Below are 144,179 nucleotides of genomic sequence, written 5' to 3' on the forward strand. Positions count from 1 at the left end.
AATTTCTTCAAAACTTATGTATTTACCAAAAATGCAGTCATGCCTAAAAACTATTTTGCAACTTGCACTTTTTCCTAAAATAGGTCCCGAACATCTTTTTATGTCCATATGTGTAGATGAATCAAACTTTGTTGGGCCTTTATTTCAGTGTATGTGTATATATATATATATATATATATATATATATATATATATATATATATATATATATACACACACACATATATATACAATATAGGATATAAAATATTCTACTGCATGATTATTCAATTTTCTCTTTGCTGATTATTTGCCAATTTTCCAACAGTACTTCTACAACTATTCTACATGTACATATGTGTGCAATTCTAAGAGTGCTTTAGGAGCATGAATTTTTGAAATGCAAATACTGCCTGAAAAAGCATGAGTCCTTTATATTTCAGTGAATATTGCTAAATAGTCTAAAACATTGTGGTTTTGGGTAGTCCCCCCAACATTGGATATGAGTGCCTAATATACTTTATGCCACTAGCTGTTATCCAGACATTAGTAGAAAATTAGGTATTTACAAAGAATTTTCATACTGTGTTGTGACCCAGTTTTGTCTCCCCCAAATTCATATGCTGAAGCCCAAGCCCAAGCCCAATGCATCTGTACTGGGAGACAAGACCTGCGAGGAGGTTTCAAAGGTTAAATGAGGTTATGAAACTGGGGTCTTAATCCCATAGGGCAGGTAGAATTCTTGTGAAAGTAAGCACTGAAAAATAAAACAAAGAACCACAGTATATCATATTCTTAACTTTTTATAACCATATGTTATGGATAACTTTTCAGTTTTCCTAAATAGTTGTTACATTTGATATTTTGAATACATAGGGTTAATTTTGAGTTGGTCAAGATAACCTAACCAACTACCATTATGTTTGGTACTAAGGGATTCAACTTTTAGTAAGTTATTAAAATGCAAAAGAATAAAGGAAAAGGAGAAGGATAAGAGAAGAGAGGAGCAGAAAGAGAAAGGAGTTCTCCGTTTTCCCCTTATGTGAGAACACAGAGAAAGGAGGGCTATTTCCAAGCCAAGAAAAGACCCCTAACCAGAAAAACCAACAGAACTTGATTTGGACCACCTAATTTTCAGAATTATAAGAAGAAACTTTCATTTAATCTATACAGTCTATAGTAGTTTGTTATAGCACTCCAAGTAAACTAATACACATTCTACATCACTGCAGGGAGGTACCACTATTTCCAATCTACAGACAAGGAAATAAAAGCACTAAGAACTTATTCAGATGACATGGATTTTTTAATCTTTTTTTAAAAATTCTAATTTGTTACTATATGACAGAATGCATTACAATTCATATTATATAGAGAGACAGCATAATATTTCATATCTCTGGTTGTACACAAAGTAGAATCACACCATTGGTGTCTTCATATAGGTACTTAGGGTAATGATGTTCATCTCATTCCATTGTCTTTCTTACCCCCATGCCCTCTCCCTTCCTCTCCCTCCCCTTTGCTCTATCTAGAGTTTCTCTAATCCTCCCATGTCCCCCTCCCAACTCCATTATGAATCAGCATCCTTATATTAGAGAAAACATTTGGCATTTGTTTTGGGGTGGAGGGGTTGGCAAACTTCACTTAGCATTATCTTCTCTGGCTCCATCCATTTACCTGCAGATGCCATGATTTTATTCTCTTTTAATGATGAATAATATTCCATTGTGTATATAGACTACATTTTTTTAATCCATTCATCAACTGATGGGCATCTAGGTTGATTCCAACATGGATTTTAGGTGGTGAGGCAGGAGTGGAATGCAATTGTTGATTCCCAATGAGGTTCTTTCACTCAAATAGAAGAGACTATTTTTTACAATTCCAACTTACTTATTCCTTTGACTGTGGAAAACCTAATGAAATCATAAAATGATTTACTTGGAAAAGTCTTTGGGGATTATCTAGTCTAGCAAAAAAGCAAAGCCCTGAAAGATCAAGTAATTGGTCCAAGTTCACACAGTTAGTTAATGGGAAAACTGGGATTGAAATTCAATTTGATTTGAGCCCTGTGCTCTTTAATTTTGAAAGACTCATATTTCAGAGTTATATTTTTTAAAGTATGGATTATTTCTTCCTAAGGCTAAATCTATAACTATGTTTATTTCTCAGGTCACAAACTTTATCTTACAAAATGAAGTTGCCCTTTAAAATCCCAATCAGATTTATTTTCCAATGCCCTTTGATAAAGTGATGTTGCACATAAATGACCAATGTTTGTTTCAATCTTTTTTTAAAGCATGATCAAGCCTAATTCTTTAATATATGATTCTATTACAGGACTTAGTTCATTCAGGGACTGAAGGCTTCCACATCTCTCATTTCTATGCTAATTAAGATGTTGGTTTCTTCAGGTTTTAGGTTTATGCAACAGGAGATTGGAGTTGTGCCTGCTTCCTGTATATCAGCAAAATGGATCACACGGCTGCCAGGGACTCCCATTACTGTCATAAATCTTAGAAACACTACATTTTTTCTGAGGATGAAACCTGATATTCAGAAAGCAGTAGAGTAATTTTTACTGATAGTTAACCCCACCAGGGGAGGGGAAAAAAGTAAAGGTCTTCAGGAATGAACCACAGATTGTCTATTACTCTTAACATTAGCAAATCGAGAGATACTTTTAGAAGAATTTATATATCCCCAAAATTAGTTTGGGCATTTAGTTTCTCAGCATATATTAATTAAATTGAAAATGAGAGAGAAACCATTCAAAATCCTTTTCTACCTTTTTGCAAAATAGCACTTTCAGGAACTTGGGTGATTTCAAACACACTTTATAGATAAAAAAGGAAATTGAAGTCAATAAACAATGTGTTAAAGACACCAAGTAAATTCATAATTCTTCTGTTAAACTGCCTATTTTGCAGAATACACAACAAAAAACTATGGTTATTAGTAGAGAAACTAAGAGGTTCTAACAATGGTTCACTGCATGCTTCCAAGACTCAGGTGAACATTTGACTAGAACATTTTGAAGACATTTAATTCATGTTTTTTTTTTCTAGTGTTCACAGGAATAAGGTGCCCTTAAAAATCGTCTCAAAATTCCCTAAGTATTTATTCAATCAAGTATGAGCTGTACCTACCTTTCAATAAAAAAATTAAATACAATTTTAAGAATTTTTCTCAGTAACACTATCCATAAGAAACTATCAACTATTTATTTCATTAATTCAAAATGAAATAATGCTTTTCAGAAGAAAAGCAGTAGGATGTTAGAGGGAAGAGAGAAATGGTACATCAGAATCACTCAGGGAGATTAAAAATGCAGGTGCCCATAGTCCAACCCTGAGATTGTGATCCAGATGGTCAGGATGGGGACCAGGCATGATTTCAATCAGCCTAGATTGAAAACCACTATGATAAGAGAATGAACAGAACCACATGAGAGCAGATGAATTATCTCATTGGCCTCAGGAGCCTGCAGAGAATGGACACCCCTGTAAGCTGAAGGCTGGAATCCTAGGTATGAACTCTGCTGCCCCCAAAGACAGATGCTATTGGAGTCTTGACAAAGTAGTAATAGGCAATACCTCCTGTTTGTTGTGTAGCTTGAGCCAGTTCCTCAACAGCAAGTTATCTGTTGAATGGGGATGTACAGTTAAGATCTCAGTACATGTTATCGGATCACTTCTTTGGGAAAAAGTCATATGAGCATTTCTTTGCCTTTTAGGCACTTACAGAGGTGTTTACCAGAAGAAAGAGAAAAGAGAAAGGAAAGGAAAAAACTCAAAAGACCCATGTTAAACATTTTACTAGATGGAGAATGAGTGCAAAGTAAGAAGAAGAGGTCCCCGGAAAATGGAGGCCCTATCCCTGTTGCACTGGGGTTGCAGCAAGACATCTCACTTAGATGGGTACCATGTGTGAGAGAGCTTTGCAGTAAGTGGCATTTGAATTATAAGAAAAAGAGAGAGAGAAGCTGGAGTAAGTGTCTCTGGTGTTGCTATTGCTATAGTATAGACTGAAGAAACTTGATTAGATCTAAAGACTGAAAGGAAGGAGTCAATGAAGGAGGAGTCCCTCTGCAGGGGAAGGAAAAGTGCCTGAAGGAGAACCTTGCAGACCAGTCTGGGATGGAGCAGAGCAAGATCCTCCATTGAGGTGGAAGGAAAGGGCATTGGTAAGCTGTGAAAGCAGTTCAAGGTATGGGCAAGGCAAGAAAGGTCCCAGTTCTCCCTCCATGGTTATTATTATTATTATTATTATTATTATTATTATTATTATTATGTGAAATATGAACTCTGGTCAGAGATTGAAGGGGAGGAGGGGAGGAAGGGAGCTAGCATTAAGTGACTATGGTTTTAAATAACTGTTGGGGGAAGTCTCAAGAGCTCCAAAGTGTTCCTTATGGCAATAAGTCATTTAGATGGTATTCCTGATTTATCTTCTTGACAGATTCTTGAAAATTTGCAGCCATTTGGAGATAATTAGTTTTACAAATAGATCCTACTCTGAAAGAAACAATATTGCATTCTTTTAATGCAGGCTTTTATAAATACCAATAAAACATTCTGCCATGTAATCATAAGAATCCATGTAAAGTCCTCCCTACATTGAAAATGGAGATATTATCTGCTAAAACTGTGCTACAAATATAGTTCTGTCCTGTACATTGCAAATTCCTACTAAATAACTATCTTTTGGTGGGTAAAGTAGAGGTTAAAAGCTGATATTTTTACAGAGAAAAGATTTTTATTTCTATTTTAAGCAATTAACTTTGGGCATTTTGGGGGGGGAGTGAGTTTATTTTTAAAGGAGGGGGAGCTATGCAAGAAATACAAAAATAGAAACGTCAATATGTAAGTATACATGCAAAGACGCCAACCACCTTTCCCATTTTTCTGATTTAACCTTTAGCCCCAAAATGTATGCCATGAAGTTTGAGCTAATGAATAAAAAGGTCAAAGAACTGAGGAAAGATAATAAAAAAGAAGCATAAAAACAATTGAGAGAGATGGGGAAAGCAATGAAGCAAACCACTTTGCAGATGGAATTTATGCCAAGGGCCATAAGCAGGCCAGAACTTGAAATACAGTTGAAAGCTTAAAAGGTACAGTGATAAGAAAACATAGCAAAGGCCATGAAACAGCTCTTCAGGGGTCTAATCACAAGTGCCTGAGAGGATTAGAGCTTTAACAAATACAGCACTGCTTTAGAGAAAGTCTAAAGCAGAATGAAATCTATTGCCTCCAAAAAGGAGTTAGAGACCCACTTGATGTGCAAAAAGTAATTATAATGTAAAAAAAATGATCATTACTTTTTTATTAATCCATACTCAATGTCTGTCTAGTGCTTGGGGCTGTATTTCATGTCAATATGTCATTCAGTTCATTTTGATAAAACAATTTAAATGTAGAAGAGAGACATATACACTTGTATAGAAGGTATTGATTCCTTCTTTCTCCCTTTCCTTTGACTTTTTTTTCATGCAGAGGATCTATAAGTACTAATCTGTAGTAGATTTTATTATAAGTTCAAAACTATGGGCTGCCACTCCCTGCAGCGGGATTATATTCTCTCAGGGCTTTGATGTCAGCTTTGGCCATGCAGCCTGCTCTCCTCTATGAGGCATGAGCAAAAGTGCTCTGTGTCTGTGCAGAAAGGAGTTGGCACAGCAGGCTTGAGGCTTCCAGCCTTCCAAAGGCCTTTGTGCAAGGCTGGCCCTCAGCTGGCATTAGTGAGCTTAGAGTTATAGAAGAAAGGTTCACAGTACCTAAACTGTGCAAACAATGTGACTTCTACTGAGCTGAGCACACACTTCCTTTCTGGGAGTCCAGAATTTTGGTACACACTAGACAGAAAGGCCTATGTGACCAATTAAAAACCCTGGGCACTGATTGTCTTATGAGTTTTCCTGGTAACACTTCACACATGTTGTCACAATTTGATATTAAAGGAATCAAGCACATCCTGTGTAACTCTGCTTGAAGAGGACTCTTGGAAACCTGCACCTGGTTTCCTCCAGACCTTGCCTTTTCCTTTCAGTGATTTTGCTTTGTATCCTTTTGTTATAATGAATCATCAGGGTGTGACTCTATGCTGTTAATTTCTGTGAGCCCATCTTGCCAATCACTAACACCAGGGGTGATGTTGAGGATCCTTGACACATTAGTACTTCATTTCCAGAAGTACTCCATGACTCTCCTCTATAACCACAAGTGTCACTGCTCCAGCTACAGGTTACCCTGCCTTGTGGTTCTCAGTGAGAAGATGACACAACAGAGCCACAGCCAACCCATATCCAACTAACATAAGCAAAATACAAAATTTTGAGATTGTGAGCCCTTAAGATTTTGGAGTTTCCATTACCATAGCAAAAACTTCAGTGACTGATACATAATCCCACTGATATATTTACAGAGGTCTTTTGTGCTCCTAAAATCTTTTCTCAAATTATTTACTCTGACTTTTCCAAAATTATGAAATATGGAGGCTAATGATATTTCTATGCTAAATTCTACCTGGAGCCTTGTCTTGTTCCTCAATATTATATGACATTAAATAAATAAGTAAATCTCTGCTGAATCAGAAGCATGACCCATGAAAGAATCAGATGAACAGCAATAAGCCACTTTAATTTGGAGTACTCACAGTTAAAACTTTCTATTTGAGATTCTTATCAGTGATCACTTTTTTGTTCTATTTTCCTATAGGGGGCATTTTAAGAGGCATAGATGTCTTTCTGGGCTTCCATTTGTCCATCAGTGAATCTGTTTTGGGAGATAACAGTTTCTTTGAGGCGATCTCATGGGACCATCAAATTAGATACAGTTTATGCCATGTAGGTTATATTTTATACCATACTGAATCAAACATAACCTTCACATTTGATGAAACAATTTATTAATTCTCTACTGTTTTTAACAAATTACTCCAAAACATATTAGTTTGGAATAAAAATGAACATTTATTATCTTGTGATTTTAGTGGATCAGGAATCCACAAACATCTTCGCTGAGCGGTTCTGGCTCAGGACTTCTTATCAGTTTGCAGTCAGGATCCCAGTGGCCAAGGCTACATCTTATTCAGGCTCCACCACAGCTTTCAGGTGGCTCATTTGCATAATCAGCAAGTTAATGTAGTCTCTTGAAGAAAAACCTCAGTTCCTTACCACATGTTTTGCCACAGGGCTGCCTGAGTGTCCTCATAACCTGACAACTGGCTTCCCCCAGAGAGCTGGACCCAAAAGGAAAGCAAGGAGAAAGCCATGGTGCCTTTTACGATGTCTTCCTGGGAGTCACACACTAGCACTTTTGCTCTTAGAAATTAATCACCAAGTCCACCTGACACTTTAGAAGAGACAGGAGACTATCTTTTGAAAAGAGGAGAATCAAAGAATCTATAAACATATTTTAAAACTGCACACCCATTATAATTGTAATTATTATAGTCATTATGATTGCTGTTCATCAATATGCTCAGCTTTAGATACTTCCTGACCCTTTCCTATTCAGATGGAACCACGTGACTACGTTTGGCCAAGAGTTGTAGGTAAACTACTTAATATATTTCTGGAAAATTGACTATTTGCCATTTACAAAAATACTATACAAATGAATTAAAGAAGTAAAGAAGAAAAAATAGCAATGAAAATTTTCCAGGAGAATATGTATTTCATGAACCTGATGAAGGTGAGAATTTCCTAAAAAGACACAAAAATATAAAATGAAATGAGATACAATATCCCACTCATCAAATTAGCAATAATAATAATAATAATAATAATAATAATAACCATAATAAAGTCTGAGAGGAGCACAAACTCTTAATCAGGTAGCAGTTACTGGTGTGTAAATTTATACATGAGAGTAAAACAAGCCAATAAAACAAAGACGTAAATAGTGTATGATCCAGTAATTCCACTTCAAGGAGAATCACAGGGATAGGTACATAAGGAGACATGAAGAAGAATGCTCACAACAGTACTATTTAAAATAATGAGAACATGGAAGCTACCATCTCTCAAAATGTAGTTAATTCATACAATGGGAAAACATATAACAGTTAAAATAAAAGAACTAGGGCTGGGGATGTGGCTCAAGCGGTAGCGGGCTCACCTGGCATGCGTGCAGCCCGGGTTCAATCCTCAGCACCACATACAAACAAAGATGTTGTGTCTGCCGAAAACTAAAAAATAAATATTAAAAAATTCTCTCTCTCTCTCTCTCTCTTTCTCTCTCTCAAAATAAAAAAAAATAAAAATAAAAGAGCTAGGTCTACATTTACTAATAGGTAATCAATAATGAGTAGAAGGAGGGTCATGAACTGAAATCGATTTCTATGCATGTATGAGTTGGGAAGAACCCAACTATTATATGTAATCATAAATCCCTACTAACAAAGAAAAATAATAATAATGAATAAGAAAGTAATTTGAAAATTGATATTTATGATTTCATTTATGTAAATCTTAAAACAAAATCATTTAGTATTATCAAATAAATATATTTGTGGAAAAGAAAAAAAAACCTGCATGCATTTCACAGTCAAGATTACTTCTGAGGAAAAAAAGTAAGCATAAAGATTAGGATATGGAATAAGGGTATGAGGAACTGAATTTTTGATTTTTAAAAAAGAAAAATCTGAAGCAGAAGTAGCATAAAGTTACGATGTGCTTAATTTTGCTAGTGATTATATGTTATTGTTATTTTCCATTCTCTTTAATGTGTTGGAGAATTTCAAAGTTGAACACTAAAACTTTAAGAAAATCACCATAATTGATTATCTCGAGTTTTTATTATACTAAAATATATGATCTTCATGAAGAGAGGGATAATCCCTAAATAATAGTGACTGATTCACAGGTGATTGAGCTTTTATAATGAACCTACATTAACATCTCCTCCTTGATGAATTTTGTATATGAATTATCAAAACTATATTACTTGGATTAGGACCAGCTGATACACATGGCTGTGGGAGATGTCAAGCCACCCTATGTTCATCTTTCTGTTTATCAAAATAAGTATATCTCCATTCTGGAAAATACTACTCAAACCATTTATATATCTCTCCTTGAAAGAACCAAAATGATTCTAATCTAAGCAATATACTGAGAGTTTCTATGATGTCAAACAAATTGATAGAATAAAAAGTCCGTTTCAAAAGAGGTAAGTTCAAGATATTCAATTCCCTCTCTCCCAAAAAACCAATTCAATCACATTTAAATTTATTTTGAATGAAAAATTACTCAAAAATCTCCATCATTCCTGATTTCCAAAAGAGAGCTTTGGAGAATAAAACTCCATATAAGCTGCACTTGATTATAACTGTCACTTTCTGGACATGGCTGGATTACCAGAAGCCGTAAAATTGCTGTAATTTTTTTTTAAAATCCAATAATTCTCATTTTGCTGACAAGAGATAGGTCCAACTTGCTCTCATGGGGAAGTTCTAATCTTGTTATATTTCTAACCACATTTTGGGTTGGATGGAACTGAATAGTACAGATAAGCATCCAATCTTCCAGATGCTTATCCTGAATAAATCCTGAATAACTCTCCACACTTTGAAGAGACTGCCTGAGAGCTCATCTTTCCAGTTTTCAGCTGGGGTCAGCCAACAACAAACAATGCAATGGAAAGCTGATCCATTTCTCAATTATTAACTCTGAAAACTGTTATCGTATCAAGAGCAACACTTATTTAAGCTGCACGACTTTGCACTGGGTGTGAATGAGTACGTGCAAATGACTGTGTTTGTGGTGTGTGAGTGTGTGTTCCTTTGTCCAAAATCGATTTCTCCTTTGGACTCAGAATTGCTCATTCAGTAGCAGAGGTTTATCAGGGAAGAAATTATAAAATCATTTTAGTCATAAATTGTCCATTTTAATGAGCCCAAACCCTTATGATTATTCTATAAATCACTTTCTTCTGCTTATCCATCATTTATTCATTCAATAACAAATCGGTAATTACTGAGCCCCTGCCCTGAGCCGATTCTATACGAGGCATTTTATTATAGTCAAGCCTATGGTATTATACAGCAGCACATCATTTCCTGTTTTTCTTATCAATTAAGCAGCAGGAAAATTAAGTCATAGAATTCTTAGTGAAAGGTGTGATTTAAAGTCATAAAATCAGAAAATCTGATCCCTGGTAATACTGGTGGTGATAACTCTCCATCACTGTATGCAGTGTGCTGCCAGTAACTCAGCAAAATTAGACAGAGTGTGACAGCAAGAGGAAATCAAAATGATTTATACAGCAAGAATTCATCACATTTTCAGGGAAAACCACACAGTACCCTGAAATGAAAGCCATTAGGGGAAAAATGCATTTCATTAGCCTGGTTTTCTAAGGACAGTTAGGTTATAAAACCAGTTTTGCTTGCTTTAATCCATTTCCTCCACCCTCTGTCATATATCCATCCTCATGTTGTCACAAGCATTCCATGATTGTCTTGAAATCTTATGAGAAAAGGGAAGAAGAAAAACCTAAAACTGTTTTTGGAATATTGTTACACATGATGGATTATATTTGACCCTTCACTTTATTCTCCTGGGAAATTCCAACAGAAACCCAAACCCCCATTTAACTCACAAACACCTTTTTGTTACATTTTGTTAAAAATTACATGAAAGTGTATTTTTCAAGTCAGAGAAAATACCACTAAGTCTAGAAAGCTCAGTTTTCAAGAGGAAAAATTAGCTTTAGATCAATTTTGGCTGCAGTAACTTATACAATGGTATTTAGTCTCAAAATAGCTCATCACTCATGACATAAATAATGGAAAGTTGAAAGTTTATGTGTGTGTACATGCATACATGTGTATGAATGTCTATGTGCATGTCCATGTTTTTGTGTATGCATGCATGAAGAGAGAGAAAGAAAAGGAAGAAAGAGTGAGAAACAAAGATCAATATGAAAAGACAAGAGGGGAAACAATTTGAACTAAAACAACAACAAAAATCTATCACAAATTAGTATGTAGCAATTAAAGTTTATGGTAGAATTTGTGAGGTGAAAAGGGAATTTCAGAACTGGAAATGACTCTTAAAATAAATGAACAGAACTGAATAAGAATTGATAGTTCTTCTCAACCATGAAAATAGTTGTAACACTACCAATAAAGGAAATTCCATGGATTCTATGAATGCAGAGACGGAGCTAGCCTGTGCATATGTTCTGAAATGGCACTATAGAGGTTCTCAGTATGTCCTCCTCCTATGATCCGAGACAGTTTAAGGATATATTTGAAGCCTAGAAACTGCTGAATTTTTAACTGAATATCAGAACACTGATATTCAACATACTGCAAAGTAGAAGAGCACACATGTCCTGGTGGAAAATCCATATAGAATGACTAAAGATATAACACAATTTGGTAAAATCATAGCCTTCAAGTTGGAGAATGTACTCCCACCCAGGTCAAAAAGAGAGCTGCCTAACAAAGAATATAAATAGCTGGTCTGGGGTTATTAATAGAGGCCTTCATATTTTAGATGAAAATATAATGTATGTGCATGTGTATTTATAATACACAGGAAATATCTAAGGTATATGTACTGCAGCCTTTTAGTAGTATTGTACTTGTGATCTTTTGGGGTAAGATTTTGATCTTTTGATTTTGTTTTTTGCCTCTTTATTTTTTAATTTTCTGTAACATATGAATTGTTTCGTTGTGATAAAATGTTATTAAAAATAAAACATCAAAAGCATAAAAAATAAATAAGAGGAAGACAGTAGAGTACACTCTAAAGGAAAGAAAGCTTTAGATAAGTGAAAATGTTATGAATAAAATAGTTTGATTTAAATGCAATAGACATTTTTTAAAGTAGAATTTTAAAATTCGACAATGTAAGAAGAAATTGGAGAAGCCATTTAAAAATAAGTGATAGAAGACATTGAATTCCTTTGAAAAACAGATATATTGTTAAATAAATTACAGATAACATCAGTGTCATGCAAAAAAAATTTTAAATATACTTTAATAGAATTTAGGAAGTGATCTGGAAGACAGAAAAAAGTGAAATTTCCTCATCTTTCATGGGGAAGTTCAATAGCTTCTAAGCATGAGAAATAAAGTGATAGGAACTTAGGGATATTTGAAGTATGAATATATCCCAGAAAAAGTAAAACCATAAAAATATGGAGGATCAGGGAAGAGTTAATATCCTCAAATTATGTAGAAAGCTAATGCAATTATTAATCAGTATAAATCATATTTTTTGAATATAGTATAGCTAAAACAAGTCTTAGCATAAGTTTATTGCCTGTTATTCAACAATAAACACTTAAAATAAATGAATAAAGTGGGGAAAGGTGAATGCAAAGCAAGAATCATATGAAAAGAAAAGAAGAAACTATTTTATTTATAAAATAAAGGATTTTTCATAAAGTAGAATGAATGAACAAAGACAGGAAGGGTTCTTTGAGCCAATGGAGAAGCACACACAAAAATAAATTGTCAAAAATTGGAAACACTAGAAATAATTAATTTCTAATTAGAAATAATAAGTGGAAGAATAATAATAAATTAATAATAATCAAAAATTAATAAAGCTTTTCATATAAGTCTGAAATATATGGATGAAGTACATGATATTTTGAGAAAAGATACTACTAAAGTTGCTCCCAGAAATCTAAAATCATCAAGTTATACTTAAGAATCTGGTCAAATTTGATAAGAATTTGATAAGGACTTGCCTTTTAATGAAGAAATCCCAGAATATCCTTAAAATTAAAAAGTTGAATATATCTGCAGATGGAATGATCATCTCAGTGATAGCTGACATTGTTCTAGAACATTCACAGGAAGAGAGAGCCTCTGACTTCTTAGAGCAGCGTGATATTTACAGTCAACAAAGAGCCCATAAAAAAGACTACAGACCAATGTCATTTATAATGAAGAACAACAAAAATTTCTAAGAAAAGCTTATAAATACATTTCAGTAGCACACTTAAACATACAAGAGTCAAGTTCATTTATAAATAGAAGCATGTTCTATAGAAACCAATAATAGGAAATCAATTAGCATAACTCACAATAATAATGGGGAGAGAACACAAAAAGTTATCACTTCTGCAGATAAGAATGTCATCTAGAATGGATAAAGAAATTATGGTATATATATTACTCAGCCTTAAAAAAAGAATAAAATTATGTCATTTGCTGTTCAATGGATGGAGCTGGAGAATATCATACTAAGTGAAGTAAACCAATCCCAAAATACCAAAGGCTGAATGTTTTCTCTGATTTGCAGATGCTAAGGCACAATAAGGAAGGAATAGGGTAGGGGTGGGGAGAGAGGCTAGGGAAGGAAAGAGTTACTTTAAATTAGGTAGAGAGGAGTAAAGGGTTGGGAGTGATTATGGGGGTAGGAAGGGTAGTAGAATGAATCAGATATTATTAGCCTATGTACATATACAACTACATGACCAGTGGGATTCTACATCATGTTCAACCAGAAAAATGAGAAATTACACTGCATTTATGTATATTGTATCATAGTACATTTTCCTATAACTAATTAAAACATTTTTTTTAAAAGAAGAAGGTGATAAAATGTCATCTAGTAAAATTTAAAAGTTCTTGACTGTGGAAGATATCCTCTATTGGTATATGTTTGATAAAGGATGTTTAATAAAAGTCTACCACAAACATTCTTTTTTGGGTGAGGTACCTGGGATTGAACTCAGGAGCACTTGAACACTGAGCCACATCCCCAGTCCTATTTTATATTTCATTTAGAGACAGGGTCTCATTAAGTTGCTTAGTGCATGGCCATTGCTGAGGCTGGCTTTGAACTCGAGCCTCAGTCTCCCAAGCCGCTGGGATTACAGGTGTGTGCCACTGCACCCAGCCAAACATTCTTAATGATTAAACTTTAACAGCTTACCCATTAAAGTCAAGAACGAGAAAAAGATTTTTTTTTTTTAAAAAAAGTTTTTATCAATATTGTTCTGGAAGTGCCAATCAATTCATTTATCTAAGAGAAAAAAATAAAGAGTTTTAGAGGAAAAAAGTTGGCCAATTTGTCTATAGATGATATGATTGTGCAATGGAAAAACCCTGGGAAATCAGCCAAAGAAGAAACCATAAAATAATTTAACCATCCAGCTGTTATAAAATTGGTACCCTAAAATCTAGTAGCTTTTCTATACAAAGACCATAACCAATTCAAAATAACATAAGAAAAAGTCCTATTTACTAATATCAACACAGAAATACACACACAAACACATGATAAATGAGAAATCGTAGGAAGAACAAGCTCATACTTCTTAGCATGTGAAAAATATAAATTCATAGAAATGCATGGCTTTTTCTTGCTTAAGAATATTCATAATAATATTTCAGTTTCCCATATACTAACCCAAATACTTAGTGAGATATTTTATGAATCACAAACTTTTAGGAGACAAACTAATTTTTTAAATGTTCTTAGAAAAACAAATACATGAGAATATACTTTTCAGAAAATTCTGAAGCAGAATAGAAATGGAAGAGGAGGAGCAGAGAGAGGCCTTGATGTCCAGGATATGGGATAACTACAGTCTAGAAATATTTACAAGTAGATACAAGAACTTCACATATGAAAAAGGGAGGGGGTAGGAGAAATTATTCAATAAACTTTGATGATACAATCAGTTATCCATCTAAACTAAAACTGAAGCTGAATTCTTAGACCCTTCCTCTTTACACCCAAATAAATTCTAATGAATTAAACTCTAAAGAAGTAATAATGAAACTATAAACGTAATAAAGATTATGTATCAATATTTGAAATCCTGAAATGGAACAGCTTTTTAAACGAAAACCAGAAGTTCCAGAAGCAATGAAAATGACGATAATTCTCCATTAACATTTAAAACTTGTGTTTTTAAAACCAAATAGTAAAGTAAAAACAATGCTAAAATTTTATAAGAGGAGAATATTTGCAACACAGACTGCAGTAAAAGGCAATTTTCTTTAAAATATAAAACTCTTCCTAAAATCAATAAGAAAAATATTCAAACCTTTTAGAAAAAAATATTATAGGCATTTCACAGGAAAATATAAGCACATATGGCTTACGTGGAAGAATGCCCAATCCTTCTCATAAATAAACAAAAATTAAAGGAAAATAAAGATAGCATTTTTTAGTTGTCAAATTTGATAGTCTGATAATATACAGTCTTGACAAGGTTGTGAGGAAAACGAAACTATCACATATTGGCATTGACTCTACACATTGTGACAACTTCTTTGAAAGGCAATTTGACAGTATCTATGAAAACTAAAAATGTTCATATCCTCCAACTCAGAATTTAATCTTGAGAAATATATCCTACAGATAGAATCACATGTGCAACTGTGAATGTACAAAAAAAAATGTTTTAAAGCATAGTTTGCACATACATGCATACCCACTGGGAGCAACCCAAGTATCAATATAGAGGGTTAAGAGGAGCCCTGTACTAGGTTATTCCAGCACTTACTAGCTCTGCAACCCTGAACAAGCCCCTCTAACTCTCTGAACTTCATCATCTGCATCTGGAAAGCAGGTCTAAAGAAGTATCTATCCACAAGTTTATTAAGAAATGAGGCAACACAATGTACATCATATATACTTAATATGCATCTACATATATGGATATATACCCTTCTGTAATATTTGAAATTATTTTAAAGGAGTAAAAGTCTATTGTTAACATGGAAATATCTCTAGAATATATTATTACATTTAAAAAGTAAGATAAGGAATAAAAGGCAAGATAAAGAACTGAGTGTCCAAAAAGGTTTGTGTTCACATAAAGATTTAAGATGATATCAGAGGATCTAAATGCTCAACTTTCCTATAGAATTCAAAGAAACCATCGATAGTGGTTGTCCATGGGAAAAGGGTCCAAGACCAGAAGTCAGAGGAAAATCGTTTATTCTATATTTTTGTATGGCTTGACATGATTACCTTGGGAATATATTAATTTTTAATTATAAAACAAAGTAGTTATTTTAAGAAACTGCAGCAAGCAGAAAATCAAAGAGGTCTTCACATTAAACTGTGGTTCTCAATTTTATCCAGGAATAGTCATAACCCACAACTCCCTCTTACATCTCTGCTGTAGACCTAGAGGATGCTCAGGTTCTTGCCACATGACCCCCTCCATTCCACCATATTCTACTTCTTCCAGGTCACCTGGACACTAACTCACTCTTCCTGCTTAGGAGGAGCCGTAGAGGACATCACAATACCATAGGAGGGCAATCCCATCACTTCTGTCATATTTTGCATGAAACCTAATCAAAGGAATGACATCTCATTTCTTGCCTTATTCTATTACCTGAAAGCAACTACAGGTCTGTCCCACAGGGGAGGGAAAGAAGTATCCAGGGCATGACTCACTGGGGTCACATAGGGTTTATCTGCCACAGTATCCATCTGTTTTAATCATCTTTTTTGCTGCTGTCACTAAAGGATCTAACCAGAACAACTATAGAGGAGGAAAAGTTTATTTGAGGGTGCATGGTTTCAGAGGTCTTAGTCCATAGAAGGCCAACTCCATTTCTCAGGGTTTAAAATGAGGCTGAACATCATGGTGGAGTGTGTGGCAGAGGGAAGCAGCTTACATGGTGATCAAGAAGCAGAGAGAGAAACTCAACTTATTAAATATAAATATTTACCTAAGGCCACATCATAATTCCCACCTCCTCCAACCATACCCTACCCATTCAGTTACCACTCAGTTAATCCCTATCAGGGTATTAATTCACTGATTGGGTAAAGACTCTTACAACCCAATCATTTCCCTTCTGAACCTTCTTGCATAGTCTCACATGTGAGCTTTTGGAGTACACCTCACATCCAAACCATAACACCATCAAAGCGATCTGGCAGGAAAGTGAGAATTATTGCCCACTGGAGAAGCTCTAAAGGTTAAAATTAAATAATTAACATGAAGTGCTTCCAGATATGGGCAACATCAATGTCTGGCCAAGGTTACAGGGGGTGGTATTGGTTGAGATGCTACTTGGTGGTTAGGGATAAATAAGTAAAATGCTTTTATAAATGAGAAATACTTAGATGACCACCTAATAAGTTCCATCACCTGATTTGATTTTTGCATTCTAACCTAAATTACCAGGAACATTTTTCAAACATACACACACACACACACACACACACACACACAGGCCATACTTCCAGAAACTATCTATTTTCTATCAAAATTCAAATCTGACATTTGGATATAAACCTCAGAGAAATTCTTGTTGTTGTTGTTTTGTTTTAAATATTACTTCTTCAGATCCTGACATTCAAGAAGATGGTAGCTACCTGTTTAGAAGCAGGTCAGAGAGATAAGATCCAGGGGCACAGGTGCTTACAGGAGGCTGAATCTCCTTATCTCTTCCTCATTTCCTCTGCAGTCACCCCAGAGATATCCTTTCTGCAGTCACTGAATTTATTTGGGAGAGATTAGAATTATCAAATTCAACTGAACCTTGAAGTACCTCATTAGTCACCTTCCCAGAATAAGTATCAGATTTTGCTTTTAAATTGCTTTAAAAAATAATGATTAATTTCACCATTTTTAAAAGTCACACTTTCTATGGGAAATTATTATGGATTGGCTAATAATTTGTATATATTTATAAGCATAATTTAAATACTACAATACTACATAGGTTCCCTTGAGAACTACAGAGATAAGAAAATACACATAGATTTCAACAAATGAGACCATTTCCATAGGTGGGTTTGTTTGTTTTCCTTTTTTTTTGGGGGGGGGGGGGAGGGCCAGTGCTGGGAATTGAACCCAGGGCCTCATGCTGCTAGGCAAGTGCTCTACCACTGAATCACATTCCCAGCAGAAAGAAATATTTAAAGACCCTACATCTGCAATCTGAAGACTCTTTATGAATGCAGATTACAATTCAGTTATTCAGATCCATCCCTTTCACAAAACAATGAATGCACTACTTAGAAGTTGACATTTGAGTGAAACTCCAAGACACAGCTAACACATCAGCTGCAGGGTTATTTTAAAATAAAATAATCCTTAAAGCCAGACATGGTGGTACATGTCTGTAATCCCAGCAGCTCATGAGGCTGAGACAGAAGTCACACAATTTCAAAGACAGCTTCAGCAAAAGCAAGGTGCTAAGCAACTCAGTGAGACCCTGTCTCTAAATAAAATAGAAAATAGGGCTGTGGCTGTGGCTCAGTGGTCGAATGCCTCTGAGTTTAACCCCTGGTACCTAAATAAATAAATAAATAAATAAAAATAATCCTTAAGTAGAATTTAAGTAATAAGATTGCTTATTCCTGGACCTTGAACAAATGGAAGCATGCTTCCTGAAAATGTCATTTAATGTGTCTTTACTCCATAGATTCCTCTTCACACCACCTGAGATAAAATTTCCACTGGTCTCCAATAGTCTTTTGACTTTGAGTAAGTTACTTAATTTTTTGGACTCTCAATTTACACATCTGTAAAATAGGGGTAATTCCACAACCTATAAAGTTGTTCAAAGTTAAAGAGAGAATGCAGGCAACCGTTTTTAACTCTGTGCCTTGTTCCTACCAAGTGTTCGTTAAATCAGATCGTTAATAACAATCTATTGAAAAAAGTAATTCAGTCTGAATCCTGTACAGACAAGTCTCTGTGCTTCTTATTAGTGATATATATCATCTTTTGTGGGTTTTGGTGGTGGGCATTTTGAGTCTTGAAACACAAAATAATAGAACGCTGATAAGTGTGAACAGTTCTCTACATGTTAAAATTACACTGCTCTTCTCTAAAGGCTACCTGTATTTTATGTAATTGGAAAAATAAAGTGATTTTTCTAAAATTCCTCTCATCATGACTGAGAGAAGGGCCAAAGAGGAACATGTATCTAAATCACAAAGAAAACTGCCTGACAGCCACATCTTACTCCTGGGGAGAAAACTACTAGCACATCATTACCTGTTATTGTTGACTTGTTGGCTTCTTAATCCCGTTTTGCATACTTCGAATTCCTCTAAAGTGCTGCATATCCCCAAGTCTTGCTTCCCTCTATTCATATTCATTTTCTCTCTCCTTCTCTCTCCCCCTTTCTCTCTCCCTCTCTCCCTCTCTCTTTTTCCCCCCTGCTCCTTCTCTCACTCAGTGGCAGCAGCTCCACACAGTTCTGCTCAGCCTCTGTGGATTTGATCATCTCATTGACAGTCAGTGTCCTCTGTTCACATCTAAGGGAAATATTAACATTTTTATTGAAAACCGAAGTAATTCACTTACTCTGTGAATTTTCCACCTCTGTAAGTGACAGAAGAGACCCTCTCACCAAGTGGAGTCATTTCGAAGGTTTTATTACATTCAAGAAGAACAGGGTCCAGGTTAAAATGAAGTTAACAGATTTGCTGAAGGGCATGTTTCTACACACCAGAAAGTGTTTCCTTTTCTAACATATTCCACCCTTGAACTCTGTGATCTCACACCACAGAACGACCATAATAAGGGACTCAACATGCTCTCTGCTCAAAACTCCAGATCTGAAATCTTGGCACCTTGGAGTTACAGTTCTTGAGGACCAGACCACTTAATATATAATGCACAGGGTTAATGTGTAATACTGTTCTTCTTTCAGCTGGATATTTTTCTGAACCTAGGAAAGAATGGGCAAACCACGTGCTAGGCTGGAAACCAAAGGGACAAACCACAAGGTAAATTTGCTAGCTTCTGGGAACGAATTAATCTCTGTGCATGGTTTCTCACCTTCCAAGAACCTCCACAGACTTCTCCTGAAGACCTTCCTGCTCTATTGGACTGAGTTAAATAGTGGCTAAAGCTAGTGCCCTCAGTATTATCACTAATTTAAGGTGTGTTGGGGCTTGTAAAAATAGTCATGGGCTTCTGGGATACCCCTAGATTTTACGCCAATCTCAGAAATTCCATTCCACATCAGCTAAGATATCTTAGAACACCTTAAGAAATCTTTCCCATCTCAAAGGGAAGGTACAAGGGAAGATGCATGTATAAATATGCCTTAATAAATCCCACTGTTATGTATAATTATAATGCATCATTAATTAAAAAAAAAAACAGAATGTATTAGCATTAAGAAAGAAAGAAAAAAAAACCTTTCCCATTTCAGTAGCCTCTCTGGTTTAGTGAAAAGAAGATTTAGCAAATCAAGTTCTAATATTGTTGGATCCATGTCTGTCTTTGAACTCGCCCTCTTCTGAAACTCAAGGTCCTTGGTGAGAAATAATGGCATAATAATACCCAACCTATTGAATAGTACTTATGAAAAACAAATAAGACAATGTATGAGAAAACTTCTGATGAAACAAATGCCAAATGAGTATAAATAAAATAGTAACACTTTATTATTGCCGCAGTCTGGCTGGGCACAAAATCACGAGCCACTCAAGCAGGAACAAACTTTATTTCCAAAACTCCCACGAATGCCACACACGTAGCCTTCTCCTGGGACATACTACAGGAAATCCCTCCTCCGGAAATCCCTCCTACTGCACTTCCCCAACCAATGGGAACTCTCCGGGAGTCGCTAGAGCTTCAAAGTAGCAGGCCTAGGGGGAGAGCAGGGGTCTAATATCCAATTGAATGCAGATCTTAACATAATCATTATCTTTCACAGTTTGATTCAAGTGGGTTATGAACTCCCAACTTTACCCCGTATACAGATTGAAGTTGGGAGTTCATAACCCACTTGAATCAAACTGTGAAAGATGATGTATTAAGAACTGTGTAATGTTTTGAACGACCAACAATAAAAAAAAAAATAATAAAAAAAAAAAAATAAAAAAAAAAAAAAAAAAAAAACATAATCATTATCATGTCAATGGCTTGTTGGCATCACCTTTCAACCAAAAATGCCATGCGTCATTCCTACTTGGCTATGGCTCTCAGCAATTATTATAGCTGTGTGTTATGGTTTAGATGTGATGTCCCCTAAAGCTCACCTGTGAGAGTATGCAAGAAGGTTTGGAGGAGAAATTATTGGGTTATAGCCTTAGCCTAACCAGCAAGTTAATCCCTGGTGGGATTAACTGAAACGGTAGGGTGTGGCTGGAAGAGTTTCTCTCTCTGCTTCTTGATCACCATGATGTAAGCTATTTCCCTCTGCCACATACTCCACTATGATGTTCTCCCTCACCCAAAGCCCAGAGGAATGGAGCCTACCTTCTATGGACTAAGACCTCAGAAACTGTGAACCCTCAAATAAACTCTTCTTCCTGTATAATTGTGCTGAACAGGTCATTTAGTCACAGCAGTGAAAAGTTGACTTAAACTGCTGCAGTCTGGCTGGGCAAAAATCACGGGCCACTGAAGCAGGAATAAACTTTATTTCTGAACTCCACCAGCACACTCCACACACGCTCTCTGGAAACCCTCCAGAACGCCACGCGGCTCCTCCAGCAACCACCAACTGGAAATCCCTCCTCCAGCACTTCCCCAACCAATGGGAACTCTCCGGGAATCCCCAAGAGAACGCCAAAGTAGCAGACCAAGGTGGACAGTAAATGTCTAATGTACAACCGAATCAATCCAGCATCATCTCAATGGCTTGCCTCTCCACCAATACTATTGGCAAAATGCCAGGGGCCATTTCGACTCGGCTGTGGCTCTCAGCATTAAATACCATGTCATATTTTCCAATCTTCACTGCAAAGTCATTAAGCCCTCAAAACCTAGGACACCAGCTCAGAGCCTCCTTGGCATCACTCCACTGAGCATGTGTATGCATCCCTACAACACCTTCAGAAGATCTGAGACCCAGTACATGGAAATGAGGGCCAGCCATGCCTGATCAGCAGGTGTCTAATGCTGTTGCCGCAGGAGAATTTTATGGAGAGAGTTGACAGGATGTTGATGAGAATGTTTTACTCTTGGTCTTATCTTTCCACTATTCCTGCAGGCAATCATATAACTCCATCCTCATCTTTGAAGTTTTTAAGGTAAGGCTTTGCAGCTGATTTCTCTTAAATCTGGATTCTGGAACCCAAATAGGATGAGTATATCTCACAATATGGTGAGATTACTCTTCAAATAAACACAATCTAGAATACATATGGGATCCAGAAAAGAGAAGATTATTCTTTTCTTAAGGGAAATCTACCAGGCCTGAAGGGGATGAAAGGTTCAATATTAGAGTTCTAATATGACAGAAATGAGTCCTAAAAATAGAGTATCCTTTGAATGAAAATTTCTCCCTGGCAGCCCAAGCCAAGTACTTTATGGGCTTGGTCAAGAAATATCTGTGAAGAGCCTGCATCTCTCCTTAAATTTCTTTCATAAAGAGAGGTGTTGAAATAATTATTGTTACAGAGTTCTACACTGAATGGTTCCCCAAGCCATGTAGAACTGCACTCTTTATCTTCCCTACCACCCCATACCTTCCCCTCCTCGCCTCTACAGAACCTCTATTCTATATATAATAATATATATATATATCCTCTATAGAGTTGTTATATCAGTGAATGGAACCACCACACTGCCAGCTGTCAAAATGAAAAAAAAAACCATAAAGAAAAACAGGGATCATCATTTTCCTCAAACTCATATTCCAAATTCTATGTCATCAGATTCTGATGACTACCTCCAGAGTACATTTTGACTTCACATCTACTTCTCAACACTTCTCTTCAGCTACTATTGTAATTAAGGATATAATCATTCCTGACTTTGTGGACTAGAATCTAAGTTTCCATTCTTTGTAAACTGCACTATTAGGTTTTGAATCACTGGAAAGAAAAAAAAAATGCTATCAGTTAACCTGTGTTATATGATACTCTTTGTATGAATCTAGACTTCCCAAATAATAAAATGTATGTGTGTGTTGAGGGGAGGTAAACTTAATGCAGTGTAGTAACTTTCACCCTCCTATTTTTCCTGCACCTATTCCTGTCCATTTCCAGTCCATCCACATTGCATTTAGAATATTCTTTCTATAATAGGATCATATTACAATTTTTCTTGTTTGAGGTTTTTCAAATTATTCTTCATATGTTCAGGATAAAATCCAACATAATGTGCACAACATACACAGCCCTTCTAGTTTCCCCAGTTCTTGACTTTTTTTTCTCTTACTCTAAGTTCCCACCATGGAAAAGTCACCTCCAAGTGGAAGAAGAAAGAAAGCAGTTCTGTTCAAACCTGGGAGTTTTGCACATACTCTTTCCTCTTCAACTCTGTTCCTTCTAAACTCCTACTCGATCTTCAGGTCTCAGCCAGCTCAAATTGTCATATCCTCCAGAGGTTTTTCTTGAGTTCCAGACCAGGTCTATATCTCTTCTGGGTTCCCAGAACATCCTATGCTTTAACACACATCACACTCTAAATTCCTTCTTCATCTGCTGATCTCTCCCTCCAGGCCAGAGCGTCCTTGAGGTTAGGATTATGTATCATAAACCATCATATACAAGTGCCTCATATAGAACCTGACAACTAAAGATCTGTTTAAAATTGACAACAAAAGGGAGAGAGAAGGGAAATTGCATGGAAATGGAACAAGACCCTCAGGGTTATACAAAATTACATACAAGAGGAAGTGAGGGGAAAGGGAAAAATAATACAAGGGGGAGGAATGAATTATAGTAGTGGGGGTAGAGAGAGAAGAGGGGAGGGGAGGGGAGGGGAGGGGGGATAGTAGAGGATAGGAAAGGCAGCAGAATACAACAGACACTAGGATGGCAATATGTAAATCAATGGAAATGTAACTGATGTGATTCTGCAAGCTGTATATGGGGTAAAATGGGAGTTCATAACCCACTTGAATCAAAATGTGAAATATGATATATCAAGAACTATGTAATGGAGGGGTAAGACAAGATAATACAAATGGAAGAAATGATTTACAGTAGAAGGGGTAGAGAGAGAAAAGGGGAGGGGAGGGGAGGGGAGGGGGGATAGTAGAGAATAGGACTGACAGCAGAATACATCAGACACTAGAAAGGCAATATGTCAATCAATGGAAGGGTAACTGATGTGATACAGCAATCTGTATACGGGGTAAAGTTGGGAGTTCATAACCCGCTTGAATCAAACTGTGAAATATGATGTATTAAGAACTGTGTAAGGTTTTGAACGACCAACAATAAAAAAAAATTTAAAAAAAAGAAAAAAAAAAGAAAAAATAAAATTGACAACACACGAGGAACAATGACAGCTTACCAGTCAATAATTATGTAAGTCATAGCATTTTTTCCTAAAAGAATTCACGATTGTTAACTATTACTTAGATCAAATGCCAAATTTCTGTCATATATTTCTTTTTTTCACTCAGTAAGCATAAAGAATTATTTATGCAGCATTTTAGATGCGTACATGTAGGGATGAATAAAACAGATAAACACTTTGCCTTCATGTAGTTACAGGATGGGGGAATGATATCTTAAAAATTACTTCATGATATAAAGTCAAGTGGTGAATATATGTGGCTGGAAGAAAAAAAGGATATATTTTTAAAAATTTGTTTTTAACTGAACATAAAATGTAAAATTTTCCACATTAACAGGATAACATGAAATGTTTTGATACGTGTATACACTGCATAATGTTTAAATCATGTTAAGCGTCTGTTTCAAACTCATAATTTCTTTGTGGTAAAAATCTTCCAAAATTCTTTCTTCTGGCTTTTTGAAATATGCAATACAATATTGTTATCTATAATCACCCTACAGTGAATATCACACCAGACCTTCTTGTTTCTAGCTGTAATTTAGTACATACTGATCAGCCTCTCTCTCCATCTCTCCCTAACCTCCTACTCTCCTCCGCTGCTGGTAACTACTATTCTATTCTCAACTTCTATGAGATAACTTTTTTAAAAAACATTTTTACTTGTTCTAAATGATTATACATGACAGGTAATGCATTTTGACACATCATACATAAATGGAGTATAACTTCTCATTCTTCTGATTGTACATGATGTAGAATTCAGTCTTAGATTTCTAATCAGTGAATTAAATACATTTTGAATTGCAATCTTGTGTCCAGCTCAAATTAGAACCTGCTGTGACTTTAGGGAGACCAGCTTCAAGTTAGAGATATAAAACTAAAACAACTAGAGTGCAAGTTTAAAAACTAGACAGATAAAAAGCAATGTAGAATGAAACTCAAAATAACTGTGTGACAGCATTATTGATGCTCAGATGAGAGAACACTGAAAACTGGAATAGGCACAGAAGGATTCACTGAGAACATTAAATTTAAGCAATTTCATAAGGGAATTAGGCTTTATATGGTTCACATTTGAAGAAACTACCCATAGGCTACTAAAAAGAGGCCCATCTGTCACTTTATTCAGCTTACACTATGTTGGTGGATTACCAAAAAGAAAAAAGAAAAATTTTTTAGAGGCAATAAAATCATAATCTTTAGGACATGGATTACCTCAATTAATTTGAAATCCATTCTTTGTTAAATTCTCAAGTAAATTAATTCTGCTCTCTTCTCATCCTGTCATAGGATTCCATCATATTATGTTGTCATTTCACTTAGCATACACACACATACACACACACACACACACACACACACACACACACACATTCTGAGGAAATCTAAGGATAAAAATTCCGAAAGTGGAGAATGTCAGCAACGCTTGACAAAGGTGTACGTGACACCAGCGTTTGCCCGTTTCAGCTGATGTTAGCAATCCATCAATTTCTCAGACAAAAAGTCACAGTGACCTGCAGTTGGAGAGGAATCACTCTGTGCCACTTAGCCAAAATGATGTGCATGTCCTTGGTGAAACAGTGTTTGAATGGTTGGCTACATGTTTGTTGGGGTGAGAGCCTGTGGATCTAATTGGAGCTGATTGCCCCCAAAGAGCTTTCAAAAGCTGCCTCCATTTCTGTCTTTTCTCTTTCTGAAAATAATGTTATTTTACCAATACCTCAGTTAAAATTTTTGTTGGTAGAATTCTGTTCTTACATTTCTTTCTCAAGATCATCACTCATGAGAAAATCATTACAAGGAAGTCAAAACTGGAAGATGGCCCACCGCTGACCTGGAGGCTAAGACAGAAAGTAGAAGTCAAATTGGAATCACTGTCAGAAAGAAGCACCTGTAAGATCATCAGCAGTCATGTAGGTGAAAAGGGGTATTTGGTACCTCTTCTCTGATGATAGTCAAAATTTCATGTTTGTGGATATATGGCTCTCAGTTATGTATCATTTCTGTAATTACCCATTTATAATGGAAATTTTGCTCCTGTGGTCCTTACGATGGACATCATCATTACTAATAACTACTAATCCTTCAATAGTCTTAGTTTCATGCATCGTTTTCTGACAACCCTATTTTTCCACCTTATTCCCTCTTAAAGCCTCAATTTCAACATTCCCATAATACCATCTAGACAATCTATTGATCCTTCCACTTTTATTCTGGTCCTTTGATATCTTCTTTCTCCCCTTACTCAATTTATATTCCATAACCAATCATTATAATCACTTCTTTACATGCACTGCCTGAGAATTTTTTCTACCATTCTGTGTTAATTGGGTATTTATTGTTGTGACCAAAATACCAGAACAACTTAAAGGAGGAGAAGTTTATTTTGAGTTCACATTTCCAGAGGTTCAGTTCATAGTTTGGCCAATTCTATGGCTCTATCCTGAGATGAAGTGGAGCATCAGGGCACATGTGGATAAGGGAAGCTCCTCTGTGATGGCAGCAGAAAGAGAGATAAAATATAAACTCCAAAGGCATACCCCCCAGTGACCTACTTCCTCCAGCCACACTCCACCTACCAACAGTTACCACCCAGTAGTCCAGTCCATTCAAATTTTTGACCCACCCACTAATTAGGTCATAGCTCTCATAATCCAATCATTCCACTTCTGCATTAACACAAGAGCTTTGGGAGGATACTTCATATTCAAACCCACAACATTGTGTTTTCAAACAGATCTGTTGGGGACCAACTTATTTCAACTTTCATCTGAATACAATATTACCTAAAGATCTCTTCTGTGTGTAGAGTTCTAGATTGAGCAAATTTTACTGTTAAATTTTAAAGAAGTCATACTAGTTTCCTGTGGTGTACATTATTTCTGGTGAAAAGTTGACAGAAATTCATTGTTTTCTGAACTTAATGTGTGTTTTTGTTTTTGTTTCCTTATCTTCCATCCTGATTTTCAACCATCTGATTTCCACATGCCTTAGTGTGAGTCTCTTTGTGATCATCCTCTTTGTAGTTCATTGGGTTTACTGGCTCTTTTTATAATTTGCATCCAACTTAGAAAATTTTAAGTTTTTGCTTATTCAGAGGTTTTAATTTTTCCTCTCTCTCCTTTCCTTCTGTGACTCTACTGACATATTTTAGGGGTTTTATTTATTTTTTTTAAAGAGAGAGAGAGAATTTTTTAATATTTACTTTTCAGTTTTTGGTGGACCAACATCTTCATTTTATTTTATGGTGATCGAACCCAGCACCCTGCGCATGCCAGGCGAGCACATTACTGCTTGAGTGTTGAGAGCCACAGCCAAAGGGGCCCCAGCAAACTTCCAGCTGCCAGCAAACTTCCAGCTGCCGGCTGATGATTGGCTCACAGCGGCCCCAGCAACATCTAGCTGATTAGCTCCTCTGCAGTGATGCTCTTTGGGCTGTTTCCCTGCCCTTTCAGACCACGGAGTTGCTCATTGGGGGACTTCTTTGGCTCTGCCCACGCGACCCAGCCGATCCGCCTCAAGAGCAGGAGGATATTGGGAGGTGGTGAGGTTTATGTTGGGGTGAGAGGCTTGTGGGAAGCCGGTGGTGGCGGTTGGGCTCTGAGGGTTTTTTCCTGAGGAGCTGTTTTGTTTGGCGTGTGTGGTTCTAAAAATAAAGTTAGTTTCTTTTGACAAGTGGCTCCTGAATTGTGCCCAGCCAGACTGCCACATCCCCAGCCCTATTTTAGGGTTTTTAAAATAAATATTGTTCCATAGGTCACTGAGATTCTGCTATTGTTTTTAAGTTGGTTTTGGCCTCTGTGCTTCATTTTGGATAATATATATCGCTAAATCATCAAGTTCACTGGTCTTATTTTCCTGCCAGACTCTCTTACATTAATTCCATCCAGTGATATTTTTTTTTTTATTTCTGACACTGTACTTTTTAGCTCTATATCTTCCATTTGGGTCTTTTTACCATTTTCCCATCATTATTTCACATTTTCCTTCAAAGCCTTGAGTCCATCTACCTACAAAGTCTTAGTCTTTTAATTTTCCATCTCTGTTATTTATGTGACTATTTGTAGTAGCTTACTTTTTTCTCCTGGTAGTGGGTCACATTTTCTTGCTTCCTTGTATTTATGGGTTTTTATAAATCATATTCTACATATTTTGAATTTTTTGTAGTTGAGTTCCAGGTTTTATTTTGTTCCCTAAAAAGTGCTGAACATTTTTCTGTCTGGTAGTTAAATGACTTTCAAATCACCTTGATCATTTTGAAGTTTGTTTTTAAGTTCTGCTAGGGTGGTTCTTGTTGAGACCTATGACTATGACATGACCCTTACTGAGTCTCTTTTGAATGCCCTGAATATTTAGTGAGGACAGGCCTCTTCACTCTGGTTGGTTGAAATCTGAATGTCTCTCAAGCTGGCTGGCATGAGCTATGAGAATTCTTCCACATTTTTGTTTTTCCTTTTCAGCCTCATTTGTGGCTTAATAGAACAGAAATAAAATCACTGAACAAATTTCTAGAGTTATTTTTCTGCTATGTATCCTGCCAAATCTAGCCACCTCATCCTCCTTCTACTCTAATCTTTTCTCAACAAACTGAGACCACTGTATTCTCACTGGGTCCCTTATCTGTACTGTGATCCAGAAATGCCTCCGGGTAGAAAGCTAATAGCTCACTTCATCTGTCTCCCTTCTCTTAGGGATCAAGGGACTACACTGCCTGATGGCAGATGTTTAAAAACAGTTGTTGCATGTATTTGTTCTGGTTTCCTAGTTGTTTAGAAAAGAGGTGGTCAGTAGTCTGCAGATTGTCTTCCTTACCTGATAGTGATCTTGTTCTATTGTTTAAAGTAAGATTCCATGTCCAGATTACAAAAGTTCTACTTTACAGAAGGGTCAGTTTTATCTTTTGGAAGACAATTAATGCATTGGTCACTTATTAAAACAAATATTGTCCTGTTCTGGAGTATGAAAAAAAATGAATATATTTTATATTGTTCTGTTTTAGGGATGTGGCTGTATTTTAAAACACTTTCCCTTCTCTGCTTCCTGTCATTCACTCACCTCTACCTTTGAGGAACATAGTTTTAAAACACAACCTCAAGGGATGCTTAGCTTTCTAATAGGTGGAATTTTCTAAGAGTATAGTCCCCAGAGGTTTTCTTCCACTAGATTCTGGTGCGTGTCATTCCTACCCAACATTATTCAGGGAAAGAAGGAACTGAACTGGCTTAGAGATCAATGCCATGACTCAGTAGTGACATTCAGTTGAATTATTAAGTCCTGAATACAAAAACAAAAGATACTGCATGCAACATTGAGGATGTCAACCCCATCTACATTTCAGTTGGTATTGATTTGGATCTAAATTATCCCCCAAAAGTTCATGTGCCAAAGGCTTGGCCCACCAAGGCAGCAACACTCAAAGGAAGGCCTTTCAAAGGTGAATGGATCATGAGGGCTCTAACCTCATCAATGGGTTAATCCACTGATGGAGTCATAATTTGATGGACTATTGGGAGGTGATGGAAACTCAGGAAGAGGGGCCTATTTGAAAAGACTGGTTCCTTGGAAGTGTACCTCTGGTCCCCAGTCCTTCCTTCCACATTCCCTCCCTCTTTTCCCTTGCTCCCTTATACCAGATCTAGCCACCTCTCCTCCCTCCACTCTAATATTTCTCTATACAGCACAGTCAACAGAGAAATCCTCTTAAGTGTCAATCAAATCATGTAACACCTCTGCTCAAATCCCTCTAGTGATTCATCATTTCACTTATAATAAAAGCCAAAATCCTACCTAAATACTAAAAGATGCCATTCAACTTGAACTTACCTCTAACCACACTACCTCTCATGCCTACATTTCAGTCAATATGTCATTTTTATGCTTTTTAAAGAACTTTTTGTGTCTTCCTGGAATGCTCTTTCTCTGTATAGTAACTCCTTCACTTTTTTTAAATTCTGTGCTCAAATCTCATTTTCTCAAGAGGCCTATTTTGAACCCTTTTAAAAACTCTCTACTCCCTCCTTACTATGTCACATTTTTTTTCTTTTCTAGTTCTTACATTCCTCCAATTTTTATAGTATTTACATGTTCACCATAGTTTTGTTGTCTCCTGTATTATCAATAGATGAAAAAAAGTATTAGACAAATTTAACATCCTATTATGATAAAAAAATGCCTCTCAGCAAATCAGATATGGAAGGAATGTAACTCAACAAGATAAGCACCATGTAGGACAAGCCCTCTGCTAGCATCATGCTTAGTGGTGAAAAGTTGAATGTTTTTCCTCCAAGACCAGAAACAAGACAAAGATGCACACCTATACCACTTCTATTCAACACAGTACTGGACGTCCTAGCTATGGTAACTATACAAGATAAAGAAAAAGCATCCAAACAGGAAAATATGAAGTAAAATTGTCTCTGTTTTCAGATGATATAATCTTATATATAGAAAACCCTAAATATTCTACCAAAAAAAAACCCTATTAGAATTGATAATGAATTCTGTAAATTTGCAGGATACAAGCCATCATTTAAAAAAAATCAATGGCATTTCTATACACTAAAAATAAATTGTATGAAAAAAGAAATTAAGAAGACAGTCTATTTAATATAGCAATAAAATAAAATAAAATAAAATAAAATCTGTAGGGGTAAATTTAGTCAAGAGAGTGATAGATTTATATAATAAACACAAAACATTGCTGAAAAAAATTGCAGATGACACAAATTAATGGAAAGATACCTGTTGTGTTAGCTTTCTCTTACTATGATCAAAATACCTGACGAGAACAACTTACAGGAGAAAAAGTTTGTGTTGAGCTAATAATGGTTTCAGAGATCTCAGTCCATGGTCGGGCAACATCATTACTCTGGGTCCAAGTGGGGCAGAATATTGTAGTAGTAGGATGTGGTGAAGGAAAGATATGCCGCTTCTGGCAGCCAAATAACACAAGTATCCAGGGATAAGATATATAATCCCCAAGGCATGCCCTCAGCAACTCATTTCCTCTAGTCATGTTGTTCCACCTCCCTACAATTATTACCTAGTAATCCATTAAAATTATTAATCCATCATATGAATTAATCCACTGATTAGGTTATAGCTCTCATAATCAAATCATTTTTCCTCCTACATTAATACACAAGCTTTTGATGGGAGAATACCTCATATCCAAATCATAAAACCTATGCTGTGGACTGGGAGAATTAATATTGTTGAAATATCCACACTACCCAAAACAATTTACAGATTTAATGTAACTCCTATGTAAATTTCAGTTGCATTTTTCACAAAATTAGAAAAAGTAATTATAAAATTTGTAGGGAACCACAAAAAGATCCCAAATAGCAAAGTAATCTTAAACAGAACAAAGCTGTAGGTATAATACTAGATTTCAAAATGTATTACAAAGATATGGTAATCTAAATAGGCTGGCTCTGGCATAAAAACAGACACATCTATCAGTAGAATAAGATAGAGTCCCCAGAAATAAGGCCATACATCTATAGTTGGTTGATTGTTTTTCTTATCGATATGCCAAGAACACACAATGGAGAAAGGATAGTCTCTTCAGTAAACGGTATTGAGAAAACTAGATATCCACATACAGAAGGATGACAATGGATCATTATGTCAGTCCTTATACAAGAATCAACCCAAAATGAGCTAAAAATTTTAACATAAAACCTGAAAATATAAATGATTAAACGAAAACAGAGAAAACTCCATAACTTTGATTTGGGCAAAGATTTCCTGGATACAACCTCTAAAGTGTAGACAACCAAAGCAAAGATACATAATGGAATTTCATCAAGTTAAAAAGCTTTTGCACAGGAAAGTAAACAACAGAGTGAGGCGATAACCCATGAAGTAGGAGAAAATGCTTGCAAATTATATATGTCAGATAAGGGACTAATATCCAAAATATGCAAGAAACTCATACTACTCAATAACAAGAAATCCAATAATTATATAAAAATGGACAGAGAACTTGAATAAATATTTCTCAAAAGAAGACATACAAATAACCAACAGGGATATGAAAAAAGTGTTCAACATTATTAATCATCAGAAAAGCGCAAATTACAACTATATTGAGATATCCCCTCACACCTGTTAGAATGGCCATTAAGGAAACTATGAAAGATAAGTGTTAGGGGTATGTAGAGAAAAGAGAACACATACATACTGTTGGTGGCATTATGTACTAGTACAGCCATTTTGAAAAACAGTATGGAGGTGCTTCAAAAAACTAAAAATAGAATTAACACAATGTAGCAATCACACTACTGGATACATACCCAAAGGAGTTGAAATCAGTATATACTAAAGAGATATCTGCAATATCATGCTGTTGCAGCATTAGTCATGATAATCAAGACCTGTAAACAACCTGTCTCCATCAACAGATAAGTGGATTTTTTAAAATGTAGTGTATACACCTAGTGTATAACCTAGAGGATGTTACGTTAAGTGAAATAATCCAGAAATGGAGAGACAAATATCATTCGGTCTCAATGATTTGTGGAAATAAAAAAGTTAAATTAAAAATAGAGAGTAGAATGGTGGTTACCAGAGACTGAGTTGAGGTAATGGATGGGGAAAAGGGAAATGCTGGTCAATGGGTAAAAAGTTATAGTTAGATAGAAGGTATAAAGTCCAGTATTCTATCATACAGCAAGGTTATTATAGTTAATAATAATGTATTGCATATTTCAAAACAGCCAAAGAAGAGGTTTTCAGATGTTCCTGCCATAACATTGTATACAAATAGATACATATAATTATTATTTGTTAATTAAAATGAAATAAAACTAAGGAAATCATAGGTAGCAAGTGAGGCAAATACTGAGATGATATTTAGCCATAATCTAAGAAGTGTTATTGTGATTTTGTTTGCAATTTTTTTAAAACAAAGGGTTTTTTGTTGTTGTTAATCCTACATCTTTCCCTTTCTCAGTTATGAAATCTTTGGACTGGAAAGAACTTTTAACTAGGATTCAGAAGTCTTGAATTTTAAGCCCAATTCTCGCTTTAAACAGCTATGTGACTTAAAGTCTCTTGTTTATACTTTTCGTGCCTTAGATATAAAATGAGAGTATGATCTCACATAATTACTGAATTCCCTTCAGGGACTATATTCAATAACAATCATTTTATAGGCTCATAATATATTTGTAAAGAAAATTACAAATAAAGTCTTTTATTTGACAAGGTCAAAATTACTTCAATTCATTCATCTCTAGGAATTCTGTTCTTTCTCCATGTAATCAAAATTGAAAGCAGCCTGAAGGACATAAAAAGGACAATGCATCATCATTATCATGATTAAATAGAGAAAAGCCCAGAGCTGACTTTGCTGCTGTGGAAATCACAAATTAAAACTTTGTTGTGGACATTCATATTCCATAGCCATTTCTCATAGGATGGTCCTAGTGATTATTGATCATCTTATGTAGAAAAAAAAGACATGCCTATTTTAGTTAATATTAGTTGTATCAGTCAGTCCCTGACAGTAAGCAGTCAGCTATGAAAAGCAAAAAAGGGAATAATTTGGAAGTATATTCAGGGGTTTCATAGGATCAAGCTTGAAGAGCAGGTAAAAACACAAAGAAGTCTTGGGTCTGCACAACACAAGCAGAATCCATATCCTGTCACAGGAAAAATCTGGTCCTTGAGACCTGCTCTGTAACCAATCTGACCCCAGAACACTCTTTTCCACACAATCAATCACATAAGAGTCCCAGAACCTCTCACTCCTGGCTGAGCCAGGAATCCAGACCCTCAGATTAGAGACCAGATGTGGGAGTGGAAGTCAGGGAACACACATCATTCCTAGATTCTACACACCAGCAAAGTTTCACAGGAGGGAGAGGTACAGGGTTGTGGTGCATGCTCAGCAGCAAAAAAGGAAAACCAGGAGCAGCAGATTATATATTGTTCAAAATATTAATATAAGAAAGCAAATTATGTATTAATATGTTTGTTTAATGCATTAGGTGGGAAGTGATCATCACAAGGTTCAAAGCAATTATAAATATTTTAACACGACCTTGAATTTTGTTTTCATTATATAGGTAACCAGCTGAATAAATTCTTTAAGTAAAAAGTCGAATTTTATTTAAGTACATAGAATAAAAATTAAAAATGCCCCTTTACATTCCCAATCTTGATCTCTTTCCCAAAGGTGACCACCACCATATATTTGTTGAATTTCTCTATCTATTAAAAAATCTAGGTAATTAAAAATATCATATATATTAATCAATTTATAAAAGAAAATGCTATTTATATACATCTATACAGGTAATTAAAAATATCATATATATTAATCAATTTATAAAAGAAAATGCTATTTATATACATCTATACACTTATATGTATGCACAATGTGAAATAACATATTGTATATGTAGGTAGACTCTTTGGTTTGTTTGCTTTTTCACAAAAAAAAATATATTGAAGATTTCCCCATTTAAATCCATATAAATGCACCACCTTTTAACCATTATCTAGCATTCTATTATCTATTACATACCATATTCAACTATTCCTATATTTGTAGATATTTAAATTGATTCCACAGTCTTAATTCAAATCTGAGCAAAGAACTATACTATTTTAAAGTATTTGGCAGTGTCTTTGTTTATCCCCTCCCTGAAAATGAAACATTATATGGGGTGGGTAGTACCCAAATTATATTTTTCTCTGTAGCATAGTCATTACTTTTCTGAGTTATTTATTTCCTACAAAGGAGGGGGGAAAATCCCTCATTCTGAAATCTGATTATAGGTTGAACACGTTTGGGTGATTTTTGCTATAAAAAAATCCAACAACAACAGCAAAGCACACAAAACATTTAGGGAATTCATTGCCTGACAACAAGAAAATCAAGAGGTAGCTACGCATGGTAATCCCAGTGGCTCAGGAGGCAGGAGGAACACAAGTTCAAAGCCACCCTCAGCAACTTGGCGAGGCCCTAAGGAACTCAGCAAGATCCTGTCTCTAAATGTAAAAATTGAAAAGGGCTGGGGATGTAGCTCAGTGTTTAAGTGCCCCTGGGTTCAATTCCTAGTACCCCCCCCCAAAAAAAAGAAGAAAAGAAAGAAAGAAATTCAGAGGTAGAAGGTTTCAGAAGCAGGGCCATATCAAAACCCAGGGGTTTCTCAACTCACATGCCCTGCTCGGCAGTCCACTTGGCCCTTTGTTCTGCCCTGGTAACAAGATGCCTGCAGCAGTTCCATTGTTCTCTTCCTCACACAACAATTGAATCAAGAAGAAAAACACAAGTCACTGTTTTACCTATCCCTCTTTTTACGATTAAGAAAAATTTTCCAAAGAGTCCCCTCATGACCTCTCACTTCTACTTAATTGGCCATCCTAGTGTCACATATTCGCCTCACACCAATCAATGGTAAGAGGACAGGCTAGCCACAACTGTCTTGGACTAGAAAACCTGCACGATCCCCACCTCTCACAGTCAGAGAAGAACCTGTAAAACATAAGGCCACCCAATACTCGATCAAACACTAGGTTTCACAGCAAGAAAGCAGGTGAAATACAGGAACTGAACAAAGGACAATGCCACAACACCCAGAAAATTCCTGGTATTCTCTATTGGAAGTCTCTTACAGAAGTCTCCAGCCATGGAGCACATGGCTCCAGAAAGTCACTAGAATCGCAAGTAATTAATTTCTCCTGTTCTCAGTTTCATGGTTGCAAATCTATGTGAAAGTGATGTTTCTAGAATCAAGCCACATGTGACCTAGAAGGAAAATGGGAAGATAAAAACCCACCTCCAGACAGCAGCTCCAGACAAGAGATGAAGTTTCTCCCTTTTCTCTATCCCACTCCTTCTCATCTTCCTTTTTATTTCTCCTACCTCATGTGCACTTACTTCTGAAAAAAATCTTGAAGAATGAAAATATCATGCCTCTTTGAAATAACAGCCCTGCCTAATGATGTATCTACTCAAAGGCAAACATATGTATATATTCATACATGCACACAGATGTGTATCTGCATGTATGTTTGCAACTTTTATATTACAAAGCACTTGGAAAATATAGACAGACAAAAGGATTTTTAAATCACCCCAAATTCTTCAGCCAGAAATAACCACTGTTGACAAAGGATTCTATCATTTTCTAGTTAAAAACTCCTTTTCACATCAATGCTTATTTATTCCTCTAAGCAAAATCATAACACAGGTTTTACATTGCCTCAGTGACTCAGTTTTCAATATCAGTCTTAAGGTTCACTATTAAAAATGTTAAAGTATCTTCTTTATCAAAACTTCTGCACAAGTTTCATCACAACGCAATGGAAAAATCAAACTAACTCAAATGGAACACAAATGTTCCCCACTGTAAACAGCAATCCTGGCACCCCTTCCTCGAACACTGAGCTAGAAAGTTATTATGAAATACACCACAATATAAGTTCTGACTCACAAATTTTATCACCCAATCTACAAAGATAACAGCCTTCCCCAGAGCAGCTGTATCTTTAACCCAGATGTTCTACTGGCATTTGTTCTTCCTGGGCCACTCTGGAATTGACTGGCACTTTTTCTCCAAACCATTTTAGTGCCAATCCACTCTCAATCCAGCAGTGCTGTGGCATTAAACAGGAATGATACCCAACAGCGCTCTGAAAATGGAAATGAGAGTCTTCATTAATTTAGAAAATCCAGGACTACATATTAACATTTTCTGCAATAATTTCACTCCCTGATTAAGTAAATGGCTAAACAAGTGCTCATCACCATATTATTCGGGCCATTTGCTATCATCATTTCCTCTGGTTAATAGTGATCATTTATTCTTTCACTCTCAGGCTCTAAAAGTTAAAGAGAAACTTAGATCAAGACAAGTAATGCTCAGTCCACACTGAAATCTAGGAAAAGACAATTCCCCGTGGTCAATTGTGTAGCCCTAAGTAACACAGTGTGATAAGGGGATTGTGGAGAGACAGTTGATAATGCTGCTGAAAAAGGCCTTGGCCCAGTTACAACATGAGAAGTGGTGCCATTGAATATGTCCTGCCAACTGCTGACATGTGTTCACAGACCATGTCCTTGTCAGAGCTATACTGTGAGGACATTTAAAATAAAGATATGCAAACACTGCACCCTGGAGTCAATACATCCTATCTTCACTCAAACACAACCTGGATCATTTTGAAAATTCTAAAAGAGAGTGATAAAGGGAAAAAGAGAGAGAGAAAAAAAAAAGAGAGAGGAGTGGGGTGAGGGTGAGGGGAACAGGCAAAGTTAGAAGAACTTTACTGAAGTGGCAAAAATATAAGTACTTTTAAAAATTCTTTTTGTGATAATCTATTGTCATGTTATTAAAACCAATAAATGGTGAAAAGTCTAGTTTTATGAGCCATTCAATAAACTTTATAAATAAGAGTTAAATAATTACACACATATGTTAATCTATATGGGGACTCCTCAAGTTTGGTATGTGATATCATAAGGTTTTCTGTAAGTCATGCCTCACAGCAAGACAGGTCTTTTAATGTCAGAAGCCAAATGTGAGATTGCCAATTCTTAAACATAAATGTACCACTTGGCACCTGAATTTAAATTGTATATTATTCTTCTTGGTTCAACAACCTGATTATTTTTAGATATGAATTTAAAGTAAAAATGCACCTGGGTATATTTAGAGTGGCTTACAGCTGGAGTCCAACTATCACAGACAGCGTTATGGCATTTGATTGGGTAAGATAGAGCTTTCAAAGGACAGGAGGTCAGCAATAACATGTCCCTAAGCACTGCTGCAGGAAACCTATGAGTCCTGGAACCAATGGTTGGTGTCTTGACACCCTGGAAGTTTTCCCAGACTACTCAGCTGGCACAGTTTATGTCCTTGCTCATATGTATCTCCTTGCTATCATGGAAGATGGGAGCAAGGGAGGACAATATGTTTGATTTGATTTTCAGGCAACAGAATAATATTTTATTCATTCAGCCAGGCATCCAACAAATATCCATTGAGCATTTACAATGTACCCAGCATTGTATTAGATGCTAGAGATACAATGGCAAAGGAAAACAAATAATCCCATGTCTTCAGGATGTTTAAGGCTTAATGAGTAAGAATGACATTAATCAGATAATCACATGAATAAATGTAATATTGTCACCATGATAAATGCTGCCAATGAAAATCTATTGTGCTATCAGGGTACACACACACACACACACACACAAAAAAAAAAAATTCAGCAGCGTCCAGGAAATAAGTCAGGGCTTCTCTGGAGCAGAGACAATTGAAATCAAATCTGAGAAATGAGTAAAAATTTTCAAGTAAAGGGAAAAAGGATATCAATCTACATACTCAGAATAATGTATGCAAAGGACTCTCTAGAGGCTGGAGGTCAGTGTGGCTGAAGCAGACAGAGTAAGGACAGGTTATTACAGAATGAATCTGAATTAGGAAAAGGCTCACAACACAGGGCTCATAACACCATCTAAGGGGTTTATATTTTGGCCATGAAGAGAAAATTGAGCCAAACATACTTTTAAAGGAGGTAATAGGGATGCTTATAAAAGAAACAAAAGTCAATAATATATTTTGATTTGCTAATATCATGTGCAAGGACCCATGCTATGTTCTGAAGATGCCAAAGGACTATCACATCTATGTCCAAGATACATAAGCAGTCCAACTAATGGACAGTGAAATATATTTCAGGTTGAGAAAGGAAATCTCTAAATAACAGAGATTTACTAGAGAATGATATGTAAGATGACAAGAAGGAATGAAATCTAGGAAAAAAATTAATAGAAAAAGGCAAATGTATGGTCAAAATAGAATTTTTACCAATAGCAATAGATGGCATGGAGTTGGTACTATTGACAGAGTTATCAATGAAAGCAAAAATTAAGCACCAAAAGTGTATTCTGACCATCATTTTGGGGGAGACAGCAGAAACTCAAGTTAGGCTGTGATACAGGTAATGCACAAAGACAGCGCAACACAGCAGCATCATACTTTTATCTGCACGCTCACTACCAGTTAATTTATGATCTTTAAAATCATACCATGAGAAAAGTAAGAAAGTCTTAGCAATCCTGACCTACAGAGGATAAATAATTTGGTCAAGAACATAGAACTGGGATTAAAACAGATTACAAGTTCCTACTATCTTGCTGATTCACAAATTTCAGTCATTTGGAACCCAGGTCTATGAACTTGCCATGTATATATATCACTTCACCCTCACATACTTAAAGTTTTCCTTTTAATCAACTTATTTCTTTTCCTCAAAAATCTTGAAAGGAAATTTTATATCAGTCTTATAAATGAAGAAACAACATTGTCTGTCACCTAACTATGCAAATCAACATTCCTGAAACAAAAATTTTCTGAATAAAGCCTAACATTTCTTTGGCCTGTATTGAAAATGTGTTAAAATATATACTGCTGAGAATATAGAAAAATATAAACATTCATAGGTATGCTTGATAGGTGGGACTATAAGTTGAAATGAGTATTTTGGAGAGTGATTTGATAATGTTTACTATATATGTATGTAAGTACATAATACACATATTATAGTACTAATTAATGTAATATAAATAGACATAATTGTTTACAGATTATATATTTAATTTTTAAATGTTTATTTATTTATAAACATCTTAAGCATAGAAATTCTTCTTATAAGTATATACCCTAGAGCAGGATACATGTGGTGTGGCAGTGCAAAAATGAACATAGACAATAAGTAAGCAAATGACCATGTCTGTATTCCAACAAAACTTTATTTATGGACAGTAAAATTTGAATTTCATGCAATTTTATGTTTCATGAAATACTAGTCTTGATTTGTTTTTCAATTTTTTAAAATTCATTCTCAGTTCAATGGCTATATAAAACAAATGGAAGATGGGGTCTGGACCCCTGGGCTCCAAAGTTTGTTGACTCTGCCCCAGAAAAATTCAGTTTAATGTGAATAAGAAGAAAGTTGCACCTGCAATATGGTCATTGAGGCATCTTTTTCACAGCAGCATCAGTTGGATTCCCAAGAATGAATTCTGAAACAAAGATCTGAATGCATGTAGTTCATCTCAATGAGAGGAGTGGAAAAATGAAGAAGTTAGACAGGGAAAGGCAGGAAGCCCCAGGGGCATGATCAACAAATTACCACCATGGAATCAGAGGCAACCACTGGTGGCAAACAGAACTTAGCGTTCTCTTACAAGAGATGTAACTGGGGCACTTACCCACCAACCCCAAATGAAGATGTTTCAGGCTCACCAGCATTTTGATTTGCACTATATATGGACCCAGAGAATCCCAGAACAAAAACCCTCCAGTACAGAGTCACATGTTGTCCACAGAAAGCCTCCTCAAGCTTAGAGAAGTGAGTTTTTAGGGTGTAAGAGCAAAAATGATAGCATCAGCTAAATAGCAAACAGTTAAGTTATAAATGTGAACCTGAAAACGGATATGTTGTATGTGCCCATGGAAATATTATACAACAGTTCAAATGACTGCTGTAGATCTATGGATGTATTTCAGTGTATTAGAAAATATAGTGAGAAAAAGTAAAAATTGTACCATCATTATTGCAATATGCAACATTTTCATACAATTTAAAAGATGCAAAAGTACTAGCATATTCAGGAATAGTAGGCATATTTGGAGAATGGGGAGGGGAAAAAAGGAAAATTCTACACAGAACTTCAGCTTTATCACTATCTGTAATGTTTTATTTTAAAAGAATGAAAAGTTTGGGTGTAAATTCTTGAATATTCATTTTAATATTTTATATTTACCTTTCTGTGTTTGAAAATTCATTTCAAAAGGCTTTAAAGAAATGACTCAGTCTATAAACCTGGGTTGGTATTGTGAAAGGACTTAACTTCTAGAAAGAAGTGAAGTAGCTATACAGAAAAAAAAATAATGCCTTGAGAATATTTGACATAGAAATTTTCACTATTCAGTATGTAAAGAAATGTCATAGACTTTGGTAGAAAAGAATTGTATGAATCTGAAATACAAAAAATAACTATGATAATATAGCTGTAAGGATTAAAGAAAACAGCTGGCAAAGTACCTTGAAAAGAATATGCATTATACAATACAAACAGTATAATTACATACAGTATAATTATTACAAAAGTGCAGTGACATTTTGAAATGTTCAAATATTTGATGTTAGTTATTGAATATATATGGAAATTATTGCTTTTCTTTTTGTCTAAACAAAACAGAAGTTCTTTTTTCTTCTTTTTCCTGCTCTGTCATGATAAGTAGGATTCTGGTTGTTGATGAAATTTAATGCACATTTTAATCATGTGCAAGTAGCTAAAGCTGACACTTTTAAAAATAGCAAATAGTGCTTGTACTTTACACATAGTTGTTTATGCCAAGACTGACAGTAAAAATATGTCCAAAAAAAAAAATTCAAGTGCTTACAGCATTACAGCATTGGGCTAAGTGCTTAAAATAAAAAAAAAAAATCATTGAATTCTTATTGCAACCCTGATATGAAGGGTGGAAGTGGCTTACTCAAGAATATAAAGGTAGGACATGAAGAGCATTGTGGTGTAGCTCACTGATAGAGCACTTACCCAATGTGTTAGTAGATTTTGGTTGCTGTAACCAGAATAGCTGACAAGAAAAATTTAGAGGAGGGAAAGTTATTTGGGCTCTTGGTTTCAGAGATTTAGTCTATGGTAGGCTGACTCCGTGCTCTGGTGCCAAGCTAAAGCAGCACATCATGGATGAAGGGTGTGGAAGAGAAGTACTGCTCACCTCATTGTGGCTAGGAAGCAGGGGAGGGGGAGGGGGGGAATACACACCCTTCCAGAGCACACCTCCAATGACCCACCTCTTCTAGCTACACCCCACTTACCTACAGTTACCACCCAGTGCAATCAATGCAGGATGGACTGATTAGGTCACAGCTCTTACAATCCAATCATTTCATTTCTGAATACCTCTGCATTAACCCAGGAGCTTTGGGGGTGTCTCATATCCAAACCATAACACCCAGCACATGGGCCCTAAGTTTCATCATCAGTACTACAAAGAGAGAGTGAGAGAGAGAGAGAGAGAGAGAGAGAGAGAGAGAGAGAGAGAGAGAGAGAGAGAGAAAGAAAAAAGAAAGGTAAGACATGAGTAGCTTTGAAATGAGTCTTATTAGGTCATTAAAAGCCTTTGCCTTTAGTCAACTCTGCAGTACAATGTCCCGAAAAGAAAAAAAAATTCTAAGTTAAATTCCATATACAAAGCAAAGCATCACAATTTATTTTACTATTTATCAAAATAAATTGCCATTCATATATTTTGGAAATCTTTTCAGTCATAAACACTCCATTTTAAAACACTTTATTTTAACAAGATTTGATCTATTTGCCATAATCCACTTTCAGTTTCCCTTGCACATTGAGAATGTCCACACGTTATACTATGCAAAGAGTCCTAAGGCAATTTAATACAGTCTGGCCCAGCATTCATTTAATAGGTCATAAAGCAAAATTTGCTCTAAGAAAACAATCATTCTGAGACCTGAGGATGCGGCTCAGTGGTTGAATGCCCACCTAACATGTGTGAAGCCTTGTGTTTGATTCCCAGCACAGGAAAACACACACACACACACACACACACACACACACACACACACCCACACCCACACCCCACACAGGAAGACTCCTGAATGCACAGGACCTATAGATAGGGAGATCTAGGGTCTTCCCATGTGGATGATTCTGACTCTGGCAGTACATGTTAACACTTAGGCACCTGGCCAGTGGCAGACCTTACCCTGTTGTACTAAGTTTCAGTGAGAAACCTTTATGTTAGTACCAGGTAAACAGGTTTCAGGCTAACCCAGCACAATTCCACAGCTTTTGTTCATCCTGAGCTTTCACTGCTGTCTTTTCCTCTCATCTAAGATAATACCCCTACAAGATGACTGGTCAAGACTCTTGTAAGGACAATTAGTAACTGGGTATAGTGGTACACACCTATAATCTCAGTGGCTTGGGAGGTTGAGGAAGGAAGATCACAAGTTCAAGGCAAGCCCTGGCAATTTAGCAAGACCCTGTCTCAAAATACAAAATAAATAAAAAAGAGTGGATATATTTCAGTGGTGGAGCACCCCTGGGTTCAGTTCCCAGCACTGTAAACAAGCAGCAGCAACGGCAGCAGCAACATACTGTGTAGTCAACTGTGTTGTGGAACTAACAACTCTAAAACTGCCTCAGGTCAGCTGAGGGTATTTTGCTTACACAGGTGGCCAGGTTATGTGTTTCTATAGCCTGTACTAGGCCCTTGCGGGGAATTCCATGTAGCCTGTGCATGTTGTTCCATGGTGGATGGTAATCTTCAAGAACAGGCAGAAACCAATCACGCAAGCTCACTGAAAGCTTCTGCTGAGTTGCAGCTCACCTCCCATGCACAGCCATTGACCAAAGCATGTCCCACACCATGACCAAAGTCAGTGGGACAGAGAAGCACACTCCATTAATAGGCAAGGTGCTGCAAAATCCGTAGCAAAGGAAAAATATGTAAGATTCTTTAGTGAGAAGAAGACATTAAGTAGGAGCAAAATAGTTCAATTTACCATAGTAGAAACAAAAATATGAAAGGAAAAGGAATGGGGAAAAAAAACAAGTGTGTGTGCATGTTTGTGCATGTGTGGGTGCATATAAATTTAAAAGTATTGAAGTAGTAAATTTTTAAACTGAAAAACATCAAATTTCTAAAATTATAGGCATCAAGAGTGTAATAATATGTAGGAGAAAGTCCATTGTTATTGTTTGCACTTGGAGGAAGTTCAGCTTCTCTGGGCCCCTTGTCCACTCCTCTCAGGAGAGGAGAGATAATAAATGAGTTTAGGAGTATTCTCAGTCCTTTGGTCTCTTTCTTTGGAAGCAGCCTTGCCTAGTACAATATTATGTTCTAGTCTAGCTGGTTCAGTGGCTGGGTGGGTAAACTGCATTTAGAGGTGAAGAAGTACAGATATAGAAGTCTATTTCTCAGATGGTTCCACTCTCAAGTAGGGAAGAGGAGTGTTTCCACTGGTTCCTCTCAAAACTCTAGTAATAGTAATAATAATGGCAGCTAATATTTATTAAATAGCTGGCTGCTTAAATATAAGATCTTAATGATCACAATAAACCTGAAAGTTAAGTCCTTTTTATTTTTGAAGAAACTGAGCCCAAGAAGAGCTGTGATTCCCCTGAGTATCACACAGCTAATCAATTGGTGGATCTGAGTTTAAGTGCTAGGTTTATTGGAAGCCAAAATGTACAAGCTCTGTCCTGGCCCACAACAACTGTGTGTGCAATAAGGGTACTGAGGTTAGGGAGGGTGCAGAGAAGAAAAGACAAGGCAGAGTGCCCCAGATAGTAGATATTTTTATTGTCTTGGTTACTTTCTCTCTCAGCAAATTGTATTATTAATAATTTATCTTTTTTCTAAGCCATAGAACTTTTGCATCTTTATGTGAATGTCAATAATTAGGGTAACTCTGATTAGTATACCTCTGAATTAGTATACCTCTGAATAGTAAAATGTACTAATTTACTGGTATATCTATAATTTTGTTAGGAGATAGTGGTAAGATAGGGTTTAATTCAAAGAAATGTTTATTAGTGTAAACTTTACAAATATAGCTCTATTTTGATATTACTACAAGTTTATGTGTGTGTATATATATGTGTATGTATATATAATATATATACAATATATATTATATTTAATATTATATATATACATATATATATAAATTTTAAAAGATTGAAATAAAAATGTTTTAAGCTGGAAAACCACATTTTTCTAACTCACAGGCATCCACTTGATAATGACAAGGAGGATTCTTCCAGTGTTTCTTTCAGTGTTTCCGCTTGGAGGGATTTCAGCTCCTCTCAATCCTCGGCTCACTCCTCCCTGGAGTGATGATTTACTAATACAGAGAGGAAAAATGACCTCTCTGTGGACATTTGTTCAAGGAGAGCTACCTAGATCTAAAGTTTTCTTCAATGCTTAAGCCCTTCTGCTATTGTTTTCAGGCTAATTAGAAGTGTGACTTTTATCTATTTGCTTATAGGGATCTTAGATGTAGCCAGAGATAAGATTAAAAAGTTTTTCATCAGGGGCAGATGATGGGATTTTTGTTCTTTACCTGATATTTATGTATCTTTTTAGTCTTCCTGATTTTAATTTTGATGATAATATGATAGCATGTCTTATTTTTTTTGAACTATGAGATTAATAGAACATATTTCTGGAGAGTTCCCAATCACATCAATCCTATTATCTCAAAATCTTGATATAAGGAAACACCACAAACCTCAGTTCCTTCCTGCCCTTTTCTCTGTGTCACTTGTCAAACCGTTATTGGAAATGAGCCTCTGACCTTTTTTTTCTCCCACACAATTTCTAATAAAGATGCTGCCACACGGCTGTATCCTAGTAACTAGGTTTTACACCAAGAAGCACGATTAAGAAAGAGGCCAAAATAGGGCTGGCTTTGACCATCCGCAAAAATAATTTGCTAGTCTTGCTCTCTTCCTCGATTTCCTTAATTTAGATGAATAACTGATCTAAGCTTAATGTTCTTTCTGATAAAAATACTGTCCTATAGGTCCAAATTAGCATATTTGCTTTTGATTACCTTGCAGAACTCTGTTTGCTCTCTTTTCTTAAAAGCTTAATAATTCATATAAGGCTCCAGAGGAATAAAATCACTATGTGTGGCTGAAAAATCCCAACCTTCACACTAAGGTTAAACGGCAGGCTTCAAAGAATTGTTTAAATAAATAATCGAGAGAGATGCTTCATTTTGCTTCTGAACTGCTGCATAAGCAGTTCCTTAGCCATCTGAATCTGCAGAGGTGTAAAAAAAAACTGGTAGTCCTACAGGCAAGTACTATAGACTAAGAAGCTCTTGTATCCTAGAAGTGCAGAGATTGGAACTGCTCTGCAGCTGGGCTTTGCAAAGATTGAACATTGAACTCCTCAATGTTCAATGCGGTATCTGGCTTTTGCACTCATAAATTGATGGCATGAAATCAGATGAGGGAACAAAATATGTTCTCAGGTTGAACCCATTTAAGAAGAAGAGGGAAAAATATGAGAGCCCCTGGAGAAGGACTCTCTGTCCCTGAAATAGTCTATGGAACAAGATAGGAAAGTCCTGGAGAACAGACATAGGTGAGCATGCTGCTGTTAAAATACTGTCCTATAGGCCCAAATTAGCATATTTGCTTTTGATTACCTTGCAGAACTCTGTTTGCTCTCTTTTAGCATATAATAAAAATACTGTCCTATAGGCCCAAATTAGCACATTTTATTGTGATGTGACATTTTTGCTTTCCAGGTCACTAAGGAAGATGGGCACCACTGGCCCTACTCTTATTTCCTCCCTGCTTATTTATGGTACACCTGTCATCTGAAGTCATGAAAGCATATACAGGAAGAATTCTGGTAGTGTCAGGTGATGAACACAGGGGTAGGTTTCCTAGGAACACTTCTTTCTCCTAGTTATTGCCCTTAAATTTGAGAAGCTTTAATGAGGGCTAGGTTAGCCACCCTGTGGGAGTAAATCAGACATAAAGTTGGATTCTCTGGTAGGAACCACACTTCTCCAGAACATTCTTTACTGTAATATGCCTACAGTTAATGTCACAGATATGTCTCAAGTCCTTTTTAGTAGTGTAGAGTTGGCCACCATATCCACAGTTTCTGCATCCATGGATTCAACCAAGTGCAGATTAAAAATATATTTTTAATTGCATCTAGACTGAACATGTACAGACTTTTTTCTTATCATTATTCCATTACAATGCACTATAACAACTGTTCACATAGCATTTACATTGTACCAGTTATTACAAGTAATCTATAGATGATTTAACATATCCATAGGGATGCACATTGACTGTATTGCAAATACTACATAATTTTATATAAGAGATTTAAGCATTCACCAGTTTGAGTATTTAGGGCAAGGAGTTCCTGGAACCAAATGAGGAACAACTGTACTTTAAAATCCTCTGCCTATTGCTTTTCTTCTTTCAATGCAATCAGCAAAGCCTACACCAGCCTAGAACTATGGACAACTACCCTTGGCAATAGTTCAGCCACAGTGGGGTTCCTTTCCCCAAATCCTCAGATATCTGCACCTTCTTTTCTTTCCTCCTTTGCTGCAAAAAGGTCCTATATATCTTATTTTATCCCAGTAGGTTTGTAGGCACAGCAGTTTAAACAATGTCAATTGAGAATCCTATCATATGAAAATCCAAGTCAAATTCATATCTCCATAATGCAGCGATTCTTGAAGTTGTCATTCATGTATCATTACATTTTTTGTCTTATCTGCATTCCATCATAGTATTAGTTATTTAATAGCTTTCTTTAGGTTGACTCAGTTTTACTATTATAAATTTATTTCAAAGGAATCTCCTATAAATATAGTGTATCACTCACCATAAAAAAAGTAAACACAAAATAAACAATCATAAAAACACAAAAATTTTCACCACTCCTGAAAAATCATCTTGCAAACCAACAGTAGCACAGACCACATTTTGAAAAATTCCTGTATAGAGGCTTGTAATTTATACTTCTCTAATATGCATTAATTCACTTAATTTTCACAAAAATTCTATGAAATTGGAAAAGCAGATCCAACCATTTCCATTTTAGAGGTAAGGAAACAGTCATTGGCTCAAAAAAAAGGGGGGGGTCTTTGTGCTGAAAGAGACTTTGCTGTTGTTTGCCCTTGAGGCCCATATTTTTTAAATAATTTTATAGTTTATATATGATTTTCCCAAAATCATTAGTGGTCTAAGAGTCCAGACTTCAGATCTTCCAGCACTTTGCCTCTTTCAGTTGACTCCATGCTCAGCATTGAGGATCCTCCTTGTGACTGTCCACATTTTCATGGCACTCAAACTGACCCAAATTAATATAGTTGAAGTAAGTGATAATTTATTGAACCCTAAAAAACTCTTCACAACACAGAAAAATTTATTTAGTAAGGCAGGTAGTAATTTTCTTCCTATTTTGCAGATTTTTAAAAATTAGGAACTATTTAAATAATTTGTCACATAGAGAACATTTTTCTGTCAAATTAGAAACACCAAGTTAATTATTTTTCAAAAAATTAAGAGGAGTTTAAAATAGTGCTTTATAAATCACAGTGGAAAACAGTATTACATAAAATTTGCCAAAGTAAAAATATGTTTAAAAATATATAATTTTAATTAGGATAAAATGCTTTACGATTTTTAACTAAATTAACAGAGGTAAATCGTAATCATCTAAAGCAAACACTAAAAATAGATTAAAGATAGATATTTAAACATGAGACAACATTCATTTGATTTTCTAGTCAAAGAATTAGGAGACATTATCTGAACATTCAACAAAAATATCAATAAGAAAATTGAAATTATCATTTATTATTATACCATTGTACATTAACCTAATTCATGTTATAAATAAAAATGCTTTCAATGCCCATTGCATCTATAAATCTAATTTATTTTTAATGATAAATTTACCATATAAACATTTTTCTACTTGAAATAATGTAGAAGGAATAGATATTTCTCCGTCTTTCCCTTCATCCTCCCTCTCCTCATTCTCGCCTCCTAATTTCACTCACCACAAAATATAACTGCTAAAATATTCATGTATATATACTCTTTCAGAAGAGTTTGATGTATATGTATGTCTTTCATCTTTAGGCAAATATAATACCAAGACACATATTCCCACTATTTTGAGTCATTTTTTTTCTTGATATCAGATCTCTCCATGTCATCATATACCCATCTCTGCATTCTTTTAATAGTAGAAGAATGTTCCATGAATGTAGGTGCAACCATTTATGTCGGGTTGGTCATTTTTTCTGTGAAGGGTCATATGGCAAATGTAGGCTTTGTAAATTATGTGGTCTCTGTCACAGTCACTCTGCCATAGACAATACATAACTGCTAGGTACGGCTATACTGCAATAAAACATGACAGAAACAAGCCTCAGGCTGGATTTCACCCCCCATCATCACTTATTGACCCCTGATGCATGTAATCAGTCACTGACTGGAAACTTGGGTTATTTCCTGTCTATTGCTACTAAAAAAAAAAAAACAGTGCTACTATGAAACTTTATAATTATGGATACTTGCTACATCAAGATAGAATGAATTCACTACAGAGTATTTGAAATGTTGGTTTAAGAGTGAGAAAACAATCTTATGTGTTCTGGCTTCTTCCCATGAAGTCTTTATGTTCTCTTCGTGGACTCATGAGTATGTTCTGTCTGAGCTCTTTTACTGTTTTTATCTAGCCCTTTTCCTACCCTAATACTGGCTAAGTGAAAAATTCAGTAACTCAAGTCTATTATTATATCAATTTCCTAGCTCCCCAGACTTGTGTTATCTAAGGGTCAGTGACAAGAAAGTTTCATCCTATGGGAGAGGAACCATCTAACTCAAAGGAGACACCTTGATACAAGCTGAATCAAATTAAATGAAATGCCCTTTTCCTTTTCCTTTTTTAAAAAATCTGCTTTTCTTTTAATTTTTTTTTTTACTTTTTTTTTCTCTGACACTTTTTGTGGCAAGTTTACCTTGTAATCAGAATAGTACCAGACAATAGGAAGTTTCTAGGGTCTGCTTTTAGCATTCAGGCAAAGACATGGCTATCAGCCACTTCCAAGGAGAGCAGAGGCAACACTCTCAACTACAGTGTATTTTAGAAAATATAAGGTCATCAGATCAATGGTGTGTTATCACATAGGCTCATGGCACAACTTCCTCTTCCCCGTCAAGTTAATCGCATGTACAATGTCTGGCCAGACACTGACAGGTAAAGCTAAGCAGGATTCTCTGTTCTAGCTCCTCTACAAATGGTCTCAAGATCAGCCCCTGTGGATGTATGAATTTTAACGCATTTTTTCTTCCTTTATAGCTAAAGTGCTCATTGGGGATGTCATTAGTACCTAGGGGACCTTCATTGTTTTTTTTTTTTTAAACAAGTGCTTATAAAAATAAAGTTCTGTGTTTTTGATTCACCATCATCCCAGAAGACTTTTAGGCTGAGGTTTTTAACAAATACCTTTCTGGTTGAAATTTATTGATTTTATGATTGAATGTCTTGCCTTCCGAGGGGAACACTCATCACCTGGATGAGAGTCCCAAACTAACAAAAGAGCTATAAACCTACGAAGAATTACTGATATAGAAGTTAATATTAATCTGGATCTGAAATTTAGCTTGACTGAAATCTAATCAGGCTCACTGGATTCTGTCTGTTAAGGTATGTGTGGTTGTAGCTTTTTCATGAGTTAGCTTATCCTAACCAACATGACAGACATCTCTCATCTCATCAAATAGGGTAATATTCTCTTTAACACTCAAATGAACCCGCTTTGAGGACCTCCTATATATCTGGAAAATGTCTTTCTTTCCTGTGTCTCACTCTCTTTTCATAAGTGTCTGAAGACCAGGGATGTTTATTCAACAATCCCCTGAAATGCATCATGGTTAATCTTATTTGCTGTGGTTGCTGCCAAAATCAGAGTCTGGCAATACTATAGTGACCTGTGCCTGGGCTACCACCCAAACCTGGTAGTTTCTCAGGAAGGAGCAAAAAAGGCAAAGTTTCTCTCCTTGCTCTCATAACCACCTTTGGTCTCCCTGAGGAGACTGGAGGAATGTTTCCCTGGAGAATGAACCCTTTAGGTTACAGCCTTGCAATGGTTGCCCAAGAGAAATCAAGACTTTAGGGGGAAACTGAAGTATGTCTATTAAATTAATATGACCAAAAAGAGTGCAGCCAGTTTGTGGAGGCTGAAATTGGTCCCCGCTCTGCACATTCTTCTGGGGTCTCAGCTCATGGTGTCTTCAGGTGAAAACATACATGCATTTGTTGAGAAACTAAAAATGCACTGCGTGATTAGGCCCCATGTTGACTCAAGGAGTCAGTTTTGGATACAGACCAAAACATTTATTTTGACAAAGAACTACACACACACACACACACACACACACACACACACACACACACACACACACACAAAGGGAGAAACTCCCGTCTATATTATGTATTACTGCTGCACCCACACTGACATGAAGCGTCTGACCCTGATAGCAACTGAAACAGGTTGCAGAAAATGAAACCACCCTGTCTAGCAGTTGTCTACAAAGCCTTCCCATTACTAGAGAGAAGCCTGTAATGAAGTGTGGACAACAGCATATCACCCTAGGACTGTGGGGTTCAAGTGCATTCCCAGGGCCTGAAGGAAGACAAACGTGTAACTAAGTTAGCCCAAGGTAAAAGAATTTTATTTTGCCTGCTCTCCTTTCCCCCAATATACACCAGACCCCCAAGAAGGACTTCCCCAGCACATCTGACCAAATTCAATAGCTTTCAAGCTTAAAGGCGAATTATCAAGGGCTACAGCACAAGCCCCACCCGCTAAATCTAATTTACTCTAGCAGCTCAATATCAAGGTCACTATCAAACTCCTTGGCAAAGTCGTCCATCCCTTCCCCAGCGACTTTTTAAATGGGGGACAGGAACTAAAGGTCTAGAACAGTCATGGATGGCATTCTAATGTCGAATTGCCAAAAGGAGTTCCTCAAGTGGACTTCAAAAACAAAAAGGTTTCTGTGGAGTGTCCTGAGCCACTGAACCCTAGGAACTTTTATGACAGCATCTCTCACTAAATACACACATATATTTTTAAAGTTCTGCTTTCCCAGGCATTCCCATTACACAATGTGGCTGTGTATATGTAGCTTCATATTGAGCACATATTTTCCAATAAATGAGTGAAAGCAGTGGAGCAGAAATTAGCATCTTTCTAAGAATTGATTTCTCATTCACATTGATTCAACAGTACGTCTAACAAAGCTGGTATTTTGTTTGGGAAATCTCAAGAAAGTAAATATGAGTTTCCTGTTTTCAAAAAAAAAAGCTGAACCACTGGATTTCTAAATTTTAGTAATCTCAGAGGTTACCTCATCTATAACCCTCTCTGTCTCATCCTCACCAAGACCTTGAGGGTCCTCCCCAGTGTCTCTGACAAGGGACCTTCCAGTGAGAGCTTGGACCATTTTATTCAAAAGCTTTCCTTATTTTCTTTGCCTCTTTGTGACATCTACATTTGTCCTTGTAAATGAACTTTGGGATCAAAGCCATTTGAGTATTAGTACACAGATTTCCAAGTTCTTTTCAAAGCTTTCATTCTCCAGGTTGAATATCTAAGTGTTTCAACTAATCGCCTTATGGTTCAGTTTTTAGTAACTCCACATCCTTTTTGCTCTTTCCCAGATACACTGCAGGAGAACCCAAACATCCTGAGTTGCAAGGGTCATGCTCCCAGGATGTTCCTTACAGATGATTATCATAAAAATGTCGATAACAACAATAAGCTAGTACTTAAAGCCTACTAACTATATGAAATGACTGCTCCGAGTAATTGACATATCCTTACTAGTAATACCTACAATAATCTTGATACAGGTTGAATTCTTAAGGAGCAGATGCTCAAATGGAGTTTGGGTCTTGGAGGATGATTGAGATATTTATTAGGAATCAAATTATGTAAAAGGAAGGGATCTCTAAAAAGAAACACAATTACATGTAGAGGTCAATCAAATTGCAATGCAGGCTTAACAAAACCTCAGCTAAACTAGCAGTAAGCTCAATAACAAGTATCATCCAACAAAGTTGTCTGTTTGGGGGCCCAAATGGCTAGTTCTTTATGCAACCCACACAAACACACTGCGCAGTCACTGGATGCAGACTTCCCAGAAAAGCGTGGAGTCGTTGGTGATGTGTCTCTACGGCTGAGCCTGACCTTAAAGGCAGACTTCTGGAGGCTGTCAGTTAGCTGCTGACTGCTGTGAGCAACTAGTCTTTCTTACAAGAGGGGTATGATCCGTGTTTCTCTATTTCTACCATAAGCCTATAAGGCATATATTTTATTCTTTCAATTGAACACACAAGGAAACTGAGATTTAAACAGATTAAGACATTTAAACCATATTTTTGTCTAGTAACTGAGAAAATTTGATGAAAATATTCATTCTGTAACTAAAATAAAATTGCAATTAAAACCAGAAATCTAGGTACTTCCCCTACATCATTCTAGGCAACATACTATGTACTGTCAAGAGCCATGAGGATCTGAGATTTTGTTCTATTTGAAAACTAAAAGTTATCCTGCCCCATTTCATGGACATTGGCAGAAGACATGAGATCCTGGGATCAGAAGAAAGGCCTTGGTTGTTCCCTTCACAACAGGCAGCTTGAGCTTTGTGTTTACACCAATCTTCTATGTCTACCATTTTCCTTCCAGGGTGACAGTGGATTTGTGTCACAGAAGAGGAATCTGGAGCTTAGGGGAGGTTATCTTTAAAAGGGTTTATTAGAAAACCTCAACCTTTGCTCCAAAGGAGATGGTTTTATTATCAGAGGGAAAAAAGGCCTACATTCTTTGTTATATAGTTAGATAACACATCTTCCAAGGTTGTTTGATAACATCCTTGAAAGATAGTCCATACAGAATTGATACAGAAAAGAAATGACAGAAAAGTATCTCCCAAAAGAAACAAAGAAAATAACATGATTTCTATTCTTCATCAATCTAGAGAGAGACAGAAAACCAAAAATATAATTATAAAACACTATGTGATTTTGTGTAAGATGGATAAGACCAAGAAGCTATGAGAACCAATTGAGGAAGAAATCAATAACTGGTTAAGGCTGGGGGAACCTTCATATACTAGATATTGTTTAAATTGGTGGTTGTTAACTGATCCACAAGTTCACTAAGGATATTGATCACACTATCTCATGACTGATGTGTGGTATTTAATAAATAAATTCTAGACCATAAAATTTACCAGCATGTGAAGAATATAAACTATTTTTATAGTAAAACTTTGAATCCTAAGAATTTTAAACTTTGTTGGAATGATGGTGATAGAAACACATATAAAACAACCTTGGTAAGTCTAATGACCTTTTTTCCCCTCATTTCTTTTATACAAAATGACAGAAAGCAATAACTGGAACATCTGCATATCATACTTGATATTCAAATTAATATGTCTGAAAGGTTATTGCATTTCAGAATAATTTTAGGTGAATAATTACAAATATACAGGATGAACCATGCATTTTACCCAATCTTCTGCTTTATCTAGCAGGTCATTAAAGACCATTGGCAACTCTTGAACTGAATGTCATCCATTTGCTTCTCTCAATCATGCTTCACAAGCTTCAAGTTAAACCTGTGCTTTATCTCAGTTTCTTTTCCAGTCTTCAAAACAAAAATGCCACTTAAAGTAATTCCTCTAGCTCATTAAGTTTCAGTTTTAGCCAGTTCTGAAAACTTCGGGTAAAGGTGATACTGTTAGATTAGAGAAGAACTGTATGCATTGATTATATATTGTAAGATATAGAAAATAAAGAAAAAGTAGAGAAGAAAATCATAGTTGAAGTCCAAAATCTTCTCTTCAAACTTTTTGAACCCCAACAGACCTCTAAGGGTCTGTCTATAACTGAATCCAAAGATGTCAAGTACAAAGGATACAGAAACTAAAGCAGCCTGTTTGCTAGCTCAGTAGATACTCTAAATTTTAAATACTGAAAAAGAATCCATCGTCTCTCAATATTGTACATATTTTACAAAGTGCATAAAAAAGAAGCATCTTTGTGCATGCCAATGGCATCTGTTCTATGCACCACAAAGCTAGTCCATAGCTTTACTCTTTCTTCTTTTGCTTACTTTAGATTCTTCTTAATTCCTTCAATGACCCAACCTGAACTTCATGGAGAAAGCAGAGGCCACTGGACATGAGCTCAGTCAACTGAACAAATGTTTACTTCCTGTCTACTGCATGAGATCTTTGAATACTAGCAATCCAAAGATAGGACAGTCTCTGCTCTCCAGAAGTTTGGTTTTTACCGCTGTTCTTCCATTACCTACATATTTACCCCACCCATGCCTTTCTTTTTTCTTTCTTTCAGTCATAGTTTGCATGAGACTAATATTTTCAAACAGAGTTCTTAATGATATCCTTCCCTCACTCATGTGCCTTGCTTTTGTTGCTCCATCAGATTTCACCTCTATTATTAACTTATTAACTCTGCCCTCTTACTGTAGGAATCATGCTAAAAATTTCGCCCCAGATTTTAAAAATTGTAAGCACTCATCTTCTCTCCCTCATTTTAACTAAGCTTCTAAAATCATCTTTGTTCATTGTCTATTCTCCATCTCTACTCATGCCACAAACCAAAAACTCTATGGGTTCCATATTCACGATTGCACTGAAAATCACTATTAACACACGGTGCCATATCCTCCTAAAGTCCTTTAGTTCACATGGAAGACAATTACCTCCCACTTTCTCATCTAGTCAGTAGTGAGGAAGTGGGAATTTGAGCCCAGGAAGGCAGCTTCAGAGTTCATCTTAATCACCGCATTATACTATAGTTCCAATGGGAGATGCCATCTTGGGTATCTCCACATACCACTTATCCAGACAATGAGAGGAGACTTCCCGAGATTTTGTTTTTACCAGGGATGAGAGAAAGAGTGTGGGAAAGAGTTTGATTAGTCTATAATGAAAACAGTAAGATTTTAGGCCAAGAAATGTTTACGGTATTATCCCTTCTGTTATCTGAATGACAACGGAAGAATATGACGCCTACATAAGAAACAAAGAGTTCAGGAGGCTTCCCATCTCTGGTAAAAATTTTCCAAAGACCAACCTTTATCCTTGCTTTTGGTGGACTACATGACTAATTTTTCCTCTTATTCCAAAGCCGGTGTCAGTTGGATTTGTCACTTGCAACAAAAACAATCGTGTTTAATACTGACCTTGTTTTAGTCAGCTTTTTTATCACTGTGACCTAAAGACCCAAAGTTTATTTTGGCTCACAATTTTAGAAGTTCAGTCCATGGTCAGCTGACCCCATAGCTCTGGGCTCAATCAAGGTGAAGAAGAATATCATGGAGAAGGGCATGGCAGAGGGAAACAGCTCCTTCCTTTTCTCCTCCATTGACCCCATAAATGAAAGTAACTCCAAGTACTCCTCTCTATTCCTTTACTTTCTTATTGCTATGTCTGATCCCTGTTTAATGTTAAGTCAACAACTGCTTGTGTAATTAGGTGCTAATCATCCCTGAGTTTATGTTTATGATCCTAATTGTACTGTCCTTGATTCCCTCATACACCTCAACCTCATTGTCCAGATGTACCTCAAAAAGCCTACTTTGATCCCTACCTCACACTGTTCAATAATTAAGCAATTTATGTTATATCCATCTATAAATACCACAATGAATCCCACTTTAATATAGAATTATAATTCACAAAAAAACATAAAAATAATTGAGGATGGAATTAGATCTAAATATAAAACCACAAGTATAAGATAAAACATTGGAGAATATCCTCAGGATCTTGAAAGATGATATTTTTTGACAGAACATAGAAATCAATAATAATTTAGAAAACTAAAAAATTAGACTTCATCAAGAGTATACTTCTACTTATACAAAGACAGAATTAAGGAAATGAATGGAAAAATGAATTGAAATCTCTCCTATACGCTAGAAGAAAATAAATCATGAAACAAAGACTTACAAAAACAATATAGAAAGAATCTATATAATTCAGTTAAAGAGAGACAGAAAATAGTTGAGCCAGACTTAAACAGGAACTTCAAAAAAGAAGATACACAAATAACCATTAAGCACATGAAGAAATGTTCAACATCATTAGCCATCTAGAGGCAAAATCAAAATTCATGAGATGGTACTGAATACCCACTTAACTGATTAAAAGAAAAGACTACAACATCAAAGTAAGCTAAAATGCAGAGAACCCAGAACTCACATACATTGCACATAAAAGTATAAAATGGTACAATCAATTCGTAAAATTATTTGAAAGCATCTTTAAGAGTTAAAGGCATCTCTGCCCTTTGACCTAGTAGTTCATGACTTCATATCTACTAAGAAAAATAAAAACATATATCCCATACAAAGACTTACATACAAATGTGCACTGCAAGGATTGGGGTTGTGGCTAAGTGGTAAAGCGCTCACCTAGCACGTGCAAGGCCCTGGGTTTGATCCTCAGCACACATAAAAATAAATGAACAAAATAAAGGTATTGTGTACAACTAAAAAATAAATATTAAAAAAATGTTCACTGCAGCTTTATTCATAATAGCCCTAAAATTAGAAACCCAACTGTCCATCAACAGGAAAATAGTTGATCAAATTGTGGTATATCCTTGTGATAGAATACTACTCAGCAATAGAAAGGAATGAACTATTGTTGTAACAAAAGAGTTAATATCACAGACAGTATGTTTGCCAAGGACACTGGACACACAAGAACACATACTGAACAATTTCACTTCTAGGAAGTTTTAGAACATGCAAAACTATTCTCAGTTAAGAAATATCAGAAGGTGTTGCCAGGTACATCATTCAGAAAGAAATGGTACTCTTTGATGTGAATTAATTTTATCCTTCCCATGTGGCTTTTAGTTGGGAAATATACCATTTGCTTACAGCACTCCTCCATCCTCCCTAGTCCTTCTCATTATTTTACCCACCTCCCTGCTTCTACTTACAGGCAGTCATCTGGTGTCCCATTACTGCTCTTAGAAGGCTGATGATCAAACTCCTGAGAGGAATAGGCATGACTCAAAACTCCACAGCCCAGATGTGTGCATTTCAATATATATAAATTATATCTTTAAAAGAAACATTCAAAATGATAACTGAGGTAGGTTAGTAGTGATAAGTTGGTAGAGGTACAGAGAATGATGAATGCCAGTAGCAGCTGGGTGATCTACTCATGGTCAATGTAATCAGCTCAGGAGCTGGATGATGTGCTCATGGAGGTCATTTATACTGTTTGATTATTTGGAATATCCTTAAAAGTTTCCCATCTAAAAAATTTCACAAAACAGATACACAACTAGAGAACTGTTTGTATACTACAGATTACCTTCCTCTTTCACTGACTGGCCATATAGAAAGTCAATAAATACGACTTTTTTTCACACCTCCACTGCCATTTATTGTGACCGATGCTAATTCTAGGTATAGGAGAAAATCCTCCAGGAAACAGAGTGGATAAATACTTATCTAATTATAATTCACACTTGTTTAAAATTCCTTGGTGGCTTTAAGGAAATAGATCAAACTTTTAAAAATAGGCTTCAGTACTTCTCATAACTTCCTCCCTTATCTCACTCATTTCCAGCTTTACCTCACTCAATATGTGCTCATGTCATCCAAGATGGGCATTTTGAGCTACTTGTATCTCAAATAAGTTACCGTGAACCTTTGCACCTTCCTGACCTTAATGATAACCAATCTCCTCTTCCTAGAAAGACATCCCTACCCCCAGATCTTCTGGTTAGTTCTTGTTCATTTTATTACTGTACAAAAATACAGCAGAATGTGGACTATCTGGCCGGCCCCCTCACTGTGCTGCACTTTTCTGTTACTCATTTGCCTCCTCTGCTAGACTGTGAGCAGCTTGAAAGCTGGGACTGTGCCTTGTTTATCTTTCTAGTCTCAACACCAGTCCAAGAACTGCAACTTAGTAGATTTAAAAATTGTTATTGAGTCAATCAATGAAAAAAATATAAACAAAATGGTAAAGGCACATCATATCCAATAAGATAAAAAAAAACATCAGGAAAACCCCTCCAAATGACCTCCTTGATTGAAGAAAAAAATTATGGAGCCTGATAAGACACTTCTTTAGGGGATACAGTGGTGACTGAAATAATCAATGCTTCTACAATCCTACTCTTAACATCCTATTTCGTGTAGACAGATAACAAACATGGTATTTGTAGTGTTGAGTAGTGATAAGTATTATGAAAAATTAAGGCCAGATCAGATTTGTTGGGGATGATAGACTACACAAGAGGTAAGTGGAAACTTCTCTGGGGAGATGGCATTTGAGCAGACACTTGAGCAAAGAGTGGAAACTAAACTAGTGGACAATCAAGAGGAAGAACAATGGGAGCAGAAGAAATCAAAAGTGAGAAGGCCCAGAATCTGAAATTGGGGATGCTAGGAATTTCTGTGCCAACACCTAAAAATATACCTCCAGAAAAAAATGTATTCTTGGAATCCCAGGGCTTTGCTTCTTTCACCATTTTTCTATTAAAAGTCAAACACTGTTAGAAGCAGTGACATTTCAAATAAGGATTAATAACAACCTGCAGAGAATGAAATAAGAGTAGGTGGGTGAAGAGAATTGCAGAGAAAGTCCCCAAAAGGGAAGACCAGAAGGCACTAAGCCATTAGTGCTATAGCTACCCATGTTCTGGATGGAGGCTATTGAGAGCAGGGTATCGAGGTAGCCCAGGTAAAGGCAAGATGGGTACGAAGGCAGTATTACTGCCTCCTCTTTCCCCAATTATACACATACACTCTCCTTATTATGGTTTGAGTATGAGTTCATGAGGCAGTTCAAGAATATTCAGAGGTGAAATGGTTATATTATGAGAACTTTCTGCCTCAACAGTCTGTCTCAACTCTGACCCAGAGCAATGAAATTGGGCCCAGACCATGGACTGACCCTCTGAAATAATGATCCCCAAATAAACTTTTCCTCCTCTAACTTATTCTTGTCAGCTTTTTGGTTACAGAGAAGAAAAGATAACTAGCACACTACTCTACCCACTTCATCCAATTAGAAAGCATATCTAAGTAGCAACAGGGACAATGAAAACCAGGATCATTAAACTCCGAGGTGCTATATCAGTAACTGGAAAGAAAATAAAAGAATCAATTCTGTTTGATTTTGAGCAAATGACCCTGCTATGACAAGATAAAGAAAATGTGGTCCTTGAGAGTTCAAGTGGCTGTTGGGTTCATTGCAGTGACTTTGCCACTGATAAGGCTTCGCAGTGGCAGTAACTAACAGATAGGTCAATATTATAGACTCAGGAGGCCAAGATCACTGATCCTGTGAGAAGAAGAAAATGTGCTGTTCCTTTAGACACTTGGAAAAATTAACAGAGAAGCAAGAGTCAGATAAAGAAGATGACAGCTCTTCCCAACAACAGCAGTGTAGGGACATAAAGGAAATCACATTGCAGAAGGAAGGTGGCTTACTGTGCACACAGGTTCAATGGCTGATTCAGCTTCCTACCTGATGTGTTAATAGAAAATGAGCCTCAACAGCTGGAGCCCTGTCACAAAAGAAGTATCCAATAATGCCCACAGTGTTTCCTAACTGATGTCACTTCATCCTTACAAGGACATGGTCAGGTTATCTCCCAAATTTTGTAGAGAAGAAATCTGAGACCAAAAGTCATATTAACTACAAAGAAGCAAAGAGTCCCAGGTTCTGTGACTTCAAGTGTCAGAGGGCCTACACCTGGGGTGTGATTCAACAGGCTGGTGACCTCTCCATTTTTCTTCTCAGTTTTCCTCTCTTCTTACCAGCTAGCTCATCCTCAGCCTTGTGGTTTTATTCCCCGCTGTTTTATAACCACCCTATGAGAGGAATTTAGAAGTGTGGGCAGTAGAATCAGACTGCCTGGGTTTAAATCCTAGCTCTACAAATTGCTAACTGTGACATTAGGCAAATTATTTAACCTTACGGGGCTTCTTTATACTCCCTTCCCTGGAGAATGAGAATAAAAATAGTAAATCATAGCACCTGCCCTGCAGTAATATCTCAGTCAAGTTTGCTCTTATAATCATATTTCTTTCTCTATCACACTTCACAGCCCCTATTGACTAGCTCAGCCCTCCTTTTCTTACTTCTTCTGCCTCAACTACTTCTCCCCAAATCTCCCCACCCACGTTTCCCCCACCAGCACCCTACTGTCTTCTTTCTCACTCCATTCCTTCTGTGCTGTCTGCCAATGGTAGATGCTTCCACCATCTCTGCTATTAGTGTCCAGGACAAGCCCAGCATCCTGCCCTGCTCCTGAGGAGGCAGAGCAGACTGGTCAAGGCCTTGACACTTTTGGGGGATAGATAGTTCAGAATCACATTCTATGAAACTGTTTCACAGTAGAGAGCAGGAGGGCTTTGCTAAGAGATTACAGAAGTCAGAGAACACAAAGATTTATAGCAGATGCCGCCTCCTTAGAGACTGAGGACCCTGCGATGTCTCAGGAATAATAACCAGCTTTCTCCTAAGCTCCCATTCTTACATGATTGCTTGGATGCGGATGAAATCTATGCCAGCTAGTGTTTCAGGCTAATTAAAAACATGTTCACCCACCTTATCCATATTCACTTGGCCTCTCTTGCTCACCCAGGCCAAAAAATAAAGTTTTCCTTTGAGTCAGATCCCAGTTTCTCTGAATAGATCATCCTACACACACACACACACACACACACACACACACACACACTCACACAGTCACACCTGATTGTCCCTAGGCCCCCAGGCATTCTCTCTAAAGGAACCCCATCTTTGATGACCCAGATTGTAGAAAGAGTCAGCCATGCCTCAAGTGAGTTTGAAAAAAATGTCTTTATTCAAATAACTCTTTAAGGAATTAACCCAGTTCTTATTTAAAACATAAAACATCTGGAAAGTAAAACAACCCTGAATATCTCACTCTCTATATGTAGAATCAGAGACTTTGAAAATACATTATGCTTGAAATTCACTCAGCACGTCTGCATCTCATTTTTGCATAAATTATTGCAAAAATCGAGATGCAGACAAAATGGTAAATCTGAGAAGAAAAGGAGAGGCCAGAGAGGGCACCATTGCCACCATAGCAGTGTGGAGCTCTGCGCATTGGCCAGTAATGTTACTTTCCCGTGTTCTTTGATGGTATGCACAGTAAATACCATACTTCTAAAACTCTGAAAATATTTCTGCCTGTGATGGCAGCAGAAATAAATCTTGAGAGCTGAACTATTTGTCATTAGACTTGAGGCCCTACAGAACCCAGCACATTCACTTTCAAGTCCTATGAACATTCAATAAAATACTGGCTAAGGGTGGTGGCTTCTAGTTATATCCTTGATGACAATAAGGCACAGGGTGTCAAACTCAAATGTTACAAGATGCAGGAAATAATAAACATAAGGGAAAGGACCTTGTTGAGATGAAGCGCTTAGATCCCTTCCAAGGGCATGGTTGAAATTCTGGTCAGGCTCATGCTGGCTATGAGGAAATGCAAGACTAAAGCCCCGACTGATCTGGTTTTTCTGTTCAAAAGAAGTGGGGGAACAGCCATACTTGTTAAAAACTAACTTGACTTTCTAAAAATCTCCAGGGAGTTTAAGTAAAACATATCTGCGGGTCCCCAACTTGCAACCTCCTACCACACAAGGTCCCTGTGCTTGGTTCAATGTAGGAGGAAGTTACTTATCATGTTTATTTTTCTAACCATGAAATGGGGGATAACTACAATACTTTCTTCTAGTATTGTTTGGAAAAGTAAAAATATTACTACATAATAAGAATGTGAATTATTTGTCACATAGTAAGTACTACTATTATTATTCACGGTCCAGTTTTTACACTTTTGCCTGGATCCGTCTAACTGCAACATGACCATAATGAATGTTACTTGTAAGCCATAATTTCCATGTTTGATTGTATAATCTCAATGAAGAACCTCACCAATTGTTCAAATCACGTTGGAAAAGCACCATCCTCTCACATTGACAATTTATGACTGTAGAAACTGAAGGTGAAATGAGTCAATTTGCTGTTTAGGTTTACAAAATATCTTTGGCAGACACCAGAAGTGTCTCCTTCTCTCAGCCCTGGGTAGCCCGTTAATTGGAATGGCCTCTGCAATTACCTTCTGTGGTCATTGTTTTGCTCATGTTTCTACATGCTTTAACTGTGTCAAAGAAGCAAGGTTTATCAAGGCAGTGAGCCACTTCAGCCTTAGGAAGACTTTACTTCTGAGTAGACTATCCATTTGTATTCAGTTTGTTATCTTTCGAATGAATACACAAGCTCTACTAGGCATCCTACTCAGCATCACTTAAGGACATATTTTCAAATTGGATCTGGCAAAAGTAAACTTCCTTAAAAAACAGAAATACACAACCCAGATTCTTTTCTCAAGTCAGTATTCAAATATGACAGTCCCTTGTTTTCAGAGTGTGGTCCTGAGCTGGTAGCCTCAGCATTACTGTGGAGCTTGTTAGAACTGCAGAACCTTGGGCCTCACTGCAGACTTCCTGAAGTGGAATATTCACCACCAGGTACCATGTCTGCTTTACAGTTTGAGAAACTATTAGCCAACATATCCCTACAATTTCCTGGATTTTATGTCTGATCAGGGAAAGGGCTGGGAAAAAGTTGCTTTAGATAATATAGGAAAGGCTTTACTATGTAATAACCCCCTTGAGAAATAAAAATTTTCAGGAAAAAAAAAATATTTTTCAGAATATCCAGTCCTTGACTTTATGTTTCCAAAGAAACATAAAATTGTTCATGGACTCAGGACCAGTTTGCTGAGAGCTGCTTTAAGCTGAGACTGGCCAGAGGGTTGGTGTCCGGCAGCCTGGCTGCTGGGACCTACTGCTCTCCCTTCAAAAAGAACCAGTGAAGACATTGCCTTGTTGGTGGGGTGAAAAAAATCAAAGCAAGTTGCTAAGGCCAATTGGCTGTCTCATCATTGACAGCCTCTCCTATTCCAAGTGATGGGAGAAGTAGATAGGTAAGCCTTAGTTTTGTAGAACTGAGGAGAGGAATGAATAGAGAAAAAATGAGAAAGAGGGAAGGAGAAGGGTAGGAGTAAGAAAATAAAAACCCTTGTCAGGGTTTGTATCTCCATTGCTATCCTTCCCTTTTTCAAGCTATGGAAAAGCCAACACATTTTTAGACTACCCTGGGCTGATCAATAGCAGGAGAGAGGTAGCCAATCAGTGAACCTCTTAAGAGATAGGTGAGGAGGAAGCTCAGGCTTTATGATCTGTGGGAAAATCTTGCAAGACTCATTCCTCTACCTTGTTTAGACACCCAGACGGTTAAGCTCTATGAATTTACTAAGACTGTTCACTTCCTTCCTTGGTTTTAAAGCAAGAGAAGGATGGGTGTAGATCTACTGTATGGTTTCTACTCCCTGACCCATCTTGCACTGTCCTGTCAGCAAGGCTGAATGTCAGTGGACACTCCCATTAGACAGGACACCAGGTGATCATCCATTAGCATAACCCAGTGACAGTCACTCTAAGGAAAATGCTGAAATCCTTCTAGAAGAAAATAGTTTATAAAATCAGCTCTTCTATTTTTTTTTTAAGTCTTAAACTGTGCTCTAAATTTTCTGCTTTTTCAAGTGATACAGATATTTCTGAAAAACAGCATGTGAATGCACACATGCTTGTTTGAAGAAATCTCTTAGAGAATTTGTAAAAATGTACCTTACTAGGGGTTCATCCAGCCGTGCTGTGTCTGGGCTACAGCACTTTGGTTTTATTGTTCAAGGTCCTCAGGCATCATAGCAAACAACAACAACAAAAAATATTTTTAAATATTTTCTCTGCATCCAGCACCACACTAGTTGACCTAAACCAACTTGCCCATAACCCTAGGAAAAAAGAATTAATTAACCATGTTAATTCTGTTTTTATATGATCCTTACAAGAGTTATCTATGTAATACTGGTTTAATACAAAACACAAACAATATTAAAAACTAAAAACACAACATGTTATAGCTGAAAGTAATTTTTCTTTTAATAATTGAACCTTCAGGAACAGTTCCACACAAGGCATTAACTCTGTACCATAACTCATTTAAATTGAAGAAAAGCTTTCTGTCAGCTCAACAAGGCCTCAGAATACATTGCTCCCTCATAGGAAAACCAGCGCTCTGCCTGGGAGATAGAAAAGAATGTCAAGGTCCCTGGAGAACCTCCCTGTGCATGATCCATTGTTTCATTCATCATTTTTTAAAGCATGTCTTTTATAGGATTTCCTATCTGAAGATGAGGAGGTGGCCTCATTCACAGACTCCTGACGGGGAATCACCAGCAACAATGACCCTCAATTCTCCCCTGCCCAGGATTCCATTCTCAGTCCCTTTAATTTCTCCTCACCACAAATCAGAATCAAAAACTATTTTATTTATGTGTACTTTACTCACTAGTGATAGTTGCCTTCCCCTCCTCCTCACTCCACAGGAAAAGCTCCAAGAAGTCAGAAATCATGCCTTTTTCTCCCTGTTTCATCTTCAATACCTAGAACATGGCCAAGCCTATAATAGGAGCTCAATAAATAGCTCTGATTTTTTAAAAAGTGGATGTTCTGCCAAAGCAAACCAGATCTGAGGAGAAGGGTAGGTTGTACCCAGCTACACTCAAGTCTTTTACTTATTCCTTCTGCTGTCCAGACCCCCCAGCTAAGTGTCAGTGGTCTCTGATGAATGAGGCAGATACCATCCCCACCCTCTAGCCAAACACAAGCTTGTTTTTGTTGTTGTTGCTATATTGTTGCTGTTTTGGGTACTGGGAATTGAATTCAGGGACACTCAACCACTAAGCCACATCCCCAGCCCTATTTTGTATTTTATTTAGAGACAGATTCTCACTGAATTGCTTAGTGCCTCACTTTTGCTAAAGTTGGCTTTGAACTCACAATCTACTTGCCTCAGCTTCCCAAGCCACTGGGATTACAGATGTGTGCCACCATGCCCAGCAAACACTAGCTTGTTATTCAGTTAATATCACTACTGTTATAGCTGAGAGAGAGAAAAAAAAAATCTAGACAGGGACAACTTCCCAACAGCATAGCATTTTAAAAACATGTCTAGAGAGACGTACACCTTTATAGTTTGGAAAAAGCCTGAAAAAATAAAAATATAAAAGGTCTTGAGCTATATGACTATTCTAAATGTCATAGCCTTCATTTTTTAATTTAATTTGTTCTTTTCAGATATACATGACAGTAGAGTATACTTTGACATACTACACATGCATGGAGTATAAATTATTCTAATTAGAATTCATTCTTCCAGTTGTACATAATGAGGAGTTTCACTGGTCATGTATTCATATATGCACATAGGAAAATTCTGTCCATTTCATTCTACTGTCTTTCCAGTTCCTATCCCCTTACCCTTCCCTTCCTTCTCCTTTGTCTACTCCAATGAACTTGTGTTTTTACACACACACACACACACACACACACACACACATCCTTATTGTTTGTCAGCATCCATATATCAGAGAACATTCGGCCTTTGGTTTTGGAGGATTGGCTTATTTCACTTAGCATGATATTCTCCAGTTCCATCCATTTACTGGCAAATGCCATAATTTTATTCTTCTTTATAGATGAGTAATATTCCATTGTGTATATATACCACATTTTCTTAATCCATTCATATGTTGAAGGGCATCTAGATTGGTTCCATAGCTTAGCTGCTATAAACATTAATGTGGCTGCATCACTGTAGTATGCTGGTTTTAAGTCCTTTGGGTAAACTGAGGAGTGGTATTACTGGGTCAAATGATGGAATTGTGATTCAAGTTTCCTGAGAAATCTCCATATTGCTTTTCATAGTGGTTGCACCAATTTGCTTTCCCACCAATAATGTATGAGTGAACCTTTTCCCCCCACATCCTCGCTGACATTTATTTTACTTGTATTCTTGATAATTGCCATTCTGATTGGAGTGAGATGGAACCTCAATGTGGTCTTAATTTAAATTTCTCTAATTGCTAGAGAAAGTAAAAATTTTTTTTATGAATTTGTTGGTTATTTGTATTTCTTCTGTGAAGTCCCTGTTCAGTTCTTTTTGCCTACTTATTAATTGGGTTGTTTTTTGGTGTTTTTGTTTTTGAGTTCTTTGTATATCCTAGAGATAAATGCTCTATCTGAGATACTGGTGGTAAAGATTTTCTCCCATTCTGTAGGCTCCCTTTTCATGCTGTTGATTGTTTCCTTTGCTGTGAAGAAGCTTTTTAGTTTGATACCATCCCATTTATTAATTCTTGATTTTATTTACTTAGGAGTGCTTTAGGAGTCTTGTTGAAGAATTTAGTTTCTAAGCTGACATGATAGAAAGTTGGGCCTACATTTTCTTCTAGTAGGTGCAGAGTCTCTGATCTAATGCCTAGGTTTATGGCCTTCCTTTTTAAGTGGATCCATGCCATCCACCCTGAAAACAATAGGAACATCTTACCTAGATTAAAATGGCAATACTTGTTTTAGGAATGTAACCTCTTTAATATTCTTCCCTGACTCTTTAGGCTCTGGGCCTGTCTGGACCAGTGTACTCCCTCAGATTTCCAAGTTAAACCCTTGTATTAGTGAGGGTTCTCTACAGAAACTGAATCAATAGGAAATATGATTATAAAAAGGGGATTTATTAGATTGGCTTATACAATTAGAAGCTGGATAGTTCACAACAGCTGTCTGCAGGCTAGAGAGCTGGAAGAACCAGTAGCTGTGCAGTCCAAGAGGATAAAGTCTCAGAACAAGAGGGATCAATGATGCTACACCAGTCCAAGACCAAAGGCTTCTGGAAACTCCCTGGATAATCTCTGTCAGAGTCTGCTTTGGAAGAGTAACGGAGCAAGAGTCTAATATACTAAGGCAATCTCAGCAGCAATCAAGAATCCTGTCAAGTAGATTGGAGCTTGCATCTGCTGCTGTTTCTTTGTTTTTTCAACTTTTATTCCATCCAAGTCACCATCCTATTAAGACAGTGCTGCCCATTCATAAAGAGGGTCTCCAATTCAATTGGCTGTCCCACATGCCAATCATTCCTAGACCCACCATCAGCAACACACCCAGAAGCCTCTTAATCTTTGGCATCTCTTAATCCAATCAAGTTGACAATTCAAATTAACCTTTACATTCCTAAATGCTGCCCTGGAAATGAGAAGCTCTGAGTCTTGTTCCTCAGCAGTACTGGCACCCAGCTCAGTGCATGGCACTGAAATGGAGCGGTAACCAGCAGAACCTCACTAGAATAATCAACCCATTGTAGAGTTTTTTCCCATCTCTCTGTGACTTAGAAGGTACATAAGTGTCATGATAGGAAATCATTCAAGGCCACATCCTCCAATACATGAGTCTGTGCCAGTGTATCTGTCTGAAGCTCAGCCAGCCAGTCTTGATTTCCTATAAATCAATTAACATTTTAACTAAAGTCTCTGTTTTAGTTTCTTTAGCCACAAATAGGCATAGTGATAATAACTACCTTGTAGAGCTATTGCAAAAAAAAAAGCAAATATAAACCTTTTAGAAGAGTGTATGGAATGTAGTAAGTTTGACATGGGTTTGATTTTATGGAAATGGTAACAATGATGATGATTCCCTTTCCTCACAGAAAATCACTTTTCTGACAACCGTCAGTGATAGAGATAAGACATTACTTACTACTATTTGGCCATTATGTAAGTTGTGTTATTGGCCCCATTCTCTACTTCCTCTCTGTATCTGTGTCTGGCTTGTTTCAGCTAATGAATGGGTGTTGGAGTGATATGGTGCCAGCTCCATATCCAGGCCTTAAGAAGCCTTGCCTGTTTTGTTTGCCCTCTGGTTCCTCTAATACTGCCATGACAAGAACATGCATCAGGGAGTCTACTGCCCAAGGAGAGGAAGACACATGAAGCAGGCCAGACCACCTGGAGCATATGCAGGTACTCATTGTTATATGTCACTGAGATTCTCTAATTGTCTGTACAGGGATAGCTAACTCAGTATTATTCCATATCACCATGAAAATAATAGAAGTAAGCAATGAACAAAATGTAGAAAAAAGCCATACCTATAAATGCAAGATTGTATTTAGCTTCAATTGTATGTATACATGTACATGGCCAAAACTTATAAAATTGCTAAAATAGTATAAAAAATGACCAAATACAGCAGTTCCACTGGGGATATAGCTCAGCTGGTAGAGTGCTTGCCTCATAAGCACAAGGCCCTGGGTTCAATCCCCAGTACCACACACACACACACACACACACACACACACACATGCATTGTGACCACTATTCAAAATATATTCACTTATAATCTGTTAAAAGATCTCCCTAAAAGGAAATAGGAAGGGATTTTCAAATTACCTGGCCCATAGTTGGTAGTTGATAAATATCTGCTGAAAAGTTATGAAGTAAAGACAAAAAAAAAAATAAAGCATTGCATGCTACTTACATCTTATTGAAAGGAATTATTTGAGTGCTACATGAATTATTTTATTTATTCACACTTCAGTCACAGTCAATATTATATATGATTTTCAACCATTCTGATTTTATAAGAAAAGTGATGTGTTTGAAGAAAAATGGGCAGATAGGTTATGAATTTTTGAGCAAGATATGGTCAATAGCAGATAAGCTTCCAAAACCCAGGTCTTCTGTTTCTGATGACTTCTAGAAACATCGCTCTAGTTATATCAAACTCAAGTATGATGTGGTGAATATTTACTCCTCTTCTGAGGTAGGACAAATGTACAAATCAACCATCCCTATTGCCAAAATGTGGAATGAATTTAAACATCAATCTGTTTTCATAAAATGTTTTTGTGCCTTGTGGACATCTCCAAAACCAAAATTTTGTAGCCAGGGTGAATATCAACTCAGTTAATAAAACTTCAGATTTCTGTTACTATCTTTACAATACTGGAATTAGTGCTATTGCCCCATTACTTAAATCCAATTTGGACCTAGTAAAGGCACTAACAAAAAGTGGGTCATCTATTTCTCAGACCACCCGTACCACGACACGATTTCATCAGATTGTGTCCTCATTCAAGCTCGTGTTCCCCAGATCTCAACATCTCTCTTGTCATTTAATTTAAATGGTTAGTCTGAGGCTGAAATTTGTTGCTTACAAACATGGGCTGACTCTCCCATTTTTAGCTGCCATGAAGAGGTTTGCTATTGTGAAAAGAGCAACTGTTGTCATAATGCTCTCTTGATGACTATAAAGTGCATCCATTTCCGTAACCATGGTTATTTCTGAAATTGTATCAATTTGGATTAGATGCCATCTCTCTTTTGTTAAGGAAAAGGAACTGAAGAGCATTCCCCCCTCCTGAGCACGTATTTCATTTTTTAACCCAACAATGTCCATTCTCAAATAGGCACTTATATACTTTTTAACTTCACAATATGTCACTTGCTTTACTCTTCTGAAGCCTAAAAACCAAAACACTTTAAAACTCTTGTGTCTTAGGAATGATTAACAATTTGGGGACACACTTACACACACACACACACACAGCCAGTCATACCAGGCATGATGATAGACAATAAAACTGGCTGGCTTCCTCCTGGCTCTGGGATATCTGAATAAATCTTTGCCCTTCAGGGACATTAAGTCTAGCAGATCAGAACACAGTGGTGAGCTAAATTAGGGGTTTCCCTCCCAGATGGTGACAATAAACTGCTGTCCGACTTTGCATTCTGTTCCTCACCACAAAAGTTCAGGGACTTTTGCTGAACTGGCTACAATATAACAATGGCTGCATCTACTATATAATACATGGTTGTGAAGCCAATATAGAAATTATGTCAGCCCTTGCTGCAACCACAAAGAAGAAAAGTTATGGGAGTTCATACTTGCATTCCAAGGAAGCAAAACATAACAGATAAGCAAAGATTTAGAACAGCTATATTTTGATTCCAACTTAGCAACTAAGGGACATCTGTTCATTTCTGGCTATACCAATTTCTAAATCTAAACACTAAAGCTATTGTCTACCTGATTCACGTGGCCCACTGCTTATTGGGATTTAAGTGCAATGCCCTAAATAGTTATAAATCTCTACTAATTTTAAATTCTTTTACAAACTTGGTCCTATTTGACCCTGCAACAACCTCAGTGGAATTTTATGTGGATGGTTGGCTCACTTTATCAAATAAAGAAGCTGAGAGGCCAATATCGAATATTTTCTAAGATTGACTTCCTAATTCTCAAAGCAACTTTTTTTCTGTTCTACCAGCATTGATCTTCTCTGAAAAAAAGTGTTGCTATGATCTGAATGTTGGTGTTCTCTGAAATTAGCATGTTGTAACCTGATACTCAAAGTGACAGTATTAAAAGGTGAGTCCTTTGGGGAAGTAATTAAATCTTAAGGTCTCCACCCTCATAAATGGGATGAAGCTACCAGGTGAATAGGCAGCAGGAAAATGCCATCCTAAAAGCAGACAGTAGCCCCCACACACAACTCATTTGCTGGTGCATTGAGTTTGGACTTTCTAGGCTCCTAAACTGTGAGCAATAAGCTTCTATTGCTGTAAATTACCTTGTCTAACATATTTTGTTATGGGAGCCTCAGCAGACACAGACTGGTGAAATACACTATGAGTCACAGTCTGAAGAGTTAGGAAGTCCTAAAATGAAGAAAACTCTATAAATTGTTGAACTCAAAAGTTCTCCAACAAGATAAGCCACAGACGGGGAGAACATCTTTTCAAAAGACTCTTGTGAAAAGGGACTATTGTCCAAAATATACAAAGAACTCTTATGACTCAACAATAATAGAAACAATCTGATTTAAAATGGAAAGTCAAAACTATGAAAACAGTAAAAATATCAAACTTGACAAATGTCTCACCAAAGATAAACAGATAGCAAATAAACACATGAAAAGATGCTCCACATGCTACATGTCATCATGGAAATGAAAATTAAAACAGTAAGATAGCCCTGCATACCTATTAGAAGGGCCAAAATACAGAACCCAGGAAACAACACAAGCCAGCAAGTCTGAAGAGCAACAGGATTTTCATTGGTTGTCGGTGGGAATGCAAACTGACACAGATGCTTTGGAAGACAGTTTGGTGGTTTCTCACAAACCAAAACATATGCTTATTAAAAGACCCAGTAATCCAGCTCCTTGATATTTACCCAAAGAACTTTTTTTTTTTTTTGGTGGTGGTGGTTCTGGGTATTGAACCCAGGGCCTTGTGCATGCAAGGCAAGCACTCTACCAACTGACATACAACTTCAACCCCTTTCCCAAAGAATTAAGTCCTATGTTCACACAAAAATCTACACATGGGTATTTATGGCAGCTTTATTTATAATTGCCAAAACTTAGACACAGCCAAGATGTTCTTCAGTAGATAAATAGATAAGCAAACTAGGGTGTACCCAGTCAATGGAATATTATTCACCACTAAAAAGAAATGAGGTATCAGGCCATGAAAAAAACAAAGCAGAGAAAACTTAAATGTATATTATGAAGTGAATGAAGTCAGAGAAAGCTGCATACTGTAGATCCCAACCATACTATATTCTGGAAAGTCAAAACTATGAAAACAGTAAAAATATCAAAGGTCTCCTGGGGTTAGGAGAGAGGTAAGGATGAACAGTTGGTGCCCAGAAAAAAAGCTAGTCCAAAACATAAATAGCCTGTCTTAGCTAAGTGCACAGTAAAGAGTCCCATATGGTCCATTCCCACCAGGTGACACTGCATGTCATACCAGGATTCAGAGCACGATTTTTATGTAACATAAAAATCTTTTCTTGACTCCCACCTGCCAGAAAACCATGAGATCTTGACACATGGAAGCAATGGATTTGAAGTCAGGGAACCACGTCTGAGTTACTGTTTTGCTTCCTGTAGAATTCTGGATACATTAATCTATGCACTTGAGTCTTAATTTTCTAATTTGCAGAATAATACCTATCCAATAAGATTATTATAAAGAGTAAATGGAAATAAAAAAAAACAATTAGGATTTATTTATTTATTCTAATTTTTTTGCTGATTTTATACAGATTCTAGACTTTTCTCATAAATTTGTAGGGATTTTGGTTTTGCATTCTGAGTTTGTTGTTTTAATATATCTTAATATATCTATTCAGAGGTTCTGGGCTTGAAATCATATTTGGTATCAAGGCAGGAAGTTGCTATTCTTTACATCCAGTGAAATGTATACTAAAATACCAACATTCCTCTTTCCACAACACCACACATAACCCTTTTCCCTTGTGGATGACTCATGGTGGAGATGACAGAAGGTTGGGGTGGTCTGAGCAATAAAGTATTCGCATGCACATATGTGTAGCTAATACCATCTGCTTTTCTCAACTGCTGCTGATCCCAAAGATAATGTGCATTGGCCACTCCGCCTCTCCCACCAACCTCTCAAGACACTCCCCATTTGGTGGCTCCTCACAATAACAGCAGATCCCTATGAAGCTCCTAGAGGTGTTCCCACCAGTGTCTGTTGGTCCTGGTAATTGCTATCTTGGTGATGACAACTCCTTTACATGGCACTTACTGCAACCTCTTCTAAACTTGACCATTTGTAAATTTAATCATCTTACTTTTATTGAGTTGTAAGAGTTTTTTATTTAGTCTATTTACAAGCCCTTTATCTGAAATATAATTGGCAAATATTTTTCCCAGGGTATGACTTATCTTTTCAATTTCTTAGTGGGAGTTTTTGAAGCCTAGGAGGTTCTATTTTAATGTAATCCAGTTGAACGATTTCTTCCTTTTAATAGATCTTGCCTTTTTTTTGTTGTTCTTCTATGTAAGAATTCTTTTTGCCTAACCCAAGATCACAAAGATTTTTCTTCTATGTTTTCTTCTAGAAAATTTTTGTTCTAACTTTTATATTTAGCTCAATGATATATTTTGAGTTAATTTTTGTCTACGCTGTGAAGCACAGATCTAAGAGTTTTTTGTTTTGGTTCGGTATTATATTGTTCTCATTTGCATATGGATATCCATGTGTTCCAAGATCACTCACTGAAAAGACTTGTTTCTCCATGAATAGCTCAGTACCTTTTTCAAAAATCAACAGATTATACTTGTGAGAGTTTATTTCTGAACTTTGTTTCATTGATCCATATGTCTATATATATATATATTTTTTTTAAGAGAGAGAAATTTTTTTAATATTTACTTTTAGTTTTTGGTGGACACAATATTTTTATTTTATTTTTATTTGGTGCTCAGGATCGAACCCAGCGCGCCCCACGCAGGCCAGGCAAGTGCGCTACTGCTTGAGCCACATCCCCAGCCCCATATGTCTATATTTATGATAATACCAAATTGTCCTGATGGACATAACTTTACAGTAAGTTTTAAAATTGTTAAATTATTTGTATTAAATAAATAGGTGTTGTTAAAATCCAACACCTTTTTTTTCTTCTTTTACAAAGGTGTTTTTCATTACAAAGGTACTTCGCATTTTCAAATAAATTTTTAATTTATTTGAACAAAACTGTTGGGATTTTGATAAGGATTGCTTTCAATATTTAGATTAATTTAGGAAGTATTTCCATCTTAACAATTAGGATTCTTCTAATACAGGAACATGAAGTATCTCTCTATTTGTTTAGATCTTAAATTCCCATCAGCAACAATAATACTTTACAGTACATAAAACTTACACTGTAATTTGCTTCTCATTATTTTATTCTTTTTGATGTTACTATGAATTAAATTTTCTAATTTTATTTTCAGAAATTTTTGTTGCTAAAGTGCAGAAATATAATTGATTTTGTGTATTAATCTTGTTTATTAGTTCTAGACTTTTTATTGGACTTTTTACACTTATTTCTTAGTTCTGGCAGCTTTCTTTCAGCTTCATTAGGATTTGTACATATAAGACCACACCTTAGAGAAGTAGCTCAATATCTTGTAATAAAGACTATTTTACCTTCTCCTTATCAATCTGTGTGTCTAAGTTCTTCACTATAAAAAGTGATGGTAGTTGTAGGTTTTTGATAAATTCCTTTTATCAAGTGTTAAAAGATTCTGTGTATTCTAGCTTATTATGAGTTTTTGTTATGAATGCTGTTGGGTTTTATCAAATGCATTTTCTATGTTTGTTGAGAACATTATGTCTTTTTTAAATTTATTTTTTGTCCTTTAGTCCTCTAAAATAGTGTATAAAATTAAGTGATTTTTTAGATGGTAAACTAATCCTGAATTCCTAGAATAAATCCACTTGGCCATGATGGATTAGCCTTTTATATATTGCTAAATTCAGTTTCCTAATTATTTATTCACAATATTTGTGCCTGTGTTCATATTGCTATGTGGTTTCATTTCTCATGGCTTCTTGGTCTGGCTTCTCAGATTATAGTTACACAAAGGCTCCTTAACTTACAATAGGATTATGATATGATAAACTCAATGAAAGGAAAATATCATAAGTAGAAAATGCATTTGATACTTTAGGCTAACCCACCTGCTGTGTCTCTCTGCAGAGTTGGCTGCTTATTCCAGGGACTAGATGGCTCACTGGGAGCTACAGCTCACTGCTGCTGCCCAGCATTGATAGAGTATTGATCACCTGGAAACATATCACACAAAACAAAACAAACAAAAACATCTAGGTTTCTTTAGCTCTGGATTTTATAGCTCTCCAAAATCTTGGATAAATATGAACCTCATCTGGCTGAGAAAATAATCCCAAGTCCCTTCTAGAAGGTAAAATTCTAAATTCTTGGAATGGTAAAATTTTTTACCCTGAATAAGTGCTTTTAATATTGGGAAAATTTAGAATTAAGACCAGAGGTGTTAAAGTTAGATATTGTTATGATATCTTCAGTGAGAATAATCTGTGTATAGTGTGTATATATATATATATGAATATTGCATTTAGATTATTAGTCTCCATCTTGTGGATTATAATTTTAAAAAAAATACTTGATTTACTTAAATATTCTAATTTTTAAAATATACAATTAATTGATCTGTCTAATATTTAGTAGAAATATGTAAAAAATGTAACTTTATGAATACTACTGCTGTATGGAAAGAACTTAAAATTTGTTACATTTATGTTTTATTTAATTAGGCTTTGAGAGTTATTTAAGGACTAGGGTTTTGTCAAAATTCTTAAAAAGGAGTTTATTAATAATGTTTTTAAGTGCTTAGGGTAATTTAACATAAAGGAAGTTGTAACCTCCTTTAGAAGTAATTATTGAAATTTCTTTGATTTATATGTAGGAGTATAATACTTTAAATTTTATGAAAACATTTAAGGAAAAACTATACTACTGATAGTTATTACTTTACTAGATCAAAGATTAATTTTAAAATCCAGTGTAACTCATCCTCAAGGACACCAAAAGAATCTGGTTGGTTGTATTATCATTTTCCATGATTCTGCCTTAACCATGGATTCTGATATTAACCTACCAATTACCAATACTGATTCTAGTATGCAGGTTTCACGTACAATCTAGTTATATGAGCCACTGAGTCACTAACACTGCCAGAGTAGGGAGTTGCTTGATCTCTATGGGTGCAGGAAGATGGGACATACAGAAATTCTAAGGGACCCTATCAGATGGCCTGGGTTTGAAACCTGCTCTATCAATATGCCATAAGTGACATTTCTAGTTAATTACTTGACCTCTCTGTTTTTAGTTTTGTCACCTATAAAACCTGTCCCTACCTCACGAGGTAGTTGTGGGGCTTATATAATACAACAGATTTAAATTACTTAGCATAGCACCTGACACAAAATTAAGTGTTTAGTAAATGTTGGCCGTTGCTATTACTGTTACTATCACTTAGTAAAAACAGTTTATGAATGTCATTTTACTCAGATGTTCTCAAGGGAGTTGAAGTAATCATTTATCAAAATTTATTATATTCTTCTATTTGAGAAACTCTTAAATATACTTTTCTATATTGTAATTGCTTTCTAACAGCTCCAAGGCTGATGATTTAGCTTCAGGGAAAATACCTAGATTTAAAAAAAAAAAAAAAAGCATTTGGCATTAATCTCTCTCTTTAGGTTTAAACCCTAAGGTTGTACAAATTCTCTTATTTCAACTACTTGAGAGATTAGCAGTTAACAGACAAATCTTAGTGGGTTTTGATATTTCTTTCAAGAGCAGCAAAAACAAGTTTAGGAGATTTTCCTGGGATTGTATCTCTTTAACCATGGCCCTTGGATTCAAGACTAAAATGAGGAATGAGAAGTGTTTCTGATAGTCATTTTTTAACAGCATAGTAGAAACTATTGTCATAACACTCACTAATATGCCAGGCACTGTTCTTCATACATATATTAACTCGTTTAAGCATTTTTCAGTGCTGATGACTCAAAGGTACTAACATTAGATGACGAAGGCTTGATTCACTTATTGTTAGAAATTTTTTCCCCTCAGCAAGAATTTCAGGCCAAGTATTTTATAGAATGTAGAGATTAAACACAACTCCACAAATCAAATCTGTATACTTGGCTGATAAGAAAAAGATGTATGACGTGGTGAGCCTGATGATTATTGCAGATTGTTTTGCAGCTAATTAAGAGACCAAAGCTGAAAAACAGGCCCTGCTTTTATCACTAAATTGCATGATATGTCAAATGGTCACTGTGACTTGGCTCTCATCTGCCATAATGAAGCTAAGCTCAAACACATTTTTTTCCTGTCATAGGAGCCATTTCTCACTTATTGTTCCCTCTGCCCTCTGGAAAAGGAAAGGGAACAGGGGACATTCTGTGTCAGGAAATGAAAAATGCTCTGAATTTTCCTAAAGATTGAAGGTATTTATTTAACCAACACGTGGTTAACATACAGATGGTCAGTCTGGATAATGACAAATGGGAGTGCCCTGAAATGCAGCAAAAAGAGAAATTAATGGGTTGGGGTTGTGGCTCAGCAGTAGAGCACTCACTTAGCAAGTGTGAGATCCTGGGTTCGATCCCCAGCACCACATAAAAATAAATAAAGGTATTGTGTCCAACTACAACTAAAAAATTTTAAAAAATTAAAAAAAGAGAAGTTAACAATCATAAGTTCAATGTCCCCTGGTGGTGGATGATGGAAGGCATCTGCTTTGCCTTTGTCCCTTTAAAGGTACCTAAGACCTTAGATGTACATGTCACACAGCCCTTTGGCCCCCTGGCTTCATCTTATCTTTCCCACTTTTTGATTTCAGGTATCCAAAATACTTTAGGTTTTTAAATTTATATTTATTTTACCTTTTTGTATTTTTGTAAAGCAAACAATTCTTTCTGAGAAAGCAACATATCATTAATAAAAATAGGCTGATGGCCAGCTTAGAGGTGCCAGCCTGGCTGCCCGGGGTATTTATGGTCATCATCCATTCTCTCTGTTCCAGTCAGTGCCTGGGTCATACCAGATGTTAAATATTTTTCATATTTTCCCTATATAGGAAATTACACTTAGAGCCATCTGTACTTTTAAAACTCTGCTTTTTAAGGTTCTAGTCAAAAAAAAAAAAGAATATCACTTCAAAATTGCAAATATATATTCCAACTATAGTCAAACAAATATATCATACAGAGTACCCATTTTTAACAGCTTGTAACTAAAAGTTGTGGTTTTAGATACTCAACAAAGGAATAAATACCAATAAAGGTTCAGTGTTACCTCCACAAACTCTGTAGTCAACTCAGAGTTGTCCAAGATTTTGCATCTCTGAGAAGGACCACAGCCGATAGTTACCTCAGGCCCAATACCATCCAGGATGTGTAGATGCAATTTTTTTCAACATTATGAAAATATAATTGACAAATTAGAATTGAGTATTTCCCATGTGAACAATGTGCTTTTTATATATGCATACAATGTGAAATAATTTCCAGTCAAGCTAATTAGCATATCTATTATCCCCATATACCAGTAAATATTTTTCAGATATACCCTATATATAAAATTATGTATGAATGTATTCTTCACTTAGAGCTATCTATGCTTTTAAAACTCTGTTTTCTAAGGACGTGTGTGTGTGTGTGTGTGTGTGTGTGTGTGTGTTAGTAGGAACACTTAAGTTCTTCTTCCAGTAAATTCAATTACACATTACATTATTATTAGCTATGGCCAACATGCTGTACAGTATGTCTCCAGAACTCCAGAACTTATTCATATAAGTTCTGCAATAGAATGCATATTATAACTGTTTGTATCCTCTGACCCATATCACCCCAACTCCACTACCCCTAACCTCTAGTAACTACCTTTTTTTTTACTCTCTGTTCTTATGAGTTCAAATTTTTTCATACTCCATTATGTCAGTGGAATCATGCAGTATTTGTCTTTCTGTTTCTGGATTTTTAAATTTTGCATAATGTCCTCTAATTGCACCCATGTTTTTGAAAATGGCAGTATTCTTTATTTTTTTAGGGCCAAAATTTTCATTGTATGTGTGCACCACATTTTCTTTATGTATTATTCATCATCTGTTGATGCACACTTAGGTGGATTCCATCTGTGGCTATTGTGAATAAGGACACAATAAACATGGAAGTGCAGATATTGCTTCAACCTAGATCTCATTTCCTTTATATATATACTCAGAAGTGGGATTGATAGATTATATAGTATATTTTTAATTTCTTGAAGAGCCCCCATACTGTTTCCATAATAACTACACCAACAGTGTGTCAGGGTTCCCTTTTCTCCACATTCTCACACACTTTTTTTTATTTGATACTCATCCTAACAGGTGTGAGATGATGATTAGTGATAATTCATGATGTTGAACACCTTTTTTTATGTATCTGTTGGTCATTAGTATGTCTTCCTTACAGATACGTATATCAGGTCCTTTGTGCATTTTTAAAGCCTATGTTTCTTTTATTTCTGTTTTTGTTGTCATTGTTGTTTACTATTGATTGGTATGAATTCCTTATATATTTTGGATTTTAACCCTTATCTGATATATATTTTCTTCCAGTCTCCAAGTTGCTTTTTTGTTAATTATTTCCTTTGATTTTCTTACATAGCTATACTTATAGGATTATAATATTATCCAATCAGGGCTGATTTGCAGAAGAGAGACGCTATTTGCAAAAGGAAAGTTTTGAAAAAGAGACTTGAAAGTTTTGAAAAAGAGCTTCCAATATCATTAATACAGCTACAGTCGAGCTGTAGGCGGGGCTTTGAGTAACCACTCTCATGGAGCCACTTCAAGTCCTCCCTGCGAAGGCAGCTGCTTCCCTTGACAGTTAGGAAACAAGGCAATTGGGAAGCTGCCACTGGAAATTTTACTTCAGGAACTCAGTCACTACCTTTCAATAGCTATAAAACTAGTGATTAGACACAAGAATTCCACCAGTAAATTTTTAAAAAATAAAATAAACATGATGTCTCCACTACAGTTTTCCAGAAGTAACAGAGAAAAAAATACAGAAATATGATCTCTAATTTCATGCAAGTGCACTTGACTGGCCAAATCCAATTACGGCAGGACTTTTTCTTAGATCAAGGGAATCCAGGAAATAAAAATAGATTATGATATACTATAACATAAAGGAAAAATGTTTAGTAAAGCCTTTTAATCAATTTATTTTTTATTTTATTTATTTTACTTTACATATACACAAAACGATCATATAGACCTTATGGTCTAGGACCAAATTTTTTTATCCACTGCACTGCATGGAGGGTAGAATGGATTTTGAACACCAACCTATAAATATTCAACATTAATCCTTTGAAGATGAGATTATATCTAAACTAACTGTATCAGTTTTCTATGGCTGCTGTGACAAATCCTCACATTTCATGGCTTAAAAAAAAACACATATACTGTGTTACTATACTGAAGTTAAGGAATCCAAAATGACTCTCAGTAAGCTAACTCAAAATATTGTCAGCTGCATTCTTACCCGGAGGCTCTAATGGATGATCCAATTCCTTCCTGCTTGGTTTGGATATGAGGTGTCCCAACCTTCTGTGTTAATGCAGGAATATTCAGAGGTAAAATGATTAGATTATGGGAGCTATAACCTCATCAGTCCATCCTAGTTTGGACTGAGGGGGTGGTAACTATAGGCAGGTAGGACATAACAGATGAGGTTGGTCACTGGTTGTACCCTGGAAGGGTTGTTCTTTCTGTGGCACTTTTCCCCCACCTCCCTTCTCACACCTCTCTCTCTCTCTCTCTCTCTCTCTCTCTCTCTCTCTCTCTCTCTCTCTCTCTCCCCTTCCTTGTTGCCATGGTGATGACAGGGAAGATGAGGTTAAAGAAATAATTCTACAAACTTGGCCAACAGGGCTGACCACACATACTTTCTTCGAGAAAAAAAAAAAAAGCAAGCAGTTTAACTGCAGCCCTGTCTGGCTTAAGTCAATAGGATATGTTACATTCCTCAGGAAATAAACTACTATCTGCAGGTGAAATGCTGATAAGAAAAATGCAAGTTGCCCTGAAGAGGGTGACTTTTGTGACCTCACACAGAATGGATCCCAGATCTCAGGCAGATAAGAATAATTCTCTCTAACTATAAAATCTATAAGAATAGGTTTCAATTAGAACCAGTCAGCATGGTCAAAGTGACCTAGAGTTGACATGCATAGTGGGGACTTGAAAGTCTGATGTCTTTCTGATGTCTGTCAAAAGTCAAGAGGTGGTGAAAGGTTAATAAAATAGGTGCTTGTCACTCCGTTTTTCTATATGCTTAACAAAACACTTTTGAAATCCTGAGAACTGTTTGCTAATCTTGTTCCCAGAATGTGCTGTCCCCAACTGCCAAACTGCAGAATGCACTCCCTCACTCGGTTGCAGGCAAACTGCCCACTGGCCCTGACCCGTCAATGTACTTCCCTCCCTGCCCTCTCCAAGAAAAGTATATAAGCTCTGCTTAAGCTGTTCTCAGGGCTCTATCTCTCTTTGCTAAAGTGAGCTCTGAGTCCCAGCATGCTGGTCTCCAAATAAACCCTCCTGCTGTTGCATAAGACAGTCTCTTGTGGTCTCTTCCTCCGACGTTTCGCCACACCCTAACAGTGGGCCTGTGTGGGACTCTCTAGATAGAAACTTCCCTGGTATCCCCAATAAAATTGAAAAGCAGGAGGAGCACGGCATCCTTCTTTCTCAGAGGACCCACACTCTCCCTTGAGTGTCCCCTTTTCCCTTTTCCTATTCCTTCAATAAACTTGTTTCTATTATTCTGAGTGACATGTCTGAAACTTTTCTGGAGCAATCACAAAAGTCTGGGTGAGAAAAGACTGCCATGGCTGTCTCAGCTGGTGAATAGAAAAGGATAGGCAGTTGAGAGCAGAGGAGGGACAGTAAAGGTTGACAAGACAGCAAGCACAAGAATAGGCATTTTAACACACCCGACATGTTACAAAACAGTTCTGATTTCTCAGAAAGAGCAGAAGTTTCCATCTCACAGGAAGCAACTGTGTAATCTGGACCATGCCTCATGTGCAAGACAATTGAAATACCAAAGAATCAATCAACAAAATGCACATCCCTAGTAACAGTGAAGAACCAATCAGGAGGAGCTTACCAACTTCTCCTTATACTTCTTTGAAACAATGCAGTAAGACTTAAATGGCACTCTAGCCAAGAGTACTGAGTTTTTTCCTTTCACTTTTCTTTTTAACAAAATTCCTGCTCACTTGCTTACCTTGGTATTCTTGGTTTAATTCTTCAACTCTGTGGAACATGAACTGGATCCTGATTCCTGCCAGTAACAGTGGCATGGCTCATGCCCTTTGCAATGCAGGCAATTTCCTTTTGTCATGCCCTTCCACCACGATGGCTTCTGTTTAAAATAAAGGAAGGGGTGGGGAGGAAGAAAATAACAAGTGTTAGAACAAGGATGTAAAAAATGATAAAACGTTTGTTTACTGTTGGTGGGACTATTACTTGGTGCCACTGGAAAATGGTATGGTGGTTCCTCAAAAAATGTTAAAGTAGAATTACCGTACAATTCAGTAATTCCACTTCTGGGAATTGAAAGCAGTGTCTCAAAGACATATTTATATACTCGTGTTCATAGCACTACTAGTCACAATAGCCAAAAGGTGGAAGCAAGCCAACTGTCCATTGATGAATGAATATATAAATAAAATGTTGTATACACATACAATGTGATATTACTGAGTCTTAAAAAGGAAGGAAATTTTGACACATGCTGCAACATGAATAAACCTTGGGGATATAGTGCTAGGTGAAATAAACCAATCACAAAAAGACAAATATTTATCTGAGCTTCCTTAGAGTATCCAAATTCACAGAGACAGCAGAATGGCGGAGTTTAGACTTGTAAAACAAAGAGTTCTGGAGACTGATTGCAAACCCACATGGATATACTTAAACTACAGATCTATACACTTAGAAATGGTTAAGATGGGCTGGGGTTGTGGCTCAGGGGTAGAGCACTTGCCTAGCATGTGTGAGGCACTGGACTCGATTCTCAGCACCACATATAAATAAATGAATAAAATAAAGGTCCATCAATAACTAATATTAAAAAAAAAGAAATGGTTAAGATGGTAGATTTTGTTATGTATATTTAACCACAATTTTATTATTTAAAAAATTAACATCCAGAGGTGGTGTTTCCTCTACATTCCATTTCTCAATGAGCAGCACCTAGCAGCTAAAACCTGGGAGGAGTGTAGAAGTCACTCTTGACTCTCCTATTTCACATCAGATAACTCCAAATCTGCCCTCTTCATTTCATCCCCTGGCCTTAATCTTAGTTTTCTTCCCTTCATTACTTGTCTGCCTTCCACCAATATTTGTTCTGATTCAATCACCACAATTCAGCCAGATGGAATGTTACCAGATGGAAAGTCCCAACACCTGAAACAAGGCTTAGCCAGATAAACCAGTTAGTATTAATCTCCAGGCACATTTCTCACCCCCCCCACCCCGTCCTCACTTCTCACTCTGGCCCAATCATGGATGCTAAGACCAGGTCTGGGTCCATGGATGCTAAGACCAGGTCTGGGTCCAGGTGAATCAAGAGTTCCTGGTTTTGAGACATTCTTACAGCTCAAGGCTATTTCTCTTCTACCCTCTTGCACAACTCAGCTCTAATATTCATTAAATGCTTTTTGATTTGTGCTGCAAAGTCCTCAGCCATGATTCACCAGCCTAGCAAGTACATTAATATCAAGAAAAACGCTATAATAGGCTTTTAACAATATGAGTCCCCAGAAAAACAGAACATATTTCAGTCTTTGAAATGTTCATCTTTTTAAAATGCAGTAATGAAGAGATAATTTGATCTTCCAGACATTCCAATCACATTTTTTCCATAATCTACTCTCTCATGTTCTCTATTGGCCTTGCTCTCTCATATATTATTAATAAAAAATAGTAATAAAAATTCCCTCCCATATGTTCAACTCTACATTACTTTGACTTAGAAGGTTCTTTTTGCAAGTTTGTCTTATTTCCTTAGGTTTTGTTTTTGTTTTTTTTTTTTCCTCTTTCATTATCTTTCCATTAGTCTCCAAATCCTCCTCTGAGCACTGATGTTTCAAGGTTAATGTGTTTCACTGAGGACAGCAAGGCAATTGTGCTTCTTGGCCTTTGTCCTCTTCCTGTTGACCTCTTTGACATGCTATTCTTTGCTCTTTAACAAGAAAAAAAATAAGAAAAAAAGTGTTTAATAAATTAAGTAATCACTCAAAATTGTTGAGCGAATAGAAGTTCCTAAACTCAATAGTGAACGATGTATTTATATATGGTTTCTTTTTCTCAGATGGCACTTTTGTAAAAGCTGATAGTTTTTATTCAAACCTTATACCTTCCTCTCCCTAATTATCCATTCTCAGAGGCTTTGTTCAACCTCAAAATTTCAACTCTAAATTCCATCCAAACAACTCTCCACATTGGGTCTGATATCATTTGAGATCCACTATTGGCAACCACAGTTAAGACATTTATATATGAACTTCTTGCCATTTCCATAAACAGATGTTTTAAATTTTATAAAAGTAACATTCTCTCCGATACCCAAGTTCTAGTTATTTTTACTAAGCACCGAATATGTGCCTCTGCAACATGTGCTGAAAACAAAGAAATGGAGCCTAATCATCCTCACTCCCAACATTTTTCCAGCCCAACCAGAAATGATGACACATAAATAGATGATGGGCACCAAAATCTGGAAAGGGTCACACTGTGGTGACAGTTTACTTTTCCGTGCCTTTCATCTTTTTGATTTTCAACTTTTCACCAAGTGCTGCTATATTTTTTTTTTATTGTTGGTCGTTCAAAACATTACACAGTTCTTAATACATCATCTTTCACAGTTTGATTCAAGTGGGTTATGAACTCCCAACTTTACCCCATATACAGATTGCTGTTTCACATCAGTTACACTTCCATTGATTGACATATTGCCTTTCTAGTGTCTGATGTATTCTGCTGTCTGTCCTATTCTCTACTATCCCCCCTCCCCTCCCCTCCCCTCCCCTCCCCTTTTCTCATCCCTGTTTAATGTAAATCTTCTTCTCAAGCTCTTCGTCCTTACCCTGTCCTTGTTTACTCCCCTTATATCAAAGGGGTCATTTGGTATTTGTTTTTTAACGATTGACTAGTCTAATGTTTATAAGACTCTTTGTAGACTGCTCCCCAAAATTTAAAATCTTAAAGTGGTGATTTCAAGTTCTCCAGCATAGTCTTAATACAATCCAGGCTTCTTTGGTTTTGTTTCACAGATTCATTCTTCCTCTTCATGGGACTGCCAGGTAATCACCTCCTCTCTTGGGTATTCTAGCACCCTCCTCACATTGCTTCCACTCATTTCAATTTATCTAGGGCACCAGAATGAATTTCCTATATGCTTTGGGAAAAGCCTCTCCCCAGCTCAGGAACCTACTGAGGAATTGAACCTATTCATCGTCTTCAAGGGATATTCGTCAAGGCCCAAGACTCTACTGAGTAGTGAGGGCCAGAACGCATTTCCACATGTGTCCTTTAATGAGAACCCTCATCCTGACAGCTTTTCTTAGTCTATGCAAACTCTGCTCAGGTTTTAAAGACAAGTTCAGGTCCCTCTCCATTTACTGACTACTATAAATAAACCTAACCTCTGACTTTATCCAGAGCTACTCCATATTCCCAGATCACCCCAGTTTCACTATTTGATGAGATATGGTTCAGTCTTCTATGCTGTAGAGATATAAAAGATAATAAGTGTCCTTTTATCTTTTTTTAAAAAAAAAAACATTCTTTCAGCAAATCTTGGATATTCAATTGAGTAAAAAAAAAAAAAAAGATAATAAAATAAAATGCCTCCATCTTAAAACAACCAAATACTTTTAAGCTTAAGGTTTTTGAGACAGCATTAAGTACCTCCAAGGTTACAAATGGAAGCAAGAACATTCTGCCCTACTGACTCAGCCCCCAGAAAAACGATTATAGTAATAATCGTAGCATTATCTTCCCCAGTCTCCTTTACTCCCTGGCCCCCCGCCAGCCTGACTTTTCTTTCCTAGAACCTTTTTTTCTTTTTTTTTTTTTTTTTTTATTGGTTGTTCACAACATTACAAAGCTCTTGACATATCATACTTCGAACAATAGTTTCAAGTGAGTTATGAACTCCCATTTTTACCCCAAATACAGATTGCAGAATCACATAGGTTACACATTCACATTTTTACATAATGCCATACTAGTGACTGATGTATTCTGCTACCTTTCCTATCCTCTACTATCCCCCTCCCCCCATCTTTTCTTTCTATCCCATCTACTGTAATTCATTTCTCTCCTTATTTTTCTTCCAATTCCCCTCACAACCTCTTTTATGTAGTTTTTTATAACAATGAGGGTCTCTTTCCATTTCCATGCAATTCCACTTTTCTCTCTCTTTCCCTCCCATCTCGTGCCTCTGTTTAATGTCAAGCAGGATAATAGAGGAATACTGTACAAAAATTATTGAGACCTGTGATCTGATGTCAGTTCTCATAGAAGAAAACATCTCAGCCCTCAGCCTCATTGTCTTTGTCTGCAAAATAAGAAAATTGAACAAGATAATTTTCTAAATTTCCTTTAAGTTCTAATGTTTACATAGGTAGAACTATACACAAGATGGCAATAAATCAGCAATTAATAAATTAGTCCTAAGTTATTTCTTCTTAATTTTAACAGACCTAGCACATTAAACAAAGTAAATGGCGTTTTAGCAAGCTCTTCCAGAGAAAGAATTTCTTACTGATGAGGTCACTCCACAGTAATAACATGACTATCAGGTTTAAAAATAATAATAATAAAGTCAATGGTTAAAACTCAGTCATATAAGAACAAGAGTTCAAAGAAAACCTTTTTTACAAGCATCCCTTGATCCAACTGTAGTTCAATGTTGTTTCTGGGTCCAATAAATAGCACTGTTGTTGAGCAAAGATATTTCTGTGATTTTTTTTAAAAAACTATTTGAGAGCTTTCTGACCTGTCATGGAAGTTGTAGGAGCTCCTTAATTATTGGCCCAAGGACAAGGAGGTCAGGAAATTGAAAAAAAAAAAAAAAAAACTCAATAGAAATGTCAAAGCACTTTGCTTCTCCTAAACATCAGAAAAGGCCAGTAAAAACAGGTCATCTTCAGGAGAAGTCATAACACAAGGGCTGAGTAATCTCTTCTAGAAAATGCAAGTGTCAGTCACCCACAGGGGAGAACCCAGTTCCAACATCCTGGCCTGGCGGTCAAGAGCAAGGTTATTCCTATGTCACCGGAATGGCAGGTACAGCTTTAACCCACAGAAGCCATCTTGTTAAATCAGATCTTTCTTTATCATTCCTTATGTTCCAGGGATGAGATCATGAGCATAAAACAAAGGAAATTATGATAGAATATTTTCAATCAAGGAGCACCCAGTGAAGCATGTAATTAAGTGGAAAGCTGTCAGTGATTGCTTATTGTATCTGCACAGGACAGGACACTGGTTTAATGGCTTAATATAAATGAGAAAAGACAACTTGGTAATTGACTTAGTACAACAGTAGACAATGTAAAAAAAAAAAAAGATACTTCTGGAAGCATCAGGGCATTGAGTATAATCTTGGGATGCTAAATGCTAAACACTGAAAGCAAATGCATAGGGTTGATCAGAAATCATTATTGAAGTAATAAGTGTATTTAAAAGCAACAGTGATTTTTCAGATATTATAAAATTGGCTGATCTGATTATAAATAACTAAGTACATCTTTTCTATTTTCAACAAGAAGCCTTTTTTTTCCCCTTCAGTCTAGAAAAGCTTAAAGCAAGTGTTTCTGAACAAACTTGTAAAACCAGATGCAATGTGTGAAGGCAATCAAGAAATAAGGAAAGGCCTTAAAACTGAGACCAGTGTTTGATAACTCTCTCTTCACAAACTTAACCTAAATGCTGCTTGGATCTATAAATTAAATCCCATTTTACCTCTAAAGAACAGTGCAAAGTTTCTAAGAAGTTCAGGAAGTCTATCTAGTTAGATGCAATGAAATGAATTTGGGGCTAATTACAGGTTGGGAATGTGTCACAATGTAGAAGAATGTAAATTTTTGGTTTTTCTGAACTATCTCAAACTGTGGAGAAGGGAAAAAAAATGAAGTGAAATCAAAACCCGGGGCCAGGAAGTAATTGCATCATAATGATGTCATGCTACAACTTTCCATTCCAACCTAAGCAGTAAGAAAGTAATAAAAGGTAGTTTTGGAGGCTCAGAAGTGACAAAAGGGACTGGGCAAAGATTGGAACTGTGTCTATGGGGTTCCCTGACCTTTCTCCTTCTACTTCTTTCAAGACTCTACTTTTTTTTTTCTTTAACTTTATGCCATAGTTAACTGGTATTGGTTGTATTGGGAATAAATTCATACAGATTACCCACTTCTTATGAAAGGAAGATGGCAGGGCTCATAGCTTCACAATTTGAGTCCATTTATAGCAAATTTAGAGACTTAACAAATCAGAGAGCAGAAAAGATGGTGTAAGATGGGAATAATTACTAAGTTACCCTTTATTCTTAATTTCACCACCTCAGCTGCTTTATCTTTATAGCAGGATGTTGAGAAGTTATATTCATTCGATAAATATTTGTTTATTATTATGTGTGAGATGATACCGGCCCCTAACAAAGATGAAAAGTTGTCTCCTCTGAAAGGATTTATACTTTAATAAGAAAAATCAGTGTCCTTCCCGAAAAATTCTGTCTCCATAACATTTAAAGGTTGCAACCTTTAAATGCCTTTCTTTGACTTTTGCAAACCTTACATTTTAAGCTATCCTTGAGGGAATGTCTTCTTCTAAGAGTTCAGCTATCACACCTTTTTGCAATTTACTCCGAGGTCTAGAATGCTGGAGCCCATCTATTTATTATATTCCTGTTTAATACCTTTGCATCTCTCTTCCAGTATCTTCCAGACTCTCTCTACTAGAATGTTTCAAAGTTACCCTTCCTTTGCAATGCTTAAAATAAAAATTATTTTCCAGTTCTTCCTTTTTTTTTTACCTTCCCTACTTACTTAGTTTCATTTCTTCTCAACCAAAGTCCTGAGACAAGAAATCTGGTGCAAATATTCATTTGAAAAATGATCCAGGAGAAACTACTAGGGGATTGGAGCAGCGAGACCAGAAAGGGAAGGCATCCAAAAAGACGTGAGTTATCAAACAATAACGAGCACCGAGTCTTACTGGGGAACTGAGTTATCCCACCTACATGCAAAGGAACTGAGGTGTTTACCCTCAACTCCTGTCAACACTGGTTGAGGGCTGTTGCCAGGACATCGGTTGTCTTCTCATCTCCTCTGGGAAGGGCAGCCTTACAGCTGCACACAACAGGTTGCAGTGAGGTTCAGCAACAGCTGCTCCACTCTTCTCCATGTTGATCAATGGGAACAACAACCCTGATGCCCACAGCTAGAAACCTCAGAACCATTAGTGACTTCTCCCACTCTCTACTTCACTCTCCAAAACCCACAGAGTTTATGCCCATCGTGATGTTAGCTTTATTTTCTCATCTCAAACCTTTTGCCATTGCCTTGATTCAGTGCTTTAATGCCTCTCCAAAGGATTCCTATCTGGTCTCTTGGCCAGCAGTCGTCCATCTTTGATACTATCCCAGAAAGGTAATAGGAATAATAACAACCAATGGGCGGAATGTTCTTTTTCTGTACCAGGCACTGGACTAAGGGTACTACCTGAATTATCTTATTTAATCCTCACAACAAATTTTTAAGACAGATAATAATTTTTATCCCCCACCCTATAGGTGAGATTAAAGAGGCTTACAGGATTTAATAAAGTCATTACTTATAAGATAAGGGAAGGAATCCAACCCCAGACAGTCTGACCCCACAACTCTGGTGCTTAAAAACCATTTGATACCACCATTGTACTCATTCATCTGTTTAAAATGCAAATGCAATTATGTCATTTCCCTGATTAAAGTCCATCAATATTTTCCTAACACTTTCATGATTAAAGTCTTCACTTTTAAGTGTGTCAAGACACTACGTCATTTACTGCCCTCAGATTCCCTTTCTAGCTTATCCTTTTCCACCTGTACTCACATATTAGCTCATAAACTTGAGCCACTAGGAACAGGAAGCAGGGTGTTTGATGATTAAAACGTGGAGTGCTTTCAGGAAAGTCACAGAAGATAAGCCTGGCTTCACATCACAGAGGTCTTTGAAAAAGCACTGGATCAAAGAAGCTATACCCCCCCCCCAAGAGTATCCACCTGCCTCAGCCATCAACATTTTTGAAAAGGCATTCAGGACTTTTAACCTCACACACTGTCAGGAACGGCATGAACCAGCTGGGAAGCAGGCTGACCTACAAACTTGCTGACCAAGTCCTTATACTCAAGAGCAGGTGTTGTCTGGCTTCCTCCTGTTCCCTGGCTCTCCAGCCCCTCTGTCTGCACACTCCTACCCTTCTTCCAGGACCATTCCAACTGTTTCTTCCTCTGTTAGGTCTCTGCCTGCTGACCACATCGCTCTTTCTCTGCTATGAATTTGAAAGAGGCTCAACGTCTATCAGCCAGCACTGCCTTATCTACTTGCACAGTCATTCCACTTTCCCCTGAGAGTGGAGCCTGAGTATCTAAAGGATAAAAGGCATTTTATATCTCACAGAATCCTTCAGGACCTAGTTTGCAAAAGATTTGCAGTAGACAATTTGAATAAGTAAGATAGATGGCAGATCAAGATTGTTTCCAAGACTTTGATATTTTGAATCCTAAAAATCTCATATTTTCAATGTATATTACCATGAAATTACACATATCAATGTTGAAAAATTAAATTCTGAAGATCAACTAAGGTCTAATTAATAATAAGCAATAGGCTATATTTCCTATATGAACGTGATCCACTATCGTAAAAGCAAACAAGGTGAAAGTTAAATATTCACAGGGCTGACCTTTATCAGACTAAATGGTGTTATAGATGGTTAATATTTCACAGGAAATTCTGTGATCCCTTTAACAGGATACAACTCACCTGCCATCCCACCCCACCCTTGAGATCCCCTGTTCCACCCTTCTTCACTATTTTGTAGGTTTGAACTTTGCATATAGATTCCCTCACAGAAATGAAAATCAGCAGTAACTAAATTTAAAAATTATATTTCATGAAAGAGTTCATTTCCCAATGAATATTCAAATTGGCATAGATTTATCATCTATTCACTGTTAATACATTTGTACTAGGTGATTAAAACTTTCTTCTTACGATAGAGATGGATGGATATGGAATTACATTTTCAACCTAGAGTCAACATTTTATAAGTGACATGGTCAAAAGAATTATGTTATAATAGAAAGCATATATTTCTTCTATGAAACATTATACAGCATAGAGGTAAGAGACTTAAAAATTGACCCTCATTAAAATGACGGTGTCACCCTATGACTAAAGACAGAAAGCAAACTTACACCCTGTAGTGAGTTTCATTGATGAGTGAAAGGAAGAAGCTTTTGGTGGTCCACTCACAGCACATGGCAGTATAATCAAATCAGCTTCAAATTTCCTTGCGTCAAAATCAATTTTAAGGAAAATTCCATTTCAGTGAAGGTAAGCTCTATCTATTCCCCCGAGATGTTGCTGCTAACATAAAATCAAATATGAAAAGACACATTCAGATAATCCTAATAGGTGATTCCTTTTCAAATTATGCATATGTACAAACACTATGTCTTGGCATGATACATGGAAATAGCGCATTTTGGTTATCATAAAAATTCTGTGTCATAGTAGAGAAGGTTTTGTCACATTCTACATATGAGGAAGCTCAAGTACGAAGAAATAAATGTGGTTTGTCCAAAGCCTGAAGTTTTATTGTGATCTTTAACTTAGATCATCTGGCTCCAAGTCAGGAAACAAAAGACTTGCATTCTCTAATGAGTAAGGTGAAAGAGCTATGAGGAAAATATGGGTGTTTCCTGTCATGTCATATTTCATCATGATGCTGAATGGTTATGTTCAAACATATCCTTCTCACTTTATTTTTTTTCATATTTATGACAGACTCAATCTCAACAAATAGAAGAAGATGCTAAAATGCCGCTACCGAATCTTACTGTCTCTTTAAAAAAGGACTTTGTGTTTACTTGGATTTATTTATGATAGTACTCTTTTTCCTCCCAATTTTATAGTAATTATTAATGTAACAATATATGCTTGAAAGTTTTTTTTAATTTAATAAGATTGTTATTAAATAATAATAGTTTTGGCCAAATGTGGTGGTGCACACCTGTCATCCTAGTGGCTGTGCAGGCTGAGGTAGGTGAATCATAACTTTAAAGCCAGCCTAAGCAAAAGCAAGACAATAAGCATCTTGGTGAGATCCTGTCTCTAAATAAAATACAAGACAGGGCAGAGGATGTGGCTCAGTAGTCAAATGCCCCTGAGTTCAATCCCCGGTAACCCTCTCCACCAAAACAATAATAATAATAGTCATTATCTTGAATGCTATATGACAATTATGAAAATAAGAAATTGAAGAGGAGGAGGGTTTAAGAATGTTGTAAATAACTATTTTGTAGACTACCATCAAATGCAGACTGAAAAATTTACTTTGAAAACCCTGAAGAGAGCCACTAGCAGAATGATGCATACCTTTCAAATAACTAGAAAGATTAAAAATAAATCATAGTTGATATAGAAATTCTTTTGGCAAAAATATTTAGAAATACCAATATTAATACTACTGCATAATATCTTCAGAAACAGGTTTCATCCATGATGCAACAATTTCGTGTCTAAAAGCCTAAGAAAATAATCATTGATGCATCATAGTTATTGGAAAGAACTGGAAAAAATATATCCATTTGATGGGCTATCAGAAATCTTAACACATATGGCTATGAGAATGTACCAAATAGATCTCCAACCACAGAAAATAAAACTAGACCAAGGCCCACCTGGCTGCTGCTCTTTAAAATCCATTATTACATTTCTGCCAAGGCCACATCTCCCCAGCCTTCTGCCAGCTGATGACCCCAGAGACAAAATCCTAAGGCAGACCCATTCCTGGTTAGATTTAAATGACAGTATGATGGCCAGGCAAACCATCCTATTTTATCTCACACAGGCACTTCTAATAAAAGTTTTGCAGGTTTAATCCCATTTTGCAATCTGCTCCTCAGAGGACCCAGACTAAGACACATAAAAACATGTTTTGAAAAGATAATTTAATTTCATGCTCCAATTTTAAATTAAATGCTCAAGAAATATTTCATGTTTAAAAAGCATGATGCAAACCATATGCCGAAAACAAACTAGATATTGTGGGAAAAATAAAATAAAAAAGACACTTTATATCAGTATGTTTGGGTGATAAATCAAAATATACAAAAATGTTATAAGTGGTTGGTTTTTTGGTTTGGGGGATTTTTGTCTGTTTTTTTTTGCATTGTGATCTTACTTTTATATTTTTTTCTGAGTACGTTAAGTTTCCTAAGATGAGATTATTTTTATCTTATAATTTAAAGTACAATACAAACATCATAATGTAACAAAATATAAATTTATAGAAAAGTAGACAAAATACAATTTGGCTAAGCCTTAAAAAGAGAAGTAAAATTGAGACACATGGTACTTTCCTAAAATAATTTGGGACATTTTGTTTGTTGGTTTATTTCAAAATGGAACTTCAGAGAGAAATGTTAAGCCTTGACTTTTCAGTGTCTTGATACATTGGGTTGAGATCACTGTGCTCTTAACAATGGACACATACAAAATATCTGTTGCATATTTATGAACAAATGTGCCCCTACTGGGACAATCTCTAAGAAGTGACCTGGGGTTTCATTCTTCCTTTCAAGGGCAAGGAACTTTGCTCTTGATTTGGCAGAACAGGGTCTTCTACCAAGATTTTACTTCAATATGAATTATATGGACCATTGTTTCTGAAAAGTTGAAAGAAAGAGAAAAAGAGAGGAATGCTTTTTGTTTGGGGTGGGGCAGGTATGACAAATACAATTTCACTCTCATGACAACTCTGAGAGCTTGGTGGTGTATGTCTTTGTTGAGAAGAATTCTGAGGTAGCATCTGATTTAACTGGGGAAAGAGATAATCAAGAAGGATGTCTGCCTCTGTGTGGAAGGGAAGGTATTTGTCATCTTTGGAGTCTGGGGTAATAGATAAATAATGTATTAAATATAGCAGTTTTTCTGTCAATATATTCTGTGATTTTCATGTAAAAACAACATTTATTTTTCTGTCAGCCTATTATTGATCAAAGGTATATATTAATCAAAAGTATTTTGTTCAATGTTTTAATAAAACGGTGTTGATTTTGAGGCTGGTTTGTAATACACACTAATATAGTTAAGAAGATGATGATATGAAGTAGGGAGATTGCTTGCTGTAGCCCATAAATAACCTGAAAATTAAGAATAATTGGATACTAATGAGCTATGTTTAGAGAATCGATCATTTTTATGTAGAGGGCAGTTGTTCACTTATATCAAATTTTAATAAAAATACTTTCTATATTTTCTGTAAAAATAAAGTGTTTATTGTAATCTACATCATCATGCTACTGCTGTGCCATTTAAATTTTTAAAACATAATTCATGTATTGTTTTTTGCCTACTTTGAAACAAAGTGTATTCCTATATTGTGACTTAAAAACAAGTTGCAGAATTCGTGTATTTTGTAGGTTGTTACTATTATTCAGATGCATCTAGGAATATTAGCACACAAGGCAAGGTCAGAGTGGAGTGTCCATTGGTTCACAATATGGGACACTTGGGAGCAGGTATTAGAACCCTACTTTTATTACAAGTCCACCAAGTGATTCTTAGGCACATGGATTTGACAACCACTGACCTAAACTTCTGAGAGGCTTTTACCACTCATTCCCAGGCATTCTCCTGCTGCCTACCAGCACTGTCATTCTCATCCCAAAACACCAACAGCACATGTTCTATTCCAAACTTATTTCTTTATATCAACTTCTGACAAAAAAAGTACATTCACTTTTAACCCTGAACATTCACAATCCTCTCAAAAGGCACTGTTAATATGTTCCTAAAAAATGGGGGGAATGCTGCTGGCAGCTTTGATTAAAATGACAAGTTCCTCTATTCTTGTATTCTTACTAGGATGACCTATATTCTTTTAGAGATTACAGCATCTTTCACAATCAATATGAAATGGCCTTTGGAACATCTCCATTCACATGGATATAAATTATGATTGATGATTTTTACATTGAATTTAAAAGTGTAAAGTAGCAGTAGGAGGTAGCCTACATGTAGATAACTGACTGCACTGAATACTTTTCCTATACCAAGCCCTTTGTACCTTATACTCAAATATGCTAGGACTTGCATTGTAAACATCTGGGTTGGGAGTTATATTTAAGTTCCATAGAAGCTAAAGCCACTTTTTTTGCATGGCTACTCTAGTGCTTTTCCACCAGCAAAACACTGATCTTTCATAACTTGCCCCTCACTCACTCCCAGGCAGCAAAATATGGCTTGGAAGGGAGCCTTTCAATTTATGGAGTCTCATTTGAAATATGAAGAATTTTAAATGATAGCATGTTAGCAAATCCAAAGAAAGATCCCTAAAAAGAATGTGTCAATTAAGATGACTGATGGCATTGATCATTCCTGGCTGAGTTAGGAAAATGCACCTAGCATGGAATGCCCACCTACTGCAATTGCCATGACTACCCCTGCAGCTGCTAGATTCAGCTGCGCCCAAGTCTCCTTCTGCTATAAATTTTCTGCTGGCCACTACACAGGGTGAAGTGTTGGTCCATTGCCACACATACACACACAAAAAAATTTATTTAAAGTTTTGAATATATACTAGCTCTGGTAAAAAAAAAAAAAAAGACAGATGGCTTCATAAAATATGCAATAAAAGTAGTCTCTAGGGTCTTCTAAAGTTAAAAAATGTGAGAACTTGTTGTGGTACCATTTGGCCTCTGAGGTTATGAGGCTGTCAGCATTTCAATTCCTGACTTTAGCAATTTTTAACCCTAAATGGGCAATGCTAGTGTCCCAACATCATGGAAAGAAAACTTCTGTTCAAAGAATCTTAAAACAAAATAAAATAAAAATCATATTCCTCTGGACAAAATATTTCTTTTATGTCTTAAGTCAAATAAATTGCTTCTTTTAAATTTTTATCCACCTTTAAATAAAATTGTGTTATGTGGAGGCAGGTGCATATTTAACACATTCATTTTAAGCAGGAAAACACCTCACTAATTCCCTCTTTTTTCCTAACAATTCTGGTAAACAAATTCTTAGCTTCTTCAGAAAAAGTTATGTGTTAGACTTTCCTGGAATTTTCAGCCTAAAGATAGAGCTAGAGACAGAATCAGGGTATGAAAAGTCAAATCAGGAACACTGTATCCCAACCCACTATTAACCAGCCTGTGATCCTAGGCAAGACTTAGCACCAGTCCAACCAAAGTGTTTTGCAGCTCTCCAGGGATGGAATGCTGTTGTAGAAAAACCTTCAGCCAATTGCCAATATTACAAAATGCTTGATCTCCATTCTCAACCAATCCCTTTGTGCAGTAATTTTTCTATACTATTCTACAGAGGAAAATATTTAAAAGCTTGAATTAAAAGAGAAAGGTGAATTATAAGAATGAAATATCCAAGAAAGTTTTAGTCAGAGACACAAAATTCACTATTATGATGCATAAAGCTCACCACCTTCTATCATCAATCCTGAGGCTGATTGCCTTCCTGGTGGTATATCTCACAAACATGCACCATCAGATAGCTGTGCATCCCTGAAACTAGATGAAGTAAAATCAGGCTCAAATGACTTTTCCTGGGGAGAGAGTCTGTTGCTACTCAGTATTTCCATAAAGATTTATGACCAAAAGAAATTAAAAGGTTCTATATAGAGAAAGTAAAGTGATCCATTTCCCATACCAGCTGGACGAAAGTCTGTTCATTTTCAAATCCACAGTACTGTCCACATGCTATATCAAAGGGTTTCATGAATCAAATAATGGATTAATGACAAAAAAGAATGAAGGCATGAATTCCATTTGGAAATAAATTGCTGGATTCTGAGACTGCCTTGAGTAACACAACTCATCAGAAGCCTCAGTTCCTCAAATGAGCCACAATCTCTGCTTGCCCATAGCAATTTGTGAACATCCCTCTGCTTTTCTTTCTACTAGATACAGTGCTTATTAGTATTGCCCATGGCCAATTAACTTCAATGGAAAAAGGAAATCCATCATAATATTCATTTTTATAATGGAAAAGTTAGAAGCAATCTTCTCTGAAATAAAGATGCATGATAAAGGACTTACTGGAATAGAGTTGAAAAGGAGAGTACTATTTTTGAGCACCATATTTTGGTTGCAGGAACCATTACCAAGCCAGAGATACTTGTCCATCAGGCCACAAGCCAAGGCCTTTAGTCTCGGGTTTGCCCATATTTTTAAGAGTCTATTAAATCGTGAGACTTTGGCCCCTGCTCAGAACTCGAGAACACAGGTGTCTTTGGTATATTTATTGCAGTTGCAATTCTTACTCTGGGTGCTTTCCAACCAGCAGCCGTCTTTTTCATGCTGCTGGTGCTGATGCTTTATCCTTCGCCGTGTTCTAGCAGGCCTCACTGAGAGGGTTCTCAGAACTGCCTTTGATGTATGTCTGCCTCTCCACACTCATCAAAGGCTCCTGATGCTTGTTATACACAGGAGAGCCAATCTTCTGTTCACCCACAGAACCACTGTTGCATTTCATCCAGGAGCTGGGGATATTTCTAGTTGCTGCTCTGAGGCTGCAGGGTGGCTGCAGAAAACCCAGAACACCTCTACTTCTCGTCCCCTGTTTCTCCTCCAGAAACACACTTTACTTTTTAAAAACTGTTTATTTTTAACAACAACACAGAAATGGTACATATTATGGGTACCATGTGATGTTTTCATACTGTATGTATTGCATAAGAATTTTAAAAAAAATCTCTCTCCTCAAATACTTATCACGTCTTTATGGCAAAAACATTCAAAATCCTTTCTTCTACCTTTTTGAGATGTACAGTAAAAAAAAAAAATTGCTATTATAGTCACCCTACTTTGCAATAGTGCACTAGAAATTCTTACTCTGTCTAACCACAATTTAGTACCTATTAATTAACCTTCCCTCATCTTTCCCCCTACACTCCCCAGCCTTATTTTAATGATAAAATCTGTTTTATTCTTAATCTCTATGAGATCAGCTACTTTTTAGATTCCACATATGAGTGAGGTCATATGACACTTATCTTCCTGAGCCTGGCTTATGTCACTTAATATAATGACCTCTAGTGCCATCCACGTTGTTGCAAATGGAAGTATTAATTCTTTTTATGGCTGAGTAGTATTTCACTATGTATATGTATTATATTTCTTTTATCCATTCATCAGTTGATGGACACTTAGGATGTTTCCATTGCTTGACTACTGTGAATAGTGCTGCAATAAATGGGAAAACAGATGTCACTGTGACATTTTGATTTCATTTCCTTTAGATATATAGCCAAGAGTGGGATTGTGAGACCATATGGTAATTCTGTTTTTAATGTTTTTGGAATCCCCATACAGTTTCCAAGAATGGCTACACTAATTGACATCCCCACCAACCAAGTGTGTGCAAGTGTTTATTTTTCTCCACATTTTCACCAGCACTTGTTATCTTTTTTTTTTTTTGTAATAGCCATTATTGCTTGAGTGAGATAATATCTCATTGTGTTTTTGATCTGCATTTCTCTGTTACTGAACACTTTTCATATCCTTTTTAACCAGTTATATGTCTTCTTTTTAAAAATGTCTATTTAGGTCTACTGCTTATTTTTAATTGAGTTATATAGTTTTTTACTCTTAAGTTTTTGGAGTTCCATATGTGTTCTGAATTAATATTAAGCCCTTGTCATATGTATAATTTGAAATATTTTCTCCCACTCTTCGGGGTATTTCTTCACTCTCGCGATTATTTGCTTTGCTTTGCTGGAGCATTTTAGTTTGATTAAAACCCATATGTCTGTATTTTCTTTTGTGTCATGTACTTTGGAGCTGTTGTACAAAAATCCTTGTTCATTCCAATGTTCTGAAGCATTTTTCCCCATGATTTATTCTAGTAGTTTTACAGTTTTAGGTCTTATATTTAAGTCTTTAATCCTTTTTGAGTTGATTTTTGCAGCTGAAGAGAGATAAGAGTCTAGTTTCATTCTTCTGCATGAAGCTATCTAAATTCTCCAACATCATTTATTGTTAAGACTGTCCTTACGTCAGTGTATATTCTTAGCAACTTTGTCAAAAATCAGTTGCCCGTGGATGCATGAGTTGACTTTTTTTGCATTTCATTCTGCTCCATTAGTATTTTTAAAAGACTAAAGCTCTAGTCACCTTGTTCTCTTATTTCACTTGTCCTAAATAGGCCTAAAGGACACAGTTCCTTGAGGGTATTGGTGATCAAGAATCACAAGTTTGAACTATGGGACTCACCAGTCTTTCAGAGACTCTTTTACTGTCCCTGTAAAGTTCAAGGATTAGCATGTTGCCTAAGTTAATTTACCTAGTCGAAATATTTCTCTACTGATCTTAGCTCAACCTAGTTCATTTTGTTCTGCCTAAATCATTGATTAATTTAAACTGTTAATTACCTATCATATGCTTACATTTTTTATACATTAAGAACAAAAGTCTCTACCACTATGACTTTGTAATCTAAAAAAACAATGAGACAATTATGGTTTAAAGAAATATTTATTATAATAAAATATGCTCTATTAGATAACATTGTTGTAAAAAATGATTGGCCACTGTCATTAGGCAAGAAAAATAAATGAGACGAAAAACAGAAAAGACAAAATTATCATCATTTGAAAATGATATGGTTATATAATCATAAACCCAAGAAAAACAACTAGAAAACTATTAGACACAAGGAAATAACTCAACAAAATATGTGGTTACAAAATTAATTTCCCAAAATAGATTGCTTTCCTATATGCAAATATCTGGTAAGAAGATACAATGAAGAGACAAAATAGCTAAAAATTAACACTAGAAGTGTACGAGATGGGCACAAAGAAAAGTTTTAAAATTCTACTTAGAATACAAAATGATAAATAAAAACATATACCTATTATTGAAAATTCTAAATAAATGTTGTGAAGATACCAATTAACCTTAAAACAATCTATACAATTAATGTATTATTATAATACATGTTTATAAATAACTTGCCAAATTGTGAAATACACATTTAAAAATTGGTTCTGGCACAGGAAAAAAAAATTCCAGATCAATGCAACAAATTTGAGAGTTCAGAAATAGATCGAATGTATTTTTCAACTGAATATATATTTTTCAACTCATATCAAAGAGCAATGATATTTCAAGTAAATAGGGAAAAGATCATTTTAAAAAAAAAAACCAGCCTGGCATTTGTACAAAAAATAAATTAAAAAAAAAAATACTGATTCATATCTACCAAAATTTTCAAGAGGAATCAAATAAATGAATGAATAAAACTACAAAATGAATAAATGAATAAATTACAAATGTAATTTGTAGTTTTAATGAATAAAACTACAAAACTTCGAAATCATATGAACAAAGATAGAAACATTTTCACAGAGGTCTGTGGGACAAGGAGAGTGTGTGTGCATGTGGTGATGGAGTGGTGGAAACAAGGAGAGAAAGAACAGGTGAAGCATAAAGAAGCTACAGTAATAAAGTAAATGTGTCTTAAATCTGCCTACCTGCAGCAGAAACCACTGGAGCCATAAACCTGTAGAAACACTGAAGTGGTAATTTTGTCAAACTGGAAAGATCCTTTGTTGTCTCCAGTGGAAAAAGAAGAAAAGTTCTTCTGAAGTGTACTCAGAGCCTCCCTGTCTATAGCCAGGGCCTACTCCAGAACAGCAAGCTCTAGGATATTTGGGGCAGAGCCCTGCAACTCCAACCACCACTCGCCCCATTGTATCACCTAAGTGGGTAGAAGAGGGAATAGAAGCTGTACAAAAGAAACACTTGTGAAGGTCCTGGCTATGGACACAGATCCACCGAAAGCGTGACGTTTACTTGCAGGACTATGGGATTCCTTCCCCTCTCCACTCATCACCACATCATTGGGGCTCCAGTATAATGGTGGAGGAGGATAATTTGAGATATAATTTAAGTCAAGAGGAAGAATAAAACAAAGGCACTTAAAGGAACGAGAAGGTGTGAACACACAGTCAGAGCAAACAGAACAGAGTCTGAAGCCACATGAACATCCTCGAAATGCAGGCCTTTTTACTTGGGTTCCTAGGATCCAATATAATAGGTACAGATTTCAACCAAAAAAATCACAAAGTACAACAAAGATGTGGGAGGCGGGAAGCCAAAAGAAATAAAGCATCAGAACTAGACTCAGCTATGCCACTCATTTCCTCAGAAAAATAGAAACAGAAGGAATACTTAACTAATCCTATAAAGCCAGCATTACCCTAAAATCAAAATCAGATCAAGATATTATAAGAAATGAAAACTGAAAACCAACATCTCTCATGAATAGAGATGGGAAGATCCTTAACAAAATATCATTAAATCAAATCTGACAATATATAAAAATAACTGGGATTTTTTTCCAAGTTGGCAAGGTTAGTTTAATGCTTGAAAATCAATCCTAATAATCCAAAATTCACTAAACTAGGGGAGGTAAATTATCTGATCATGCCAGTTGACACAGGACAAAGCACTTGACAAAATCCTAACACACATGCATAATAAAAACAAATTCAACAAACCAGGAATTGCTGCAGTTCCAAACTACAAAAGAAATCGAGACAAGGTACTCTCTTCAATAGGTAGTACAAAAACAATTGGACCTCCCTATATAGGAAGGAGTAGGAGAAAGAATAGAATCTAGACAAACATCTTACAACTTATACTTCTTTAACTTGTTAAAGAACATCTTTATCTATAAACCTACATTAACACAAAATTTAATAGTAAATTAAATAATTATTATTTGCTCCCAAATTCCAAAAATAATATAAAGTCTTTTCTCTCATCACTCCAATTCAATGTCATATTGTAAGTACTCACTAGTGCAATAAAATAAGTAGAAGAAATATAAGTGTATATAGATTGGGGGAAAAACTGTCTTTACTCATAGATGAAACGATTGTCTATATATAAAACCTCAAAGAATTGACAAAAAAACTTATGGAACTAATACCCAATTAATTAAATTCTATGCACAATTGCAATTTGAAATTTAAAATGCAATACCTTTACAATATCATCCCCCAAAATGAACCATTTAGGTATGAATCTGACAAAATATGTAAATATGTACAGGACCCTATATACAGAAAACTATAAAACAGTATGAGAAAAATGAAAGATCTAAATAAATGGAGTAATATTCAATGTCCAAATCAGACTCTATATTTAATTTAATTAAGATGTCAATTTTTGTTAACTTGATCTAAAGATTTAATGCAGGGCATAGGATGGATGTAGGTCAGCTGTAGAACACTTGCCTAGGATGCATGAAACCCTGAATCAATGCCCAGAACTTCAAGTAAAATTTTTAAAAAGATTTAATGTGATGTGCTATAGTTCAGACATGGAGTGTCCTCTAAAGGCAAATGTGTTAAAGACTTGGTCTCCAGCTCATGGTGGGAGGAAGTTAGATCATGGGGGCATGGCCCTGGGAGATACTGGAACCCTGGCCATTTCTTTCTTTCTCTCTTGTCTCCCTCTCCTTCCTTCCTAGTCACCAGAAAGCGAATATGCCTCCTCCACCATGTGCTCTGGCCATGATATACCATGTCACCACAGGCCCAAAGCAATAGGGACTGAAAAACCCCAAACCTGTGAGTCAAAATAAATCTTTCTTCCTTATAAGTTATTTTTCTTATTTATTTTGTCACAGTGATAGAAAGCTCCTTAACATGTGATCATAATGAAAATATCAGCAAGCTATTTTGCAGATATTGACATTTTGATTTGAGATTGTATGGGAATGCTAAAGATAGGACAGCCAACATATATGCTGAAAAAGAACAACGTTGAAAGACTAGCACTTCCCTATTTCAAAACTTATTATAAGGCTAGAGTAATTAAGACACTGTGATCTTGTTAAAAGAACAGTGGAATCAAATAAACATCCCAAAATATACTCACATAAATATAGTCTTTTGAATTTTGAAAAGAAGAAAAGACGATTAATTAAATAGAGAAAGTTTAGGCTTTGCAAAAAATAGTGCCAGAACAATTGGATGTTCCTGTACAAAAAGAAGAAAAAGGAGGAGGGGAAGGTGGAAGAGATGAATCTGGACAAAGATCTCACAACTAACATAAAAACTAACTCAAAATATACCATACATTTATCCTGAAGACAACATAGGAGAAACTCTAGTTAACTTTAGATTTGGTGGGAGTCTTAACACAAAACCAATAACATGATCCACAAAAGAAAAAGCTGATAAATCAGACTTTGTTGAGATGAAAAACTTCTCTGAGAAAAACATTCTTAAGTGAATGAAAAGGTAAGCTACAAAGAGGAAATATTTGCAATGCACATGTAGGATTAAGGATTTGTTTTCAGATCAAACAAAGGATTTTTAAAACTCAGCTATATAAAATGAACAGCCCAGTGAAAACATAAACAAAAGTTCTGAACAGACACATCCTCAGAGAAAATTTACAGATGGCAAATATATATATGAAAAGGTTCTCAAAGTGACTATTTATTAGGGAATTGCAAATTTAAAACAATGTGGTGCCCCTAAATACCTACAGAAAGTCTAAAACCAAAAACTGACAATATCAAGGATTGACTAGGCAACTGAACGGGACAGCTACTTTGGAAGACAGTTTGGCAGTTTTATGAAACTAAACACAGTCATTCCCTACAATTCAGAATACACACATACATCTCCTTACAATTTAGTAATCACACTTCTAGGTGTTTAACAACTGATTTAAAAACTATGTTCATGCTGAAACTGCTTATGAATGTTTATGACAATTTTATTCGTAATCATCAAAAACCAGAAGCAACCAGGATGTCCTTCCATAGCTAAATACATAAACAAACTGCAGTTCATGCATACAGAGGCATGCTCTTCAGTGATAAAAGAGATGAGCTATGAAACCACAAAAAATTGATGAATCTTAAATACATATTGCTAAAGAAAGAAGCCAGTCTGAATTAGCTCTATGCTGTATGATCTCAATTCAACACATCCTGAAAAAGACAACACCATAGAAATGTTAAACAGATAAGGAGTTGCCAGGGTCTCAGGAAGTGGAGAGGGAGGTTGGATAGGTGAGGAACAGAGGATATTTTAGGGCAGTGAAACTATTCTATGTAATACTTTAATGGTAAACACAAGACATTAATCATTTTTCAAAACCCATAGAACTCTATAGCACAAAAAGCAAACTTCAACACATGCAAATTTTTTAAAAAATCTTTTAGGAGGTCAGCGAGTTCCAGCAGAGAATATGAGATGTAAAAAGAATCTAAGTGTATTACAAATGCATAAAACAATCTCACAGAAGTAAATGGGGTAATGAAATGCTGACCTAAGAAATTTTGGAAATAAATGGAAATAGGAACTGCACATAAGCAAGATAATCTAGTTGAGAAAAAAATATTCCTGTTGGGTTAACAATTCTGAAAGCAGAACAATGAAGCAAATGAATGGCAGATGGTATAAACTTATAGCTAAACAAGGTGAGGATGCTAAAAAGATTCATGTGGTATGGGATTAGAGTTGAAAATGTCTTATGCTAGTCAACTTTCCATTATTATAACAAATACTTGAGATAGATCAACTGAAAAATAGGAAAGGTTTATTTTAGCTCAGAGTTTTGGAGATTTCAATTTGTAGTCATTCCTCCTTGTTGCTTTTGAGCCTGTAGTGAGACAACACATCATGGTGGGGAGTGTATGATGTGTTGGAACAAGCTGCTCACCTTATGCTGCCTGAAAGTAAGAGAAATAGAAAGGAGCTAGATTCCCACCAACTCCTTTTAGGCCATGTCCCCAGAGACCTGAGACCTCCCACTAGGCCACACTACTTAAAGGTTCCTCTACCATCAAATATGGCTAAGCTGGGGACTGAGGCTTTGGGCAATATTCTAGATCCAAACTGTAACATATTTTTATGAACTCTAGATTAATATAGATAAAGTTGGTTATTTGGAAATACTTTGGATAAGTGTGTATACCAAGTTTAGAATACACACAGACATCTTCTAGCTCTGACACCTGAGACAGCCCAGCAGCAAGGAACATATGTAATGCCTAGATCTTGGACTTAAGTACTAACCTCCAGTAAAAGGAACCAGAGCTCTTAGGATAAGTTGCTGATACTAAAACTAGGGCAGAAAATATACAAGACGAGCCAGAAACATCTAACATATAAAATAAGAAAGTTTCGTTTTTTAAAAAAGAAAACCCACAGTGATGGGCATATGTCACAGGGATTCTGGAACCAACTGTAAGAGCTTCCAGTAAAATGCTGAGCATCAGAACTGGAACAAATCTGGAATACCTTGAGCAACAAAATTAATAAAGTAATATTAGGTAAAAATCCAAAATATAAAATAAATGCCCGTGAATACCCATGAATCTATACTAATGTAAAGCCATTGAATGAAAAGTTAGATATAATAGACAAATTTTCCATGCAAAAAAGTCCAAATAATTTATGAAATACTCCATACTTAAGGCAGTAGAATGTAATTATTTATTCCTTAAATGTAACTATGCATAGTGACTTCATTCCAAAAGGTGCATTATGAAAAGGGTGGTGGATTTAAAATCAACAACCTGGCAAACACTGCGTAGTCTGATGACCAAGGTTAACATCAATATTGATAAGGTTTGTCAATAGTATGTATGATGCAATGTCACTTTATCTCAGTGGTCTTCCTCCCAAACATATACTCAACCCAAGTATAAGAAAAACGTCAGGGGCTGGGATTGTGGCAGCAGTAGAGCACTCACCTAGCACATGAGAAGCTCTGGATTCAATCCTCAGCACCGCATGAAAGATAAATAAATAAAATTAAGGTATTGTGTCAAAACTATAACTAAATGTATAGATGTGTGTGTGTGTGTGTGTGTGTGTGTGTGTGTGTGTATTTTTTAGCTCAGAGTTTTGGAGGTTTCAATTTGTAGTCATTCTTCCCTGTTGCTTTTATATATATATATGGATTAGGAGAAAAGGTTTATAAAAGGTTAAGAGCAAATTTTGGTGTGATGATGATGGATGTATTCACTATCTCAATTATGGTGGTTTTATGAGCACCTATACATGTCAAATTTATCAGATCAAATATTGCAAATATGGGTTGGTTATAGTAAAAATATGTAGTATAGTATATGTGTATGGCTAAAAATGCAAAAAAGTGAATATACAGTTAATAGTTAAATTAATAGAACTTCAGGTTTGCTGAGTGAGAAACAAGATCATCCACACAATATAATATTTCTTGGGTTCCACAAGGAATTTTTAAAACTCATTTTAAAAAGCAACAGCTGGCTATGATATTTCCCAACATTCTTTTTCTGGTTACAAAGATTACTTTTCATGTCTTTGAAAAATACAAAATGTCTGTGCATTTCTAAAAATGCTTTTCTAATGAAACAAAATAAGCAAAACATTAGCAACTCCCACTGCTCCCACATCCTCTTAACACCCAACCACAGCCATAGAACAGTTGCACACACTAAAAGAAATGATCAGCACCATGTGTCTTTTGCAACAGTGAACTGCAAGTCTCCACAAAATTAATTTGGTCAACAAAGAAATGCAATAAGTATCAATTTCTATCTTGCTAATGACAAACCACTCCTCTGGCTGGTTTGGAGTCTGGGGTCTTGGGTCTTGGCTGGCATCAGACACACCTGGGAAGCTTTTCACACCTAGACACCTTCCACACCAACTGTATCACAACAGTTGGGAAGGGCCAAGATGTCACAATTTCTTTTTGAAAAACTCCAAGTTATTTTACCATAACTGGAAAGATTGTTCCATCATTTCAGGGTTCCTTAGGCTTTGCAACACATTATAAGATCCCAAGCAAAATCAACTAAAAAAAAAAAAACTCCCTTGCTTAAAAGAAAAGTAATTTTCATTTTAATATTTATCCAACCATTATTTAAGGAAAAATTAAATTAGATGTATTAGATTCCATAATCTCTTTATAGCAATATCTAATTTGTTAAACATAGATAAAATAAAAAATCTTAATGGATTAAAATATTCAGCATTATATATTTATCTTGAGAAATACCAAAAACGTTAGTTAGTAAATGGGTATCACGGTTGTGTTTTTTCTGTTGTTGTATCAGTTATACTCTTAAAATGAAACGTTCCATGAATTTTTATGACTTCCTAGGGGCAGACACACTTTTTAATGTTGGAATTGTTGCCCAGCTAGAATTTTAGTACATTCTGTCTCTTTATAGAAAATGGCTCAAACTGAGCCTGAGCAAGACCCAGACATAATGAAGAAAAGATACTGAGATACTGAGGGGGGTTCAGTAATAACTCATCTTTGAAATCCTGTGGATTCTATCTTCAGAGTGCCTGCCCCTCTCATTTACTATGCCCTCACACTAAAATTGAAAGCCCTCTCCTAGATTAGAGCAGAGAAGCAATAATAATAATGGTCATTTCAACAGATATTTATTAAGCACTTAATATGTACCAGGCTGTAAATTATTTAAGGCAATGACAGCACTATGAACGAAGTATTTTTTTATCATTCCCACTTTACATCTTAGGAATGGAGACACAGATTAAGTTACTAGCTAATGATCACACAGCCAATGCATGATAGAGCTGGGACTCTTGTTTAGAACCCACATCCTAACTCCCACATCATGCCTCTCAAACATGGGCTTCATGGTCAGACAGGCCTGAACCTGGCTCCTCATTCTGCCATCTCGATTTAACCACCCAGAGCTCTTCCGACCCTGACTCTTAAATGAGTTACCTATAGCCTAGTCTGTAATAGGAATTCAAGGAGAGCAGGTAAGTTCCTTGCCATAGGTCAAGGCCAACAGGAGGCATTGGGTTTTGGTTAAACAGGCACTTCGAAACCTCTGGGAGGAGAAGAGAGTCTGCAGCAATTCTTCTGCATGTGTAAATTCTTCACTGAAAACACATGAAATTGTCTCTCCCCATTTCCACAGCTGTGTGCCTGTTGGGTCCACCACTTTGAGTGACCACGGCTTTGCTTTGTGACTAGCTAATAAAATAGGATAGAAGTCTGGATCCAGGCTTGTTCTGCCTCCTGCCAACTGCACAGGAAGTGACAGCTTCTAACCAGGTAAGAACATATTGGTACCATGCGGTGCTTGAGAAGGCAAATGACTCTGAGCATCAAGTACTTAGACAACAGAGCTCATCAGCTCCAGCTCTTGGGGTTAATAGTCTTACACAGGAAACCTTATGGTGCAACACAATAGGGAATCTTTTTCCATCCAGGACTTCCAGAAAGGATTTTAAAATGTTCCTCCCACTCACAGGAAAACCCAAATACCAAGTGTGACTAAAAGGGAGAATGGGCCCAGACACAGGAATACAAATACAAAACAGTCAGGATACAGAGGAACACAGCATCATGAAAACAAGAACCAGTGTTTGGCAAAGCATTTTGAAGCAAATCAAATTACATATATAAGTTAACTATATTACAAAAACCAGTAATTTGTAATTGATATCCTGAAGGCTCTAATTTCCTGGTGCCTGCCCCCTCCCATTTATTGAGCCCAGTGGCCTCATACTAACACAAAACCTGCTTTTAGAAAAAGGCAGTGTAGTAATAGTAATGATTATTTTAGCTGAGATTTACTGAGCATCTAGTATGTGCCAAACAATATTGTATACTTACAGCCTGTGGGGTGAATTACTATCATCCTTATTTTACATCTCATGAATAGAGACACAGAACAATTTAGTCCATAAACTACATAAACCAAGGTTGAGCATTTGGTGGAGTTTATTTCATACAATGTTATAAGTGGTGCAAAGAGACTTTGCAAAATAAATACCCTGCATAAAATTCTATGATCACAACAAAATTTAGAAATATATATATATATATATATATATATTGTACTGGATGTTTGGTCTAGCCTGTCTAGTGTCTTTTCAGGAACCAGTCCTCTCCACCCTGATTGCATAATTTCCTTCAGTCCTGGCTTACTTGCTGATTAGCCTAGTCTCCCCCTCTCTCCTCTCTAGGTTCTGGGGTGAGAAGAAAACAAAGCTGTTTGTTTTCCCTCAGGGTCTAATGCAGCTACCAGTCAGAGAAGCCCATTCCCCCAGCTGGAGTGACTTAAGAAGAACAGGATCATCATAATTTTCACTGATACTTTTAGTCACAATCAATGGGAAAAGTGTCTCTCTTTTACAGTAATTGCTAAGATTTTAAGAGTGGGAACTTAGGCTACCCATGCCACCATGTCTACTTCTTGAAGAGATTTCATGGAGTGAAAGTGAATTGCCAAAGACAGGCTGATGTGAGAGTCCGCAGGAGACAACTCAGACCTGCCCAAAATAACGTGGTGTGGAATTGAGGGAGGACTCAGACTTACAACCAAACGGAGGTAGCACCAGTCAGTGGAGTTTAAGACAATTACTGTTACCTTAACCTCATTGTGTCAGGAGAATATTATCTGGAAAGTTTTTAAGCATATACTTGGAAGAATATGTATAAGAATATTAATAATAGCTGCTTTGGGATGCTAGAATTATGAATGACTTATTTTTCTTCTTTGACCTTTTCTGAGTTACTCCAAAAATTCTTAAATTACATATTATAATGTGATAAGAAAAACAAAACACACAATAATTTTATATTGAAGGAAAGGTATTCCTAGACCTTCATAGGGTACCATTCAAAGAGATCCCAAGAGCTGATAAATCTCCTCAAGAAATAATCTCATAACTTTATGCTCATAAGAGAATGTAGAAAAGAAGAAAATTTAAGATTCTGGAGACCCAAGAGTTATAGGACTCCACTTCAGGGAAATCCACTTCACTTCTTTGTTTACCACCAAAATCATCAAGAAACATCATCTCAGAAAGTTATCTGAAGATTAAAGAAATTGGGAGTCATTGCATTGCCTTCTCAGTTTTTTAAAACTTAGATATGGGAAAAGTATTTATATTTCATTTGATATGCTGCCTGATATTTGAATGACTATAAATAGGTGGGTATAGACAGATACATAGGAATATAGATATAGGTAAAGCAAAGCACAGACACAAGATGGAAATAGACATAGACATAGGAGTAAATGTATATTTATTAGAGCTTTCAGAGTCATACTTGAGATCCATTCCTATATCCTCTTGTATATATCCTTTAGTTTTTCAACTAAAACTTTTCCTATCACAAAGGTTTTCAAGAATCTAATTCTAATTTCCAGGAGGACATCTTTATAGTTCAGTCTCTAGGAAATGTTCCTGCATTGTTGATGTATTCATGATGTAACAGTAATATGTAGAGTTTAGGAAGGTTCGAAAGAAAGTAGAGATATATGCCCTCTACACAGTATCTCACCACAATCACAGGGAAAAGAGGAGCAAAGGACAACAATGTTTTATAAGTCAACACTCACAACCCTAGACAGACACCATGTTGTAGATTTTTTTTAGAGATGGTTGATAATTTTTCATAAAGAACAGAACTACATAAAAAAACATCCTCTGGTTTAACCTCTGGAAATATTATTTTTCCCTTTCCTATAGCTGACTGCTTGTTTTGCTCCTCATTATCTAATTCACCATTTTCTCTGGTCTTTAATAAGATTCCACTCTGTTTCTGGCAAATCATTTGTGCTAATAATTTCCGGCTCAAGTTTTCTCTATAGCATTATATGAATGATGACTTTTTGCTTTGCTCAGAGCTCATTTGCTGGACTGTAATTTTGGTTCAAGAAGAATTAACATTTTGTAAAACAGATGGTGGATAATAATTCATCACACCTTGAAAGTTTCAATGCTGCTGCTGCTGCTGAAACAAAACCCAGGTTCATTTGACAGGTGTTTCATTGCCACTTGGTATTGTTCGAGGCGATATAGAACTTTTCTTTTCTGCATGCCTTGAATTTTTGTAAAAAACTTGCAACATCCAAAAGGCTCTCTGAATGGATGGGGAGAAAGCATGTTCTTCTAGAGCAAGTATTTCTGTGTGAACCAAAATATATTCCACTCATCAATTCTTCTGTGAAGCAATTAAATAATTTTGCTAACTTTTTAATAGATGTTCTTTGCCTGATCAAATCCAAGACTTAGAAGTACATTTCTAAAGTAAATCTTCTGACTCAGCAGCTAAGAGACTAAAATTTTTATTTTAAAAAAATATCAATTGAGAAGATATTAATGCCTAGAAAGTTGTTTCTCAATTCAGATCCTCAAAAGAATTATTTTACTGTGCTTTAAGCAGAATCAGACATGAGAATTTGACCTTAAATCTACCCTTTGAAGATCTAGTCTCTTGACTAGTACCCGGTATTTTGCATAGCACACATAGACAAGAGCTAGACTAAGAGTTCTAATCTAGAAAATAGCTATGAAGAAATAAATCCAGGAGGAGGGCTTCCTCCAGAATGATGCATAAATTTTGAAAGACTAAAAGAAATCAGTAATAATACTGGAAACAAGTAAAAGAGTACACATAATTCTATTTGGTTCTATTCATGGAAAGCCCTCCCTGTTAGGATTTTGGAGATCAAATGCAAAGATTAAGAGGTGGATATTATGGGAACAAAGTGAGTTTTAGAATTGCAAACCTTCACTCCATTGGCATAAGCAAGGACAGCATGTTTGGGTTAAGACACTGAGCATCTATGGCAAAAAAAAAAAAAGACTCTAATTCCTGTCTCAGAGAAAGGGCTGAGGCTTATCAACATCATTTCCCAGAGCTTCCCAGTGGGATTGAGTCCCAGTTGCCCATGGTAAAGAACTCATAGGTCACGTGTGCTTTATTTGCTTCCTTCCCTTCCCTATCCCAGCCCCCCACTCCTTTATTACTGCTTCCTTGGATCAAGAAACCAAGAAACTACTGTACACAAGTCCTTGTGTCAGTGTCTGCTTCTGAGGAAACCCAACCTAAGACAGAGGAACATGAGTTTCTCTGAACCACAGCAGCTCCTCTGCATTTCCATCCGTGGGAAGCAATGATGAATAAGAAACAGTTTATCACTCAGTCTGAGAACATAAAAGATCTCTAATCCTCCTAAAAAAGGGTGTACTTAGTGTAGATAGAAATCAATCCCATCTGTGTTATGTGTTCATTTCCCAAGGGCCATGAAAAATAACCACAAACTTGGAAGCTTAAATCATCAGGAATTTATTTTCTCGCAGTTCTGGAAGCTCAATGTCCAGAATCAAGGTGTCAGCAGAGCCACTCCCTCTGATAGGAAGGAAGCATTCGTCCCAGCCTCTTCTGGTTTCTGATGGTTTCTGCAAAGCTTGGTGCTCCTTGATTTGTGGCTGCACCTCTCTAGCTTCTGCTCCATCTTCACATGCTGCTCTTTTTTTGTGTGTGTCTCATGGCCTCCTTCAAAGCACACTATTCATGGATTTAGAGATACACCCCCACAATCCAGTTGGAGCTCATCTTAATTTGTTTATATCTGTGAAGTCTCTATTTCCAAATAAAATCACATTTGTAGAATCCGGACTGTGAACTTGAACATTTTGGGGGACACAATTTGGCCCACAACTCACTACATCCCCCAAATGGACAGTTGAGTCCAATCAAGTAGCCCTCTTTGGCTCCTTATTCATATACACCAGGTATGATGATGATGATGATGATGATGATGATGATGATGATGATGATGACTAGGACCACGATGACGACAATCAGGATGATAATGACAGTGAGGACGAGGGTTTTAAAAATCCATTCCCACCAGGAATAAGCTCTTAGCATGGTTAGGATTACAGAAAACGGTAGCCGAAGTATCCTGTTTCCTACTTACACTTGCTTTTTATTTATCATTCTAGAATGACCATAACTCAAGGTACTTTTGAGAATTTGGTGACTGCAGTGGATTTCTATTGCCCTCTCTCCTGAGACTAGTAAGAGTAATTTTGACAAGACAGTATCTTCCTTAGACTGAATGATAGCCAAAAGCATCAGCTCAAAACCCCTCACAGTCCCTGATATTAGCTGAATTTTGCTTTGGTCTAAGAAATGCAGCCAGCTAGGAAGAACAGCCACATGACATTTTTCACTATTGGTGTCCTGGATCGGGGTGTGTCTCTTGTTAAAAGGAAATACTGCTCTCATCTCTACTTGCATACCTGGTTTCCAAGTTAAATACTACCAATTCTCGAGTAATACACAAACAGGTCATGGTATTTGAGCCACATAAATGTATAACCTGCTTCTTTGATGTAATTTCTCTTTTGATTACAAATAAGAAAGCATTGAAAAGGAAAAGGAAAGATTATTGAACAACCAGAGCAAAATGTCCGCCACTAATTATCTGAAAGCCCAAAGATCCAGCATCCTGATTAACACAGGCCTGGAAAAAGCACAGAGTAAAACTGGGCATTTATTCTCCAATTAGAGAGCAGAATGATTACTGACTTTGAGATGTACTAGGGAGCAACTCTTCAACCTCATCTCTCCTTGAGCACAAAAGTAATTTAAAAGACAAAGAAGTACCCACTTAGGGTTTATGAACAGAATCAAAATGCTCTTATACGGAAGGCACTTCTGAATCTTTGCAGCTTTTTCCTCTTAATCAAATTAGTCTCTTGCTGAGATAAAAACAAAAAGAACAGCTTACAAAATAATATATGAAATACTATCTCAACTACTTAAAAATGTACCAAGCAGGGGCTGGGCTATAGCTCAGCTGGTAGAGTGCTTGCCTCGCATGCACATTGCCCTGGGTTCAATTCCCAGCACCACAAACAAAACAAAACAAAAAGAATCTACATTTTTTTAAAAAATGTACAAAGCAGGGAGAAAAAGGAAGAAAACACAACAAATTTTTCACTTTAGTAATCTTCAAGAAGGAAATTGTGTTTTATTACTTTCTTTTAAATACCTGTAAGTTTTTTGCATTTTCTACAATGAGCATATATTATTAGTAATTTTAACAGTTTAATTTTTATTGAATGTTTATAATGTACATGATTCTATTAATCAAAACTATCTATATTATCTCAATTAATTATGGCCAAAAGGGAAAAAAAGCCAGTGTAGGTAGTATTTTTCTCATTAGCTCACTTAAGATTGCTCATCTGATTTACAGAAGTCAGAATTCAAAACCCAGTCTACAAATTTTTATTCTCTCTTCTGTATATTATTTTTCATAATAAAAAGGCTATTCTAAAATTAGTATCTGAGATGTACTTTAAAAATGAAATCATCTTGTGTGAAATGAGATCCCTAAAATGCAAGTAAAAATAATATATCTGGAGAGGAAATAACCTGTAAAAACATTTGATCTCAGTTACTAGCTTTTCAATGGTCTTTTGATACGAAAACTTACCAGCCACAGCACTGTATATACACACAGTTCCTGGAAACCAGGGCAATTCATGGGAAGTAGGGCCAATCCATGGATCTGAGCCCAAGCCAAGCTCCACCACTGGTAGAACTTTATGGCCTCAGTTTGCTTGTTCTGAGATTCCACAGTATCATTTGTTCATTCTTCTATGCACTAATTCAACAGATATTCTTTTGTACCTAATGTGCCAGACATCTTGCTAGGCTCTGGATATGAGTGACAGAGCTCAGTGGCTCAACTACGAACAAGGACAGAAACACTTTAATGGAGTTGTTGAAGAACTGTGTGAAAGAATATAGAAGCTGCCACCCAGAAGCATCCAACACCTTTAGGCACTGGTTTAACCTCAGTCTTTCCAGCTATAAAATGGAATTTATCTTATTCTACTTGGCTGAGTGCAAAAGTATTGCCTTTTGTGATCTTCTAATGGTTCATCAAGCCCTGCAGAAAATACTCTGGTTCATAAGAAATGCTTCAGAGAACAGGATACAGAGGATAAGATGAGAATTCAGATATTTTCCTATAAGCTTATAATAGATTAAAGTTCATTTACTGATCAAATTTTTTGTTTTGATTTTCAAAAATTATATTTAATACTCCCATGTAAAAGTTGATAATTTACTAGGAAAGCTCTGACAATATTTATATAGGCAAGTTCTTATGATCTTAGCTTCCATGATTTAAGAATTTAATAAAAGCAAGTTTCTACTTTTTAAAGGCTTCAAGATAGATACCTTGAGATCTAAGTGAAGTAACCTCCCTCTTTGACCAAAAATATTTCCATGCACTATACCCAAAGATATATATTTCCTGCAATGCATTCTATATTTCATAAGCATAATGTTTGGGCACATAAAAAGTGACTTATATAGATTTTGTCTAATATTCCAAGTGCTCCTTGTAAGTATAGTAAGGCATTCCTCATTGGAAACTGAAGCTGGGAGACACTAACCAGCTTACCAAGTTATACTAGTAAGTTTCGAGTCCTGAAAGTAAACCTCAGTTGTCTAACCTCAACTTAACCTTTTTGACAATACCATGTACATGCTCTAGCAACAGGAAATTCACCACTCCCTGAGCATCTCATTTCTTCTTTTAAAAGCAATTTCATTTCACAGAGTTCCTCCTAACATTGAGCAAAAATTGACCCTTGTACAGTAGTCATCATTCACTCTATTTTCATGGTTTTGTTAAATTAATCTAATTCCTCTTCTGCATGCAAGCTCTTTAAATATTCAGATACACCTTTCATTTGTCCCATTCTCCCTATCCACCCAGTGTTCCTTTCTGTAAACAAAATAATCCCATTTTTCTACTATTCTTCAAATTACATTTTCAAAGCCCTATGCACTTCCTACTCAGTTCCAATAGTCAGTCTTATTTATTTGCTGGCATCATTTTTAAAAGAACTAAATACAATACCACAGGTGTGGTCTGAAGAATACAGAGTTGAATATCATTATCACCATCTTTGTCCTAGATATTATATTTCTATTTATGCAGCTCAATAGCAAATTAGCTATTTTATCCCAGATATTTCATGCTGCTGACTCACATAGTTTTTGATATAATTACAATAAAGCCTCTAAGTCTTTTTAAAATGTGCTACAATAAATCCACATGTTCAACATCCTATTCCTGTGCCTTGTTTACATGACTTTTTTTCCATATTAAGCTACACCTCTTAGATTGGGAAGGCTGAAGCGTACTAACAACACTTTGTCTGTCAATGGACACTTCTCCTTCACAGTTCTATTCCATCCACAGCTCCAGGGTCCTCCTTGGTCACTGAGTGAAAATAGTGACAAATCAGGGCAGAGAATAGAATCAGAAATTCCACCTCTTGATCGGTAGGCTTCTTCTGAGGTTGACTTCCCTTTGCACATTAGCAGCTGATAGTGTCAATTTCACCCAAAAGTTGAATTGGGAATTGACGCAGTGGTCCTAGACTCCAGCCCACATACTCCCATGACTGCTCCAGGACTCTGGGAGAAACCAGAACATGAACTTTGCAGATATCCAAGCATTCCTTATCTTTTGGTGCCCCACATTCCTAGGAACCAGGGGCTTCTTGCCATCTGCTGAAACAGGACAAAGTCTCAGGTCTCTTTACTGTTTTCTTTCTTTACTGGAAAGAATTGCTCTAGCTAAATGCTCATCCTGGAGCTGCTGAAGTTTATGACTTTACGGCTTCCCACACACAGCCAGCATCACAGATGTACAATCTGCGTATATAGTGCCCATGCTCAGATGGGCTCTATATTGTCACCATTTTAAAATTTTTAACAATTTTATTTGTTTGTATATTTAATTTTTAATTGATCTGAGTGTAGAATGACATTAGGCAGTAAATAAAAAGTACTGGACAAGTCAAGATAGAAGAAACTACAGAAGAAGGGAAAAGCTCTATTTTAGGATCTCTACTGGCAAATTTTTTCCTGTTATTTAAAAAGAGATCCCACGTTTTCATTTTGCACTGAGACCCACAAAGAATGTAGTTGGCCCTGTGTTTTAACCAGCTTTTTTGCTGCTATCACTAAAAGACCTGACAAGAACAATTTTAAGGAAAAAAGTTCATTTGGGAGCTCTCAGTTTATAGACAGCCACCCACTCCATACCTTCAGGTTTGAGGTAAGGCAGCACATGATGGCAGAAGTTGTGGTGGAAGGACAACTTAATGATTAGGAAGCAGAAAGAGAGAGACTCCACTCACCAAATACAAAATATATACCCCAAAGGCATACCCCCCAGTGACCCACTTCTTCTAGCCACACCTTCCTCTCTTCAGTTAATACCTATCAAGAGATTAATTTACTGATTGGGTGAAGGTTCTCATAACCTAATCATTTCACCTCTGAATGTTTTTCCATTGTCTCACACATGAGCTTTTGGTGGACACATCCTCACATCCAAACCACAACACCCTATTTCCAGGGTGGGTATACAAAATATTGAACAACTAAACATGGGCCCCACCTAACCAGGTGGAAATTGGTGCCCAAAATAATAGAACCGCCAGGAGAACAGTGGCCTGGCATTGACACAGAATACTGTGAAGGCTGAGATGTCCTGCAATCCCTTGACATAGGCCAACCAGCTTCAGGCCTGGACCACTGTCTGTTACACTCCCCTCTGCCCAGCTCAGGGGCTCCAAAACACCAGCTATGCCAAATAATCTCTGTTCACTTCCTGTTCCACACTTGAAAAAATAAAATAAAGTAAAACTTCACAATTTCCAAGGAAAGCTTAAAGTGAAAAGTCTATGAGAACTTATAAAAGTCATGAAATTCATTAGCTGATTTACTATTTTCTATAGAGACATTGTCGGAACTATTATGTTTTCATTCTTTAATTTCATGCTTTGTAGGATTGCTGGTTGAAGAACCATATGTAGCAGATGCTTGTTTAAAGGCAAGGAAACACTGGGTTCATTCCCCAGCACCACATAAATATAAACAAATAAATTAAAGGTATTAAAAAATACATAACATTTTTAAAAATAAATAAAGGCAAGAAAAGGGACTAAGAGGTACAAACTTGTTCATCCTTTAGTCTTATGATTAATCCTCAGAGCTTTGCCTTCCAAAGGTATGCATTGCTGGTGTTGTTCTTTCACATTTTTATTTGAGGAATTTCTATTGAAATGCAATCCTAAAGAGAAAATTCTCTGATTCTCTTTCTTTCCGAAGTAAGGAAAAACCATTGCTTGCAGAGCTCACCCTCCAGTAGAAGGTTAACTATAATCTCAGTTTCCGCACCTTCTCCTTAATTTCCATCCTGGTCTTGTCATGGTTTTAGACTACAATCACTGAAAAATAAGATTATCACTTTTTATTGATATCCTTCTCTGTTTGGCACTTACTCAAACTAATATCCCACTTTCTGAAATACATCCTCTCCACTGTAAAGCCTTCTGTGTTAATGTTTTGAAATTTACCATTTTAAGGCCATATATCTAAATGTCTTAATGAGATCTGACTTACCTGCTTCACATTTAGAAAGCTTCCCTAGTTCAAGTACAGTGAAGGTAGTTCAGAAAATTTCCAGTCATGCTCATCTATAAAAGGCTGCAATAGGTTCAATCTGACAGAAAGAACATTGACTCTGAGTTCAAATCCTGATTTCCCTCCTTTCTAATACATCTTTGAAAATCCTTTTCCCTTTACAAACATGAGGGTTCATTTGTGAAATAATAATGTATATTGAGTAATTTCATTATAAGTGTAAAATTCTCCTTTATTGTATGATAATCAACTAGTACAATACCTGTACAGAATATAAGTACTCACTAAATAATAGCTATCAATCTAGGGATACACTCCATCATCCCTTGCTCAATTATATATCATTTCAATTAAAGTAACTACTACAAATAATGTCTTCTGCTAAAAATCATATATGTAGTTTTTGATGCCTAGGAAAAAATATTAAAGAGAATAATACTTATTAGCAAAACAGAGCATGTTGGTAAGAACTAAAACGAACACAACTGCTCAGGAGAGTACAAGCGGATGTGTGGGTGGGCAAATCCAACCCTGCTTAGGTATTAAGAATGACCTCGTGAACTACAGGTCATGATAAGTACTATATAGCCTAAAAGGCTAAAAGAAAAAACCTTGAAAATTTTCACCAAAAGTAAATCATAAGTGTTTGAGAAGATAGATATGTTTAAATGATTTAAGCAGTACTCAATGTATGTACAATTTACATGGAATGCCAATGATATATATAATTTGCATGTTTTTGTTTACAGGTAAAATTTTTTAAAAATAAAAACTGAGTGGCCTTATGGTTTCTTGGTTTTGTGACAAGAAAGATATATAAAATCTACATTTTTTCTGAGGATCTCCTGAGGAATATCCTGACTGCCCTATTCCTGTTGGCCAGGCATTTTAAATCCCCATGGATTTTGGAGCAGATTAAAAGTTATAGGACACAGATGAGATTTATATGACAGCCTCATGCATCATTTTTCTCACCTCAGTGACCTTAGTCCCCAGAATGCCATTTTTTGTTATGTGCATCAACACTGGAGAATTTAACGGGTTGTCTTTATTTTGCTTATTTCTCCAAAATCCTGCTCTACAAACTTTTTGGCCTTTCAGCTACAAAAGTTATTTCTCAGGGATACATAAAAGTGTCAGTGTTACCAGGCGGTCTGATGATACATGGCATACTTCTTGCTAAAGAAAGGCAATGGAGAAGGTATTGCCTTGAATCATACACTGACACGAGGCCAAAAATCATTCTCCAGTGGAATAGGTTACCAATGTGCAGGCAGATGTGTGGATGCATGCATAAGATGCACATCACCCATCCAGAAAGCCAAGCTGAGTATGTAACATGAGAAGGTAGAGAGTCTCTCTGAATTGCTCTCATGTTAACCAAATTGGAATTTTGAACTAAAATACATTGCACAAAATGCAAGAAAAGAGAATATGTTCTTCCCTCTTTGGGCTGGTTCCCATTCAACATTCAGAGGTCAACTCAGCAATTATCTTCTTCAGAAAACTTCTGTGATTTCTACTCCAACCACCACCAACTTCCACCACTCAACCACCTTCACCTCCACCTCTTCTCATCAATTTTTTACTTCGACCACCACTTAAGTCTCCTTCACCATATCCCACCAACTATCATTCTTGCCTTTGCCACCCACAGCCACCACTACATCTCATATAATTAGATAACACACCACATGCCTCTTTCAAGACGATACCACACCCTATTTAGTTGTCACTACTCTCTCAATGGACTTAATTTCTGGAGTCAGCAACAACACTTGTGAATCTTCTTTCTCCATTGCCCAGTAAAGAGTCTCCCCTGTAATATGTGCTCAACAGATGTGTGCTAAATAAATGAATATGCCTAAAAATAAAATCACTTCTCAGAAATGTTTGCAACATTGTCTTCTCTTTTAACAACTTACTACCGTTCTCGGCTTCATTCTTTTCAGTTTCTAAGGAATACTAAAGGAGCAATTTACTCAATGACACCCTAGTGACCAGAAAGAGTTAATTAGGTTAATTTCAAAAGTAATTTCCAGGCAGAGTTACTCACAGGAAAAAATATGGCTTAGTATTTCCTAAGACCTCAGGATAGAGAGCAGTAAATTAAGTCAATGGGCTATGTCTTCCCAGACTTGGAAATCAATATATGGTGGATGTCACATGTAGGAAGTCAGTATTGAAAATGTGTCATAAAGAAATCTCATTCTCACCCAGAGACCCAGAGAGAGGCCTGCCCCAGCTCCGTACAGTCCAGTGACCCAGAGAGAGGCACACCACACTCATGCGGGGAGGAATCCCGTGCCCGCACTGGGGTTGCACTGGGGTTCCGCTGGGGTTCTTTATTCACCAAAGTGTGGCTCCATGGCCCAACATCAAGATACATATAAGCTTTAGGCTGCCGCTGCCACAAAACTGGAACATCCCTGCTTCTATCGAGGAACAACAATAGGGACCTGGTAAGACATTACCAAGGTCCCTGTGGGCCTGGCTGCACCAGAGGTATCTCTATCAGGGGTACAAACAGTTATCCTGTTGCTGAGGTAACAGGGAGTCTAGCATGGGATTGACTCTCTCTTGTTTCTCCTACTAACATCCAACTTCTTATGATTACTACATGGTAGAAGATAACCAAACTCATCATTTCTGATTATAGTGACAAAACTGTAAATGTAAAAATAGAAGCTAACTGATCTATGGCTACATGTTGGGTACATTGAGTGATGTAATATTGATCTCCTCCTTAAAGGTGAGGTATTGGTACCCTGTAGGAACACTATAAGACAATAGGACAGAAGCTGTCACACCTCAGATCTACACTGCAAGAGAGGAAAACACATGGACATCATGAAAAAACAAGGGAGGAAAGTGCCCCAAACAAACCAAGACACTACAACAATAGAATCCATAGGTAGTGCAGTAGATGAAATGTCAGAGAAGGAGTTCAGAATATAGATAATTAAAATGATCTGGGAATTAAAGAACAACCTAAGTGAGCAGATACAGGCAAAAATCAATCACTCTAACAAAGAGATAAGAGAACAAATACAGGCAACCATAGATCACACCAACAAAGAGAAAAGAGAACAAATGCAAGTGACCATGGATCACACCAACAAAGAGATAACAGAGGAAATACTGGTAGCAAGAGCTTGCTTCAAGAAAGAGACAGAGATTCTGAAAAAAAAAACAGAAATCCTTAAATGAAAGAAACAATAAACCAAATCAAAAACTCAATAGAAAGCATCACCAACAGACTAGATCTCTTGGAAGACAGGACCTCAGACAATGAAGACAAAACATACAATCATGAAAATAAAGTTGACCTCACAGTGAAGTTGGTAAAAAACCATAAACAGAACATCCAAGAATTATGAGATAACATCAAAAGACCAAATTTAAGATTTATTGGGATAAAGGAAGGTTCACTTCAATGAAATAATATCAGAAAATTTCCCAAGCATGAAAAATGAATTGGAACATCAAATACAAGAGGCCTATAGGACAACAAATGTACAAAATTACACCAGATCTACATCAAAACACATTATAGTGAAAATTCCTAAAATACAGAACAAGGATAGAATTTAAAGGCCATGCGAAAGAGAAATCAGGTTACATATAAGACCAATTCGGATCTCAGCAGATTTTTCAACCCAGACCCTCAAAGCCAGGAGATCCTGGAACAACATATAGCAAACTCTAAAAGATAATGAATGTCAACCAAGAATTTTATATCCAGCAAAATTAAGCTTCAGATTTGATGATGAAATAAAAACCTTCCATGATAAATAAAAACTAAAAGAATTTATAACAAGAAAGCCTATACTAGAGAACATTCTTCGCAAAATATTCCATGAGGAGGAAATGAAAAACAACAATGAAAATCTGCAAAGAGAAGAGCTATAATAAAGGAAAATACAACCAAAGGAGAAATCAGGTCAAGTTAAATACCAAAAATAAACAAAAATAACCAGAAATACAAATCATCTCTCAATAATAACCTTCAATGTTAATGGCCTAAACTCACCAGTCAAAAGACATAGAGTAGTAGTTTGGGTTAAAAAAACAGACCCAACAATACACTGCCTTCAAGAGACTATCTTACAGGAAAAGACATTCACAGATTGAAGGTGAAAGGTTGGGATAAAATAGACCACTCATATGGTCTGCATAAACAAGCAGGGGTTTCCATTCTCAATATCAAACAAAGTAGATTTTAAGCCAAAGTTAATCAAAAGGGATAAAGAAGGATATTTTATACTGCTTAGGAAACCATACATCAACAAGATATAACAGTTATAAATATATATGCCCCAAACAACAGTGCATCTATGTTCATCATCAAACTCTTATCAAGTTCAAGAATCAAATACACCACAACACAATAATTCTGTGTGACTTTAACAGACCTCTTTCACTACTGGATAGATCTTCCAAACAAAAGCTAAACAAAGAAACTATAGAACTCAATAATATAATCAATAACTTACACTTAACTGACATATATAGAATATTTTATTCATCAACAAGAAAATACACTTTCTTCTCATCAGTGCTTGATCTTTCTATAAAATAGACTATATATTACACCACAAAGCAACTTTTAGTAAATACAAAAGTAGGGATACTACCCTGCATCATATCAGACCACAATGGAATGAAATTACAAATCAATGATAAAATAAAAAATAAAAGCTACTCCAACACCTGCAGACTAAATAATATGTTATTGAATGAACAACGAGTTGCAAAAGATATCAAAGAGAAGATTAAAAATTTGTATAGGTAAATGAGAACACTGATACAACATATCAAAATCTCTGGGACACTATGAAAGCAATTCTAAGAGGAAAGTTCATTGCATGGAGTTGATTCTGTCAAGAAGAAAAAGTCAACAAACAAATGACCTAACATTACATCTCAAAGCTCTAGAAAAAGAAAAATAAATCAACACCAAAAACAGTAGAAGACAGGAAATATTTAAAATCAGAGCTGAAATCAATGAAATTGAAACAAAAGAAACAATTGAAAAAATTGACAAAACAAAAACGTGGTTCTTTGAAAAAATAAATTAAATTGATAAATTTATTAGCCATACTAACAAAGAGAAGGAGAGAGAAAACTCAAATTACTAACATCTGTGATGAAAAAGGAAATATCAGGATAGACACTACAGAAATACAGAAAATAATTAAAAATTATCTTGAAAATTTGTATTCCAATAAAATAGAAAATATCAAAGCCTTTGACAAATTTCTAGAGGCATATGATTTGCTCAGATTAATCAGGATGATATATACAAGTAAAACAGATCATTTTCAAGCAAGGAAATAGAAGAAGCTATCAGAAGCCTACCAATCAAAAAAAGTCCAGGACTGCATGGATACACAACTGAGTTCTATAAGACCTTTAAAGAAGAACTAACAGTACTCTTCAAACTATTTCATGAAATAGCAAAAGAGGGAACAATCCCAAACACATTCTATGAGGCCAGCATCACCCTGATTCCAAAACCAGACAAAGACACATCAAATAAAGAAAACTTCAGACCAATATCTCTACTGAATATAGATGTAAAAATTCTCAATAAAATTTGGGAAAATCAAATACAAAACATATCAAAAAGATAGTGCACAAATAGGGTTCATCACAGGGATGTGAGTTTGGGTCAACATATGGAAATCAAAAAATGTAATTCATCACCTCAATAGACTGAAAGATAAAAATCATATGATCATCTCAATAGATGCCAAAAAAGCATTTGACAAGATATAGCACAGCTTCATATTCAAAACACTAGAAAAACTAGGGATATCTGGAACATATTGCACTATCTATGCTAAGCCCCAAGCCAACATCATTCTAAATGGAGAAAAATTGAAAGCATTCCCTCTAAAAACTGGAAAAAGACAGGGATGCCCTCCTTCACCACTTCTATTTAACATAGTTCTTGAAACTCTAGCCAGAGCAATTAGATGAAAGAAATTAAAGGGATATGGATAGGAAAAGAAGAATGCATACCATCACTATTTGCTAACGGTATGATTCTATACCTGGAAGATCAAAAAATTCCACCAGAAATCTTCTAGAACTAATAAATAAATTCAGCAAAACAGCAGGATATAATATCAACACCCATAAATCAAAGGCATTTCTATACATCAGTAACAAATCCTCAAAAAGAAAAACTAGGAAAACCACCCCATTTACAGTAGCCTCAAAAAAAAAAAGAATAAAATACTCAGGAAAAAACTTAATGAAAGAGGTGAAATCCTTCTACAATGAAAACTACAGAACACTAAAGAAAGAAATTAAAGAAGACCTTAGAAGATGGAAAGATCTACCTTGTTCTGGAATAGGCGGAATTATTATTGTCAAAATGACCATACAACCAAAAGCACTCTACAGATTCAATGCAATCCCAATCAAAATCCCAATGACATTCCTCACAGAAACAGAAAAAGCAATCATGAAATTCATCTGGAAAAATAAGAGACCCAGAATAGCCAAATCAATCCTTAGCAAGAAGAGTGAAGCTGGTGGCATTATTATGCCAAACCTAAAACTATACTACAGAGCAATCAATAGTGACTAAAACAGCATGGTATTGGTACCAAAATAGACCAGTAGACCAATGATAAAGAATAGAGGACACAGAGACTAACCCACAGAATAACATTATCTCATATTAGACATAGGCGCCAAATGCATATGTTGGAGAAAAGATAGCCTCTTCAACAAATGGTGCTAGGAAAACTGGAATTCCACATGTAACAAAATGAAATTAAACCTCTCTCTCTCACCATGCACAAAACTCAACTCAAAGTGGATCAAGGACCTAGGAATTAAACCAAAGACCTTGCTCCTAATGGAAGAAAAAGTAGGCCCAAATCTCCATCATGTTGGATTAGGTCCCAACTTTCTTAATAAGACTCCTATAAGCACAAGAAATAAAACAAAGAATCAATAAATGGGATAAATTCAAACTAAAAAGCTTTTCAAAAAAGAAATAATCAATGAGGTGAATAGAGAGCCTACAGAATGGGAACAAATCTTGTCAGAGCACTAATCTCTAGGATATATAAAGCACTCAAAAACCCTACTACCAAAAAACAAATAACCCAATCAATAAATAAGCCAAGGAACTGAACAGACACATTTCAGAAGAGGATATACAATCAATCAACAAATATATGAAAAAATATTTAACATCTCTAGCAATCAAATGAAATGCAAATCAAAGCTACTCTAAGATTTCATCTCACTCCAGTCAGAATGGCAGCTATTATCAACACAAACACAGTAAGTGCTGGTGAGGATATGGAGGAAAAGGTACATTCATACATTGCTGGTGGGACTGCAAATTGGTGTTGGTGTAGCCAATATGGAAAGCAGTAATGGAACCACCATTTGACCCAGCTATCCCACTCCTCAGTTTATACCCAAAGGACTTAAAAACAGCCTACTACAGGGACACAGCCACATCAATGTTTATAGCAGCACAATTCACGAACGCTAAATTATGGAACCAACCCAGATGCCCTTCAGTGGATGAATGGATAGGGAGAGTTTGGTATAGATACACAATGGAATATTACTCAGCATTAAAAGAGAAGAAAATCATGGTTTTTGCAGGAAATTATGGAATTGGAGAATATAATGCTAAGTGAAGTAAGCCAATCCCAAAAATCCAAAGGGCGAATATTTTCTTTGATATGAGGATGCTGACTCATAATGGCAATGGGGGAAGCATGGAGGAATGCAGGAACTTTAGATAGGGCAAAAGGGAAGGAGAGGAAAGGAGGAGGCATGGGGGTAGGGAGACAGTGGAATGAGTTAAACATCATTATCCTATATACATGTGTGAAGACACAAATGGTGTTAAAATACTTTGTGTACAACCAGAGACTTGAAAAATTGTGCTCTATATGTGTAATATGAAATGAATTGTCATATATAACAAATTAGAATAAATAATTTAATTTTAAAAAGAAATCTCATTCTCTCATTGCCTTTATTTATGACTTAGAGGGAATTTATATGCATGGAAATTCATATATAACTCTAACAAGAATTGTCAAATTGCTCACAAACAATCCTTGAACAACACAGGGCAAAACTCCAGAGTTATTTTGTTCATTTCTTCCTTCCTTCCTTCCTTTCTTCCTTTCATTCTTTCTTTCTTATTTTTTGTGAGACTTCAATATATTTTAAGGGAAATAGAAGAAACAAGAAAAGGGAAGATGCAGAAAGAGAAAAAAATAGTAAAAAGTTTTAAAATGTTTATTTATGTGACCAACATCATCAGTCATTATTTCCAAAAATCAAAGTAACTTTGAATTCTGTAACTTCTAGTAACATGAAACTCACTCTTTTTATCTGCTCCTAATATCTTCAACCTTCTGGAACCTTTTCTCTAAGTTTAGGGGGCTGTGTTATTTAACCCAAGATCCCTTCATATTCTATAATTTTGCCATTGTTTCTTGTTTTCTCACAAATCTGCCTCTGTCTCAATTAAAAAACCAGAGTCCACATCAAGGAAGACAGCACTACAAATTAGCATCTACCCAGAAATCTCAGGAGCATTTTTAAAAATTTTTCACAGTGAAAAAGAAGTTGCTTTATTCTAATGCAGACTCAAGGAAAGTTATAGGTACAATACCTATGTTTGAATTTTAAAGTCTTTATCAATCAAATTCCCCCAGAATTGAATATTGATCTTATTCTAATAATTCAACATCTTCCAGCAAAATAAAAAATAAGACAAACAGGTTTTCATGGATTTCTGTGGCTATTGCTGTCACTTATTACCTTAGTATATCCTCAGAGAAGGAATAAGTATGGTCCAGGAATAACCAATTCATTTATTTATCATCCAGCATTCACCAAGGAGGGAAAATCTACCCAATTCCCACATTTACCATTCCCCCACCTCACAGCAAAGAAGATATAGGCAGAAATGTGGCAAACAGGAAAGCAAAGGTTGATTTTTCTTTTTAGATTAAGAATTATGTACACCAGACTACCATGATTTAGTGTTTTCTTTGCTTATTATGGTTTTGCTTTTCTAGCTAATATTATTGATAACATACTTTTTAAAGTTCTAGGCTGTTTTAGTTGACAGACCTTATTGCCCCACAAGTTGAGCCAGGACCAGCAGTGTATCAGACATAGAAGAAATGGTTCAGGAAGCCTGGCTACTACCTGCGGCTCTTGACCAGTGTGGGAAGCTAGCCTCCTGCAATAGGACTGATTAGAACACATGTTCACTGTTTCCTTCCCACTTGGGTGTTTCTTGTATATTTGCTCCTTCTATGTAGACTTTCAGCAATTATATTAAGTAACTTGAATCCCCTAAATATAAACCATTTTTTGCATTCCATTCAGTTCACTCTATTTAAAATTTTATTAATATACTAGAAAGTAATGGAATTAGGAAACTATCAAACAGAGATATGACATTTAATATTCCCACTGGTACATATATCACTCTAAAAAAAATGGTGGGATGCTACAGATGGAATCCAGGCCTCATGCATGCTAGGTACATATTCTTCATTGAATTATACTCTCAGGCCTCTTGTAATAATATTTTAACTGTAAAAGTAGACATATATCTCTGATAGTAATGTTATTTTAAACTTTTCATTTATCCTTAAAAGGGGGATATTTTTCACTCTTATTTCCAATGAGAGCAAAGAATCCCTTGACCATTTCACCATGAAATTAATTCAGCAAAAAGTCAGGATTAAAAAAATTCTTTATTTGTACTATTTGTCAATTGCGATGCTATAAATACTCCTACCATGGCCAATTTCAAGCTACCAATAGCATAACAACCAGCTGGCACAATAGCTAATAATTTAACAATTGGCTCTGCATGCCAGTTTGAACCAATATGAGTGGATTCCAGCACATCAGCTCCACATAATTAAACAACCCAAGAATTATTTTCAGACAGTAAACTCCTTTATTTAAATAACTTTAATAAGTCAATTCAAGTCCATAATTTCTTCCCTCTAGATGGTCACATACTGACTGCCTAAAATGTCCTCAAAATGTCCTTTCTTGAAAAAGCAAGAGTTGAGTTTATTGTTCCCTGCAGTAAAGGGAATCGCTACCTTCGAAGATTCTTAGTAGTATCTCAGAAGGAAGAAAGTAAAAATAATAAAGTTCTGCATAGTCGTGCCTGGTTTTTGGTTTGCAGAACCAAAGATCCATGAATCTGACACTTTCAACTTCCTTCAATATAACTGGTAATGTTTCACTGAACTCTAAGAAGGGGCCATTCATTGTTTTCCCCTAAGTCTTGAGGATATTTGTAGTTACGATCATTTAAAGATATCTACGAAGGCCCAACAAATATTCTGATGCTCAAAAATAGAGAAAGAATCGTTTAGGTATTTGTCTGCCCAGTTGTAATCAGAGGATTCACATGGAACTTCCACAGAAATGTTGCGAAATATCTGCCACTGCCCTTTCTTGTGCTACATACTGATCTCCTTTAAAATACAGATAATACAGAGTCTCACTAACACATTGTCTCTAAAATTTTAGTACAAATGAATGAGTTGGTTCAATCTACCAATCATTTATTGATCAAATAAGTATAAAATGCTGGTTACCTTTCAGATTGTAATGAGCACAAAGCCACCAAGATGGACACATTATTTTTTAAAGTATATTCACAATGTTGTGAACTAAAAGAAAAAAAACAATCAATGCAGAACATTATTGCCGTTGGTTACAGAACCTCTATTATTTATGAGCTTTCCATTTTAAAATATTTTTATATGTATGCAAGGAGCAAATGCATGTTAAACTTGCCTTCCCCAATAGTGGATAGTGCATTCATTTCAGAATTGAACATTGCATTATTCATTAGCTTAACATGTATTTCTAGGTATACTGTTAATGTTGTAGCATTTAAGAACATTATTATCCCTATGTTCAAATAAATAGCAAAAATATGATTTTAATAGTTTAAATAGAAATAAGAAGATGCACATATATGGATGTATATGCCTGTGTGTATATGTGTGTGCATGTGTAGTCCCTTTCCAATAGAATGTGATATAAAAATAAGATTATCAAACCAAAATTTAGACTAATTTACTCTACTAAAGCCAAGTTCTCTGATGAAAGGAATAAGACATTCAACCTGTGAAAGTTGAAGAGGAGGGAAAGTGACTAAGAAACTGTTTGTATGGTGGTGTGAGGGGTGGGGGCAATATGTAGTTAAAGCATCTGTGTCAATTCCAGTGTCTTTAAATATTCACGGTTAGTTCAAAAAATTCAAGGTGAGCATTGCTAAGTCCTGCAATAAAGCCTATCCCACTGGGTTTCCATAGATTGGAGACTCTTAAAAACCTGTACCTCATCAAAGGAATAATGAGGTTCCCACCTGCAAATACTGTGGCTGCAAAGGAGTGTTCCAAAATACTTCCTAGGTTGCAGTAGTGGTGAGGTGGGAGGGGTGGAGTCAGTGGGCTTGGGTTGCCTGGATGAGCTTCCATTGTGATTAAAACTGATCTATCGTAAAGTTTCCAAGAAGTTGGAGAATTTTCCTGATTCTTAATGATTTCTTGTTTAACTCTCTGGTGAGTTGAAATCCCCCTGCATCACTGTGCACTATGAACTGTGGGTGTAGAATAGCCTCTAGATCCCAACATACTCTACTGGTTTCCTTCTCTACCTTCAGGCTTTTCAGGGCTCCTCCCAGGATCAGACAAGTGACTGCAGGACCACAGAGCTTCAGTGAGTAGGGAGTGCTGCTTTCACGCTTGATTTCACATTTTGATCTTTAGAAAATGAGTCTTAGTGAGAGGTGAAATCACTTGGAACATTTTTTTCCGAAAAGTTAAGTATATTTTAAAAATTGTTTTATACCTTATTGTGTTACAATTTTGACCAAATCCCAGATCATAAATGTTGAGCTATGCAACTAAATATCCTATATTTCCTATAATGTTATCAGAAATAACTAATGCTCATCTCAATATATGAGTACATGTCCTTTATTTAACTCAATTTTTATCAATAAAAAAATTGGATTATTTCAAATTATTTTATATTATTGAGTTCATTATGAATATCATGAATTATTATCTTCTAAGTAAAATATTTCACAAGCCAAAATGTATTTCTAAATTATGCCCCCCAAATATTATATGCTCTCAATAGCAAAAACATAAAAGTTTTTCTTTCGAAATTCTTCATCAGTTTTGAACAGCAAAATAATAATCTTTGTAAGTAATTTGATAGGTTAAAAAATAATGTCTAATAATTGTTTTGTGTCTGTGGATATACATAAACATGCATAGATATATTTCTTTGAAACATTTCTTTGCTCATTACTAATGCAATATAATTTTATGTTTATTATTTCCATTTCTCCTTTTGAGAATTGCTGTTTTACTTTCTTCTACTGAATTCTAAGTTGAATTATATGTTAAAGAATTTATGTCCTTGCCTATGAACTCTCCACGATTACCTTTTTTCTAGTTTGCTCTTGTAATTTTGAAGTATGAAAGTTTTAAATGTTTAGGAGTTGAAAACCATCAAATTTGTTGGCCATTTTTATTTCTACCCAACTCTGCTTAGATAATTTCCCCATAGACAAATGCATTTTATAAATATTCACTTATCTTTTTAAGACATATAATTTCCCTCAATACATCTAAGTATTTACTTCACCCAAGGAATTATACTGATATATAGTGAAAGTTATAAGAGCTAATTTGTTTCCAAGTAACACATAACTGGTTGCACTTCCCCCCAAAAAAATTACTGAACAATTTATTCTATTGTAATAACTGTGAAATATAGCTTTTATTTTACTAAATTTCTATATGTATTTGTGTTTGTTGCCTGGCTTTTATTTCTGTTCCCATCCATGATCTCTTTAGTAGTATGTGGATCAATATTATACTTTTTTTCAAGTATTATTTGGTCCTTAACAATAAAATACAATTTGAAAACATGGTGGCAGGAAGGGAGTGAGCTGCCCCCTGCACTACACCACCCTGTCAGCAGATCTCACCAAGTCGGAATACTCCATCTATGAGAGTGTTAGAGGACCTCTACCAGCTGCTTTCCACAGAAATCACCAGTGCTGTGACCCACACGGGGCTCTGGGCCTCAGCATTTGAGTAGGATGCCCAGTGTTCCAGCAAGACCCAAAGCCTGAAGTTATAGCCCATACACGACTCAGCGAGGACCTTAGCAGAATAACCTATCAACACATCTGCAGTTCGTCAAGACTTTGCTCCATTCCCACTCAGGTCACTCAGCTGCTACCTACCCACAGCACAACACCATCGCCTGGCTCCCCCCACCTCACCAGACACTCTAGCGCCATCTTGGCTCAACATTCTCGCCATATTAGCTGGGGGAAGTTCCCAGAACGGTTCTCCAGCAGCCAGGCACCAGGTTTCCAACCTTCCCCCCTCCCCAGCTGTGGTAACCCAACACAGTAGCTGCCTGTTAGAGTCTGTAAACAAGTCAGGATGGCACCTGGCATTTTGCCAGGGGAATGTTAGCGTCTGTAAACAAGTCTGGATGGCACCTGGCAAAATGCCAGAGGGAGTGGTTTGTGAAGTAAGGCCAGCGAGCCATTGAGTGTGGAGATTTCTTATTGGTTGACTGATGTATCCAGTTTATGTTAATTAGATAAGCTGTGTGGAATGTATAAATACCCCTCCTGTCCTACAATAAACGGCTCCTACTCCTGCTGTATCAATCTACACAAGTTGTTCGTCACCCCCCGGCTATTCTGCTGCAGCCGGACTGCAGCAGCTGCCCAACACAGGCATGCAGTGTGACCATGGAGCCACCCACAGGAGCCCCAGGGGTGAGAGGTTCCTCAGTTGGGAACTGCTAGAGGAGAGGGAGATAGGGCTAAAGTTTGGAGCCTAACAGAGAGACCAGGAACTGGGAAATCTCCAGGCAAGAGAGGGAGATAATACCAGGCGCTCAAGTCATACAAGTGGTCCCAAAAAGAGACTCATGAGGTGCAGTCTCCCCACAGGGACTGTTGGTGCCACTCCCTGCATCCAGGCTTCCCACCCTGGTTACCTCCACCATCGAGAGGGCAGAGACACCAGCTTATAAAAGATGACCCCACCTATTGGATGAGAAGAGACGAAGGAAAGATACGGATCTCTAAAGCTAACTACAACCCTGGTTTCTTCTTTTGAGTTTTTTGTTTGTTTGTTTGTTTTTTCTCTTCTACACCTTTATTCTCTGGCCCTCACATCCCCAACATATGTGAAACCAAAAACTTTGCATGAAATAGGACTTTGAGAACTGAGTTATCTGAAAACTATAATATAGAGGTGTTGTATATGCCATTTTTTTCTTTTCCTTTTTATTCTTTCATTTTTCTTTCCCCCTCCAAATTTTACTGTTTTAACATCTGTATTTTTCTAAATACATATGTGTGTTTGTTTTATGTACTCTACTGTCATCCCATGTACGTGCCTACCCTAAATTCCTTCCTGTCTATTCTCTTGCTAGTAACCCTTGTCATTAGATTTCTCCTTCACACTTCCTAAGATACGTTAACTCTGTATCCTCACATCCTACCTCCTCAGCATATCATCCTACGCCCTACCCTCAGTTTATTGTCCACCATCAGAAACTATAAACCTTTTTACAAAATTACTGATTATATTTTAGATAATAATTGAATCCAATACATTGAAACTAAACTGTAAACATCTTAATAACAAAATGCTATAGGTAATACATTGTTGATATTGGGATCTGTTAACATTGTCCTTCTCCACAAAGGAGAGGTTTTGGAACCCTATGAGAGCACTGCAAACTTATAGGGTAAAAACAATAACAATCTAGACCCACAGAGCTGGAAAGGAAGACACAGGAGCAACATGAAAAGACAAGGGAAGAAAGTGCCCCAAATAAATGAAGACATCTCTTCATTAGAATCATTGGCAGCCACAGCAGAAGAAATCACAGAGAAGGGGTTTATGATGTACATGATTAAAACGTTCTGTGAATTCAAGGAAGATATAAGAGAGCAAATACAGGCAGTGAAAGATCACTTCGACAAGGAGCTACATAAACAAATACAGGAAGCAAAAGATCACCTTAACAGGGAGATAGAGGTTCTGAAAAAAAAAAAAACAGAATTCCTTGAAATGGAAGAAACAATAGACCAAATTAAAAGCTCAAATGAAAGCATCACCAACAGAGTAGACCACTTGGAAGACAGACCATCATAAAATGAAGACAAAAATATATAATCTTTTAAAGAACATAGATCACACAGTGATAATGATAAGAAACCATAAGCAGAACATTCAAGAAATATGGGAAAGCATAAAAAGACCAAATTTAAGAGTTATTGGAATAGAGGAAGGCATAAAGGTCCAAACCAAAGGAATAAAAAAATCTATTCAATGAAATAATATCAGAAAACTTTAAAAACATGAAGAATGAATTGGAAATCCAAATTCAAGAAGCCTACAGGACGCCAAATGTACAAAATCACAACAGATCCACACCAAGGCACATTATAATGAAAATGCCCAACATACAGAATAAGGGGAGAATTTTAAAAGCCACAAGAGAAAGAAATCAGATTACATATAGGAGAAAGCCAATTAGGATAGCAGCAGATTTTTCAACACAGACCCTGAAAGCTAGAAGATCCTAGAACAACATATATCAAACTCTGAAAGAAAATGAGTGCCAACCAAGAATCTTATATCCAGCAAAATTATGTTTTATATTTGAAGATGAAATATAAACCTTCCATGATACACAAAAGTTTAAAGAATTTATAGCTAGAAAACTGACACTACAAAATAATAAAGTACAATTTATACTGCATCCTGCTAGATTTAGAAATAAGATTAGAAATAATTTCAGAAAGATTTAAGATCTTTCTGAAATTACTTTCTTTTTATTTACTTTTTTGATCAGTGGGATTATATATGAATATAATTTTTGATTTGCAAATTGCTAACGTTTTACCAAGCAACTTTTTAATTTTTTTCTATTTTTATAGAATTACAGAGAATGTAACTTCTAAGATGTCTTTTTAATCTCTACTTTTTGCTTTTTAAAATATTTTTCTCATAGCCAAATGCATGGCCAATTTTTATAATTGTTACATACAAAATATTTTTTCTGATACAAGGATGCTTAATAATTATATTTTTTCTTTATGTCTTTCTTTCTGAAATGGACATAATAAAGTCATCCACTAAAACAGAGTTTGTATTTTCAACTTCTACTTGAATTTCAAGTATTTTTATTTATCTCCTGTATCAGTTGATAATGAAATGTTTTGATAGCTATATATTCCTCATAAATTGTGTCTTGACAAGATAATTTCCTATTTCCTGTGAAAAATAATAAAGATTTAGTGCTTTTATCATTAAATTCTGCTTTTTGTTATTTATATCCCAGTTTGACTCCTTTTTTCTTTGCATTAGCTAATTCTTCCTTTGTTTATTCTTTTATGTTCAGTAACTCATTTTGCTTTAAGGGAATTCCCTATAAGAATTGTTTTAGTCAGGTTTTGTTGTTGTTGTTGTTGTGAACAAAAATACCTGAAAAGAACAATTAGAGAATGAAAAATTTATTTTGGGACTCATGGTTTCAGGGGTCTCAGTCCATAGGTAGCCAACTCCATTTGGCTCAAGGTGAGGCAGAACATCCTGGCAGAAAGATGGAATAAAGCAGCTCAGGATATGGAACCAGGAAACAGAAAGAGAGATACTCCCCCACTGCCGCAGTCTGGCTGGGCACAATTCACAAGCCACTTGTCAAGCAGAAAAACTTTATTTTTAGAATACACAGGCCACACCACAGGAGCTCTTCAGGAATTCCCTCAGAGCCCAACTGCCACCACCAGCTTCCAGTGAGCCTCTCAAACCCCCTCCCCACTCCTCCGGCTCTTGAGGCCGATTGGCTGGGTCACGTGGGCGAAGCCAAAAGAGTCCCCCAATGAGCAACTCCGTGGTCTGAAAGGGCGAGGAAACAGCCCAATGAGTATCACCGCAGAGGAGCCAATCAGCTGAAAGTTTGCTGGGGCTGCAGTGAGCCAATCAGCTGGAAGTTTGCTGGGGCCGCTGTGAGCCAATCAGCTGGAAGTTTACTGGGGCTGTTTTGGCTGTGGCTCTCAACACCCCACCATTGACAAAATATACACCCCAAAGGCACACACCAATGATCTACCTCCTCCAGCCACACCCTACCTGTGTCTACAGATACTGCCCAGTTAATCCCCATCAGAGGACTAATGTACTGATTAGGTTAAGGCTCTCATAATCCAATCATTTCACCTCTAACCTATCTTGCATTGTCTCACACATGAGCTTTTGAGGGACACCTAATATCTAAACCACAATAAATTGCCTAGCTACATTTTGATTTTTAACCCAGTCTGAAAGTCTATCTTTCAATAATGGAATGTAGTGCATTTACATTTAGCAAAATGACTGATATATTTGAGTTTGTTGCTTCCAATCTTTTTTATGCTTATTATCAATTTTTGTTTCAATTGCCTATTTTCCCAGTCATTTTTTTCTAATCAAATGAAATTGCTATTCAATCCACTTTTTCCCCTTATTTAGAATATTTTCTTCTTTTAAGGAATATATTCCACTTAGCTGCTCTCATAACCAGATGCATTTTTCTCTCCTGATATTTGAAGCAAAATAGCTGTCACTCCTCTACAAATGTTCTATTCCCTGTCCTTTCCCCTCATCCCAGTAATACTTTTGGATCTCTTCATACAGTCTCCACCCCTTAACATACACACCTGCCCATAAGACTGTTAGAACATTTTGCTCTACCCAATTCTAATCTTTACTGAGATAGTTTGTCACATTGTGGTACATTTCTCTCTCTCTCTCTCTCTCTCTCTCTCTCTCTCTCTCTCTCTCTCTCTGTACTTGCTCCAATTTGCTTTTCATATTCAGAGTCATAGCCCCAAATACTACTTCAGAGGTAGCCATTTTATAGTTAAAAGCAGCTTTTATTTTTAATTTTTCTAGTGTTACAACCTTCTCTCAAAGAATAAGCAGAGAATGTTAAGGTGTTTGAATATCAGAAGAGACATACTAGGTACATTGTAGTACATATTTTTAATTTTTTAATTTGTTCTAATTAGTTATACATGACAGATATTGTAGTACTTTTTATCATGTGTTGTCTTTAGAATTTTCCTTGTGGTAGATTCTCCATATTTCACGAGGCCCAGTTAAACCCTTATGCAATTTTCAGCCAACCTATCATTTTCTATAAAATGAACAATTAAACTGTCACTGTTTTCTCTCTTCTTTGTCTTCCCTTATTTTAGTGCCTGATATTATTCATTTCTTATTTGACTAATTTTTTTAACAAGTAATTTTTTCTGAGAAGTAATACATAATAAATAGGTAGGCCAAATCTTGCTTGTTAACAGTGGGGCTTGTCATACTTGACCAAATGAATGTATTCTTAGATACAGCATTCCAGGTATGAACTCTGCTGCACATTCAACTTGTTCAACTATAGTGTAGTAAAAATGAGAACAGAGTTTTACTGAATTTATGCAAATAGATTTATTGCTGTTGAAGGAAGAACACTCAGTAGAGGTATTTCTGAATTCTGAAGGGTCAATGAGAATTGAGTATTATTAAAATACTCGATCAGCTTTAAAATTTAATAATTTAAAGAAATTATTTAGTAAATATTTAATCAAATAATTTTGAGAGCTAGTGATACATAGCTGAAGAAGAAATAGGTTTCCTCATATAGCCACTAACAAACAGCACACTAAAAATAACATCAACAAGGACTGGGGTTGTGGCTCAGTGGGAGAGCACTTGCCTAGTGTGAAGCCCTGGGTTCAATCCTCAGCATCATATAAAAAATAAATGAATAAAATAAATCTATGGGAAAAAAATTACCTCATTTAATAAATAAATAAATAACATCAACAATATTTCAAACTGCCAGGCAAACTGGTACATGCCTATAATCTCAGGGTCTCTGGAAACTCAGGCAGAAGGATCCTGAGTTCAAAGCCAGCCTCAGCAACAGCAAGGTGCTAAGCAACTCAGTGAGACTGTCTCTAAATAAAATACAAAATAGGGCTGGGAATGTGGCTCAGGGTCAGGTGCCCCTGAGTTCAATCCCTGGTATCCCTCCCCCCCAAAAAAACAATATTTCAAACTAATAACCAAAATTTAATTTCTCTTATCAGTGCATTTAGTCCTGTGTACAGGTGTGAGCTGTATAACTGTTGATGGCCACAGCCGAGGTGATGCCAGCGAGCCATTAAGATAATGACTTTTAACTTCTTGCAGAGTTCCGGTTGAATTTCGGTTGAGCTCTCGCAGGGATTCCCGAAGAGTTCCCATTGGTTGGGGAAGTGCCGGAGGAGGGATTTTCCCGTTGGTGGTTCCTGGAGGAACTTGTGGCGTTGGGGAGAATTCCCGGGGAGCGTGTGTGGAGTGTGCTGGTGGAGTTCAGAAATAAAGTTTGTTCCTGCTTCAGTGGCTCATGATTTGTGCCCAGACAGACTGCAGCATATAACCACTTTGGTCAACACTGATCACATATTTAGCAGTGGTCCTATCAGATTATTTTGCCTAGTGACCTCATTGCCCAATTAGTTTGTGCATTCTGACATTCATACAATGATTAAATCACCTAAGAACACATTTCTCAGAACATACTTCCTTCATTAAGAAACATATGACTATAATTCACTCTTGTTCCACTGGGTCTTTAGCCCAAGAATTTGCCCTCTGCCTTCATCTGCTTCAGTCCTGAAAAGAGTACTGAAATTCCTAACTCAATCCATTGGCAATCTAAAAGTTGTCTAAGGAATGAGAACTCAGAAGTAAATATCCAGTGTCTGTTCTTTGAAAGTATCAACAATAGAGCACCTGATTTGGTTCTTCTCCTGAGTCTCCAAAAATACATTATGCTAATCTAAAGCATGGAAAAGAGCATTTATGTAAATATCTAACATAAACTGAAAGTTGTTTAATAATGAAACAATGACTGCCATCAGTTTATTACAATGACCAATGCTATCAGAATAAAAGGAAATAATACCCTCTATTGGAGTACAGGGCATCACTATTTCATGAAGGTGTGATCAATATTTTCTCTGATGATAAGACTAATGAGAATGCTGATAAATCTCCAGAGCCTTCCCATAAAGTGTATGGTTTCTGAAATATTTATATTAATAACATTTTGCCTATTCAAACTTAACTAGGAAAGATTAAGCATGTTTTTCATTTGATAATTCCTCCCATAGAGTTCTTACAACCACTGTTAAGCTAATTGTGAAATATGGAGCAATGCAAACATTTATTTCTAGTATTCCTCTTCATAAGGTGAAATAATAAACCCTTTTGAATTTTTCAGGAACTCTCTAAGAACTCACAAAGAAAGTTTTAGGTATAAAAGATATACTGTTTTTATTAAATACAATTTTAGGGTCTGAATTTGGAAAGACAAAAATCAAGAGTTATTGAAAGAGATTTGGCAAATTGCTTAAGATAGCACCTTGGATGTAGAGAAATAGTACATGGTTATCTATTTAATAAAAGTGACAAGATATTTCAAAATAACACTTAACAAGGTAAAATGATTGTAAGGAACTGTAGCTCTTTCACAAATAAGGAAACTTGTGGGTTTTTTGTTTGGGGGGTTGGGGTTTCTGTGTGTGTGTGTGTGTTTGTGTGCTTTATTTAGTTGGTTAGTTTTTGAGGGCTTTTGGGGGTTTTGTGCTTTTTTTTTCTTTCTTTCTCTCTAAAAAATAACAAGGATACTATGAAAGTAACAAAAAGCAAATAAAATTATTCTGCTGAAATATGTATTCTTTACTATGAATAGATTTTATAGGAGATGCATAATATCATATGTAATTTATTCAAATTCTAAGATTAATTTGTCATTTTAATGGAGAAATTTTTAAATTCTAGTTTATCATTAGTGATATTTGACAGAAAGAGATTCACAAACTCCTTTTGTTCCTTACATTATCTGGTTTAAAAAAAAATCAAAACAACAATTTTGCCAAAATTTTAATACTTTTTATAATTTCTTTTCAGATTCAGTTATTATAATTCAAAGCAAATAAAATTCATTTTGCTCATAAGCCTCTATAACTTTCTATACATATTCACATTTTGTTCTTCACTATGCTATCTATATTCTAGAATAAAATAACATTTCAATTTCATACAAATCACTCTCCTTTTTCCTTGAAAAATAAAAAACAAAAACAAAAGCCCATGCACCACTTTTTTTAAAAAAGACAGAGAGAGAGAGAGAAAACTTTTTAATATTTATTTTTTTTAGTTTTCGGTGGCCACAACATCTTTGTTTGTATGTGGTGCTGAGGATCGAACCCGGGCCACACGCATGCCAGGTGAGTGTGCTACTGCTTGAGCCACATCCCCAGCCCCCCATGCACCATTTTAAAATTAAGCATTCATTAACATGAATATTACAAAAACATAGTGCATCCAAATCAGACACAAAAGCTTATGAACTTAAAATTATGCTAAGTAATCAATGTTTCAGAATCAATACTATTTGTAAATTTTCTACCTATAGATTTTTCTGTGATTAATGTAATTTGAAAATTTTCAAGGTTTTAAATTATCTAAGGATTTAGAAATTGTGTTCAAACTAACATACTACAAAACATAATTTCTAACATAAAATGTCAGAATAACAAAATTAATATTTTTTTAATTTTAAGCTTTACATATATGAAATAGTAGTTTATTTCATCAGTAAGACAATGTAAAAAATTTTAAGGCATTCATTAACTAATCTCATGAGAAAACATCCAAATTATATTTTTAAAACAATATTCTGTATTACTTCAAAAATTAACAGATCAAAAAAATGAATTATTAATCCACTCTAGTCTGTGCAAAGATTCATCTTAATTATGTGAGCTTAGATTCCTAAAATGTTTCTATTATATAGTGATTCTGTAAGAAAAAAATTTTTCCTCAAAAATCTAGTATATTTAAAGCATAAAAGATTAGATTCTTTATTATTTTGATTTATATAAGCATTTGTTTATCTCTAAAACCTGGTCACAGCAGAACTCCTTTAATTGTATCTAACAGTAAGACCTTCCAGAAGTAAAAGTATTTCACATTCACTCAGGAAAGGCAAGGGCTTCTCTGAATTACAAGCACATAGCTTTCAGGTCACTTGTACGACTCCAACTGCAGATCAAAAGCAAACCCAGAATCATAAAAACTTGCCAGTCTGGACTTCAAGAGCTGTTGCCCTTCCCAATGGTCAGAAAATATTTTTCAATTGATTGGAGTTTGCAAGTAGTTGAAAAGTCAAAGATTAACAAATCAAATGCTGTTATTTCTTACCCTTCAGAGACTGGATTTCCATCATCCATTTGACAGAAATCACCAATGGTCAGACCATAAAACCAAATTCCCAACCATTGCTGCCACCACTGGGAATGACTTTATCGACCATACAGGAAACAGAAAAAGCAAAAGCACAAAAAAAAATCAATACAGAGGGGAAAAGCAAAAAACAGAGCATCAGCAAAGTTAAACTTCTGTTGCTGCTTGGGATTTACTCCAGCGGTCAGGGAAGGACACGCTTGAGCATTTGAATCCCGTGAGGTCCACAGCTCCAATGTAGCTTCTTCTGGTGAGTGCACAAGGGTGTTTAGTGGATTTTCTCCAAAACTATTACAAGAATCATTTTCAAAAAGGTAAAACCATAATTCTCATACAATATAAAATGAACACATGTCAGTTTCCCTTTAATCTATTAAATGATTAGATAACCAATAAAATGCTTTTTAATAGATTTTAAGAGGATTCTGGAAGGTAGGTAGATTATATATATATACTTTAATAAAAGACTATTAAGACAAAATTGCTGGCTTAGCTATTAAATTATTTGATGTCTTAAGGGCCATGAGCTGCATCCTTTGGGGTTATCTGTTCCATCAAACAGAAATTTTCATCTTTGCCAGACAAAAATATACATGTTAACCTCTGCCACTACAAACTTGTAAAATAATTTAGTCAATAGAAAGTCAAGCCAGACCTGCTGAGAAAAAGCACCTAACAATCTCTTCAACCTGTATCCAATTTGGGGATTTTTTTTTTTTTCTGATGGAGCTCAAGAATTTTTACTCTGGCACAATATGTCTGTTCTGGCAATCTACTGGAACATGGTGAGCACTTTCAGAGTGTAGATTTAGCTTTAAATCTTCAAATCAAGGGCATATCCTGCTGCTATTTGATTATTTATTCTCCTTGTGCCATTCCTCTTTCTCCTTCTAGAATTCCTGCAATAAACACAGTGGGTCTTATGAAAGCAACCATCTATTTTCCTGATTTCCAATTTTGATAATTTTCCACAAATTTCTAACTTAAAAGTGATCTTCCTATCCTTCAAATCAGCCACTGAATTCATTAGTTAAAGAATAATGACTTTTTAATTACAGAAAGTCTTGTTTGTGCTATCCTTAAATCTCCTTCAATACTCTTGATTTGTGAGTGTGTGTGTGTGTGTGTGTGTGTGTGTGTGAGAGAGAGAGAGAGAGAGAGAGAGAGAGAGAACACGCACTTAAATGATCTTCTCTCTCTTCCTATAATTCTTTTTTGCCAAGCAAGTGTTTTGTTTGTATTGACTACTCACCTTTCTACTGCTGGGTCCTTTAGATAAGTTGTTGTCAACGATGATAACTCTTTTGAGTTCATGCCTGACCATCTCTCAGCCTCCTAACTGGACAGACTCAGTCCACTCATACTCAGCTCACTTTTGGCCAGTTGGGCCCTGGAATCTCTGATATATTTATACAATCCTAATGTTGCTCCCACTTCTGCCACTCTGGGGAAAATATGGTGGGCATAGATCTCTTCAGGCCAAGTTCTTCCCAAGTGCCTCTTCCTCCTGGTCTTTTCCACAGGGATATGATAGTGCTGTCTCTCAAGTTCTTACCAAGCCCACAAAGAAGAAAATTCCCACTAACTCTGCTCACCAGAATTCCTACATAGCCCAAGGCCATTCTTGGGTCCAGCTGCCTATCAGTTTCATAGCCATATGACTCAGCCAAGGCAGTGAGACGGGAGTTATAAGCAAAGGAAATAACCACCTTTCAGAATTCTCCAACCAGGTATGACTTCAGATTCTTCTTGTTTAGTCCATGTGGATGGAAGCCCACTGATTGTTGCTTCTATTAATCCAAGATGTTGTGGGTTAGGAGGTGGGGACCTGAAACAGGAAGCTGCTCCTAAAGCAAGGGGGAAGTATGTGAAAATTAAACTCTTTAACTAGGAAGGTTAAAATGTGTCTTCATTCAGCTTGATGAAGGAAAGTTCTCACGTCTAGATTCCCCATGCTGCCAAACTAAGGCTTACGGTAGCACTGAGTTACTTCTTTACCAGTTGTTTTTATTCAGTTAACCTGTTTATCTGGGTTCTTTATTTTTTCTAAACTCAAAGACTTCAGAGCATTGGATATTTAAGGAATGGGTCAAGTCTAAAGCTATATTGAGCCAGAAGAGAGATCTTGGTGAAAGATTAAAACTCCAGCTTCCTCAAAATGGAGAGATTATTTTTATTTGTTCTCTTAGAATTCTTTGGAATTCTTTTTGCCTTTTTTTTTTTTCTCATGCTGAAATTGCTACACTAAAATGGATTCAAGACAGTTTCCTCCAATCTCAGGATGGCCCAGGTATGGCTGCCTTAGACCTGCATTTCTCTAGGCCTTGCAAGAAAACTTCTCTGACATTAGCACATTCATACTTGGGTTGACTTTCTCTAATCCACTGTGTAGTAAAATCTAGACAGCTGGTACTGTGTGGACTCAGGGAACAGACACCAAAGAGGCCTTCTAACCCGGTTAGGTAGTTATGATCGTTAGTGTGTTTATTTTTGTTTTTCTCAACCACTTAGGTCTTTCTGTGGTACAGCTCAGCTCACAAGGAGATTAAATTTAAGTTTGGAATTAAACATCTGGCCATTAGAATCTATCTTTACCTGAATCTCTTACTTATCGAGCTCACAATCCAATGCAAAGTTAAGAGACTGATCACTAATGATACTCTACTCAAGATAATGGGCCTGGCTTTGTAAAGGTGGAGAATGATACATCTGTTAGCATTACATAAGACAGCTCTAATGGCCCAAAAAGGATTTTATGGCTTCATAAACAAGATACAGACTCGATGCATTGTCAATATTATTAGAACCTTGAAATGGGTTCAGAGATTTTCCTGCTTTGCTCCTATTTGATGACCATAATTATTCACAGGTGCAGTAAGAAAATAAATCTAGCTGAATACTTCAATAATAGCCTGATTCTGCTTTTTTCCTTCTAT

General features: G+C 36.2%; 1 non-coding gene across 1 annotated transcript; it reads left to right on the forward strand.

The window, feature by feature from the left end:
* Positions 1 to 69,024: 69,024 nt before the first annotated feature.
* Positions 69,025 to 69,098, forward strand: Trnam-cau (transfer RNA methionine (anticodon CAU)). Its single transcript has one exon. It is a non-coding gene; the product is annotated as a tRNA-Met (tRNA).
* The last annotated feature ends 75,081 nt before the right edge of the window (positions 69,099 to 144,179 follow it).

Source organism: Ictidomys tridecemlineatus, chromosome 5, assembly GCF_052094955.1.
Source record: "Ictidomys tridecemlineatus isolate mIctTri1 chromosome 5, mIctTri1.hap1, whole genome shotgun sequence".
In the NCBI taxonomy this organism is placed as follows: domain Eukaryota; kingdom Metazoa; phylum Chordata; class Mammalia; order Rodentia; family Sciuridae; genus Ictidomys; species Ictidomys tridecemlineatus.